This window comes from Amborella trichopoda, chromosome 8 (genome assembly GCF_054954075.1).
Source record: "Amborella trichopoda isolate Santa Cruz 75 chromosome 8, AtrichopodaSantaCruz75HAP2 v2.0, whole genome shotgun sequence".
In the NCBI taxonomy this organism is placed as follows: Eukaryota; Viridiplantae; Streptophyta; class Magnoliopsida; order Amborellales; family Amborellaceae; genus Amborella; species Amborella trichopoda.
In genome coordinates this window covers 44,267,745-44,386,053 of record NC_142343.1, presented here as the reverse complement: position 1 = coordinate 44,386,053, position 118,309 = coordinate 44,267,745, and the positions used below count along the sequence as shown (strand labels likewise).

Below are 118,309 nucleotides of genomic sequence, written 5' to 3'. Positions count from 1 at the left end.
GTTAAAGTTTTTGTTGAAAAAATTGTATGTTGATGGATTATTTATGCAAAAAAATGCATGTTATTATATTTTCAATACAAAACTGTATTTTTTTTATTTGTTGTTCATGGATTTTTAAGTTGGAATGACTGATGTTAGCCGGCTCTTTGAAGAATTGTTTTTATTATTAATTTTTTAATGCAAAAAATGTATGTTCTTGATAATTGAGTTGTAGCCATGTTTGGAGCTTGCATTTTGTATTATTCTAAATGTTTGTAATTGATATGTACGAAATATTATTGTCAAAAAAGGTATTTTGCAATAACAAATAACAACGAATATGACTACATGAACTACCGCAACATATTATCACTACATATTGTGATTATTTTTCTTTTTGAACTGTCAGGTTAATTTAAACTTTTTACATCTTAAAACAGTTGAATCATGTCAAGATCTATAGAAGACCCTGCATGGCAACATGGGGTCAGACTTGATCTCAACAAGAAAGACAAAATTATTTGTAATTACTGTCAAAGAGTGATAAGTAGTGGGGTACATAGGTTCAAGCAACACTTGGCAGGGGTTAAGGGAGAAGTTTCTGCATGCACTAGTGTCCCTAGTAATGTAAAAAAACAGATGGTGGCAATTCTTAATGCTAGCAAAGGTAAAAAAATTGCCAAACATAGGACATATCAATATTCGCATATTCATCCAAAAACATGAAAATTCTTAATGGAGTACCCTCATTTTTTATTGAATTCCTAAAAAACAATATTTATAATGAATTTTAATAATTTTTTCGGATTTTTTTGAAGCTTTATTCTGACCGATTCACCCGATTCCGATCCGGACCGCCGATTCGCCGATCCGGATCGCCGATTCGCCGATCCGGATCGGTTTTTGAAAAGCCCGATCCGGGTCACCGATCCGGTTTTTAAACCATTGGCCTGAAGAGTTAAGATTTAAATATTAAAAATAATAATAATATATATATATATATATATGGAATTTCTATAAAGTTTATTTCCTATGAAGAAAAAACTAAAGTCTTAAATCAAAAGTCTAAACCTCATTCAAAAAACGCCTTGGGCATAAGAAATTCAGAAATACGTGGTGGTTCTAAAATTAATTTCAAAATACCTTCCGCATCATAAATACCTGATGGCTCTAAAATTAATTTCTTCGGCCAATTATAAAATTTGTTGTTAAAAAAATAGTACACATTTTGTGGAAGCAGGAACACATGAAAATGGACCGTCTAGATAATATGTCATCAGATAAATACTATTTTGAAAGCTTGAAATCTTAATATTTTTTAAGACTATAATGATCCAGGTTGAGAGGATCGATTTGAAAGATTTTCACTGCTATAATTGCAATTTTTCATGAGTTATTGGAGGTGAGGCTTACCTATTGGTTGTAATTTGCATAAGGTTGCAACCCTAAACCATCAATATAAGGCACACCTCTGAACTCCATCGTGTGGCAATGGATCTGCACTAGAATGGCAGGTTTTGATCAGGTCTATCTAGCTCACATGCCCAACAGTTGTTGGCCTTGACTCATTGAATCACTGCGGATTTGATTTTGGCCTCTAACGATATGTACCAAAACGAGGCACCAGCTACCCTTGAATTACTTGGGGGTATAATAGCCTGGCCTGGCCCTGACCCGGTACCAACAACTAAACTTGACCTAGGTTTAGGTGTGGGTTTAAAATTTGGACTGGGGTCCAAAACTTATACCTGAATACTATTCAGGTATGAGTCCATATAGACCCAACATGAATACTATTATTATTTAAATAATACTGAATATATAATATTTTAATTAATATAACTCTATTTTTTAGTTATAATATTAAAATTTATAAATTTTGTTATTTTTGAGTTAGGTCTAGGTCCAGGTCCAAGTCCTAGTCTGGGTCTGGGTCCGGGTCCGAATCTCATTAGTTTTTTTCCCTGGTTTGGGTTGGGATGGGCCCGACTCGTACCCGATGCGACTCTTAGCCACCCATGGCCGGAGGCACGAAAAAGCGCAGCACAGGCAAAATGTTTTTTCTTGGGTGAGAAACGGCAAAATGTTGTCCCAGCCTTGTGTGTTTTTTCTTGGTCAAATTTCAATCATCATTATTCTATTAAAATATTAAAAGGACAATATTTATTTGGTCAAATTTCAATCATCATTATTCTATTAAAATATTCAAAGGACCCCACCTCAAGTTCTCGGTCAGATTGAAACTTTGAATCCAAACATGGAACCCAAGAAAATGCTATCAATAAATATTATTTTTGCCAAATATTTTAAGGAATATTCACAAATTTCAATAGTAAATATACCTTGAATCATGATAAATGCTTAATAAATGCCTGCTGTTACTACTGTTAACCAGATGTCCTTTTTGCAATAATTAGCAAAATGGTTTTGTTAGGCTACAATACCTTTAAAAGCCCTCAACATTTTCTCACATTCACAACTGTAGTAATTTTTTTCAGAAAAATTGATAAAATTTTAAAAAATAAACTCTTTAATCAATTTACCGCTAATCTAACTTTTTCTAGCAACTTCTCCCAAATATAATGTTTCCTAATAAATACGCTCAAAATAGCCCAGTTCGATTTGGGAATTGGTCACCCCCTTTCGATTTTATATATGTATAAAAAAACGATTGAGTCTAAAAGGGAATTGTTGGTTTTGCACAATAAAATGGCGATTCGGGCTGTTGATTCACATATCCGTACCGGTTTTTTATCGATTCATTGTTTTTTCACGTCTTTTTTTGCTAATTCATTTTTTTTCACATAGTAAAACGGCGATCCCAACTGCCAATTCACTGATGCGGACTGATTTTTGGGTGCCTAATCCGGATCACCAATACTTTTTTTAAAATAAAATTGTTTCGTGTTGGCTGGACCGTCTTTCTACATGTGCGATCCACAAAACTGCAAAGCATTCATATTAAAGATAGATGAAACAATGGAAACTACCGGTTCAAACGTTTTTTTTACAAATAATAAATTTTTATTTATTTATTCATATTAATGTTCTCCATGTTAGACATTACACATCTTTAAAACTTAAGTCTTAAAACTCCATCTCAAAAATATATTTGTTAAAAGGCTCGCATTTATAATCTCCGGTTCTAAATAATTTTTATTACCAAAACTTGTCACCCTACTAATTTGGCCAGATATATGAGTTATTTCATCTATGGTTTATTATTATATTTAGTGAAATTTATCAAAATACATCCAACTCATCGACTATTAAATCTTTTACTCGTTTCAACTATTTTGACACTCGATCATGTGTATTTTGAATGGAATTTTTAAACTAAATAAAATAAATAAATAAAACATTATAATTCACCTCGAAGATGCATTTTGATAATTTTTTTACTAGTAATGACTTGTTAAATGTAGTTGTAATATTGAAATAAAAAAGCACAAAGCAATCGTGTGGTACACGGAGACGATGCTTTTGCATTTGTTCTGATAGGCAAACACCTAGCTGGAGGATTTTCTTTTTATTTTTTATGAATTTTAAAAACTTATAAAGCATCATTGAAATAAAAAATTATATTTAAATAAATTTTTTATTTTTTATGAATTTTAAAAACTTATAAAGCATAATTGAAATAAAAAATTATATTTAAATAAATATTTGAATAAAGCAGAATGACAGATCGATATTCGTGTAACCAACGTCAATCAATTAAAAAACAACTATGATGATGACAATGACAATGACATTTCCTCAAAACAATATTCTTAACCTCAACAATCGTAGATCTGAAAATATGGATTATCAGTCAAATCTTGTAACACATTTTTTGCATTGTCCATTCTCCAATCTTCACAAATTTGTAAGATTTATATTATTTTTGGAACTTTAGACTTCATTATTAACATACAAAATAAGTTTTCGGGCATCACCAAGGTTCCTGGCTCCCATACTCATTTTTGGGAGGAGTTTCGAAATGTGACTTAACTTTTGTAATTTTATATTTATATGTGGTTTATATAAGCACCAATCCTAGAGAATTAAAGTAAGGCTTGACTCGAAATCATGCCTAAATGCTAAAAACAATAAAACAAGTGCATTTTAAAAAGGGAAAAGTTTATATAAGGTTGCAACTTTAAAGTGTAGAAGTACAAATGCACTTAAAAAATCGATCGGAAAAGGTTGTTTTAATGTTGAAAGACCCTCTAATTGATCATCTCGACATTGATATGCATGAATGTGTAAAAAAAAAGATTTTGGGTAGCAAAAATAGTACATCTTACAACACATTATCTAGACCATCCATTTTCAAGATTTTCACATGTGTATAGATCTACATGATTTTAACCATTTATGGAGTTTAAAATTTTATAATTATATATGAAAATATAATTTTAGATAATACTAAGAATATTTTACTCAAAATTACATGTTATAGTAAAATTTGGAGGTGCGCCTTAATTGGATTGTTTAAGGTTGCAACCTTATTGAAAATATGCCATTTCTATAAGCTTGAAAACGAAGTAAAGCCTCACTTTGAATCCTCGTCCAGAAAGTACCTTAGGCATCAGCAAATTCCAGGACGATTCTAAAATCTACTTCCAATACAAAATATCAAATTTGAAGCTAAAAAAATAGTACAATACTCATTTTTATGTAAAAAGGATGTATACTTACCAAAAAAAAAAGAAAAAAAAGATAATATGTTATAACATACACTTTTTTTAAGTATTGAAATCCTTTTTTTTTAAAAAAAATCGACTCTTGAAATCCTTTATTTTTTTAAAATTGTAATGGTCTAAGACTGGAAGATCGATTTGAATTTTTTTTGATGGCAGAGCTGTAATTTTAAATGAATTTTGAGGGGAGACTTTATTTATTTTAATACGGCTGCAATCCTATTTGAGCATTTTCCTCTTGGAAAAAACAATTCACCCTTAATATGCGTATATGTGCTTTTTCACTTAACCCATAATTGGACAGGGAAAAGAAAACAGTACATATTTTTATGATAAGATTTGCTCCAAAGATTGACCCCCTCTCCTCATTTATTCTCATTTTCAACGCACAAGAAACTGGTGTTCCCCTCCCCTCGCTTCAAAACCCGTTGCAAAACCGTTTTATTGTTAAAAGCGGTTTTCGCAAACCGCTAGAGCCGCTGGTTTTCAAAACCAGGTGAGTAGTTTTATTCTTTGCTATGATTTATATGGATTCTTGTTTCGATATATTTTTGTTCTTCAAGAATTAGGGTTTGAGTTAAAATGTTTTGAGAGCAGGTTCCTGGTCTTGCCATTTTGTTAGGCCCCTTTTTTCCAGGGTTTCCGGATAAATGGGGATTTTATCCATTTGAATTATCCTGGAAAAGTTGGTTTTTGGGTTAATTTTGGTGGATTTCCAGAGTTGGAGGGCATCTATTTGAGGTTTTTGATGATAATTGTTTTCTCTGCAGTCTGTTAAGGTGATTAGTTTATGGAAAATCTGGACTCTTTTGATTAGTTTCTGAAACATCTGGACTCTTTATTGGTCGTTTTGAGTTTTTGCTTTAATCTCTCTCTCTCTCTCTCTCTCTCTCTCTCTCGCTTGCAGAAGCTGGATGTTCAGATGAACCCTAATGAGTTATTATTTCTTTTGATGGATATGGTGTTTGTTTTGGCAGCATGAATTTTGGGTAGCTCTTCAATTGGATTAATTTGGAATTTTGGGGCACTAGTTGGAAACCACAAAAGGATTTGGTTAAATTTTTTTTGGTGGTGTCTGAATTATTGCTCAAATCTCAGAAATTACTGGAATTTCTTTCAGGCTCCTGAAATCTATGTCAGATGACCCTTTCTGGTAATTCGACACTGAATTATTCGTTCATTTAGATGGGCGTGAAAAGGTTTGCCATCACCAATGAACATTGATTGAAGAGAGGAGAAGTTTGCTTGCCCACGAGTCATATGCGAATGTGAAATCAATTGTGATTTGGGCTTTGGGTTTTTGCGACACAAGATACAATTTTGACTTACGAGTTTCGAGGATTTATCCAAGGTGCAGTTGTGGCTGTATGTTATGATCACTCGACAATTGGGCATTTTTCTGAGCTGAGTTATGAGCTTGAATATGAACGAGTGAGAGTCTTTCTTATACATTAATTTCTTTGGGCATTCAAAAAGTTTGAGAAGAAGGTTTCACCTCTACACGGTGTGATAGAGGTACAACTGCACATATTTTCCTTCTCAAATGCAAGAAATTGAGTTACTTGAACAGTTATCACAGAGATAATTCTTTGGATTTTGGTTGGCCTTCAGTAAAAAAACTATGGGTTGGCAGCTCAAACCAGTGGCTTTGCTTTGGGTAGTTCTAATAGTTCCATGGGGTTCAACCATGGCCAATCCTGATTTTGAAAAATTCAGTGGGAGAAGTTTATTGGAAGCTAATTCTCGGAAGAGAATTGGGACTGCACCTTCTAGGAACTTAGAGAGCCTTGTCATCGATGGGTCTGGTAGAGAGGCTGCATTTATTGAGTCAAAAGATGATAACCATATTTTTGAAGAAGGTAAAGCTCGAAATAGCAGAGTTTCAGTGTCAACGGTTGCATGGTTTACATTGGCAATGGCAGCTGCAACGGGATTAGGGGCAGTGCCATTCTTTTTTGTGGAGTTGGAACCTCAATGGGCAGGTGTTTGCAATGGGTTAGCAGCAGGGGTTATGTTGGCTGCTAGTTTTGACCTTGTGCAGGAAGGACAGGTGTATGGTGGTGGCAATTGGGTTGTGTTTGGGATCTTGAGTGGTGGAGTTTTCATATGGGTTTGCAAGAAGGTGAGGCCCCAATTGCATTTTTTATGTTTCCTCTTTTATTTTTTATTTATGAACCTGAATCTTGTTTTTTTTATTTCTCCTAAGAGATGCAACTTTTTGTAAAGTTAGCTGCTTGTTTTTTAATTTTTTAATTAAATTAGATATCAAGCCTGAATTGTTTGGAAGGAAAATAGACAGTGAGCTGTTCTGATGCCACATTATCTGATGTTTAAGATAGAAGCGCGTACTCTGTTTTATTGCATGTTCTGATTTTGGATATTCCCATAAATTTAAAGGTGTTATTTTGTGCATGGATGTCTAAAATTCCTGTCTACCTCATTCAAGTACACTTTTGTATGTCCAGAGTGTATTTTACTATGTCCAGAATGTATTTTACTTGTTTCTCAAGTTCAACAAGTGATCATCCTTTATCCAGACCCTGAATGATATAGCCATCATTATTTTGAATTCAATGTGTGTATTTGTTAACTTAGTTGATTAATTGATGGAACTATGAAAGTTCTTTGTGGATGAGAAATACAAGTTGGAGGTTTTGTTATTGCTCTTGCAGTGGGAACTTCTTGGAGTTCCTTATAGAGGGAGCTTTGATGGGTGAACAAATATTAGGTTCAAGGTGGAATTGGGGCATAAGCAACTGTATTGTGTAATTATTTATTTATTTATTTATTCAATTTACCTTTGAAGTATGAAGCTAGACCTATTCATCAATCAATGTTTTATGGATCTTGAGTATTGACTGTTGAGACGATGTACAAGGGTTTGCCATTGAATCATGATTTCAAGGATGAGATCAGTAGTGGAATTTGCAGGTTTTAGTACACATTCATTGAAAATTTATCGTTTCTTTTATGTGCAGTTCCTTGAAGAATATGGGGAAGTAAGCATGTTGGACATAAAAGGCGCAGATGCCAGAAAGGTTGTTCTTGTTATCGGAATAATGACTCTTCATTCTTTTGGCGAGGGCTCTGGTGTTGGGGTTTCCTTTGCTGGCTCCAAAGGGCTCTCTCAAGGTGTTCTTGTCACGTTGGCTATTGCTGTTCACAACATTCCTGAAGGATTAGCTGTGAGTATGGTTCTTGCATCAAGAGGGGTTTCTCCACAGAATGCGATGTTGTGGAGTGTTATTACTTCTTTACCTCAGGTAATTGCTTGCTTATGTTACCTGTATATGCAATGTGTATCACTTTGTGTGGTTCTTTTGTTTTTATGGGAGGGTATGGCTTGATGGTTGTGCACTTTGGAACATATGAATATTCTTTCTTTCCTGATGATGGGCTGTGATTGTTTTGTCTATAAAAGGAAAGCAAATGATAATCTAATGGAATGTCTTACTGGTGCTTTCTTTGGTGTTTGATTTGTACTATTGAATTACATTGGTTGGCATCCTCATTTAGTTTCAGAAAATCAGATCTCAATAGATTACTTGATTTTATTCGGTCAAAAATCTTAATATGTGCAATGAAAATGTCGATGAAGTTATCTGTGAGCATGAATTTCTGGGTCAGAAAAACCATTTCTGGACTTTATCTAATGAGGAAGTGTGAACATCTTTTTTATGCGAGGACGTTCTCTGTGGTGTTTAGTTAGTTTCCACACTTTCTGTTGCACTAAAGAATTTCTTTATACTACATTATTTTTAGCTGATTTTTCTCCTAAACTCCATGGATATTTACTATTTTCTACAATGATTTGATTATGATGGTTACGCTGATTATCGGTGAAATTCACCGCCCTTTAGGTCTTCTTTTTAATCCTGTGGAACTGTATCACTTTTGCTCGACTTTGCAATAAAATGATACATAAGACATGGACTATCTATGGGACACATTCTTGTTCTGTGGTGCATGGTTCTGCTTGGTTGGGTGTTTCTACGCCCCTGTTTCTTTATCTTTGAAATAAATTATGGTCAATAACATATTTGTACCTTCCCTTTTTCGATACACTTTCCATGAAAAGTTAAATTTAAATAAGTATTGAATTATGTCTTCACTGGATTGACTATGATGTTGCCTATTGGTGTGTGCATGTGAGAGAGATTTTCATATTTGTATCACTTTCTGTTCCTTACCATACCTTCTGTGGTTGTGTTTTAGCCTTTGGTAGCTGTGCCCTCCTTCATCTGTGCTGATGCATTTCACAAATTCCTGCCTTTCTGCACTGGCTTTGCTGCTGGATGTATGATATGGATGGTAATAGCAGAGGTCCTCCCTGATGCTTTCAAGGTAATTTTCTTATTTCATGGAAAGGGGAATTATGAAATTGTCAGTGGTTTGCACTCTTTTGGGGTGGAAGAGAGGGTGGAACAGTTTGGTATTTTTACGTACCTTGTTGCACAAGAGTTGTGAAGTATAATTCATCTGATGAGATTTATGATTGATGGTCTCTTTCTTGATTGCAGGAAGCTTCACCTTCCCAAGTTGCGTCAGCTGCTACACTGGCCGTGGCATTCATGGAAACACTCAGCACAGTTCTGCAATCATTTGGCCATGGTTACAGGCATGTCTTCTAATCTATACCAAGAAAAGTTGTCTTCTCATCATAGAATCTTAGATACTCAGTAGCAGCTAGTAGACATAAAGACAGATACAATATATATATATATATATATATATATATATGCACAACCATTCATGAGTCTTGTATAAATGGGTGGCCTTGATCTTTTATGTGGATGACTTGTAGTTCATTTGCATTCTAGCAATGTGAATTATTCAGTTAAAGGTCAATTCTGCTACTTACCTTGACCGTTAGTCATAAGGCTGGCAACAGCGCGGGCCCAGGCGGGGCATGGTCTTGGTCCCTAAGGCCTGGCCCAGGCCAGGCATAATGAAAATTTTAAAAAGATAAGGGAGAAAAACCGTTCTGGACCTGACTGTACCTGCCATGATCCCTTTCCCAGGCCCAGCACTTCCTGGCCCAGCCCTCAGGCTAAATTTTGTGGTCCAGGACCGGGCTTTTCCTGGCTGAGTGTTGCTGTTTCGCCAAATACCAACTGTACATTTTAGGCCCTCTTTTTTACATGAAAGAGTATTAAGTCTCTTTGGAATCCAGACTGTTATGTTCTCTTTCTTTGGGTGGGCACAACATTATTTGAAAGCCCATTCTATCGAATATACTGGCTTAAGGACCAACTTTATTGCCAATTTCTCCCTTAGTGTTGGGGAATTGGAGAGGTTATTGTAGCATATTATTTAAAATGAAGGAGAGAGATCTCATTATCATCCTGTCCATTGAGAGGAGGTTTGTAAATTGAAGGCAGATTAGGATTGAATTAGGGATCAGGAGGATGATGTTAACACACCAAATGTGTAGCAATCTTTGAACCTTTTATTTAAAAAAAAGGAATGAATCCTTATCAAAGAAATGGAACTTTTGAATCCTTAACCACTCCAACAAGTCAGGAGTCATGCTTGAGGACCAAAATTTGCCTCAATTAGGATAAGGCAGTTTAAAATTCAACACAACTGAAATTCACCCTCTCGAACTGATCCAAGCATACCAGATTATGGTTGTAAAGCACAATGAATTCAATTTTTTCAAAGAAAAATTCAACATAACTGGGATGCATATATTTTTTACCTGAACAAGCCGTGTGTGTGCGTACTGCTAGCTGAGTATCTGAACTCTCGCGATAGGTGGTGGATTTCAACTGAATCTCTCTCTCTCTCTCTCTCTCTCTCTCTCTCTGTGGCGAACTAAATTTCTGAACTCTCTCTCTGTGCTTCTAGCTGAATTGATGAACTCTCTCACCCTCTACTGCTAGCTGAATTACTGAACTCTACTGCTAGGTGGTAGATTTCAACTGAATACTCTTGAGTTTGTGTGGTCTGATGTAACTTGATGTTATCTATTTTTTTTCTTTTTTCTCGTGAATGCAATATGCATTCTCTCTCTCTCTCGCTCTCTCTCTTCCCCCCCCCCCCCCCTCTCTCATCCTGTGTTTCTGATTAGGTGCAAGTAAAACTAATCAATCTGTTTTCTTTTGAATGCAGCTCAGAGCATGCCTCAGGATTTCTCGTCTCCCTGCTCTTTGGCCTCGGCCCCTTCCTTGGGGGGGCCACCCTCGTCGCCCTTGCCACTGCCCTTCGTCTCCAACACTCCCTCCTCTCCGCCTTCTCCTCGGGCATCGCCTTCATCCTCGCCTCATGGCGCCCCCTCCAACTCCTCTTCTCCTCCAAGCTCTCTCTCCTCCCTACTCTATCTCTCCTTGCCCTAGGCTCTACTCTCTCTCACACGTCAACCACCTCTCTCCGATTAGTTCAACGCAAAGCCTCTCTAAATGCACTAAACGCCCCTACCCTCTCTCTACCCTTAAGTGCCCCTACATTACAAGCTTTTTTGGCTTCCTGCACTATAGCCCTTCATGCTCTAGCTGAAGGCTTAGCTTTGGGGGTCGCTGCCCCTAAAGCCTATGGTTTAGGGCGCCATATGCTATTGCCTGCATCTCTTCATGGATTACCGAGAGGAATGGCGGTCGCGAGCTGCGTGTTTGGGGCCACTGATGGGTGGAGAATTGCGCTTTTAGCTTCAGCTTTGGCTGGTTTGGCTGGACCTATATCGGCTATTGGGGCCATTGTGTCAGGGATCGGGTATGAGGGGTTGGACTTGTTTATGGTATTTGCATGTGGATGGTTGGTTCCAAGTTTTTGGGGAGTTCTCAGTCGTGCATGGAGGGTGGATAGTAGGAGGACAGTGTTTGGTTTGGGGTTGGGGGCTGTGTTTGCGATTTTGTGTCTTGCAAGCACAAGGCTTGTTTGCTTACACACGCCGTACTGTGACTCGGCGCCGGAGGCTGTGACATAGATAGAGAATGCTCATGTGTGCAGACGGGGCTTTGCGTGTCTATAATAAGTGTGGACTGTGGGGGCGATGATAGGCTTTTAGTTCACTGTAATGGTTACAGTATGAATCATGATAACATGGTCCCTTAGGAAGAGAAATTTTCAATTTTTTCATAATTTCCAGGTGAGAATTTTACTTGAGATGAGTATACAATAAGACCGTTCACCTTTGGGGCAAAAAGTTTGCAATCACCTTTGATCATCAGATGTGAAAATGGGTGGATGGGGGTGTCTTATTGATGGTGCTCGAAGATAGCGAACTTTTCCACCGAACCTTTTGTGGAGGAATGGCACATAAGCTGTTTGATTTTACATCTGATGGTTAAGGGTTTATGTGACTTATCAAAGGGGATGTTTTTACTGTGTCCATTACCTTCTCTATTTGGCTTATGAAAGGGTAATGGTCGCACACTATCTACATTTCCTTTGTTTATACACTACTATGAATAGTGATAACACTGTGCCTATGGAATTTGTAAATTTATGGGGAGAAATACAAAAACATGGAGCAAGAAGGGCAGTCTCTGATTTTCTCTCTCGCAGTCTTCATTACTGGTCTGTTCGATCTAGGAATCGACTGCGTTGGATTGGGGCAATGGCAATCCCAGGCTAAATAAATCTGGAATCACTCACTCTGGTTCATAGCTTTTTTCTTTTTTATTAAATACATCCTGGGCTGATTTGGAAATTATCCAAGTCAAACAAGGCAAATTGAGGGGGAGTGAGAAACTGATTCGCATTTTTGAATCACTGGTTTTCCACACCACAGTTACCAGAGTTAAGCTTGTGTCATGCCTTCGGAATTCAGTTTCTTGCTCCTTTGAACCTTTTCAAGTTCACCATTTTGAAATTGAAATCTAATTCTATGCTCAACAGGAGGATTTCTTACAGCCCTGCTCAAATATTTTGCCTAGGCCCAGGCACAACCCTAATCCAAACTCTCATATTCGGGCTAGACCCTGACCCAGCTCAACAATACCATTAAGGCCGGTGCCAAAGCCAACTTGGTCCTAAAATGAATCGGGCTGGGTTCAGGCCTGGCCTAGCCAAATGAATTTTTATAAGCACAATGTTTCTCAATTATACGACTTTGAAATAACTCCTAATTTTCATAGGACATTATAAAACGTTCAAGGGGTCGTCACTTGGTGTTGCGGTAAAAGGCTCAGTAAGCGCAAGAGCGTGGATCTAAGTCCTGAGAGCGGCTATGTTGTGCATAAAAAGTCAAAGGTTAAAACTGTTTTCAGCTCACCTCCCTTGGAACCTTGTGTAGGCACGACCAGCACCGGGTCATGACCCTTTAGTGTAAAACGACCTTAATGCTTCTTCAAAATAGATACATTTTGTGTCTTTGTCCCCAACAACACCATAACATTCCATGTAATAGCATGGGTTATATTGAATTGGTTCACTCATCAATTTTGGGAACATAACAGAAAGCAAAAGGCTTCTACCTTTTGGTGGGGACTTAGAGCTAGAGAGGGGGAGGCAGGAGGTAGGGTAGAGAGAGAGGGCTGGAGGAGGCTTTTCAATGGGGAGAGAGAGAATGAGCAGAAAGTTTCATATTCGAGAGAGGAGGATTTCAGTGTATTCCATATTAATCTATGGTATATAGATTGGGATGTAGTTTCTGAGGCCTCGGTCCTATGAAAAAAAAGAGAGCTTCACCTTGAAACCTTATCAATAAAATACCTTGGACATGGAAAATCGCTACGATAGCTCTAAAATCTATTTCCACCATTGGTTATAAACTTTGTAGCTCAAACAATAATACAGATCTTGCAGATATAGGAACACTTGAAATTAGACAATTTGAATGATGTATAACAATATGCAGTATTTTTAAGGTTTGAAATTCTACTTTTTTTTCACAACCATAGTTGTTGAAGTCAACTTTATCGATATGAAAGCTTTCTTGCACTGAAACTATATTTTTGGTGGGTTTTGAGGTGAGATTTTGTTTTTTTTCATAAAGACTACGCGTTATTTTAACATTTTCCTTGTAGATTGTAACCTTGGTATCATGCGTCATAGACCATAATACCTAGTGCAATCTTGCCCTTCACCTAAAACCTCAATGGAAATTGCAATTTTGGATTAAAAGCTTTTATAGTGACTTAAAAATTTATTTCCTGTAGTTTTAAGGGGGTGAACTTCCAAAAATGACACATATATGATATGCATGGGCAGTCCAAATAATACATTACAAATTTTTTTTTTTTTTTTTAAAGTATCTAAGAGAATAACCTATCATTTATAAAAATGCGCTCAAGGTTAAGTGATCAAGGTAGCAACCATAATGAATTCCATTCATCCCACGAGTAAGGGATCATTTTCCCTACTATTGTTAGGGCTCCAAGTTCATTATTTCATAACCATGCTTCTGACGAAGCTTAGGTCTTATATAAACCTTTTCCTACGCTGAATTTGTGAATCATTTTATATCAATAATATGAGAAATGATCTTATAGGACCCTCCTCCACTCATGTGGGTAGAATTCAAATGATCTCATTAAAGTTGGCACGGATCTTTAAAAAAATCAAGTTCATACCCATGTAATAATTTTTTTAGAGATCCGTGCTAACTTTAAAAGTGATATTTTGAGATCCTACACATATGGATGGGGAGGGTCCTGTACTGTAGGATCATTACTCAAATAATATATGCTATTTTGGGCCATTACGAATTGACCAAGGTTGGCCCGGAATTAATACTTGAGCCCACTTTGAATTGGACTAGGGCTGGCCCTGACCTCGACCTTCTCAAATGGAATTCAGTCCTAGTCTCATCCACGGGCCTTGGAGTGTGGCCTGAGTTCACACAACTTGCCATTTTGTAGTATCACTAAATATAAAATAGGATTGTCTACAAAGGGATTATTTATCTTTTATATATATGGAGTTCACAAAGATGGCTTGGAGTAAGTTTTGAACTCAACAAATATTTTTGTTGGAACTTTGTGTTTTATTCAATGACACTTTTACAACTATCTATTTTGAAATTTAAGGGACAATAATAAATGTGACCTTCATATATAAAAGATAAAATGCGATTTGTATAAAGCCGAAGCTTTAAACAATCAAAGTAGAGCACACCTTCAAATAGTGTTGAGAAATATGGTTTCAATACTAAAAATCTTTTTGATAGCATTAAAATATTTTTTTATCTTTAACTATAAAACTTAAAGTTACAAAAAATAGTGTAGATTGAGCAGAATCTATCAAAACTTGAAAATTTTGAAAATTGATGGTTAAAAAAAACGTTTCAAGATGGATTATTTTCCAAACTTAAAATTTATTTGTAAAGTGGTCTTAATTAATCTTGACGGGATGTGAAATTAAGTGGCTGTACTTATTTCATTGATCAATTTTAAAGATTAAAAAAAATATTTCGACCTTTATGACACATCTAAGCTATTCACATCGGACGGTTGTAACTGTGACCTCCAGTTTCAAAGGGCAGAGGTTTTTGTAACTGTGACCTCCAGTTTCAAAGGTAAGAGGTTTCATTGCCTTGTAAAAGGGTAAAATAGTAATTATTGTGTCGTTTCTCTAATCAGAAGCCTCTACATTTCTGTTCCACTATAAACAGAGGAAGCCATGGCCGAGAAGCTCCGAGCCTCGCACTTCTTAGTCTCTTTATTGATAGGTTTTTAGGGTTTTCATCGATTTTTAGGGCTTTCAGAGAATGAAGATTCTTCACATTCCTTGCTTGGAAGACAACTACGCATATCTGTAATTACAATTCAAATCCCCCTTATTTATTTATTTGGAGAATAAGGTTTCTGGATTGATATATGATCTTCTTTGGCTTTAGGGAATGAGTTCTGAATTCTAATTAGGGCATTGGGTTGCTTTTTTAGCCTGGTTAGGGTTATTGCTTCCTTTGATGGCTCTGTTTCCTTTTTTTGACTTTCGTTTTTCGGATGATTGATAGATTTAAGGAGAAGAGATATATTTTTCTATGTGGGTTCGTTTGTTTTCAGTTATTTGATTGTGTTTTACTAGGATTTTGGATGAGAAAACCAGAGAAGCTGCGGTTGTTGATCCAGTTGAGCCTGAGAAGGTCTTGAAAGTTGCAGAAGCTGTTCATGCAGACATAAAGCTTGTTCTCACTACTCATCATCACTGGTATGAAAGAGTTTCCTGTGGAGAATTATCATGAATTTAGTGTTAATTGTTTTTACAGTTAATGGATATGATACTTTATTGTGATCGATTCATTTTAGTGAAAGATTCTATTTTTTTTATATATATTTTATATCACCTTATAGGCATAAATTGAGAAATTGATCGATTTTAATTAGAATAAATTGATAAATTTGATGATGGTTTTTGCTAAGGCCTATTACATAGTTAGTTTTATTGGGAATTTTTCATACTTGTGCAAATGTTGGCGTTAGTGTTAATTTTTTTTTTTTCAAAATTGTCATTGATAGGATAAATGCTCTCAAATTGTTGTTGTGATTGTTCTGATAACAATATTCCATGCCAATTGCTTGAATTCTTTCTTTTATCACTAATACAAATTTTTTTTTATTAATATCTTTGTTATCTCTCTCTCTCTCTCTCTCTCTCTCTCTCTTATTAGATACCATACCTGACACAATTTTTATGTTTTTTCCCTAACCCAAATTCTTAGGGATCATGCTGGAGGAAATGACAAAATAAAGGAATTGGTACCTGGAATAAAAGTTTATGGGGGAGCATTGGACAATGTGAGGGGTTTTACTAATAAATTGGAAAGTGGTGATAAGCTCTCTTTTGGAAGTGATGTCAATGTCTTGGCTCTTCACACTCCATGGTATGTTTCGTGAATTTGGTCTTAACTGTATCAGTGTTTTAAAGCAAGGACTCAGGCCGGGACTCCCTAGGATCCCAAGCCCGAGTCTGGCAACTCAACTTTGCAGAGTCTGGCAGAGACTCATTGGGTCCTAAAAAAAAAAATTAACAATAAAGTACTGGGAAATGGTGGGATTCAATCAGTTCCCATGGTTTGGGATACATACTCGGTAGCTTGTAGTGTCCGTGTAGCTTGGCTGAGTCCAAGTCGGACATGCTTAGTTTTTGAACTCTGGCCTGTATCAATGGTATGTTCGGTTTTCTTGTTTCTTTTTGTCTAGAATTCTTACCAATTCTCAATTTTCTCAATCATTCTTTAAGAAAAAAAGAATAAAAAGAAACTGTTCAAAGTACTTAGTAGTATGACTTCACATAGAGGATCTTTAGTTACCACCAGCTTGTTTTACTCAAGATAAACAGGTAAGATTTGAGTTTAACAAACAACCCAGGAAGATAAAGGCTAACTGTTTTACATGTGATGCTGATACTTGTATACTGATTTTGTACTTAATGAAATGATGTTGTCAATGAAGAATGCAAGTTGATGTTAACGAATTTAAGTTGCTTTTTTTTCAAATCTGTTCAAGCTTATGTGGTGTTCTGAATCCTTTTCAAAATTCTCTTCACAAAGGTCATTGTTGTAGCTCTGAAGTTTTGATCCAGGACATGAAGCTTTCACTATTTGTTTGACAGTTTGACTGATCTGCCCTAATATTTATCGCATGTTTCTTCAGTGCCACAGTGATTTTTATTAGATATCATTATTCATTGACTCTTATTTTGTAGTATTATATGTATAGTCGGTTGCAGCTTTGGGTTCTTTTTTTTTTTTTCCCTGGTCATGATAATTCATTGAAGAGAGAATTTTTTTCCTAACAAAAAACCAACACACTTTTTTGTTTTGCTTTGCTGATGTGTTTCTTCCCTATCTGTATTATACTAAATGACGACAAAGTATAATAAACACAACTAATTACAACATTATACGAAGGGTGCAGTTTATATAAGGTGCCAACTTTAAACAATCAAAGCAAGTAGCACCTCCTAACCTTGCTGGAAGATGCAAATCTAGTGTTGAAAACTCTTATATTGACTTGAAAATATGTTTCTACCCATAATTATGAAATTTAAAGCTCTAAAAATGGTAGTGTTCAAGCAGATCTATAAATACTAGAAAATCTTGAAAATGGACAATCCAGATAATGTGTTACAACATGCACTATTTTTAATATCTGAATCCTTTTTTTTATATCCAAACATCTTGAGGCCGAGATGATCAACTATGGGGTTTCCAGCATTCGGACAACCTTTTACAAATGGTTTTTTAGGTGTACTTCACTTCTATAGTATGAGGACGCCTTGTATATACTTTTCCTTTTATGCTAGACTTTGAAATTTGGTTCTATAGTATAAGGTTTGCACATCATGTAACAACTTTTGCCTTATACGATTGACTTTCCTATGAATTTGGTGTTACTAGCCACACCAAAGGCCATATAAGTTATTTTGTAACAAGCAAAGAGGATGATGATCAAGCTGTTTTCACTGGGGATACATTGGTAAGTTATGAAGATGGATTCATGATACACTTTGCATTTTTAAGGTCTAAGCAGTTTCTTAAAAGTTCAGGAAAAAAGGGAAGCCATTAATGTGTCTCTACACGTATAGTTTATATGTGTCTTGAGACAAACCACCGCCTGATCTTGATTGGACTATTGAGAATGAGCTGACGTGTCACAAATTAGCTCGAGCTGTTCATGTAAAGCCATGAGTAATGTGTGGCATTATTATCGGGTTACTCCCAGCAATCCTATCAAGATCGAATAGATATCGTTCTCGTAACATATATAAGTTATATGTGCATAGTGACAGATAGAAAGCTTGCCAAAAAAACAAAAAAAAACAAGAGGTCAAGTAATTTGTTTTCATGTGAGATAGGGCTTTTCCATCTTGTTTTCCTATTTTAATTGTTCATTGAGGACTATGGTAATGCTGTTCTTGCTACTTGATTTCATTATTTGCAGTTTGTAGCTGGTTGTGGAAAGTTTTTTGAAGGCACTGCAGACCAGATGTATAAGTCATTGTGTGTGACATTGGGTTCTTTGCCAAAACCTACTCGAGTTTACTGTGGCCATGAGGTAAGATTTTCATTCTTTTCCTGTTATTATATGGCATCCTTTTATTATCCATTGTTAGTTTGTCCGCAGCATACTCTTTCTTGATGTTTGTTCAGAGAGAGAGAGGCATAGAGAGAGACAGTCTTTTACAAAATTCAAATGTCAATTCAAATTGATTTACATGCGAAGCTTGTGCACGAGAATCCTGCTCATTTATTTTATGAAGCTTGATGGTCAAGACTTTTGCCCATCCATAGCTAATTACCTGTGTTTTATCAGTATACAGTAAAGAACCTGCAATTTGCGAAAACTGTCGAGCCAGAGAATGAGAGGATAGAAAAGAAGCTTGCATGGGCCATGGAGCAACGCAAGGCCAACGAGCCAACCATCCCTTCGACAATTGAGGACGAGCTCGAGACCAACCCATTTATGCGTGTTGATCTTCCTCAACTCCAGGTAAATCTGACGACATCAATATGGGAGTACAAAAAATTTCGCATGGTTTCCATGATTTAATTGGAAGTGATCCAGGTTCAGTTTTTCTTGGTTTATGGGGTGCCTCTAGTTTTATGCGACAAGTTATGTGTCTTTTGGTTGTTTATTTCGTACTTGGTTGGATGTTTGATCTCTTTGCTTTACAATGGTTTGGGATTTTTTTTCAATGCTAAGTGGTTTCTATGTAGGCGCATCTGGGTTATAGCTCACCAGTTGAAGCTCTAACGGAGTTGAGGCAGAAGAAAGATAACTGGAGAGGCTAGGGCAGGTACTTGGAGAGAGAGAGAGACCCATGTGAATTTATGATTTCATGTGACTGGTATGAATAGGGAAGTCAATGCTCGAGTGCTGTTGTATATGAAAATCTCTGATGTGTTTCTGAGAGAGAGTGAGAGAGAGATGTATTTGAACATCTCTGATGTGTTTCTGAGAGAGAGAGATGTATATGAAAATCTCTGATGTGTTACTGTGAGAGAGAGAGAGAGATGTATATGAAAATCTCTGATGTGTTTCTGTGTGTTTTGTGTGCCTGCACACGCACGCATGTGAGAGAGAGAAAGAAAGAGGCATATGAAAATCTCTGATGTGTTTCTGGTGAGAGAGAGAGATGCATATGAAAATCTCTGATGTGGTTGAGAGAGAGAGAGGAAATTTGTAAATGTGTGAGAGAGGTGTATGAAAATCTTCGACGTGCTTCTGAGAGCAAGACAGAGAGGTAGACGAAAATCTTTGATGTGTTGAGAGAGTATTTTCATTCTGATGCGTTTCAGACAAACGCATATAAATGGAATGGAGTATGCACTCCATTAAAAAATATTTAAATCATATCTATTTAAAATTTATGTTATACATGAATTTTTATATTTTGAATTAAATAAAAATAAAAAAAAATACTTTGAACAAAAGTTGGCCAAATATCCTTAAATTATTTTAGAAGTATTTTGGTTGACCTTTTTTTATTAAATTTCTTTTTATTTTTATTTTTATTTATGTGCCAAATAAAAATACATCAATGCCCCAAATTATAGAAATATTGTTTTTAAATAAGGGTTTAAGTTTTAATAAGGTTGCAACTTTAAAATGTAGAATCACATATGCACCTCAAAAATCTATTGAAAATATTGTTTTAATGTTGAAAACACCCTCTAATCGATCATCTCAACATCGAGATGTATGAATATGATATAAAAACTTTTGAGAGTCTTGAAAATAGTGCATCTTGCAACATATTATTTAGACCGTCTATTTTCAATAGTTTCATATATTTTACAAGAAAATTATATGTTATGATAAAATTTTAAGGTGTGTTGGTTGCAATCTTACAGAAACCGCACCTTTTAAATAAAGGTTAAAATAAAATATGAAATTCTTTTTGGACTATTGGATGATACTGGGTTCAATCAATGATCCACATTATAGGGACCATATGTACCATTTCTTTGTCCATAGCCCCAAAAATCACAAAACATACGAATGGTGGGTGGAGTTTGTTCTTGAAAAGGCACATGTTATTAGCACCTCTAGCATGCCACCTACTCTAGAACAGCTTTAGGGAGTTTCACACAATTCGAACAGCTTTAGGGATTTTTTTGTAATCCATGATCGAATTGTTTTTGTTTTTTTGTAATCCATGATCGAATTTTTTGGTTTTGTGTAACCCATAATAGAATTTTTTGTAATCCATGATCGAAATGTTTGTTTTCTTTTCTTGTAATCCATGATCGATTTTTTTGTTTTTTTTGTTTTTTTTTGTAACCCATGATAGAATTTTTTGTAATCCATGATCGAATGTTTTGTAATACATGATCGAAATGTTTTTTTTTTTTTTGTAATCCATGATCGAAATGTTTGTTTTTTTTTTTGTAATCCATGATTGAATTTTTTGTTTTTTGCTTTTTTTGTAACCCATGATAGAGTTTTTTGTAATCCATGATTGAATTTTTTGTAATCCATGATCGAACTGTTTTTTTCTTTTTTGTAATCCACGATTGAATTTTTTGTTTTTTTTTGTTTGTTTTTTTTTGTAATCCATGATCGAATTTTATGTGATCCATGATCGAATTTTATGTAATCCATGATTGAATTTTATGTAATCCATGATTGAATTTTTTGAAAATTTGTGATTTTTTTTTTTCATCCATGATCGAATTTTTTTTTGTAATCCATGATAGAATTTTTTGAAAATTTGTGATTTTTTTTTTAATCCATGATCGATTTTTTTGAAAATTTGTTTTTTTTTTTTTAATCCATATTATTCAAAGAGAAAATGAGAGAGATGATGATTCTGAGGCCACCTTATCCCAACCATATTATTCACATATCGAGTCCCAACAGCAACAGTGTAGGGATGAGCACGAAATACTGTAAATTAAATGCTGAATGGCGGTTCATGCAGGGAAAGAACATATCAATATTCGCATATTCATTCAAAAACATGAAAATTCTTAATGGAGTACCCTCATTTTTTATTGAATTCCTAAAAAACAATATTTATAATGAATTTTAATAATTTTTTCAAATTTTTTTTAAGCTTTATTCTGACCGATTCACCCGATTCCCGATCCAGATCGCCGATTCACCGATCCGAATCGATTTTTTAGAAACCCGATCCGAATCACCGATCTATTTTTTAAACCATTGGTGTGGGGTGCTACCGCCACGATTTCAGCCTCTCCCTACAAATGGAGGGTTATATGTGTAACATCTGCATGCAAGCGCACATAAGTACATACATTTTGACAGAGAATCTATATCTTCATGTTGTAGTACTAAGATGGGTGGCTTTATGGAAAGTCTTTATGTCGCATCCCTTTTAGAAGACCTTCAAAAGATTCTAAATTTGTGTGCATAAAACCATAGCATTCAACATAGAAATGCACATTAATACACCCACATTGTTTACTTAGATTAAGATGTTTATATATTTGCGTCAGGCATATACTATGCCGAGTATGCTCCAATAAAAGCATGGTATACGTTTACTCCCTCGATTAAAAGACCTTTCAATTTTCAATCTGTTTTAGAAACCACCTATGAATCACTAATTATTTTTAAAAAAATAGAATTTGAATTTTGAGTTTTTTAATATTTAAATCTCACCCTTCATAAATTGGAGGTCTCTATTCAGTCTCAAGATATTATTTTAAGTGTCTAGAAGGTGCAGTCAAGATTTTTTTTTTTTGGAAAAAAAAAGAAGTGATTGTATGTCTTGACATATATGCATGCATTGTGGACTTGTGCATGTTTGTGTACAAATAAGTTTTGATTTATTGTTTTAAGGTTGACGCCTTATATGAATCACACCGTATAAAGTTAAGGGAAAATATCTTTTTATTCTTCATTTTTAACTTCCATATAACATGAGACTCAAGAATTGAAAATATTACCTATAAGCAATAAGTTTCAATTTTTTCTATCTTACAACCCTCTGGAACCTGTTGACTATAAATTTTTGACCCAAACAAATACTAAAATACCCTATTCAATCTCCATCTCTCTCCCTCTAAATTTCCATCTCTCTTTTTATTTCTCGGTGAGTTTACCAACTAAAAGGTCTAGCTTGAGCTCGAGCACAAGCACACTTTATATGTGAGAGAGAGATGGAGTTTTAAAAAGAGAGATGGAGTTTTAGATAGAGAAAAAAATGTAGTTTGAGTTTTAGAGAGAGAGAGAGATGGCGTTTGGGTTTTAGAGAGAGATAGAGTTTTGAAAGAGAGAGACGATGATCTGAGAGAGATGGAGTTTTAGAGAGAGAGATAAGGGGTTAGAAGATAAAAAGGATGTTAGAAGTTGTTGAGATCAATAATACATAGTCAAAAAGGTTTAAGGGGTTGGAAGATAGAAAAGAAGGATTCATTTTGCTTACAAGTAATATTTCAATTCTTGGGTCTAATGAGATATAGAAGTTAAAAATAGAGAATAATAAGGATATTTTCCCTAAAGTTAATACAAGCACCCTATTGAGAAATAACCTGAATCATAAATTCATAATTCCTAAAGTTCGGATTGGAGATTTCTCCATGATGAGCCTAGATTCTACCTCTACAAACCTCGCAAATATCTAAATTTTAATACATGAATATATTATTTAGTGATGTTCTACAAAAAGACCATTTATCTTTTGTACATGAAAAATATAATTATTTCCACTTAGGGTGTCACAAAGTCCGAGAATTTTTATTTTTTTTTGGCACTTTGCATCTATTCAAGAATACCCATTTTGAAATTTAAAAGAATTGAAACCTCCATGTACAAAAGATAAATGAACTCCGTGGACAATCCCTATTATTTATAAGTACATGTCTTGTTGTATTGGATATTTAAGATAAACAACTAGACACACATTGGACGCCAACACTCAAGATGTTATTCATACAACATACAGGCATATAAACAAAAAACATAAACATTTTTCTTTTTTTGGGTAATAGATTAAGGAGTTACATTTTGAAAGTGTTAATTGAAAACATCAACGGTAAGAATAGATACCACGATGTAGTAACTAAGTGTGGAGATGCTACCACCATGATCCAGCCCCTTTCCTAACATAAACATGATGATATACAAATTATACACACCCACATGTAAGTGTAATCATCATAAAATTCACAAACAAATGCAAGCACTTAAACTACCAAAGGCATTCGGTGGACAGCAGGTTATTCATTAGGAACAGCCAGCCCTGATTAGTAACTTGTTCAGTCAGTGGCGAACAGCTGCCTTATTTAACCCGAACTCATGAACAACAGTTCGTACACGTCTAGGCTCGATGAAAACAAAAACAAAGTAAAGCATCACCTCAAATCCTCATATGGAAATTCTCACTTCATCACCTCAAATCGCATCTGGAAAGCATTTGAGAATTAGAAATCTTTATGATAGCTCTAAAATCAATTTTCAACATCGATTATGAAATTTAAAGCTCAAAAAATATACAGATTTTGTAGATCTATGAGGATTTATTTCTTGGGTGAAATGGATGGTCTAGATTATGTGTTACAACAATATACACTATTTTTAAGACTTGAAATCATCTTTTTTTTTTTTTTTTTTCCCACAACAACAATGATCAAAGCCGAGATAATTGATTCAAAGCCTTTCCGAGGCAAGAACTGCAATTTTCGGTGACTTTTGAGGTGAGGCTTTACTAAACCACCTATACCTGCATATAAATGTATTTATGTGCACATTCATATGAATAAACACACATGCAGACTCATCAAAAGAAATTTACATCCACAACCACCTATACCTGCATATAAATGTATTTATGTGCACATTCATATGAATAAACACACATGCAGACTCATCAAAAGCAAACATGCATATACATGCCCGTGAATAAACACGTCCATATATATACACAAATGCTTTCATATTGAATATTTACATGCACACATAAAAGGACATCCAAAAAGCACAATAAATTACACACATCCAAAAAGCACCATAAATTACACACGTGTATATATATATATATATATATATATATATAGGAAACAATTAACCAGGCAGCTACAATAAATAGTAATATAAGTGAAATCTCTACCATCAGATCTTCATCATGTGGTTCAAAATACATAACACTATACGAATTTTAATATATATTTTTTTAAATTGGATCATAATGAAATATTAGATGTGTACTAAAAATAAAACACACAATTAAAAAAATATATAAAAAATATTTCTCAAAATATAAAATAATCAAAATACCCCTGAAATTTACAAGGGTAATTTGATCATTTTAAATTCTTGAAAATAATTTTTTTTTATATTTTTACATGGTGTGCAATAATGTTAGGTATATACATCTAAAATTTCATCTTAATCAGATTTATAAAAAAAATTTAAAATTAAAATAGTAATATGTATTTTGAACCACTTGATGAAGATCTGACAATTGAAATTCCACCTATATTATTATTTATTATAGCTGCCCACCTATTGTAAAATTTACTCATAGAAAAACACTAAGCAACGTCAATAGACAAAAATGAACTGTGATTTCGTCTACCCCCATCACCGTCCAAAGTTCATTGTGCGGTCACGATTGTTCGGTAGTATTTCATTTTTTTTATAAATCGCAATGACCTGAAATTTAGAATGTGTATTCATCAAAAAATAAAAAAATTTTCGAAAATTATAAAAAAAATATTTTACATAAATTTTTTTTACCAAAATACCCTAAAAAAATTTCAAAAGTATTTTGATCAATTTATTTTTTACGGATAATTTTTTTATATATTTTTATTAGATACACCTCAATAAGATGTACATACCGTCTTAATTTCAAGTCATTCCGATTTGTAGAAAAAAAAATGAAAAATAAAACACTACCAGATAATCGTAACCGCACGATAAAATTTAAACGGTAATGAGGGTAAACGAAATCACTATTTATTTTCGTCTATAGGCATTGGAAAGACTTTTCCTTACTCTCATATATATATATATATATATATATATATATATATATATATATATATATATATATATAATATAAACATGTATTCATACACAAAGATAAACAAGCATTGTCAATATACTTATAAGGGTAAGGTTTTTTTGTACTATTTTTGAGGCTGTCCACCTTAAATTTCAATGATCATAAGATCTGCACCATTTTTCGAGCACCAAACACTATGGGTCTGATGTGAGCACCAAACACTATGGGTCTGATGCGGAAATGGATTTATAGTGATTTGGGATGAGCTTTGGGTCCTACATCTTTCGAAAATCAAGGTGTGTCAACCAACTCATCAAATACTTTTCTGATAAGCATTCACTTGTCCATATAACTACACACACACAAACAACACATGCATATCTCTGTGCCTCACGACAGTCCTGTGGAAGTCATTTAGTTTTGAGATAAACTCTCAAAAAATTTCTTAAAACCAATGGCTCTCTGGCACCCCGTGCAGACCGGGGAACCCTTAAAAAGTTCCATGTACAAAAGAAACAGAGTCTCTACAAAACAAATAATACAATCAAACAATATTTTAAGACTATGAAACAATAACTCACACAAAAGCTCAAATTCACTATCTAAGATGCTATATATCGATCTCTATTCCTCGCATCGTTCTTCTTACAGTTTGCTCATTTCCTTTTCCTAACAAAAACCAACATTTTTAGTAGAAGATGAAAAACGTCACCAGCCAAAAAGAAATTTCCATCTCATTCGAAATTCTACTTTCCATTTTGACCAGCTTGACAAGACCTCTAGCCATGGTTGGATCCAGTACAAAGGGTGAGACTTACTCGCAGTGAGATTTCAGCTGTTGAGAAAAGCTAAGGGCGTAGCCATTGTGGAGTTGCATTCACCAAAAAGGAAATGAGGATGTTTACCGACCCGTCTTTGCTCGTTTCATACCACTGTTATTGAAGGGAGATAAGCTGCCGCTTGGGCAGGGGCTATCTTCTCTGAATGTTGAGTTCAAGAATGCCAACTCACGCAGTTGCTGCCTCTTGTAATGGTCCTGAGACTCATCCTTCAAAAACACCAAGAACAGGGTTTGAGAGAGAGAAAGATGGGGAAGAGTTCATAGGTCGTTCATTTGATAAAGTAGTCACAATGAGATCAATATAGTAAAGAATAGAAAGTAAAATGCCGATTAATAATCAGGAGACTAATTGAGTAAGCATAAACTTTTTCCAGATGAATAGAATTCGATGGATATTCATGTGTTATTGCTAAATGACATGACAACAAAGACTATGAATGAAAATTTTGATTATAAATTTCATACCACAGGTTTCAGCAATTCTTCTATGATCTCACGAGCCTGTCTCAGCCTTGAATCAATAATATCAACAGGTAACTCAGCCTCGATTAATATGTGCAGTGGCTCATTAAGATGCTCATACCCTGGTCTTCCTTTCAATTTTTCTTCCTTGAAGAGAAATGTAGCAAGAAAGCCATATGAATAAGTCTTTCAGAAAAGAGAGAGCATCGGTAATAATCGCATTGTATTAAGTATTCTATGTATGCACACATGCATAAGCAATTTAATCAAGACAAGAAGTTGATTCAACTAAAATTCCAACTGAAATGCCTTGACCAAGTACAAAACAAAAACTAACACCAAACCGACATCAATTGTGGCATGCATCTGATGTTCCACTAAGTTTGAATCCATTTGAGGGAAGTCGTCTTTCTTAGTCCAATAGATTTTGTATAAAATAGTATAGGTACTTAGAAAATGGGCTTGAGCTTGATTTGTTAGTTATTGACAACTGCAACACTATATCCTAAGTTTAATTCCTACCACTCATCATCATCATGATCATCGGAGCCTTGTCCGAACTACTTGGGATCAGCTACACGAATCATGTTCCACTATCGTACTCTATCAAGAGCCATACCATCAATCAGACCATAAGTCAATCAAAGTTCCAAAAACCACCGGGCCGCCACCTAGAATTTGGGCAGCCTAGGTTCAAAAGGGAACAAATGGTGTCCAGTAGCCCTGTTTTATGTACATATTTTGTACAAAATATGCATATTCATGCATTTTTTATAAGGAAAAAGTTTATATAAGGATGCTACCTTATAATGTAGAACTATAGATGCCCCTCAAAAATCCATTGGAAAAGGTAGTTTTAATGTTGAAAAACCTTTCGATTGATCATCTCGACATCGAGATGTATGACGATGAAAAATAAAAAGATTTTTAAGTCTCAGAAAGTGTATTTTACAACATATTATCTACACCGTCCATTTTCCAGATTTTCATATGTTTATAGATCTACTTGATTTTAACCATTTTTGAAATTTAAAATTTTATAATTAGATATAAAAATACATTTTGATATAATCCTAAGAACATTTTACATCAAAATTATATACCATGATAAGATTTGAAGGTGCATCTTACCTCTACACCTACGGATGCATCCGTATGCAAACTACACCTTTTTTATAATCCGAACAAAAAAAACTCCAAAGATACCGATGGGTATTTTTTCACCTAATCGGGCGCAGTCCTTTGGGTGCCTGCCCAAGTACCCTAGGCGCCCACCTAGTTGACCTGCCCAGGCCCCCCATCACGCCTAGGCGGCTGCCTAGGCACTGGGTGGACCACTTCTTGAATCAATGAAGTCAATCATATATTTTCTCACTTTACCAGTCAGCCACCCAAAAAAGGAAACATCTACCAACTTGTGAACACACACACAGGTTGAATACCTATTGTGTATAGTTGCACAGAGTCATGTATTTCTATGTTGTGTACATCATCCAACCTGGCAAATATTTGAAAATTTTATAAGAAAGGTTTGAAAATATTGAACACCAGATTGAACATAGTTCTTGCCAATTGTCATGTGATGCCATGACTGAGTTATGTATATCAACGAGCACAGAACACCATTAACATTATACACCGATCAACACTTGCTTTGATGCTAGAATTGACCCATTCACCGAGGATAAGTTACTCAAATTGGCCTTCTTTTCAAAGTTCCCCTTCTCCAAAGTACCATTCAGGCCTTCACTTATCAAGACATCTATTGACTTTGTTATGTAGACTAACCATTTTCAGAGTATGAATTCAATCCATCACCACATAGATATGTATGAGATAGATATATAGAGAGAGATTTATCATCCCAGTATCTGGAGAATAAATCTTATTATGTGAAAATAATCACATTTGTTGAGAAGTAATCACACAATTGTGTGTGCAAAGTCAAAGCATGCTTAGAACTGGCATTGACAACAGTATAATTCAGAAGACCAATCGATTATAAGTATTGCAATATAACCGGTTAACCATGATTCAGAGATGCTACGTCTCTGCAACCATTCCAAACATTCTTCACATAAAACTGGATAAAGTTTGTTACTTGTGAATTTTTTGTGAAGCAACCAACACATAAAATACAAGGTACGATGCATGATTATTTATATCCATACATGATAGACACTAGACAGCGTGATTACACCCGAAAGCGTGATAAACTTTAGAGCCATTATCTTCATCTGTTTGCACTGTGTGATGGCAAGGGAAGGTCTCAACCTATGCATGATATCTTACTAAATTTCCTATGAGGTTCATGTACAAAGAAATCACAGACGAATTATCGAGAGAATGACACTTTCCACATGAAACTCAATCCACTACGAAAATGAGGACAAGAAAAAAAATATAAAAAAATAAATACAGTGGACAAAGCACCTTCCAGTATTTGTAAATAAGGCCTATATCTAGAAAGACTATCTTAGCCGTTTTACAATCTCAAAAAAAAAAAAACAAAACTATCTTAGCTGCAAATGCATCCAGAACCCTGCCTAAAAGAGGATGAGATCTACCAGAACAATCCCAACCTTTCCAAGGGGGACGTATAGGGGTAAGTATGCTATAGTCAAGTGGACTATGAAAAAGGTGCGGTTTGTATAGAGCCTAGGCTCTAAACAATCCAATTAGAGCCTACCTTCAAATAGTGTCGAGAAATGTGGTTTCAATACTGAAAATCTTTTTGATAGCCTTAAAATATATTTTCATATTTATTTATAAAGTTTAAAGCTTCAAAAATAGTGTAGATCGAGAGATCTATGAAAACTTGAAAATCTTTAAAATTGACGTTCCAAAAATGAGGTACAAAATATACTATTTCCAAAACTTGAAATCCATTTTTTTCTCATGTCCATTCTTCTTGATGTCGAGATGATCAATTTGAGAATATTTGGGCATCAAAACAACCTCTTCTAGTGAAAGTTTTGAGGTAGGCTCGAATTTGATTGTTTAGAGCCTCGGCTCTATATAAACTTTTCCCCTATGAAAATAACAGTCTATCAGGATGATCCTTGTCCAATTAATTGGTTGAAGGTGATGCAGAGTGGGACACACCATTGGGGTCATGTCCTGTTCTTACATGTCCCACTCTCTCTCCATCATTGCCCATTTCAATGGGATGGAGATGCCCTCAATGTATTTGTTTTTTAATACAACAAAATTTTAATTTACCCTTTCCAAGTTACATAAACGGCACTTGTTTTCGAAAATATGAGATAACTACCCACACATAGAGCTCTTTTTATAGAAGTTCCAATATTAAGTTTATGCTCTTTTATTCAGAAAAATGCCCGTTTTTTCTATGAATGCAAGTAATGACTCCTCATCCCTACTGAAAAAAATACTTGATTTTTTCATGCCATGAACAATTTCCATTGCCAAGCCATACATTGAAACTAGGATATTTCAACACTAGAAGAGAACCAGCAATCAGTATAGATATGCAGCAAATTTTGCCTTACCTTTTCGGAATCCTTTATTGATCCTTTGCCTCTGATGTAAACTCGACACCCTGTTGATGCTTCAACCCTTTTAAGTGAATTGCCCCTGGGCCCTAACAGACGACCAACAAAATTGAACTGGAACAACCAGAAGTAGTTTGTCAGTTCCAAATGAACAGGCATTAAGTAAATTAAGGTAAAAGCACACTACAACCAAGTGGACTATTAAAAAACCATTGAAAATTTAGCCATCACTGTCCATTGAAATGATTGATAGCAATAGAGAGAAAATGGATCCACTAGGAATGATCCCTAAGGCGGGCTCCAGTCCCTCTTCCATCAGCAGCTATCATTTCAATGGACAGTGATGACCCAATTATACATTGGCTAAAGTATAATTTCCCTAAACAAAGCTTTTTCTTTCTATTTAGAAAGCCTAGTGTGATAAAAACACAAAATGGAAAGGCAAAATCATACATTAGGGTAGTTGTCAAGTGGAAGTTCAAGGCGTAGAATCTTCTTTATACTATAAGAGCTTGGGCTTGCAGGAGCACCTTGCCAATCCATTGTCATAGTTTGCGGCAATCCCAATCGCTTTAAGAAAGGAGGCAGAAAGGAGTTCAGATCATGACATTAAAGGATCACGAAAGTTACCACAAGAAATATAAAACTTCAAGTAGTTTATAGGACATAAAGCATGAGTTTTCTTTTCTGGTAGGCAGAAACATCCTGTTTTTTCTTATCTAAATATCACACAGTATAACACCAGACAATGGGTGAAGTAGATAGACACCTGTGTAAGTGCGTGTGCAGTGATTTGAAGATCTCACAAGGTTTTCATTTTGCAGTCTTTTTGGTTTGTCTTTTTGATATGAAGTCACCAAAATAATGATTTGTATCCTAGTGTGTGCACTCAGAACATTTGTTGAATACCATTCTTTAATTACCTTGACTTCATGGACTTCATTATTTGCACCAAAAATGGGGGATAGCTGATTAGAACAACTCATTGTTTGCCAAATCTTCTCATTTGTCTAAATAAATGGTTTCTGATAACTAATAGCTTGGGTTCATGAAGTTCAAAAATGGGAAAAAATGTAAAAAAAATATCAGTAAAGTAATGTATGAAAGTGCTAACAAAACCCTAATAAAGGAAATATAAATCCACTCAAGAACTGAGTCAAAATAAAATGCTATCCAATGAGACAATAATCTATGAAATCCAATCACTTCCAACAGTACATCCCAAGTTTGAATCCACCCCTGAACAACTCAAAAAGATATAAAAATTATTGCCAAGACAAGAACAACTTTAAACATGATATGGGGAACTGCATCAGATTGCTTTGATTGTGCATCAATCAAGTGCAGCGGTTCATTGGTTGCTATATTTTCAGATCAAACCAGGAAGAGAACTTGCCAAAAGGATGGAATTGAGGGCCAATGGTTCAACATGACCATTTAGAAAAATAAGAGAAAGTTGAACCACCCAATAGATTTGGCCGAAAATAATCAAATCAACAGTCAAGAACTCATTTTGTTCCCACTGAAACATTAATAAAGGAAGTACGAGCTCTTTATTACAAATAAAAAAAGCAATTACAATATTCTGATAAAAGCAACATGACAATGATACACCATTGCTATCGCCAGACCAAATGTCTGCCTTGGACTCCAAAAAACTGAACCATCTTTGATGTTGGATGCCCAATATGTTGATGCCAAATAGAACTGGAAGTAAACCAAAAGCCAGAGGGCCATGAGTACTACCCTTACAACGCAATATAAAAAGATCCGCTTTTTGAAATTTATCCTGGTCCTGATCCTTCATAACAAACTCTCGTAGGGTCAACTCAAAAAAACAGTATAAGTCACGGATAGCTCTAAAAGAAATCTAGAGCACTAAAGAAAATTCGATCCTTCATAATTAACTGAAATGGATGAATTTTTTTTAATCAGAGCACCAAAAGAAAATTGTTCAGGGATAGCTCCCTCATAAAATGACGAATAGGAGCATCCCCAATAGAAGAGAAAACATAACCATAACAGAAACCAATGTGGCACACCCAACATGAGGAACTCATTCATAAAATATACGGAATTACCTATCATGCAGTCCATGATACCCATCTGACGGTTGGAGTCAAGTAAAGAGAAGTAGGAGAGCTGGCCAGAATTTAATGTGACATAAGCTGAGTCGCTGCAAATTTGACATCCGTAGGAGAGAAGCTTAAAACATCAGCATATACGGAGGTAGCATCCACATCCACCATTATGAACTAAAAAGACCATCACAACCACAATATCTGCTTCCACTAAAACTGCGACAGACCTAGATGCATGTATTCTATGCAGTATTCCAACTGACCTAATACAAATTTCTAGAAGTAATGCCGAAAGTGCATATCTATGGCCCAACTTAAGTCGAAACTTTCAACCATTAAAATAAAAAAATAAAAACTTGAGTTAGAACTTCCTCAATTTCTTCAATACTGACTTGAGATTTAATACATGTCCACATCAAGCCTTGGAGTTGATCAATACACCATACGCATAAACTCCATGATCTTATGCTCTAAAAGTAGTCCATTTGTAAAAATTAAAAATAATCAATTTCCATTTAACCAATGGTTGCTTTAATAGTGGTACTGGCACCAATATTATGACTTAACTAACTCCACCTCCCTTACCATAATTTTGAGCTCTCCTCAAATAGGTCGAACAAATGCCCTCTACAAACTGGAAGACCTCCTACCAGCCACTTCATTTAGCCTAAAGTCCTCAACTCTTAGGTGGATCTTCGAGGCTGACAACCTTCACATCGACTCCCTGAACACGGAAACTAATTCTTGAACCCTCTTCCAACAACAATGAAATCAATCTCTCTCAGCTGCAGAGTGAGAATATTCCAAGAGACATTAAGTAAACAAAATTGTTTGCTAAACCGACCTTTATTCTAGTTTTCCTCACTCTAAACGTTAATATTCCCCTTCCACGAAGTTACCATAGAATCCGCCAACACTACTCGTGGACCCCACTCCAATTTGCAAAGGGCTCCATTGGGAAGGAGATCCAGCATAAAAATCAAGAAGGGAGGCTATCATGCCCCAAGACTTTTAACAGTTCTTTGAGCCACATCAATAAAACATACTTTTTCAAATTTGTTAAAAAAAAAAAGAATCTTTCAAGGAAATTTTTGCCAGATTGAGACGTTTAGAGTATCATGGAGAAAACAAGTAAATGATCCTTTTCATAGTACTAGATTCTGTGTATGGAATACAAATCCCCAATCCACCCACTAAAAGTTAAGAGAACAGAGACTCCCAATTCATAATGGGTTCACAGAGTTCAAAGTTCAAACTTATAATTCTAAGGATGATAGCTTCAGAATTGCAGAACTGATATGCATCCCATTCTCAAACTTTGCCAAACACTTGTGTAGATGGTTGCAAGGTTTGGCTCAAATACATGTACAGATAGAGAAGCATTTATAAAAATGCCCCTATATCACTCGCCCAAAAAAAAAAAATTCTCCTAAATCATTTTAATTCAGTGGTTTTACCTACTTGAATACATGGCATATTTCTCCATGGAAGAATAAATAAGTTTTCATTGAAAACCAATAACTCATGGAAGAAGTAATGACCTTCAATCATACTCACTGAACGAGAAGCAAATCACTTGGCAAAAACAGAGGCTACTAACAACAAGTTTCCTCCGTCCCACTGGAAATAACCCAATTAAATTTTGGGTAACATATAACCAAACATAACTCCAGCCACAAAATAAATATTTAACCAATCACATGCAAATACAAACACCAAGGCATCAACGAACAAATACAACAACACTACAAAACTTATATTGGTGATGAAGATCATATAAAAAACATATACAAAAGAAAGGAGAAACTTTTACCTCTTGTTGAAGACCATTCCAAGCACCAAAGCCTGTTCCTCCAAGACCTAAATTAAGATTGGGAAATGGCACTGGACTCGCAAGGTGAAGCCTTTCATGGTCCCCAAAACCTTTGTTGGGCATCCTACCAGAGACTCGCAAAATCTCTGTACACCAAAGAAGTTGTTTTATCAAATGATTTAAAACTCAACAAGTCCGACTCAAACACAAACCAGTAAGTCAGACTTGGTAGCCTGCGAAGCCTAGAAGGAAAACTTTGGGAACTGATAGAGTCTTGATGATCCTAAGGTTACTAATTAATTTTTCCAAGATTTAGTGGAGTCTCACTAGGACTTGGCAGAGTCAAGTTGTCCGACTCACGCTCGGGACCCCAAGACTCCCGACGCAAAGCCATGCTTTAAAACAATCGTTTCATATCAACAAAGCACCCATTCCTCCAAATATTGATTGAAAACAAATGTACTTGGACTTCACCCATCGAACAGAATTGGACCAGCTAATGAGCCAGTTAGGGGTCTAGTCTAGTCATTCAAAACTGGTTCGACCACCGGTTGAATCGATTGGACAAGATATTTAGAAAATAAAAAGAACATGGGAATAATATCTTAAAAATATGAAATATATTAAAAAGATACTGCAAAATTTTGTTTAGCCGGTTCAACCAATAAAAAATGGTTGGTCAACCTAAACCAATCAAGCATGGGCTTTTACCAATTTTCAACCAAATCCGGCTATAACTCTAGACCAAAATACCCAAGGCACATGATCATTGGTATCACCAATTAGCCCAGCCAGTAGGGTACAATCCGGTCTTGAAAGCACTAACTTCACCATCCTTGAACAAGAAGCAAATAGAAGTTCATATTTGGTGAAAGAAAGACTAAAAGAGTAAAATATAAGCAACAAAATCATGAAATAATCACAAGACTCAAAGAAGATATACATAAAACACACATGGGAAAATATTATACATAGAAACCTGAAATTCCAAAAGAGTGAATAGAGAAGCTCATCTATGAATCATTCAAGCGTGCAAACTGAAAAGCACTGAGCCTGGTTAAGACTCATTTTGCCAGATATATTTGTATTATCATTCAGTATTTATATCATAAGGCTAACATTTCTCAGTAAAGACAGTAAGAGAATACATGAAATTTTTATAATGTAATTTCCGGAGAGAAGAAATTCTGAACCCATAACCATTTCCCTGCTGTGTTTGGCATGGATATGAAACAGTCAAGGTATAAATCATAAACCCAAAACTGAAAAACTGAATTTCCAAAGAAATAGCAAAAACCCACATATGAAAATATAACAGAATTGCTCACAATGATATCATATGTACATTAAGAGAGAGAAGGGGGCAGGAGGGAGAGAGAATACGGACCCTGGTTCAGTAAACGGCTACAGATAGGGAGGACTTCCGTGAAGGGGGCTAACTTTTGATGTTCAGCCAAAAGCTCAGACAAATACTGGCTGATAAAACACATTAGAAATGCAAAAATATTACATAAGCAAGAAAGTGTTCTGCAAGTTAAATAAAGGAAAACCAGATGAAGAATTATCAAAAGAAATCCATAAAGAAGAGAGAGATGAAAATATTGACCGACACCCACATAAGAAAAATGCAAAAGGAAGTGCACAAACGTAAACACACAGATTTTACAAAAAGGAAACCCAGTTGAAGAATAAGCAAAATAAAGCCATGAGAGAGAGAGAGAGAGATGAGCACAAAAGAGTTTTACAAAATGCTGAAACCCAGACGAAGAATAAGCAAAATAAAGCCATAAGAGAAAGAGAGAGACCTGTCATGGTCTGGGGTGCTTCTTATTTGAGGAGAGACGGCTTTGGAAGGAGAGAAGTTGTGGGTGTAGAGCCCTGACATTGTCGATGGCAAAGAAAAATACAGAAAAAAAAAGAAGAAAAAGTTGAGGAGCTTTTTCGAAGTACTCTCTCTCTACCTCTGGTTCAAAAGAAAATAAAAGAAAACCACAAAAGAAAAGAAAAGGGAATCCCCTGGTTCAATAGAAAAGAAAAGAAAACCAGAAAAGAAAAGAAAAGGGAATCCCTCTTCGAGGTGCCAGTGTATTTGAGGTTATCAATGAGGAGTGTGGGTTTTGGGGGGTTTAAATGGGATAGTAAGAAAGGAAGGGGTTTATTTGACTGTGCGACTGACAGTAGTGGGTGCGTAGCAGCGTGCATGTAGAGAGAGAAAACTTTAGAAATCAGGACCTGAGAGAGAGAGAGACAGAGAGTATGAGAGAGAGAGAATATTGATTTAGAAGCTAATTAAAAAGAGTAATGATCCCCGTATTTATGTGGATAAGACTTCGTATCATGACCATTAAATATTATTGAATTAAATTTGATACAGATTTTTTTAAAATTTATTAAATATTATTGAATTAAATTTTCAAAAATTCTATTTTAAATTTAATTGTGATATTTAGAGATCCTACATATATAAAATGTGATGGGTATGGGAAGTTCTTTATCATTACTCAAAAACAAAATATATATAATAAAATTATTTAGCTTTAGTACAAGACGGTTACAATTAATCTTAACTATTGAATATGAAATTGAGTAGCTACATTTATATATTAAGACCAAACTTTATTGACCACCATAAATATTTTTAATATTAACGAAGGGAAGAGAGAGAGTGAATATGAAAGAGAGAAATGAAAGAGAGCCCAACCAAAGGAAAAAAAAGAGAAGGACAGCACAAAAAGAGAGAATGTGTGAGCGTAATCAAACAAGTCCAAGTAAAAAAGTGTTGAAACTAATAAATAAATAAAAAAAAAACTTTATAAAATATATAAATTATATTTAAAAAACGATTAAACAAATTACATCCAAACAAAATTGAAAATTAATGAAGAAATAGATTTTAAGTAATGGATTTTTGCCTAAGTGTATTTTTAAATTTTTTCAACAGAGATGGAAAAGTAAAAGTAAGTTTTAATAATCAAAGCAATTTTTAATCTTTGCTATAATAATAATAAAAACATTAAATTTGTACTACAAATCTATTTCCGTATTTTTAGGATTTTATATAAACTTTTTATTTATTTTTTACACATTCGGCAGGTTGTCATCTAACCAGCCGGTTACAGGTTAGAACGACAAACTCTTTTAAGACTGATGTAAACCCTAAAGTGGGGGGTCTCTCTTGTTTGAAGAAATATCTGAGAGAGAGAGAGAGAGAGAGAGAGAGAGAGAGAGACCAATATAATACCCAAAAAAAAACGAGAGAGGTCCTCGATTGTTTCAAAAACCATATGTAACGCATGCAGTGAAATATTGAAATGTACGGTCCTTTAAGGCTTCTTTACTGATTGTAAAAACAAAAAAGCAAACTTCAGTTAATTGTAAATGAATGGCCACCTAACCTTTATGGATGGTCCTTGAGATTCACGTGTTGCCTTATAAAATAAGGGAAAAGTTTATATCGAGCCGAGCCTCTAAACAACTTTACAAATTTTATTAGAATATATTATTTTGATGCTCAAGTATTTTCAAATTGATCATCTCGATATCAAGATGCATGGACATGCGAAAAAAATCGATTTCGAGTTTTGAAAATAATGTATTTTGTAATGTATTTTTTTACCATCAATTTTCAAGATTTCAAGTTTTCAAATATCTTTCGATTTACAGTATTTTTTAAGCTTTAAACCTTATAAATAAAGATAAATATATATTTTAAAGCTATCACAAATATTTTTAGTGTTGAAACCTCATTTCTCGATACTTTTTGAAGATATGTTCTAATTTGATTGGTTAGAGCTTAGGTTCTATACAAATTGTACCCATTAAATAAAAGAAAAAGTTTATATAAGGTTGCAACCTTTAAACGTATAATTAACTACGCATCTCAAAAATCCATCGAGAAGGTTGTTTTAATGTTAAAAACCCTCTAATTAATCATCTTGACGCCCATATATAATAATATATTTATATATTGAGTCCTATAAATAGTGCATCATGCAAGTAGACCGTCTATTTTCAAGTTTTTCATATATTTATAGATCTACATTATTGTAATTATTTTTTAAGTTTAAAATTTTATAATTAGATATGAAAATATATTTTGAGATAATCTTAAGATTTTTTATACCAAAATTATATGTTACCATAAAATTTGGAGGTGCATCTTAAAATGGATCGTCTAAAGTTACAACCTTATAGAAACCGCACCCTAAAATAAAATAGGCAAGAGCTCAATGCAAGTGACACTTTCATTGACCTCTCTCTCTCTCTAACTTGATTGTAGTGTGCGATATTTTTTTGGGGTAAATTGTCTCGTTGTATATTTTTATTTTTGTCAACCAGATTGATTCATTACTTTTCGTGTAAGCATACTGTCCATATGCTCACTCGGGTAAAACTAATATAGGGGTACTTTTAACACTTTGAATTTTGGTGATGTATCATCCTCAACCCTAACACAAACTTAAAAAAAAACTAAAAATAGCATGCACTCTTTGTGAGCATGAAAAAACTATTGTTCTTGTTTGGATGCACAAGGTCTAATATGTAGACATTTAAAGAACTCAAAATCTAATTTCATTTTTTTAAAAAAGTAATTGTCTAATGATTTTTATTGGATCCTAGAATTTTAAATCTAAAAAAGCTTATTATGTGTTTTTTCTCGAGAAAAAATTAGATATATACTCTCATAGCGATATAGTATATGTGTTAGTTTGTTAATTTTAAATTGGGAAAAGATCATGTCAGCCTATTAACTGTTGAAATAGTGTAAGCCTAATGCTCCATATTGCATAAGAGCCGATCTGATAGTCATGATTATATTTGTATTTGAATTTTATTTTTTTTTAAAAACTTTAAATCACTTAAAATTTAGAATGTACACTATTTTCATCAATGCGTATCTAATAAAAATATTAAAAAACCCATTCACAATAAATAAATTGACCGAAACACTTCTATAACTTTTAGGGATATTTTTATCAACTTAGTTTTTATAAATTATTTTTTTAATAATTTTTTTATGTTTGCCTAGTTTTCAAGAGTAGATTCTCAAAATTTAAAATGAATTGTATTTATAAAATAAAATTCAATTCGAAGTACAATCATGACCATTGGATTAATTTGAACAATTGGGTATTTAATGCGGTTGTCAGCTAGCGATGCTGACTTCTTGCCGTCACTTTTAAATTTGTCTATTCATCCGTTAGTTGTTATTGAAACTGATTTTTCATTCTCTGTCTCTTGTGGTAGCTCTTAGTTGCCTTCTTCGTTCATCTATTGTTTATATTTCTAATTTTGAGAAAAATCATGTATGCCAACAGGCTTATCATCTTCATGAGAACCTCGTTCAAACTATTTTTTGTCAGCTGGATTTATCATCTTCATGAGATCCTCGTTCAAACTATTTTGGTCAGCTAGATAAATTCTAGTCCATCATTGTGCGTTACGGTAGCCGCTCACTCAATAAAATCATAAGTCGTCATATATTTTCTCAATACTTCCAATTATGTTATTTTAGATTTACCCTTTCCCATAGGCTTATAATATATTGAAACCACCACCTTGAGAAATATAGGTCAATTGGACCCTAATTTTTTAACCATGTAGATCCGTAAATATTTGAAGACCATAAAAGTAAATTATTCAAATAATTAGATGCACTAAATATAGAACTTGACTATTTTTTATATTAAATTGAAAGTTTTCCACTGTGGAAATACTCATGTAATATGAGGTCGACACCGGTCACAAACTTTTCCCTTTTCAAAATGAGCATATATACCATGCTCCCCCCATTAGAACACCTAAAGATTTTTTTAATTTTAAATTTTAAAAATCACTAAAGAGTTACTAAAATTATAATTCTTAAAGGAAAAAAATTTGAGTTTTGAGTTTTCTAGCACTTAGATGAGGCCATCGAAAAATTGAATAGTCTCTGTAATTATTTTTTTATTTTTCAAAGCGCACAGAGGGTACCATCAGGAATTCTTTGCGAGATTAAGTTGAATAATAGGGTACATCCCTATCACTTGGAGTCCTAAATAGAGAAAAGCCAAACGATATTATGCTTTCCTGGGAGTATATTGTTCATTTAGTCGTCCATGTAGAACCTAATGTACGACAACAAAACAATAAAATAACATATCGAGATTGATCAGACAGAGATTGTCAAATTTTTTGACAGTGAGATCTGAATCTTAGAAAACTTGAAATTCATTTTTTTTTTATTTTTATAATCATCATCTAACTGGTTCCCAATATTTAAATCTTTTTTTTTTTACCAAGCAGGTCTTCTAAGAGTAGGTACACAGTATACGCCCCGCGGAAGCACAATATGAGCGCTAGGAAGAAAAACGCAGCATATGCATCGCAACGAACGCATGGGGAACTCAGTAGCCATCGGCGTCTCTTGTAGAGGGAGAGAGAGAGAGAGAGTTTTAGAGAGAGAAAATGATTTGGCTGGAAGCTCTTCTCCCCTTGGGGATCATTGCTGGTATGTTGTGTGTAATGGGCAATGCCCAATACTACATCCACAAAGCAGCTCATGGAAGGGTAAACAAGCTCCTCTTTTCTCGCTCTCTCTCTCTTTTTTGAACATATATATCTATCTCTCTCTAAAACTTTGGTTTTTCTTTCAGCCAAAGCACATTGGAAATGACGTGTGGGACGTTGCTATGGAAAGGAGGGATAAAAAGATCATGGAGATGCTTTCCTCAACCCAAAAACAGGTATTTTTGCAGGTTTATTTTTATTAATGATGGGGAAAATTCTCAATTTATTGTTCCTAATTTGGTTATTGGCATTTTTCTTGCCATTGATATCGAGATTCTGCACCTTGGGTTGTAGTTGTAGTGGGTTTTTTTACTCAGCAATGGAAAAACTACAGCTTTCATTTATCTGACAAGAAAGTGGAATTGAGAATGATTGGGGTTTTTCTTTGGAGTACACAGATTCAGGGTTATACCTGGTTTTTTAAATTACTTGAGATATTGGGCACTTCTGTTAAGGGTTCAGCTCCTGATTACATATATTAGGGTTTGTGTCTTGAATTGGCAAGCTTAACTTAGGGTTTTCCAAATTGAACGTGCTAAATTCAATCAGGGTTTCCAAATTTAAAACTTATTCATGGACTTCTACGGAATACGGTACGATGGGTTTTAATTAGGGTTTTCACCAAGGTTTTTGGACCCAGTTGGTAGTTAATGCATGAGGTATAACTCGAGTATAGATTTCTAATTTTTCATTTGAAAAAAACAATGAATAGGTTTGGAAACCTTAACAAGGAATTCTGCTAACTTTTATACTCCACCACCTTCCGCCCCCTCCCCCCCCCCACCCCCCCCCCCCCCCCCCCCCAAAAAAAAAAAAGACCAAAAAGAAAAAAGAAAAAACAACCCTACCTCCTTCTCTTATTGGCCATTATTGCCTATATTCCTCATTGTGCTAAAGTAGTTGATAGGTGGCCATAACTCTATGCTTTGGGTTAGTACATGGATACTCTTTGGAGTTTATAGTAGCTTAGTGAAGAGTGCACAGTAGTAAGATTCTTTCAAGCTGTAGATAAATCTCAAGTACCTCCTCAAATGGCATCACACCTGATTGCTCTCTTGTAAGGTCTTGCTTTCACACCTATATTTTTGACTGATGGCCTCCAATTTGCCACTTTTTCTTCTTTACCGTTATCAAATATTCCATTCTACATTGGCTAATAAGTAATGCATTTATATAAAAGTATTCAAATCAGGAAGATTTGATATGCACCCTTGTTGTGATGTCTTTCCTTTAAAAAAGCTCTACATTTAGGAAAAGCACCCAGGCCTCTGCAAGCTTTGGAGTTTAGACATAAATGTCTGCACTTGATGCCAATCAATACCTTATTCAAAGGGGCTAACTTGCAGAAAGTATAATCTTCCTCTACAATGAACATTTTTTCCCTCGTTGTTTAAAAAAAGCGGCCCGCCTAGTGCCTATGCAGCCGTACTGCCCTTCCTAGGGCGCTAGAGCTCCCCACTGGGCCTCATTGGGGACCATGTCCCCAGGCGGGTGTCCAAGCAGCCCAAGAGGAACCTTAGGCTGGCACATGGAGCCTAATGCTACATGCTGTCCTAGGCTACCCACCCTTATCTCAAGGTGGAAATTGCCCTTGAACAAGGGGAATTTTGGTAAATTTGTTCCTCTTTTAATGGGGAAGGAGGATTTGGAAAAAAGGATTTTGGGGTTAGTTTTTTGGTTTTTGTTGGGGGGGAGGGGGTGATTCCTATACCATCCCCCCCCCCCAACCACAAAAAGAACAAACCAAAAAAAAAGGTTGATTTTAGGGTTTCTATAGTAAACAAAGTATAAATTAATACTCTGTGAATTGTCAAATTTTCTTAGATTGAAAATTTCGAGAAGCTTGAGAAATTATCTCAAATCTTACGTTTCTTTTTTATTGGATTCATCGTGAACTACATGTATATGCATATACATAAATAGCTATCGCACGCTTTCAAAGCACACCGTTGTAGGATGAGATTTAGAAAGGTACGAGTTCGAATGAGTGTGGGAATGAATCACGCACACTCCAATCTTTAGTCCCTCTATGCCGTCATCTAACTTATGTTCTTCATGTAGCACCACCCTATACAAGGCTTAGCTACCCATGTATCATGTTTACATATTGCTTATAAAGCTCTCTAGTCTTGGAGCTATCTCTTCTTGTTACTCTTCTTCTTGTAGCTACTGAGATGCACTACTCTTGATTTGGGTTAGCTATTTGTTGCTTTGCATTGAGTTGGCTCTGAAGTTCTATATTGCTTTAATTACCTACCCCATCTATGCCTATGCAACAGAAGAGAGCAACATCTACTGTGTTGTGCCATACTTGAGAGACAACTGCTACGCCCACACTGCTACTGAATTACATCTACTACAGCTAGGAAAGTTAAATAGGAAAGTAAGAACAGAAACTGGTGCTTCTACCTACTGCTAAGGACTATACTTCCCTCCCTTTCTGCCAGAATGGGCATTTATCATTCCTTGATTTAATGCCATTCTTGACTTTATGGCTTGACTGATTGTTTAAAAGGGCTTTTGGTTCCTAAACTTGGCAAGGGAAGAATTGGCCTAGGAAAAATGGGGAAATAGGTGTGAAAAGAGAGGGAGGGTAGTGCCCAACAGTTGAAAATTCCAGTCTGAAATCATTGCCAGTTCCATGTGCATTGAAGCCCTTTTTCAAATATAGCTTTTTAGGGAAGGTGGGCCAGTCAACAGTCTGGGTATCCTATTTTCTGCCTGGTTAAATAGACATTTTGTTTGGTAAATAATAATAGGTTTGAGACCTTGCCTATAGGTTTTGTGGGCACATCATCGGCTCAGGAAGAGTCAAGACCTCAGAAGATGTAAATCTGTCTGGGAATGGCCAACCCCCAAGTAGCTGATGGTGGTAAGGAGTTTATACACGTGTCTGTTTGTGTGCACACACACACACATGTACATATGCACATGCAAAAATTATAAATTTATATGTATATATGTGCATCTGGAGTGCATATATATGCATATGAGTGTACTGGGAGCCTTGAAATCAAGGCGCCCGCCAAACGTCTAGGCGATCAGAACCCTCTTTACCGACTACATTCCACTTAACATTCTTTTCAACCTTCTTTTCCCTCTTCAAATGTAGAAGTACCAATTATTCAGTATTCTTATTGAACTTGCTCTGAGAATGTAAGTTTCCTGAAACTAAGGATTCAGATTCCAGTTGAAAACCTCTTGCTGAAGCTGCTCCTATTTCTTTGTTCTTTTACCAAAATCCGAATATTATGAGCTCTTCCCATTCTGGCTCTAGTGCGTCAATGCTTTATTTGCAGTTCCAATGGTCGACTTCTATTCAGTTCTCTTTATTGTTATACGAGTGTTCTATATTAATGAAAAATGCGGCAAAGTTACCTTTGTTGGTCCAAGGAATCATCCCGAGGGCCCGTTGTGTCTTATGTTTAATGCTAAGTTACAAGAAGTTATTGTTTCTTGAGCTTATGCATGTCATTCAAGCTTCCTTGTCATGATAACTGTATCTGTGGTAAATCGGTAATCATTGTGAGTCTCCCTGATGTTATTCCTTATGTAGGAATGGTTATTGATTTTCATATTTTTTCAAAATTTGGAATTTAATGTGATGATGGACACTCCATATAAGAATAGTTGGGGAGGCTGTGTGGTTTTCAAGAAAAATCATTGATCACTGTTGGAAAAAGTGAGTGGATTTTGTGGCATGTCAATCTATATCAGCTTCTTGTCCTCATTCAGTGTGTTTGAGAAGTGCTCAAACTTCGAATTCTGGAAATGAAAATAGTTGCAGGTATTGGGCTTGGGCTTGATTGGTTGAGGTGTTGACAATCACGGCACTTCTTCCTAAGTTAAAGTCTTACTACCGTACTAAAGAGGAAATGAGTAATAGTTGTTACTTATCCAGAAATGAGTCTGAAAGTAACAAGAGAAATGAGTCTGAAAGTAATTCTAGAGGTGGGTGAGGAAGACTCAGAAAATATCAAGAAAAATACCAGAAGTGTATAATCACCAAGTATAAAGTAGAGAGCTCGAAATAAAAGTAGAGAATCATATCCAATAAGTGAATGAAAGAAAGAAAAGGAACCCATTAGAACTGTGCTGCGTGTGAAGTTCTTGTGAGACCTAAATGACTCGACTTTGATGCTAAATTGGGAAAGCATGCAGGAAATGTGGACTTATGTGGAGAATGCAGAGCTTTGATGTGATGCATGTGAAGTTCTTGTGAGATCCAAAAGACTTTAGGAAGTTGTGATGCCTAAATTGGGAAAGCATGCAGGAAATGTGAATATATGTGGAGAGAGAGAGAGAGAGAGAGAGAGAGTTGGATGAAAAACATCGGGAACCTGGGCCTTTACCAGGATGCCTATTATAGAGATATTTTGATCAAAGCCTTTATGTTTTAGGGGGTATTTTTATTCAATTTTGAATGTAGCGATATTTTTTTTTGACTTTCACTTAAATATTCAATTTAGTGGGGGAGTGATTTACTTTTCTTCGGTTAAGGCATGGAGCCAATGACTTTAGCCAAACCAAAGAGTTTCCAAAAAGATTGATTTAGACACCAGCCCGCTTGGAGGTTTGTGCTTGTTTAATGGATAAACAAGAACTAAAAAGTTGTGGGAAAATTATAAATAGAAAATTCCTAGTTCCAGCTATGATTTAGCTATCGATAGTTAGCTTCCAATTTTTCATTACATAGATCTGCTCTCAATTTGTATATAGCCTTCTATACTTTTGCAACTGCTACTAATATATATTTGAGCAGTTGTGTTATTTCATTTCCTTTATGAAGGATTTCCTAGTCTCTTTCCCCATGATTATTGAGTATGATTTTTACTCTCTCATGGTGATCGAGAATGGTTTGGTTTTTTAGTCTCTCTGTCCGTCCCTGATGACTGAGAAATGAGATCATTTTATTTTCAGTATGGAAATCATTTACAGGCTCATGTTGCTTTATGATGATGATGGCTACGGTGCAGGAATAGCTGGGCAATGGGTGGATGAGAGATTGAATAAGATTGGCTGCCTCGATCCGGTAGTCATTCACTTTGTTCTGATAAAGGGACTTTTTTACTTTTTTTTTCTTTTGGGAGACTTGGAGCCTCAAGACGGTATTTCGTTGTTGCTGTATATTTGTTGTTTGTTTCAGAGTTTTTGCATCTGTAAATTTATTTGCCCAATTGGGTTTCTCAGTGCACTCAAATATAATGAGATTTGCCCAATTGTGTTTCTCAGTACACTCAAATATAACGAGAGTGAGAGAGAGTGTGTGTGGATGATGCTAGCTTGGTCGAAGAGTGATGTGCTTCATTGGCAATGGACCCGACCAGACCCGGGACCTGACCTCGGGTCCGGGTATGGTTCCAAATTTTGGACCCGAAAGGTCGTGTCTAGGTCCAAAAGACCAGCCGGACCCAACCCGAATAATATAGGAAGGTATTAATGAATGTTGCCAATATGTTTGTTTCTTAGGAATTTGTACTCATAAATGTTGTCAGCAATATTGTAAATGTTGCCAATACTATCGGTGTATAATGGTAAAAAAGGAAGAAGAAGCTCTTAATCATAGTGTGGCATTGGGCCTGACCAGACCCGACGGGTAGATCTGACCTCTGGTCCTGGTATGGATCCAAATTTTAGACTCGAAAGGTTGGGTCTGGGTTCAAAACATGGACCCGAATACTAGTTGAGTCTGAGGTCCAGTCAGACCCGACCTGTTGCCACCCTTCATGTATGTGAGAGGGAGAGAGAGAGGATGACAAGAGTGGTTGCTTCATGGTCAGAGAGGATGATGCTAGCTTGGTCCAAAGTGGTTGGTTCATGGAGAGAGAGAGAGAGAGAGAGAGAGAGAGAGAGATTGGGGTGGGTGATGGTGAATGAGACAGAAGGATGCATGAGTTAGTTGAGTTGTAATATTTGTTTAGTTGGGTGAGAATCCTAATAAGCTCTGCTATAGGCCCAAGAGATCGTTTAAAAAATTGCCATGAGTTATGTGCCCTCCTTTCTCACTGCATATCTCTGATGTGATGGGTGTTTGGGTGGATGTTCCATTTATATTTGCTTTTTCTCCTTCCCACACCTCTCTCTAAGCAACATCTTTGACTTCTTGCATTCAGAGTTGCAGGCCCTTTATTTCTTGAGAGAGGGGGAGGGGGAGGGAGAGAGGGGGAGGGGGAGGGGGAGAGGGAGAGAATTGTTAGCCCCTTTTTTCTTCCTCTAGAGAGAGAGCGGGAGAGAATTTTTAGCCCCTTATTTCTTCCTTTAGAGAGAGAGTATGTTTTAGCCGAAGGGTGATTTGGCAAAACAGGATGCTTGGAGGGATTCAATTTCTACTCTCTGCTTTTGATTTCGAGTTGCTTTGCATTAGTTTGTCATTCATAAAATCATGTAATTTTCTTCAAAAGAAAACAGAGAGAGAGAGAGCTTTTAGCCAAAGGTTTCTTATTTATGTATTTGGAAAGTAAAATCAACAAAACATCCAATAATGCCCTTCCCTTGTTTTGTGTTTGTTTCCCCACTCTCTATCCAAGCCCTTTTTCCACATCTTCTTAATTAACACAAATACTTGCTCTCTTCCTCCCCAAATTTATCTCTCTAACTTGCTAACAAAAAAATGATTCTCACACTAACTAACTTGCTTACCCTTTCTCTTTCAATTAAACCTCCTACAATTAGTTCTAACCTCCCCTTGGGTCCCTGTTAGGACTCCCAAGTTGCCCATCTTCATCATTGCATTGGCAAAATCTTGAAAGAAGGTGTTAGCGTTGTTGCTATAAGTGGTCACTATAGAATCCACAGAGCCACCATTAAAGAGCACCTGATCAGAGTGAAGAAGCCCTCTCCTATTCAATAAGGCTTGAAAATAGTTGTTTCCGAAACGGTTTGGACTTTGTGGATCCAATGGTGCTAAGTTGTCGTCGCCTCCGGTTCTAGGGCAATTTGCTTGCCTGCTCGATGCGAAGGCAGGATCGATGTTGGTGTCGTTGTATATGCGATCGCGAAAAGCTGTGCACCGGGATTGGCCTACAGTGTGAGCACCGGATAGGGCCACCATCTCTCTCGGGGTGAATCCTTTTCGGTTAAATTTTGCGATGATGGGGTCGAGGTCCTCGAAAGGGGCGGGGAGGTCGCTGTTAGCTGCACTCTTGCTTGCAGTCCTTGCATCTCTTCTCCCAACTGGTACAGAGTAGGAGGGGCCTCCTAACTGCCATGAGAGAGAGAGAGAGAGAGAGAGGAAGATTATTATTGCATTGAAGTTTTATACTGTAAATTCTCCCTCTACTGTAAACGAGTATAGTCTCTTTCTCTCTCTAATGTTAACTACAACAACGTCTCTCTCTCAAAAATTTGAAGTAAGAAAGGTTATTATAGTAATACTCACTTGGACCACAGAGTCACGTGTGGCAATGGCTAAGATGTCAGCACATGAAACAACGCTTCTTCCACATGCTCTATCCACTTGGGCCTTTAAATTATCGATCACTTCGAACCCTCTCACTGAGTTGTTGTTCCCAAATGCTGTCTTCTCTCCTTCGAATGAGCTTGTGTCGTCCAATAGGATCCCACCATCACAACCCTGTCAACCAGAAAAAAAAAACACCATAAGATATATGTCTCTCTCAAAATAAAAAATAAAGAATTCAAATACTTTTATATAGATATTTCTTTGATTAGGCTGAAGCAAAAGCCATGTCGGTCCGAAGCAGACCCAAACCAATCGAAGCAGCCTGAATCTAACCAAAGCTGAAGCACTAAGCTTTACTTCGCTTTGGTCTAGGCATAAAATCCAAAGGCTGGGGTCACAACGTAGCGAATTTGACAACACTCCTCAAAACCCCGGCATTAGTCTCTCTCCTTGTCTTTTTTTTTTTTTCTAAAATATTAACATGGGGCCTAGTAAGAATGAAACTCTGGACGTCACCCACCACCCTACCACCTGCTTTGGGCTTATTCTCGAAAAACTCATCATGTGTGTGAATTCAAAGCCTCTCTTAGTACTCTCTCTCTCTCCTTGAAGATCCACTCTTAGTACTCTCTCTCTCTCTCATGATGCACAATTTGAATTCCATTAGAATCTAATGAACTTGTGCTTCTTCAACCTCACTCATAACATCTTCTTAAAATGAAACACTTCAAGAAGAGAAAAGAAAAAAAAGAAAGAGAAAAAAAAAATGAGACATTATGTTCGGCTCACGTTAACGAAGCAATCATGAAAGAAGAGGCGAATGATCGATGCACCCATGCGGGGCTCTCTATTCACAGCGGATTGCACGCCTGAGCGGACTGTGTCAAACACAGAGGGGCAAGTGTTGGCATAGAAGGACACCGAGAGCTGGGCATAGCCCAAGCCAGCCATTAGAGCAAACATGAGAAAACTTAGAGAAATATTCGGTGGACAATGCACACCCATTGTGACTTGAATTCTTAGAGAGAGGGGAGAGAGAGATCTTTCTTTCTTAGAGATTGGAAAAAAAAAGACAATGAAAATAATAAGAGCTGAGATGGTACTTATAGCAAGGAGTATGTAGTGAAAGTAGGGCGTAGAGGAGAATTGGATTAGAGAGAGAAACAAGTGGACATGCAAGTCGGTGTATGCCAACTAATGAGTCAAAAGAGAGTGCAAGTAGCATGAAAGATTACTTTTTGACTTTAACTCAGAAGAGTCCTCCTCATTTAGTGGTACAGAGAGAGAGATCATTTTTTAGAGAGATCATTTTTGAGAGAGAGACCGTTTTTTAGAGAGAGATTATATATCATACTGTAGAGAGATCATTTTTTAGAGAGAGAGAGAGAAGTTATTTTAGAGAGAGATCATTTTTTACTTGATCCTGTCGTTTTAGAGAGAGAGGTCTTTTTTGACTTGATCGTTTTAGAGAGAGAGGTCTTTTTTGACTTGATCTAAGACGTCATCACATATTTATTAGTGGCTTGTAGCTTGAATATTTCAAGGGGCTTTTTTGTCTTGATTGCTAAAACAATGGGTCCCATTAAACTTAAGTAGACAAATAAGAGAGTGACGACACACAAGTCTCCACTGTGTGGAGCCCAGCCTTCTTGACTCCAACGAAAAGAGACGACACGTGTAGGACAGGAGTGTCCGCCTTCTTTGAATGGTTCTCCTCCTGACCTTTTTTTAATCTCTTTGGATATCGGTCTCTCTTTGTTATTAAGTCATGATAAAATTTATTTTGCTTAATTTTATTTAGGCAATCTAACCGATCGGTTGAAATCGGTTGGTCTAACTTGTCAAAATTAGATAGCAACTAGTTTTGATCAATTTTCACCTAGACATGATTTTTGGTTCAGACAAGATTGGCCAAGGAATCATGAACCGATCAGCAGTCCAACCTGTAGATTCAGTTGGTTTGGTCAAGTCTTGATAATTTCATTTTTTGGCTCATGAAAAATAGCTTAAAAGAACTATACACCATGAAATACAATTAATCACATCCATACATGTGTCTAGGGTAATTAGTACAGCCAACAATAATATCACATACTAGTGCTAGTTGTTCATAGAGGGCTATAATTTACTTGTGACATTATTCTCAATTTGCTACCAGTCATCCAACACATATTAGTCATCCAACAATGAACTGCTAGGTCTACAGTCAGAAGGATCCATGTACTGCAAAGAGCTTAGCATGCGATTCTTGCTTAAATCATATGAACCCTAAATCAAAGTGTGGAAATTCAGAAAGATCTTTGTACTCCTATAATATTATCTTGAGAGTGCAACTGAGATAATACTCAAGGGAGTACAGCGCTTGACTTAGTTATTTTATGGGGCTATACTCATTGAGATTCATTTTCATCTCGCGGTGAAACACGACGAGGGTGTCTGATACCTTGAAATTGGTTCAGAATTCCACCACGATAAGAGTATCTAATACCTCGAAGATGGCGCGGACTTCTGTGTGTCTGAATCACTATGGTGCACATACAAATTAGTCTTTGAAATGTCTTGAAACCAGTTCTTGTAGTTGTTGTGCATGCAGGTTGTTCAAACGCTAGATGATTGTGTGTGAGATTGAGAACTGAAAATAAAAAACCTTTTCTCAATGTCCTACAAAGTTGAAGTACGATAACATAGAGATTTTTCTGAGTGGTTAAGACTTGATTCAACTTCCCATTACTTCAGACTCTTAACGACTTTTGCTACAACAGTGAATTATCACGCTTTGGGAGCCTTGACCCCGGTTGATAGGGTTGAGAATTTACCCAGTTTGGATTTGAAACTTGAATTTCGGATCCTATTTCGATCCCAAAATGGATTCAAGATTTGGATTCGACGGGTCAAGATCCAAAATTTAGATTTTAATAGTAATTCGCATAGGATCCGGGCAAATGTGGATCCAATCCGGATCCGACTCAATTAGTAATATATTATATATTATTATATTTATACACATATGTTATATAGTATTTTTGTTATATATTAACTTATATTATTTTATAAATATAATATAATATTTAAAATAAGTTTTGGGATCCGATCGGGTCTGGATCCAGATACAGATCTTATGTATACTTTCAAATTCAAATCCGGATTTGAATTTTCTGGATCCAATCGGATCCAAATACAAATCCCATGAATCCCTTTCGGATATAAATCCGGATCTTGTGGATCCAAAATCCATCCGACCCATTCTTAGCCCTCCCAATTGAGATTTGAGAAAGAGTACAAAGGAGATTCTATTCATCATCATCATCATTTGAGCTTTATTCTAACTGTTTGGGGTCTGACCCTTATTTAGAAAAAAAGCTCTGTATATATCGACATAGTACCATTGCCATTAGAAACCAAGTTGGCCATAAAAAACTCAGCTTCGACCTCAGAAGATCCCAAACTTGCACACTTAGCCTTAATCAAGCTACTAACTGAGGACCAGCGACTCTGTAACCTTATTCAAGGCTGGCTTTGTTCAGCAATTATAGACCAGAACTTTGTTTTTCATTATCCCCTCTGAAATAACGACAACTCTGCATTTTCTACATCAATACCCTCCCATTAATGAGAAATTATTTTATAATCAAATGGACTTTGAAGAGTTTCATGTAATGATAAATTTTTGTGCAGCTATGCCTTTATAGGTAACATAATTTATATCATATGTCAACCAAGGTTCCCCTTGTTCCTAGCCCTAATAGAGGTGTTTTGGGCATATGGTGGTTAAGTTAGGGTTTAAGATAGTGTATTCATATAACTTTTTTATATGTTTTTGATTCAGTCAGAGATTTTCCTAAGAGATCTAATTTATACACTTTAGATTCTATTGTAATACTATTGATCGTCATTGCTCGTAGACGTAGTTATGTATACTTTTCATCGCTATCTATTTTGATATGTGATTGATTGTTTGTGCTTGTTTTTGCTCTTGGCGTTTACATTGTCACCTGCCTGTCCAGTAAAGTTTTTGTGGTCCATAAGCTTATATGGATTAAAGCAGTGTTTTAAAACCCAAAATGGTCATACGAATCGATTATATAGGAAACCGATATGTATTCGTAATTTGCCAATCCAGATCACCGATCCAACCGATTCTTTAGTATGAGAAAAAATCCATAAAAAAAGTAAAAAATAAGATAAAAAGAAATAGTGAAAAAAATGATTATGTGGGAACCAAGTGATCTAGAGTGTCCTGATCGCCCGATTCTCAGACATGATAACTTGATTCACAATGGGAACCTGCGATACACCTGCAAGTCGGACCGGTTCTTAATACTTAAGAAGAAATGGTCCATCTCAAATCGATTCCCAATCAAGATCAGTAATTCTTGTTTTGGATCGGTGGGCTTTGAATAATTAGATCAGAGAATTGCATTCCTTTGTACCACATTTCATTAGTCAAGTGGATGATTTATCCCATATATGTGTTAGGTTAAAACTCCGAAGTGAATTTTGGTTAGGACTAGATGGTCAACTTTTATGTTGAGAGGGCAGGCATGCCAATCTTTTGAAAAGAACTTTACTAGCTTCTAGGGAGGAACCTCGGGTGCACTTTACTTCTTTATTATTATTATTTTTGAAAAAGTAGTTATAACCGTTGAAAAAGTTCACGCCAATCACTGTTTCGGCTACTTTCATCTCATCCAAGGAAAAGCATTTCGTGAGGCCGCGTGTGTAATTTTCATACTATCCAAAAGACAAAGTATTTGGCAATGCCGCATGTGCATGCAGCCATGGACCAAATCCCACATAAGAAACCTATCCCGGATCTAGAAGAAAATATGCGAATTAGTTTTTGGACACCCCATCCCCGGTCGAGGGAATTCCAGGAAATTGAAGACCCGAAACCATAAAGACCTAAAGCCATCTCTGAACAGTAGGCTTTAGGATCACCAGATACTTCAGAAATCAACCCATACACAATTCCAATACCTAGAAACATAGGAAGCGGCACCTGAAGATTCATGCCCCTCAAGCTGATTTTACCGGTAATCCATACTAAAGCGGTCTGATGACCGTTCCCTCACCTGGGTTATAATTCGACAGAACCTTTATCGTCTACATATTCATCAACGAATATGCATGTGAAAACAAGGCGGAGGTTGTATTTCCTCTACTGAAATTTTCACTTATAAAGACAATCGCCTCTACCACAATAGGCATGGATTGAAAGAAAAAGAAGAAAAAATCAATTTCCCTAAAAATAGTTTATTTGCTCTAATTTTTCTAGACTCATTTCAAGTTCTCATAGATCAATAGATCCAAAACAAATTTGAAGCTCCAAATTCTACAATAATGGGCAAAAATGAAATTTTAGGGTTGATGAGCTATTATATAATTCTAAATTTGAGTTTTTCGTCAGGGTTTTGAAGTGCGGTTGTATAAAGCCGCAGCCTTACAGAAAACTCATCCATTATGGAGACTCATCACATGTAAACTTTAAAGGAAAAAGTTTATATAAGGGTGAGGCCCTAAACAATCAAATTAAGGTGCACATCAAAATTTCATTAAAAGAAGTTATTTCGATGTCCTAAAATTCTCAAATAGATCATCTTTACTATTTTCAAAAATATTTATAGAATATTTTACTTGAAATTTGGGGTATTTTATAAATACACCAAAAAAATTTACAAATTTATTTATAGAATAAAAATGGATTTCAAGTATTCTATAAATACTCCAAATGTGGCCTCAAATTTATTTATAGAATAAAAGTTAAAAATAAAAAACTTTGAGCCATCGGATCTAGATTTGACGATTAAAAGCCAACTTGTGACATTATGGCTCAAACCATCTCGACCATCTAATAAAATCTGACAACTGAGATCAAGAGCACATCCTACATATATGGGTGGGGTAACATAGAAAGCTTTCCCTATTATAATAAGGCCCATTACTTAGCGTTTAGCCTATGTATAACTGAGATCCCAATTACATGTATGATAATAAAAAATTAAATGTGTTTTACTTTGAAAAAGGCAGACCTTTGAGAACTGCACCCCATATTTTTTATTCCCTTAATTTGGGGTGATATGAAATTCAATGTGTGGTTTAAACACGTCGAAATTCATCATGGCTTGAATTACTTGCTTCTATACTCATAAAAAATCATCAATTTTGTGTCTTGAATTACTTCCAAAGCAGAATTTTCCCCCTGGCAAAAGGTGATAGAAGGTGTCAAATTTATAATTTATATTGTAAAAGTAAGACGCACTTCAAAATCTAAAGGTTGTTCTGAAGTTGGAAACCCTCAAATTAATCATATATATATATATGTGTGTGTGAGTGAGAGAGATTTACTTCAAGTTTTAAAACAAAGCATCTTATAACACTTTATTTGGACCGTGCATTTTCAATGTTTCAAGTGTTCATAAATATGCTCGTTGTGCGCTATATTGCTTTTGGAAAATTAACATTGAAGGAGGCTCTACTCATGGTAGGAATGAAATTCAAGATATTACGTTGTGGTGCCTCGCCACCTTGATCACCTAGCTTTGAACCCACTCCTAATGCTAAGCTTATTCTTATGTGCACCATTTTGGGAGCTTTAAATTTCATAATTAATGATAGAAATAGATTTTCAAGCCATCATAGAGCTTTCCGGTGTTGGTGCATCTTTCGAGGGTTTGTGACATTGGAGCTGCATCGTTTGACGGGGTTTGGAGGTGCCCATTATGTTTTTAGATTGACGCCCTAGATAAATCATGCCCATAAATAATTATTCCCAAAATTATCTTATTTTGGAGCAGTAATTTAAGGAGTGAAGTGATGTCCAGTAATGCCTGAGATCATGAACAAATCTGCAACATCCATGATTGATCTTCACCAGCCACCATGGGGAACTGAAAACAGATTTTAATCAGGTGTATGTGATATTCTTTCCCTTATTATTTCTAAATTTACTTATTTTATTCTATTTTATTTTAATTTTTTTGACAAGGTTGCGTAGGAATGGAACTTGAGATGGTAGTGCTATAAAAACCCAGCTGCTACCGCCTTGACCGAAGCGATTCCTTATTATTCCTAAATTTATTGCTGAATCTTTTTATGTTTCAATCATTTCCAAAACTATAAAATTTATCTTCCATTTTTTTTTTTTTAATACAGTCCAATACAGCAATACCCAATTTGCATTCACTTAATAAATACAACATAGAAAGGGTAGGAACACCATGAAGTCATAAAAGGACAAACATTTCAATACAAGGTAAGTACAGTTCTCAAACATAGAAGATATGTAACGGTCAATTACAATTTTTGAAACCAACAAAATAACATAAAAAAATGTATTATACAGGAATTCCATTAGTTCTTATATTACAGAAAGGGAGAATTCACAACATTAACCAGTTCAGATCTACAATAAAACCCAGCTAAAATCTCTCAAAAAGAATAAATCAACAAATATCCACAAAAACTTATAAACAAGGGCCATCAAACAATTCAACAAATGAAATACATAAAGAACCTCAAGAAAATGCATCAACAATTCCACAGAAAATGCTCATTTTCCAAAGCCGGCCGTGTTCGGGTCTCAGCAGCCACCGGCGCTTTTGTACTCCCCATCACCTTGATGCGCAAATTCTCGCCTTCATCGGCCTGCTTTTCCATAGCAACCACATTCAATTTCTTTCTATTTTGCAACCACCCATATGCCATTAGACCCAACAAACCCAATACACCCACCCCTGCAACCACTGAACCAAGTACAATTTGCCACACTCTTGAATTATCTTTATTAGGACTTGGTTCAGGACATGGACATGGAGATGGAGATGGAGATGGAGATGGAGCTTTCGATTCATAAATCACAGCGAAGTGGCCTAGAGTTGAAGTATAGCAAACATTAGGCGCAATCAAATCATTAAGCGTAATTGTCCCGTTCAATTGGAATTGGGCACACTTGGGCTTGGCTCCCTCAGGCACTCTCACCATGCTGAACTCGATCGAAATGGGTTTGATGCTCGCTCGTAAATCAAGCTCCGGTAGATTAGTCGCCAAGAGATCGGAAGCATTGTAAGCAAGAAGACCCAGAACAGGGGTGACAAAAGAATAGCCCACCACATCATAGTAAGATGAAGACCAATGGCCAAGATTTTGAAAAACCAGTGCTATCCTCTTCACATACGGCTTCTCGACAACTCCTGGAGGGATAGAAAAATCTCTATATTTGTAGCCTCTCCTCCTTAGGCTCCCACTCCTGAGCCTCACAACTCCAAGTGCTATGCCAGTCATATTTGAGGGAACTGGTGCTTCATAAACAACACCAGTAAGTGGTGGGTTTAAGGCTTTATAGGCATTATCCTGAAGAAGGGAGTCTAAATGTCTTGAGCTCATAACTGATTGTTGACCTTCATAAACATAGTTACGTGCTTGAACTTCAGAACTAATTGATAGAGCGAGAATTAAAAAGCTTAGGGCCGTAAGCTTGGATAAGCCCCAAACAGACTTCATTCGAGCTAATCAGCTGCAGCATTCAATCAATGCTTCAGCTTCCTCAAACTCTAGCTCTATCAATAAGAAGATGTCCCTGTAAAAGAGAAATCCAGTAATACCTGTGAGTTTGATACTGATATGATATCTTCCCGAGAAATTTGATAGCGATATATATTGCGAAATCCCTTTTCCTTATTTTTCAGAGGATATTTCAACAATTTATCAAATGAAACTGTGGCTCTTGAAGCCACAGAATCGATTAGAACAGGGAAATTCAGAACATAAAGCCTGAAAGGAAACAAATTTCCTATGTCTACAGTTTGTTCTTGACTCCTATTTTTCTCACAAGAAAAAGATTTCAATATATTAGCAAAACAGCTAGAAACCGCAAAACCCCTGACCTCTTATTCAACATTACTCATTATGCAAGTCTCCCCATTCTCGATTTGGTAATAGTTATTTGCATTTTTCATAACATCTAAATATTATCACAAGAACTCTTGAAACATAAAAGAACCTAGTAAAAGTACTGGAACCAACAAAACCCATAAAAAATTAAACAATTTTTGTCCTTAAGCATAGCGTTCTAGCAAAACCGAAAAAAAGAAAACTAATATTTAATGCCTGATAAAAGAAATCAAATAATTCCCACATGAATGGCATGTGATTTTGAGTTTTTGGGGAAGAAAAGCTCAAGAGAACAATCCATATTATCAAAGACCAAAAAACCATAGAATCTTAATAATAGAAATTTCCTCATAATAAACAATTAGTACAAGAAAATACCCTACAAGATCAAAGGTCAAACACTTGTTTTTAATAGTATTAAGTATTAACTCGGAATTTTGGCAGTTTTTTTGTTTGTAGAAACTAAGCAAGAAGATGAGAAATTTTTTTTGCAGTAAGGCAGAATATAAAGAGCAAAACCAAGGAAAAATACCCCATAAGTTGCAGGAAAATGAAGAAGAAAAAAGACTATAATTCAACACATCCCACTTTCATGGAGAAAACCAAGCATTTTCATCAATATTTTTTTCAAATAGTTAATTATTAAGGAGACTAGCAATGCTATTAAAAAAACATTGTAATGATTCCTTGAACATGAACCTGGTTTAAACTTCAACTTATTTGCAAACAAATAAAACAAAGCAAAAGAAGCAAAAAAAAATGAATTTTTTAGACAATCAGTCATAACTAATCTTAATGTCTTGTTTTCTAACATTCTTTCAAGAAAATATCAGTAAAATTCAGAACCAACAATTCCATAAGAATTTAAGCTCAAAATAAACTGTTTTTTTCAGCATTTTTTAAGTGAAAATGAAGAAGCAAAGAATAAAGATGAGTTTCCATTATTTTTATCAGTCAATATCAGAAGTCAAAACCTCAAAAAAAGAAAGAAAACATACACTCAGAATCAGAAACCACAGAACTTGAACATACCACTCGTCCTTGAGCTGGTGATCAGCTTCAATTTCGTGTTTTGTATCCTCTTTCAAGAAAAGGAAATCTCAAGAATTCATATTCCCAGAACCTGCAAATTTATCAGAAAAGTTCAGCACAAACTGTTTTCTGCCATCTTTCAGTAACAATGAAGCCATAAATAACAAAAGAATAACTTTCAGCACTCATCAGCCTATAAGAAGACCAAAAAGAAAGAAAGCAAATAGAATATAAACAGCAAATAGAATATAAACAAAAAAAAGCAATTAGAATATAAACCAAAAAACCCAATAAACATAAAGAAAAAGGCAAAAAAAATGAAGAGCCAAAAAGCCGAGAGCTTTATTCTACCTGTTTTCCCAGGGCTCAATTCAACAAGTGAAATTAGTTCTACTAATGAATAACTCTGGATAATGGTTCTCTGAGTCTTTTGAAAAGCCAAGAAACAGCTTGTTGAATAATGGTATTTACAGTTTTTGAGTAAGATTAATTAATATCCTCAAAGTTTTTTTTAAAAATAAAAATAAAAAATAATAATAATTAATATCCTTTCTGAAACAAATCCTAGAAAAACTAAAATACTTAGACTTATCCCTCTTCTTGCAAGACAGATGAAAGGAAACAATATATATTTTCCTTTACAATGGCATTACGAAGACTCACTCTATCAGTTGCTATGGACCAAAATACCCTTAATAAATTCCAATACTGGTCACTTCACAAGGTAGAAAGTTTGTTTTTTTTTTTTGAAAAGTTTATATAAAGATGCAACCTTATAATGGAGAACTACGAATGCACCTTAAAAATCTATTGGAAAAGGTAGTTTTAATGTTGAAAAACCCTTTGATTGATCATCTCGACATCGAGATGTATGACCATGAAAAATAAAAAGATTTTCAGTCTAAAAAATAGTGCATTTCACAATATGTATCTACACCGTCCATTTTTAAGATTTTCATATGTTTATAGATCTACTTGATTTTAACTATTTTTAAAATTTTAAATTTTATAATTGGATATAAAAATAGATTTTGAGATAATCCTAAGAACATTTTACATCAAAATTATATTCCATGATAAAATTTGAAGGTGCAAATTACCTCTACAGCTACGATGCATCCGTATGCCAACTGCATCCTTGTTTAAACATAAGGAAAAAATATATATAAGGATGAGGTCTTAAAGAATCCAATGAAGACGTACCTCAAATATTTCCAAGAATCCTCAAGATCTATGGAAATAAGAAAATAGAGATTTCAAGTTTTGAAAATAGTGCATCTTGTTATGCATTTTTTAGGTTGTCAATTTTAAAAGTTTTCAATGTTATCTGCTTAACATGAAAATAAATTTTAAAGCCATTTCAAACATTTTCAGTATTGAAACATCTTTTAACACTATCTGAAGGTGTGCCTCACTTTGATTGTTTAGGGCTTCAACCTTATACAAAACACACCCTTGGGGGTAAATTTGGGTATTTTTGAAAGGTAGTATAGTCATTGCTTAAATATATGAGGGCCAAAATGGGTAGAACTCAAAAGAGCATGAGAGTTTGAGGAAGCCCGGAGGGGGCCAAAAGAATTAAGTGCATAATTGAATACACTATTAATTAACTTTTCACCCACAGTAATATTAATAAATATGAAATTTTACCTAATACCACAATAATAAATTATTAAATTAGTAAATTAGCAAAATTTTTTTTACTATAAAACAATATGAATTTCGATTATGGGTGTCTGAGCTAGGGTCAAAGCATAAGATTCATTTGATATCTTTCTAAAAACTTTTGTTAATATTTTCTCACAAATTTTCCATTATTAATTATTCTATAGGGTCTTGGACGGAAATTACAATTTTGCCCCACATAAAATGAGTTGTGATCTCATCATAACAAGAGAAATGATCCTATTAGGACATTATTTCACCCATGTGTATAGGACTTCAAATTATATTCATTAAATTTGACACGAATATCTAAAAAAATCAAATCCTATACCCATGTAATAACTTTTCTAGAGATTTATATCAAATTTAATGGCGATCCTTTGAGGTCATACATACATAGGTGTAGGAAGGTTTCATAGGATCCTTACTCTTATAACAAACCTGATTTTATTAACTAATACAACATTATCTAATTTAATTTATGATTCTATTAACTAATACAACTTTATCTAATTTAATTCAAATGTGTGTATCTGAGTGAGAGAGAGAGAGATTTTATTCAATTCATATTACATGAGGGGGATGTACTATTATTTACAATGAACAAATAGTGATTTTTAGTAATTGATGGAAATTAAAAGGCAATTAAAACTCTGAACCCATCCATTCTTGAATATATGACACTATTTTAAATTCAATAAAAACTAATAATTTTTAGAACTAAGAATTCAAAATTCAAACACATGAATTAAAGAATCTAAAAACTTCTAGAAAGATAAATAAAAGCCATCAACGTATTAAGCAAATTTATCATAAGAAGAACTACAAAAAATTTAATTTTTTTTCTAAAGGAGTACTCTAATTCGTGTATATGATAAATAGTGTTGGAGTCTAATCGCCCACTCTCTCTCTCTAAAATCTAATCATCCCACCCTCTCTCTCTAGAATTCTATTTTCTAATGGAATGCGTGCAAAATTGATCACGGGTGCACAGGTTTTTAACGTTCATTTCACAAGTTACTAAATTGCCATGTTTTCCGTTATTAAAACGTTCCCGCGAAATTTTAAAATTTACATTCATACAAACATTTTCTTTTTTTTTTTTACTTTCTAAAATTACCCAATTTTAAGCATCCCCAAAAGAGAATCCGAAAAATTTTAGGCATTCCCAAAAGAAAATCCGAAAATATTTTGGGGCATCCCCAATAAATGTTTTTGAAATTCCCAAAAAAAAAATTAAATTTAAAATATTGAAAATCCGAAAATATTTTGAGCTCAACATTTGATATGGGATCGAGGATTTTAGAATAATTTTTGGATTTTCAATATTTAAAATTTTTAAAAACAATTATATAATAATACAATTGTCAAATTTTGAATCTTAAATACCTGAAATATGGGCATAATAACTATTTAAAAAAATGAAATAAAGGGTATAAATGTAATATGAGAAAAAGTTTAGTTAAATTTAGAATAACATAAAAGAAAAGTATACAATGAGACTATGCACGCTTGGTATAAGATGATCACAATTAATCTTGACCATAGGATGTGAAATTAGATGGTTGCATTTATTCCATGACCAAGCTTCAATTTCAAAATAAATTTTATTGAACTTTGTGACACATCCAAGCTATCAAATTTTACACCCGATGGTTGTTAGTAATTACGACTTTCTTATATTAAAGATAAATGGTATCATTGTATATAATCCCAAACGTAATACATTATGAGGATGATATACATGTAATTTTCTCTTTACCAAAATGAGTCAGCATCCCAACGTAAATCTTTGATAAGAAAGGGGTTGGGTCCCCCTCCCCCACCACACAACACACATTATACTACATTGTGGTTTTCATTCTTACTGACACCGCATCACTAACATCTTTAATAAACTAGCTCCTAATTATTTGAAAAAAACTAACTAAATTAAGCGCCCCCACCCCCCGCCCCTGCCCCAGCCCTAGCCCTTGCCCCCCAAAAAAAAGAGGCTAATATCTTTCTCTAAACATGTGATTCCCTTGTTGAATTACCCAAAAAAAAAAAAAAAAACTAACCTCTCTCTAATATTACTCTACGCTATTTGGACATTTATGAAAACTAGAACCTTGCAAACCAACCATATATGTGAAAAATAATCTACCAAAGCAGCTTCAAATGTCAAAATAATAGGCCAAGTTGTGCTAAAATATTATTCTCTCATTATAAAGGGCAAGAGAGATTAAATGTCAACTAATGATTTAAGCAAGTGGGTTCCCTACCAACAATGAATCTAGACCATCTATTTAGTAAATTTCAAGATTTAGGCCTTTACGAACTCAAAATCACTTATTTTAAAATGTCGTGTGATTTCACCGGTGTGATTTTATTAGTGTATACAACACAACAATTTGGATGGACCACCATTTCAAAATTTTCCATTTTCATGTTTTCATTAATTATAATCCTATTCTGAGAGTATTTTTTTAACCATAATTATTTTGAAGCCCTTGATATTTGTCAATATAATTCAGATTAGTTTTATTGTTATTGTTTCATTTTATTCCCTCTCAATCAATCTAATGTATAATTTGTTTATCAACAACGGAGCAAACATTGTTATTGGATTTGATGGAAAATTTGGCAAAAACTTATTAAATATGGAAAAAGTTTATATAAGTAAGAGGGCCTAAACAATCAAATTAAAGCACACTAAAAATTTCACTAAAAAAAGTTGTTTCGATGCTTAAAAATACTGAAATAGATCATATCAGCCTCAAGATGTATGGACATGAAAAAGTATGGATTTTCAAGTCTTTGAAATAGTGCATCTTGTAATACATTTTTTGGACCGTCAATTTTTTAGATTTTTAAGCATTCATAGATATGCTTGATCTACATTATTTTTGAAACTCTAAATTTTATAACCAAAGATGAAAACAACTTTTTAAGGCATCACAAAGATTTCCATTAATGAAACAACACCTTGTGATACTATTTGGAAGTTTGCCTTACTTTGTTTGTTTAGGACCTCGGCGGTGCGGTTTAGGTTGAACCTTAAACCATCCAATAAGAACCTCCACAGTTTATCGTAACATATAATATTCGTGTAAAATTTATTAAGATTATTTAAAAATCTATTTTTATATTTAATTATAAAATTTTAAACTTTAAAAATAGTTAAAATTTAAGTAAATCTATACACAAATGAAAATATTAAAAATATAGAGATATTGAAAACGTAGAGATGCACTAGCAAAATCTTTTTTTTTTTTTTTTCGTGTATATTTATACATGTCGATGTCGAGATGTTTCTCGTTTTTTAAAACAATTTCCTCACTTATTTGAGAGAATTATTATTGAATAACCTCCATTTATTTATCAAGAACAACTTCCCCATTCAAAAAGAAACCAGCCATTTTCTCGTACTACTGTGTTTTCAGTTTTCACCAATGGCGGGCTCAAAACCCTAGACTCCGGCCCTCCTCTCATCTTCCCCGCTAATTCCCAACCCTCTGATTCAGAGGAATACGATCTCTACTCTCGCCTCAAATCTCTGCAACGCCAGCTTGAATTCATCGACATTCAAGAGGAGTGCGTGAAAGATGAGCAGAAGAACCTCAAAAGGTAGCTCCTGAGGGCTCAGGAAGAGGTCAAGAGGATACAGTCTGTGCCCTTGGTTATAGGCCAGTTCATGGAGATGGTGGACCAGAAAAATTGGATCGTCGGATCGACTACAGGTTCGAGTTTACCATGTGAGGATATTGAGCACTATTAATCGTGAGCTTTTGAAGCCTTCGGCCTCCGTGGCTTTGCATCGGCACTCGAATGCGCTCGTTGACGTTCTTCCTCCGGAGGCCGTTTCTAGTATCTCTCATCTAGGGCAGTCTGAGAAGCCGGATGTCACGTATAATGTGAGTGTTTTGTCTTTAATTTTTTAATTATTGTGCGTATTTGAGCCCTAGCATTTGGATATTTACTTGTGAGGAATAGATTGGTTGTTTATTATCGATGCGATGAATTCCATGGCCTGTATTTGCTTTTCTTGTTGGGAAATAGTTATTGTTACTTATGTTTATGTGTTGAATTGCAAGGTTTGTATTGTTTAGGATTAATGTTCCTTTGTTATTTGTGTATTCTGAATTCTAGGGCTGCATTGTATTAATTTGTTAGTTTAGATCATGTTTATTATGTATATTGACTTCAAGAGTTTTCAGTTCTTTCTAAGATAAGAAATAATTTTACTCAATTAAAAGCACATCATGAGCATATTGTGTAAATTTGGTAAGGAACACGGTTTGTAGCGCTAATGGTTTTTATTTTTTATTTCTTTTCATTTTTGTTTTTTGTTGGTTTTTAGATTTTCACTTTAATGCTCAAATCAAGCTCGTAGTGATGATGGCCAATGTCTTAGCATTAGAATGTAATTGTGATTCAGGTTCCTGCCGGAAACCTTTAGGATGGCTTGGGAATCAATTTCTGCCCTTAATTATGAAATTTGTAGCTCCATGGATGGTGCAGATTTGGCAATTCTACCTTAAAAATGGACAAGCTAGATAATGTGTTACAAGAATGGTATTTTTAGGGATTGAAATCCATTTTTTATACATGAATGTGAAGTCGAAGTGATAGGTTTGATGCTTTTTGGGTGCCAGAACTGCGATTCTTGCTGGATTTTAGCCACAGCCTTAGGCTAACCTTTCTCTTTAATTTATGGTTTTGTGTATGTGTGGATGATACTTGATCATTGAGATTTCCCCTTTTGCTTCACTAATTGCCTTTTTCTTTTCACTTGCTTTTGTGTACCTTTAAACAGAGTAAATGTAACTCTTATTCAATTAAAAAGCGGTATAAATACAAGGGTATGAGTACGGTTCATGCACTATGATATTTAGGGAAGAGTAAATGTTTGCAATATTTAGATCCTAGTTTAAGTTCCCCTCTAGCCAGGGATAGAGATGCGATTGACATCTCTTGGGCTATGATGGAGTTGTTGGATGGATTACTAATATCATAAATCTCCAAAAATCCTTCATGTTGCTTCTCTCTCCTGCATTTTCCATTTATTAGCATTCATTTACCTCCCTCCACTGATAGAGGTTTAGACTAATGCTCAAAAAAGAATTACATTGCAATCAAGATATCTTTTACTTTTTATGCTGGTGGAGTTAGAAATCCTCGAGGTCTAAGGCTGGCCTACAAAAACTAGTCCCCCCCTCATTATGACTTTATAAGGTAGTTCCATCGAAGTTAAGCTTAACTTTATAGGTTTTATAAATTCATTTGGTGCCATCTTCCTCCTTTGAAATAGTAGATGTCAAACATTTTACATAGTGCCATCTTCCTCCTCCTTTGAAATTGTAATAGTCAAATGTAGTCCACGTTTTGGTGGGGGTACCTGGGTGCAGCCTGGAGATCACGTTGCTGGAAGGCACCTCACCTAGACTGCCCCGTGAAAATTCCTAACAACACGTGCATGTGTGGTACATCGTTTCACATCTTGTTGTGTTTTTTCTTTCCCTGTAAATTGTTAACTCCGCAACTTGAACAAGTTTTCATGAGACGGTGGATACTTAGTCTTGATTAAGCACTGTGTTACCTCACTTCTATGATGATTTTGGTTCTCTTCTGCCATGATACATGTCAAAAGAATGCTAAAGGGAAAAACCTCTAAATTACACTGGTCTTATGAGAAGGGCCAGGGAACCATCCATAAGATAAGTCTAGGAAGGAAGAAATATTAGATCTCCTTGCATAAGCAATGTTATAAGTTGAGTCACAGCTTCTTTTGTCAATTAGATGTTATCTTTGTGATTGTTTGTTAGATGTTAGTCTTTGTGCTGTATCTAAGGGTTGGTGATTCTGACATATGTAGTCTTGCAGCTCTTGCTTAGATGTTGGGTGTAGGGATGTGATTGGGACACAATTAGAAATATGTGTGATGACAATGTATCCACAGCAAGGACAACTGTATTAACTCTGTTAAAAAAAGGCAGGGTCAAAAGAATGAGTCAATAAAAGGCTAATGTCATAAAATTGTCTAGGAAAAGAATATGATTAATTTGGAGTTGGCTAGAAGAACGGAGTTGAGAAAAGGGTATATATGTGTGTATTTAGTTTATGCATGTCGGGGAATGAGTGGTAAACACATTGACCTTCATGCAACTATGTTGGTGCTCAAAGGATGTTATATCCAGTTAGACATTACAAAGGGATAAAACAATGAGCAAGGGAAATTTAAGGCATTTTGGAAGACATGCATTATAAAATGTTTATTAAAAAATTGGAGTACCCTTAAAAAATGCGTTTTAATGGAGTTTGCTCAGAGTTCATTGGTACATATATGGTCTAAATTTGAATCAATCATGTCATAATTAAGTAAGAAACACATGGAGATTACTTGGAAATTTTTAAAGTTACAAGAAAATTTGGGAACAAGGAATTCTGGAAGAATTTCTGAAATGGATAATTTAGAAACTTAGGGATTGGGAACATGTTTCTTAAATTGGATATACAGGGGATAAGAAACTTTTGTACGAGCTTGGGTATTTTGGAAAACCCAAAAGTTCATTTTATGCCATCAATAAAAAGGTTTTGTTTATGCATAAACTTCTAAACAGTTCCAGAATATTATAGAAAATATAGAGTAGAAAATCTTGAAGTTTTTTGAATGGAATTTCTAAGCCAAGTATTTTTTTCTGATTCCTAACCAAAGCGTGTATTTAAAGAACTCACTATAGACTGTTTTGGGCTTCTGAAGAATTTTAAAGGTGACTATATTCTGGATAAAAAGTTCATGGGAGAGTAACTTGGAAGTTGGCGATAGATCAGGTATCCGTTATGAAACTTAACAAGAAACCTTGTTCTAGGTTTTCCTCTAGAGATTTCAAAAAACAGAAGTCTCTCTCCAATGGAGAAAAACCTAGGGTTTGGAGAGAAGGTACTTGCTAGATTTTCTAGGGTCACAGGCTCAAAGGTTTGGGTTGAATAAGATGAAATCCAAGAGGGCTGCAAATGCTTGCTGTACTTAACTAAATGTTGAGATGCAAATGAGTTGTGGCAGGAAATCATTGGATATAAGTCTTCCTTGGAGCTTCTATAGGATTTTCATGGGTGAGTTTTGATTGGAGCCTTTTTTTGCAACTATCTGGTATCTGTATCAATATTGTATTTTGTCATCACTGGTATTCTAAGCTTGTGCAATTATCTGCATATGTTAGCCTACAAAATCATCGAGACCTTTGTTCATCCTTGTATCATAAGCAATAGGCATAGGCTTTCATGAATATCATGTTGCTATCACCTCTATATGAACCAAATGGCATCAAATTTGAAACAACCCCCCCCCCCCCCCCCTTCCCCTCCTTTTCTCCAGAAGGTAATATCTGGCCAATGTTTTGCAAGGACCTGTTATTTTGGCATATATTCGATTTTACTCCATCCTGTCATTGACATGGTACCGCTCCAATCCTATTTATGTTGGGTGCTTCAATATTCCGTGCCGAGCTTTTCTGGTAATATGCTTTGTTTATTTTTCTTTTATTTTATTTTTAGATTTTTTAAATGCTTGTACTATGACTGATATTTAACATTTTTGATGGGAACATGATATTTCTTTGAAGTTTGCAACTTATTTCTGCTATATAATGACCAGGTTTTTGGGGTACTTGCTTGTATTTATGTATGTATTTTTTGGGCGTATGAATGCAGTTAGGGCTTTGGGTGATCGTGTTTAATATTATGAGGGTCTATTTATTTTAAAAGTTTGGAATTTGGAGTCTGCACCAGGACAGAATTTAATACTCTTGCCTGTTCAAAATCTTACAGTTTTACAAACTTTCATGGATATCTCATTTTTTCTGGTGCCAAATATTTTTGACCCTTTTTCAAAATCTATAGCTATTAGGGAATGATAAAAACATGTCAAGAGGATTTTCTGTAAATGCTATTGCTAGCTTTTAAATGCAGAACTCAACTATGATATGCTATGCTTCCTTTTAAAACTTTTCAAAGTCAACAAAAGTGTGCTCAAAACGTAGAGGACTCTTTCCCGACAAAAATATGCTTGAGCATTGCACTTCATTTAGTACAATGAAGAGCAATTGTATGAAATGCACCAGGAATCCTTTTGAACTATTATTAAAAAAAGGAAGAAGCTATTTTGTCAAATTTCAAAGTTACAAGGTTCCGTACCACCTAGGCGGCCACCCAAGGACTACCGCCTAGGCTTGGGCGATGGGCCCAGGCCTTTTGGACCGCCTAGGCGTTGGGCGGTCCGCATTTTTTAACACTGAGAGGGTGGAGAGTGGAGAGATTGTTATTCTTAACCAAAGAAGTAGAGAGTGATAAAATGATGGTATTTAGTGATAGAATATCTGAACTTCAGGCTATGTCCACGGGAGAAAGAAATGAATCTATTATTAACTCGACGGTTACAATAGCCTTTCAAAAACGAACTTTTTAGGGATCACTGATCTCTAAAAAAGAGATTTTCTTTCTCTAAGGTTCTTCTCTCTCTCAGAGACTTCTTTTCTATTTAGAGGCTTTCTCTCTCTAAAAGAAAATGTTTTCTCTTTTTTCTCTCAACAAAGAAAAGGATTAGGAAGATGATCACTAACTCTCTTTCATCTTCTTCTTTTCTTAAAGAAGAAGGATAGTTTTTTATCCTCTTCTTTTCTATCAGAGAAGGATAACTCTCTCTCTTCTTCTTTCTAAGAGAATGATAACTTTATCTTTTTTCTTATTTTTCTCTTCAAATGAAGGCTTCTTGTATTTTTCAATGCACTAAAAAGAAACATCCGCCCAAAGAAATGACCCAAGAGAGATGCATACCTAAAAATGGCCCAAGAGAGGTGGTTGTGGTTAAAGCCCCAAGAGGAAAATACAATCCACCCACATGAGGGCCTTTTATGATGTGTTTTATCTCTCTAGAATAGATAGATTGGAATATTTAACCACCATATATATCCTTATCTCATATCATGTGGGGGCCATATGAGGATATCACTTTAGAGAAGTCAACAACCTCCTACGTTTTTACGTTTGTATTGGTCAATGAGATAATGACAATTTTATAATGAATATCCCATAACCTCCTAAAGGTGGCTCATCTCTATCTCTTTTCAACTAAGAGATAAGAGGATATCTCTACCCATATCAATTACGTGAGATTTTCCATTTTCGTGGGATAATTACTTGGTCAATAAATTTTTTTTTTTTTTTTCCAAACTTGCCATTTTCTACTTACGCAATTTTTATTAGTGTCCCTCCCTCATGGGATGGGACACCCAACAATGGTGAAGGGTGCATTAGTATTACGTCTTGTGTACTGGAGCATCGTTTCATGTTACTCCATAGAGATGCTATTTTGCTTCTTACAGAGCGTTAGATTTTGGCTCTGTGAAGATGGGGAACAGCGGTTCCTCAAAGACTGTGGGTAAGAGAGATGTATGTATCTTTAACCCCATGTTACCACTATTTTCTAGGCAAACAACATTGAATCTCTTTCTCCAGTAAGGACTTTAAGGAAATCTCGGATCTGGTGGATTCAGATGTGTGTGGTCCCATGGATGTCAAGTCGTTCTGTGGCGCATCATACCTCGTCACCTTCATTGATGATGCTTCATGAAAGGTATGGGTGAAATCAAAAGATCAGGTGTTTGAGGTCTTTCAAGATTTCCACGCTAAGGTAGAAAGGGAGATACACAAGCTGCTAAAGTATCTCAGAGTTAGGAGCATGTTATCCACCGTCAAGCCGTATTGGGGAGAAACAGTCCTCACAACATGCTACCTAATATCGTTCTCTGTTGTTTCCTCTAGATGGTTAGATCCCAGATTGAGTTTGGACCATAAAGGACATCTCTTATTCACACTTGATGGTGTTTGAGGCATTGGTACACATGCCCAAAGAACAAAGATCAAAGTTAAATGAGAAAGCACTCCTATACATCTTCTTAGGGTACTCAGATGAAGAGTTCTGCTATAGGCTATGCGATCCTGAGAACAGGAAGGTGATCGGGGTATGGATATGGTCTTTCAGGAAGACCTTACTATTGAAAACGTGAAGAAGGCGTAACGCCACGAATCTTTAATGGTTTAGAACTGGTCATAGTTCCTCCCACCGCAGTAAATGAAGACAGGGGAGAAGTGAAACAAGAGGATGGGTCAAAAGAGTTGATATACCAGTTTCGGGGAACATGGGGAGTAGCATATTCAATAAGTGTCTCCTCTTAAAGTTGAACTGAGAAGGTCCTCTAGGGGACATAAACCCTCTACCACCTACCCCGCATTAGAGTATGTCCTATACACTGAAAGGGGTGGAACAAAAATCTACCAGGAAGTTAGGTTGACAAACACAAAGGGATGTGGCTTAAAGCTATGCAAGATGAGATATACCCTTGCATAAGAATCACACCTATGACTTGGTAAAGTTGCCGAAAGGCAAGTCAGAAGATCCCTTCAACCAAGAGGAAGAAGGAAGATAGATAAGAAGATCCTTATGGGTCAGCCGTAGGAAACACATGCAGCGGAAGCGTGGTGAGCAGACTCATTGCTAATCTTGACAAGGAACACTGAGCAATAATAAATTGGATATTTAGATATCTTGGAGGAATATCCAAAGTGTGTTTATACTTTGGGGGAGGTAAACCTGTGTTACAATGGTACACAGATGAAGACATGGTTGGAGAATTGGACTCCAAGAAATCAATATCGAGATAATTGATTACTTTTGTAGGGGAGTTGTTGTATGACGTTCTAAGCTGCAGAAGAGTGAAAAACTGTTGCAACTAGGGAAAATCCTTACCAACAGGAGTTTGTAGAATATAATGTCACCTTGGCCAAAGACAACAAGAGTGATGAAGAAGCATGGCTGACATGGGTGGCATTTGAGCACCTGCAAAGGGAAACCTCCCTCCTAAGATTAGAGGGGGAAATTGTTTGGCCTTCATCTTATGAGGAAGGGCCACCAATAAAAATTGCCTAACTAGAAAAAGACAATTTTAGAAAGTAAAAAAATGATGACTTATTAACCAAGTGATTATCCCATGAAAATGAGAAGTCTCACGTGATTGATAGATATAGGTAGAGAAATCATCTTATCTCTTAGCTGAAAAGAGATAGAGATGAACTACCTTTTAGGAACTTATAAGATATTCTTTCCATAATTGTCATTATCCCATTGACTCATACAAAGGCAAAAACGTAGGAGGTTGTTGATTTCTCTAAAGTGATCTCTTCATATGGTTATCACATGAGATGAAATACGGATAAATATGGTGTTTAAAGATTTCACCATATCTATTCTAGAGAGAGAATACATCATAAAAGGCCCTCAGGGTGGGTTGTGTTTTACTTTTGGGGTTTTACCTAAAGTCACATCTCTTTGGCCATTTTTTGACGTGCATCTCTCTTGGGCCATTTCTTTGTGTGGGCTCTTCTTGGTATATTGAAAAATACATTAATCCTTCTTTTGCAGAGAAGAATAAGAAAAAGAAGAGAAAGAAAGTTATCATTCTCTGAGAGAGAAGAGAGAGAAAGTTATCATTCTTTGAGAGAGAAGAGAGAGAAAGTTATCATTTTCTGAGAGAGAAGAAGAACAGAGAAAAAATTATCATTCTTTTTAGAGATAAGAAAAATGTAAAAGAGAGCCAGTGATTTTCTTTTTAAGCCTTTTTTTGTTGAGAAGAGAAGAAAAAAGAGCGAAAGGAAATATTTTCTTTTGAAGAGAGAAAGCCTCTATAAAAAAAAAAAGTCTTTGAGAGAGGGAAAAACTAGAGAGAGAAAGTCTCTAGAAGAAATAAATGATCACAAGAAAATTTGTTTCTTAGAAGACTATTGTAATCGTTGAGTTAATAGTGGATTCGTCTCTTTCTCCCGTGGACGTAGTCTGAAAAGATAAACCACATAAAATCTCGGTGTCAGTAAGTTATTATTTTTTGCATGTTTTTCCCACTCATACACACATTGACTTTGGTATATTTTTGTGTCCCACATATCCACGTTCCCCTGTGTGCATCGTGTGAGAAGGCTCTAATTGGGTGAGCCCAACACGATGCACCTCAAAATCTAGTAAAAAAGAGTGCTTCGAAGTAGGAAAACTTTTCAATTGATCATCTCAAAGAGGTATGGATATTAAGAAAAAATAGAATTTCAAGTCCTAAAAATAGTGCATCTTGTAACAAATTAGTTGGACCATATATTTCAAGATTTTAAGTTTTTATAGATCTGCTTGATCTGTAATGTTTTTGGATTTTTAAATTTAATAATTAAGGTTGAAAATGGATTTCAAGCCATTGTAAGGTTTCTGATGCCGGAACTACATGTTTGAGCAAATCGTAGAGGTGCGTCTTTCTTGTATAAGGTGGGCAACTTATACAAACCTCTCCATAAAATAAATAAATGTTGTAGTGATTACTCTCATAATAATCTATTCTATCAATCATGATTCAATTTAATCCAATTTATAATACAGGATTAACTAAAACATTTAGATCGGAATTGCGATTGAGGGACTACAGTGTATAGTATATGACATTCTAATAAGAAAGAAAGGGGAAAGAACTTGAGAAAAATTTGAAACGGATGAATCATGAGTGGATTTCCTGATGAATTTGAGTCGCTGGAACATTTTGTGATAGACTAATAGTATACGATGCTTAATCATGGAAAAGGCGACAATTCGTATTTAAAATTCTAAATTTATGATAGGATTCATTGTTTCTCTTAGGACTACTTCGTATCAATTGAATCCATCAAGGAAAAAAGCAGATGGAATTTGTTTTTGAAAAGGAAAGTTATACAACGAGACTATTAACCTTTGGTACCGGGTGGTCACAACTAATTTTTATCATTGGATGTAAATTTACGAGGCTACATCTATTCCATTGACTAAGCTCAAACTTTCAAAAAAATTTTCTCGAACTTTGTGACACACCCAAGCTATTAGATTCTACATCAGATGGTTATAAGTAATTGTGACCATTTTATATCAAAAGTAAATGGTCTCATTGTGTACAATCACTTTTGAAAATCCATGCTTTATTGACAGTGTGCAGATAGCTGTGATTTGTCAAGAAGCTCGGATGCATGCAGTTCGCAAGAACCGGTATGTCATGTTACCGAAGGATACACAATGTCAAGAAACCCGATACAGATTTTGACTTTTACAATTAAACCTTACGGCAATCTCTCTCTTTGCCAATGTCAAGAAACCTGATACAGATTTCAATTTTTAAAAGTATCAATCTCTCTCTTTGCCAATGTCAAGAAACCTGATACAGATTTCAATTTTTAAAAGTATCAATCTCTCTCTTTGCCAATGTCAAGAAACCTGATACAGATTTCAATTTTTAAAAGTATCAATCTCTCTCTTTGCCAATGTCAAGAAACCTGATACAGATTTCAATTTTTAAAAGTAGGCCTTATGAAAATCTATCTCTCAGCCAATGTCGGAATATCTTTCTGTGCTGTTAAATTATTTTCTGTAGAATAATATGTTTATGTGCAGGCGTCTTTCTCTAAGCTATGAGGTTCCTAATGGGAATGAGCCATTTCAATCTGCAGTTAACCTCTCACTCTGATCAAAGAGGTTGCTTATGGGAATGAGCCACTTACATGTGCAGTTACTCTCTCTCTCTGAGCAAAGAGGTTCCTTATGGGAATGAGCCATTTACATGTGCAGTTAATCTCTCTCTCAGCCATCTAAATGTGCAGTTAATCTCTCTTTCTATCAGCCATCTAAATGTGCAGTCTTTCTCTCTCTCAGCCATCTAAATGTGTAGTTTCTCTCTCTCTTTCAGCATCTGAATGTGCAGTCTCTCTCTCACTCACAGACGAGTTTCATAATGGAATGGGCAATTTAAATGAGCACTTAAGTATGTTACCCCCTCTTGGTTGGACATGAATTAAATTTTCATTCGTAAGTTTTCTTTTGGAAAAACATACATAAATTTGACAAACTTGGTTGATTTTCTCTCGGTTGCTTTGAGTGAGTGGACTTTGTTTTTGTTAGGGTTTAAAAAATTGGTGATTTAGATCGAGAATTGGCCGGTTCTTTCACAAACCGGCCAATTCCGGTCGGCTAGTTCTGTTAGAGCAGTGTTTCAAAATCCAAAACGGTGGGACAAATTCTTCATCAGTCATAAATCTGTGTCGGATTGCTAGATTGGCAACTCGGACCGTGTTTGAGTAAGTGATTGAGAAAATATTAATAAATAAATAAATAAATAAAATAAAAATTAGATAAGGGGTTTAAAAGTAGGGATATAGAGGGGTTTAAAAATCAGATCGGAAATCGATGGGTTTAAAAGTAGTGTTAGAGAATCGATATGAAGTGGCTCTACTTTTTCTTTTTTAATCGAACCAACTGGGTTCGGTCTGGATCCATGGCCAGAGCTGGCCCCCTTAATTTTTTTAATTTCTAGTTTGGCAGAATTGCCGATCAGCCAAACTGGATAGAAATCCATGTGGGCGATCTGATCACCTATCCATTTTTTTAAACCTTGATAGTGAACAAGTCGGCCACATGCTTTAATTCTTGGAACTTTGATTGGACCCAAGCCTCTAGTCTAACTTCGTATTTTGTTTTAAATTACAGTTTGCCTACCAAAAACATTTCATGCTCTCTCGCATTGAACATCGGCTCATGTTAGAAAAAGAGCTGTCTGCGGCTTAATTGGATAGTGCTTGATGATTTGCAACACTACGTATTAATTTTTACCGAGGGTAGGGGCCCTTTCACTCACCCAAAAAAACTCTCTAGCCTTTAATGCTGTAATTTATTCTCGCTTGAAGTTTGCCTACCCAAAATTTGGGTCTCAAACAAAGAGAAAACGGAAAAAAAGAAAAAAAGAAAAAAAAAGATGAGGCAACATTCAAAAAAAAAAAGAAAAAAAAAAGGTAAGGTGTATCTCCAAATTTTGTTAGAAGTAGCTGTGATGTCATAAACTTGATGATGGCTTGATAACCCTTTTTTTATATCTAATTATGAAATTGTTAATTTTAAAAATAGTTTAGATCTAGTAGATCTATAAATATTTGAATTGTTTTTAAAATAAATAGTTTAGATAACTCATTATAAGATACACTATTTTTGAGATTTAAAATTCTTCTTTTTATTGTATATATCTCGAAGTCAAGATGATCAATTGGAGAATTTTTCAACTATAGAACACTCTTTTTTAATAGATTCTTTTTACAATATAAGGTTGATATCTTATATAAATTTTTGCCTCCCTCCATAATAGAAGAGAAACTCTCTCTCTCATGCGGCTATAACCTTAAATTTATAGAATATATGCTGTAGACAAGGGCAACTTTTAGATTTCAGTTCCAATAAAAATATAAATTTACTATAAAAGTAATGACCCCATAAAGCTTGTCTAATGGTTGTGAAAAATATATATTTTATTTTCAATAAAAATAAATACCTATTACCAGAAATAACGACCCAAAGAAGCTTTTCTCATGGTTATTATAAAATAGATTTTATTTCTAACTAAAATATATATATGAAAATAGAGTTAGCCAGGCTGCTTACATAACAATATTAGCCAACAACCTAGATTGAATCTGGACGATCTGATGGTCACGATCTCATTGTGTATTTTTATTTTCATTTTTTTTTTCTCAAATTTAAATCACTTTAAATTTTAAGCGTTCATTATTCTCATCAAGGTGCACTTAATAAAAATATTAAAAAAATAATTCGTAAAATATGAATTGACCAAAATATCCTTAAAATGCTTTTAGGGTATTTTGATTGATTTATTTTTTTGCATATATATATATATATATATATATATATATATATATATATTATCTACTACAACACTAACGACCAATGAATAGAAGCTTTTTTCCATTATAAATTAGTGTTGAATTATAGGTTTTCATTTCCCACAAAAATGCAAAAAAATATATTACAAGAAAATAATGACCCGTATAGATTTCATCGGAAATAAAAAAAATATCATTTATACAACACTAACGACTCAATAAATCATCTTTTACAGATATTAAAACATGGATTTTGTTGCTTAGAAAATGTTATCCGTTTATTTATTTATTTTCAGTTTTTGTTGTTTAGAAAATGTTATTCATTTATTTATCATTTCCGGTTTTTGTTGATGTTATTCGTTTTATATTGCTTGTAAAATATTTTATAAAACATGGATTTTGTTGCTTAGAAAATTTATTTGTTTATTTATTTATTTTCAGTTTTTGTTGCTTAGAAAATGTTATTCATTTATTTTTGTTGATGTTATTTGTTTTATATTGCTTATAAAATATTTTACTTAGAAAATGTTATTCATTTATTTTTGTTGATGTTATTTGTTTTATATTGCTTATAAAATATTTTACAAAAAAAAATATATAATTTATCAGAGCCAAGTTTCGATCTTGGGACCTGTGGGTTATGGGCCCACCACGCTTCCGTTGCGCCACTCTGATTGAATGTTTATATAAGCAATTCAATTTATTACTAAGCTATTCTATGCATCAATCACGCCCGATTTGCTTAACATATTATCCTTCACTCCATCCAATAATTTGAGCCGACCGTCCAATTATTTGAGCCGTCCAATATGGATTTATTATTACTTTATATATACTTTTTAGGGAAAAGCTTTCGTACCCATAGGGGAGTATATTGTGGATTTACTCCTTCAGGTAAAACGCAATCTAGGAGGTTCCACAAATTTTAGGGATATGCCTCTTCAAAGAATCAAACCATAGACTAACCTCAATACCTCAACAAAAAAGGATGAAGTTTTTATAAGGCTTAAGGCTTAGGCCTTATGAAAACAAAATAAAGCTTCACCTTAAATCCTTATTTAGAAAGCACTTTCGGCAACCGAAATCTCCATAATGGCTCTAAAATCAATTTTTAATACCAATAATAAAATTTGAAACTAAAAAAATGTTACAAATCTTGCGGATTGATAAACACTTATTTTTAAGGTGAAATGGACGGCCTAGATAATTTGTTGCAATATATACTATTTTTAGAGCTTTAAAGCCTAAGTTTTTTTTATAAACATAATGTTCAATCCGAGATAATCGATGTAAAGGTTGCTTGAATAAAAAATTTCAATGAGTTATGAGGTGAGGCTTTACTTAATTTAATAGGGGTGCAACCCTATCAAACCATTTTCCTTAAAACAATTCCAAACCACACTCTATGTGTTTGGAAAAAATGGAGAGTATATGATAAAACTGGTTATGTTTCGACATAAGGAGGATAGAACAAGGGCATCGATGTATAATTGAATGGCTAAGGATGTGTCATTGACTAAACTCAAAGCTGAAAGAAAAATTTCTCGAGTTGTTTTATGCATCCCAAGCCATCGGATTCCGCATCTGATGGTGAGGAGTAAGTATGACCTTTTTGTATCATAAGTAGATACTTGTACACTATACCATTCCCTAAAAAAAATAATACATCGATTGAATGGAGACCCTCTAATTCTTAGAGGGCGAGATCTAATTGTTCAAGAACTCAAAATTCAAATTATTTTTTGAGGATAATTATTTATTAATTATTAGGTGGTTCCTAAAATTTGAGATCCCCAAAGTAAGTTTTTTTGCCCAAGGGAGTAAACATACAGTGTGCTCCCCCTAAGATCATAGTGTGTACTCTTTATTATCTATCGGACTATCACTCCATCCAAGAATTGGAGCGGTCCAATTTTTACTTAAGGGTGGTTTCTATAAGGTTGCAACCTTAAACAAGCGCACCTCTAAATATTATAGTATGTAATTTTGGTATAAAAAATTCTTAAAATTATCTTCAAACCTATTTTCATAATTAATTATAAAATGTTAAACTCAAAATATAGTTAAAATCCAGTAGATCTATAAACATGTGGAAATCTTAAAAATTGACAAGATGCACTATTTCTTGCAATCAATATCTTATTTTTTTTATTCTTATATCTCAATATCGAGATGATCAATTAAAAGGCTTTTCATTATTAAAATAATATTTTTTGGTGGATTTTTGAGGTGCATCTGTAATTCTACATGTTGCAACATAATATAAACTTTTTCCATTACTTAATGGGGAAAATTTATATAGAGCCAAGGCTCTAAACAATCAAATTTGAGCCTACATCAAAAATTTCACTAGAAGAGGTTGTTTTGATGCCCAAATATTTTCAAATTGATCATCTAGACATCAAGATGCATGGACATGAGAAAAAAATTGATTTCAAGTTTTGGAAATAGTGTATTTTGTAACACATTTTTAGACCGTCAGTTTTCAAAATTTTCAAGTTTTAATAGATTTGTCGATCTACACTATTTTTGAAGCTTTAAACTTTATTCATAAATATGAAAATATATTATAAGGCTATCACAAAGATTTTCAATAGTGAAACCAAATTTCTGAACACTATTTGAAGGTAGGCTCTAATTTGATTGTTTATGGCCTAGGCCCTATACAAACCGCACTCTGACTTAATGTATCTCTTCATTGTATCCACCACTTCCGTACAAGAATATGAGGCTTCCAAAATTTTCCTTAATTAGTATCTGTCTAATCTGAGCCGTCCAAATTTTATTTAATATTTTTATTTATTGTCCTTCAGTCCGACAAATAATCTCAGCCGTCCAAATTTTACTTGATATATCTCTTTTATCGCCCTTCACCCCGGCCAAGGAATCTGAGCCATCCAAAATTTCGTCTGGAATTTCAATTGATGGTAACTTCGAGAGTAAAGAATTAAGGTGCACCCAAAAAATCAATTATAAAAAAGCTATTTTCGAAGTTCAATAACTCTCCAATTAATCATCTCGACATCTAGATATAGGAATATGAAAAAAAAAAAGATTTCAAGTCTAAAAAATAATGCATCTTGCAACACATTGTCTTGACCATCTATTTTCAAGATTTTCATAAGTTTACAGATTTATTTGATTTGAACCAGTTTTTTAGTCTAAAATTTTATAATTACATATTCTTAACCGTTCGAATAATTTTTGACACAACTTACATCTTATTATAAAATTGGGTGGTGCATCTTACTTTGATTGCTTAAGCTTGCAACCTTATACAAACCACATCCTCCAAAATCTAAATCTAGCTCTATTTTGTATTATTACATTTGTATCCTTTTATGTGAGTTGTTAAATTATCGAGTTACGCATATTTTGGATTTTTGACATACAAAATAGGCATGTTCAAAATTTATTTTTTAAAATTTTTAGATTTTTAAAATCCGAAAATATGAATTTGAAGTTACCTTTACTTTTGGATTTTCAAAATCTAAAGAACACATTAAATGCATTATTGGATTTTCAAAATCCAAAAGCGACATAGAACTAATTTTTGGATTCTAGACATCCAAAATATACAAGCAAATTTTTTATTCTGAAAATCCGAAAATTGTTTAGCCCAATAAATTTTATGTTAAGATTTGGACTTTCAAAAGCCGAATTGTTATATGAGAAATATAAAATACCCCACGAGTCCAACAAGAGAGAGAGAGGAAATGCGTTTATTGTAAAAAAAAGATATCAGAATCGAATGACCTAACCTGTGGGGACCACCCAATTTTGTCAAGGAACGAGTGGGTTTCATAGGAACTAGACCGATTCCCGGTTCTTATTAAGAACCGGTTTGTGTACCTCCAATACCAATCTAAATCAAGTGATTTCAATTCGAAACACGGGTTTTTCGAACACTGCTTTTTATGATAAGAAAATGTATACAAGGCTATTTACTTTTGATATAAAGAGATCACAATCATTAACCATTAGATACAGTGGTTTAAAAAATAGATCGGTGACTTGGATTGGACATCCTAAAAAAAAATCCGGATCGGCAAATCGGTGATTCGGATCGGAAATCAGGCCGAATCGTTCGGATTAAGCCTTAAAAAAATTCAAAAAAATTATTAAAATTCATTATAAATGTTGTTTTTTAGGAATCCAATAAGAAATGGGGGTATTACATTACCAACTTTCATTGTTTCCATCAATTTATGAATATTGATATGTTCTTTCGCTGTATGAACTTATGTTGACCATTAAATTTACATCACACAAAAGAAATTATAGAATTATCATCGATTAAGTATATAATCATATATAGACTACAATAAAGAGTTGACTAAATCGATGAAAAATTGGCCACTAAAGTCTCGAATTGGCTGAAAACCCTAATCAACTAAAAAAACTCAAATTACTACAACCTAACTAACTATAATATTATATACCAACAATATTTTATAATTATTTTATTATATAAATAATAACAAATCCAAAATATTTTATAATATCATCTAATTTAAAATGTATTATTGACAACTGTAATAAAAATAATACACTACATGATTTATAATACAAAAATTAATAAATAAAATAAAAGATTTGGTTATCAGTGTAAAAATTATTAGAATGCATACCAATTTTTTTTAATTTTTTAGGTTTCTATAATAAATTAGTGGAGGACATTGTTAGTACTACTTAGTAGAAAGAGAGATTTTAAATGGCCTCATTGTATGAATCCTATCTTTAAATTAATATTTGTAAATTTATGTTAAAGACCATCATGTTATAAAAATAAAAAATATAATCAGACCATTTATTCCTAGGTCTTAAGAAATATATTTTATTTTTTTGACAATAAATACTTATCGTGTTATCTTTTTTTTTTTTTTACAAAAAAAATATTATACTTGTTGATTATCTTCTTTTTTTTTTGACAAAAGAAGAAGATGTTGTACTACATTTTTTTTGCTTGTTGTATTACTTTTTATTTTTATTTTACAATAAAAATAAAAAAATGATGTCGCCAAGGTACATTTTATTTTTTTATGCTTTTTTTTTTTATTTTTTTGCAAGAAATACTTGTTATATTACTTTGTATTTTTTTTATAAAAAAAATAAAAAAATGTTGTACTTTTTATTTGTATTACTTTTTATTTTATTTTTACAAGAAAAATAAAAAAATGACGCTGCCAAGGTACATTTTATTTTTTTATGCTTTTTGTTTTATTTTTTTGCAAGAAATACTTGTTATATTACTTTGTATTTTTTTTACAAGAAAAATAAAAAAATGTTGTACGTTTTATTTTTTCTATTTTTTTACAACTGTATATTCTGCCTTTGTTTATTTTTTGACAACAAAAATATAAACGAGGATGCGCGCTAAGGGGTTCGAACTCTAGACCTCCCCCTAAAAATCGAAAATGTCAAACAACACCACCACATCACCTAATGTAAGTATATTCGCTTCTATAATAATATATATTAAATCGTCTTGCTTTAATGATTTTTTGTGGGAATTATCCCACATCGAAGGATAAACGTTGCTTTGTTCTTTATATATTTCATATGTAATAGATATTGCATTACGTGTGTAGAAAAGTGATGGAGCCGACATTTGAGGTGAGTTAGCACGTGTAGAGATTTTTTAGATAGGTGCCACGTATTGCTCCCGTGAGGCAGCCACATGTAAGACTCGCGAGGCGGCCACGTGTAAGACTCGCGATTCACTATCGGGAATCACCCGGTTTTCTCTAGACACGGGCGATTCTCGGTTTTTTCGTGCAAGCTCGGTTGCAAACAATTCCCGAGTCGAACCGAGCGAGTCCGGCTCAACTCGACGAGTTTCAAACCCTGATTAGATGTCCGGTGGTTGGACTATGTTATTGACTACTTATACATATAGTCCAAAATAAAATTTTTTGAATGTTCTGATACATTTCAAACTATTGAAATTTCACTTCCCATATCTCAAAATAATGATCTGCTTGTACCAAAAGTGAATAGTCTTATAGTATACAATCCCTTATCACAATGCTTCGACCTTAATACTAAAGAAATTGTTTATATAAGTGCGAGGCTCTTAACAATCAAATTAAGGCGCACATCAAAAATTTCACTAGAAGATGTTATTTTGATACCCAAAAATCCTCAAATTGATCATCTCGACCTCAAGATGCATGGACACGAGAAAAAAATGGATTTCAAGTTTTGAAAATATCCATATTGTAATACATTTTTGAACCGTCTATTTTAAGATTTTTAAGTTTACATAGATATGCTCGATCTACACTATTTTTAAAGCTTTAAATTTTATAATTAGAGATAAATATAAACTTTAAATCTATCACAAATATTTCCAGTATTGAAACCTCATTTATCGGCACTATTTAAAGGTACACTTTACTTTCATTGTTTAGAGCCTTTGCCTCATACAAAGCACACCCAAATACTAATGGGAAAGGTTTCTATACTTCTACAACATAGAAGATCTATACTTCTCCTACCATCCAGCCATTTAATTTTGATCAAGAGAGTCACTCACCGTTTGATCTTAGATTCAACTTCTCAAAGTATTTTATTTTTAGTTTTTATTTATACAAATTGTATGAATATGAAATTTGGTATGTGCTATTTTCTCATTGGGGCACACTTACAAAAAATATTAAAAATAAATTATCAATAAAATATAATGACCAAAATATCCCTTGAAACTTTCAAAGATATTTTGGTCATTTTGTTTGTTTGAGAATATTTTTTTTTATATTTTTTGCTAGTGCGAGTTTAATAGAAGATTGGATGTCTATAATTTAGTGATAAAAGAGTTTATAGAAAAAAATTGAAAAAATAATAATAGAGAGACATGACATGTTAATTGAGGCAATCTTAACCTTCCATTCAATATAGAGGGTTGGATAAAAAAAAATATATAAGTTTTATGATGTAGAGAAAGCATAGAAAGCTTCCTCAATACTATAATTTTGAAAGAAATTGAAAATGCACCAACTGCTATCTAGGACACGTTGAAACTTGAAAGAGAGAGAAGAAGAGGTACAAATGTTGAGCTATCGCAACTGATGAGAGAGAGAGAGGATGTACACTGTTGAGCTATCACAACTGATGAGAGAGAGAGTATGTACTGTTGAGCTATCACAACTGATGAGAGAAAAAGAGGATGTAAACTGTGGAGCCATCACAAATGATCTGACTTGTCTACAATGGCGTATTTGAACGCGGGGAGAGAGAGATACATGTTAAAAAACAAGAGACATGTACAACATTTGTCAAAAATGTAGAGATCTACAGCATTGAGCTGTCACAAATTCACAATTGATCTGACTTGTCTATAATGTAGTTGAGAAATTTATCAAAAAAGAAAATTGTTTCATGGGGTTTGAACTGCCTTTCCATTTAAAAAGCATCAAGCATCCATATTAAAGATGGATGTAAGTAGATGTTCTGTCTAAAAACAATAGAAACTTACGGACCAAATATTTTCTTACTGTAAAAGAAAATTATATATTGTATATTTGGTTAATACGGAATGTGTATATTGTAATTTTTGTATTTGGAAAAGTATATATTATAATTTTTATATTTATATATATACTTTTCAAATATACATGATTACAATATATAGATTTCATATTAACCGGATATATATTATATACTTTCTCTTCACACTTATTAAAATTATTATTTTTAGTTTTAAAATTATTTTTTTATATTTATGATCCCTATGTTCGATATTGCATGTCCTTAACAATTAAGTCTTAAAATCCATCTAAAAAATAGATTTATTAAGAGGCCCGTGAAAAAAAAAGTGTGGGCGTTTTCATTATTTCTTGATGAAAAAAATAGATAGAGAGAGCGAGTTATAAGATTGAACAAAACCCTATTAGATTTTAACTATATTTTCTTCAATAAGTAAGGGGCAACACACATTTTACCTATATTGTCTTCATTAAGTAAGGTAAAAGAAACGTGTTGTAATTTAAGTGGGCAACAAGAAAAGGTTAGGCCGCTTGGTTATACGTTTCAACCAAGGAAGAAGTTTTTATAAGGCAACAATTGACACACCTCAAAAACTTATTAGAAAAAGCTTGTTGTGATGCCAAAAAAAACCCTCCTATTTATAAGGTAATAATTTTATACCATGACACACCTCAAAAACTCAATAGAAAAGGCTGTTGTGATGCTAATAAACCCTCCTATTGATCATCTCAATTTTGAGATATATAAATGTGAAATAATAATAGTAATTAAGTTTTAGATATCAACACAACTTATGATGTATTATCTGATCTATTTATTTTCAAGATATTCACGTGTTCATAGATATACTCCAACTGTATTTTTTTTAAGCTTTAAATTTCATAATTAGATATCAACGTAAATTTTAAAACGATCGAAGGAATTTTAGCACTGAAACAACATATTTCAGTTGGAGGTGGGCCTTACTTTGATTGTCTAAAGTAAAGGAAACCTACTCTTTGCAGGGTATAACCCTATTTAGGGGCTTTGCACTCCAAGTTAAGAAAAGAAAAATGTTCTAGGTGACCATTCCTTTTGTAGTCTTCAACAAAAGATAAAGATGGAGAATTAGAAACTTAGATTCCATGAGGGGGGGGTCTAATGATCCTATTCAAGCCAAGTGTCCTTAATGGATGGTCCAGATGAATCTAACTGGCATGTGTGATTGTGGGCTTTGTATAATTGTATTAATCTAACTGGCATGTGTGATTGTGGGCTTTGTATAATTGTATTGACTCTTTTTTTTGAGAAAAAGTTTAAAGATATTATTAATCTAGAACAAGATTACAGAATCCAAAATAACGGCTTCAGAGAGGGTAGAACCTCATTTGACCAGGGAATCAGCAAGCACATTAGCCCCCTTATACACATGAACCAAAAAACAGAAAAAGAGGAGGCGAGATCCAAAATCTGAAATAACAAAAATTTCAACTCCAAAATCCATAATTGTATTGGCTCTCTTGAAGAGATAGGGGCCACCCAATTTAAAAGATAGGTCACTTTCAAGGGATAGAATGGCACATAAGATTGGGAGCATGTGTCATGAAACCCATGCCTTAGGCCCCAAGCTAATCTGCCTCTTGTTCCAAGCATTACGGCTGGAAAATGCCTATCTTTCTCCAAGCATCTTTGGCCATTGTTGTGTCCCCATCTCAAGCTTGAGAACAAGCATGTGACAGGATAGGTACTGATGAAAGCTATGGCAGGGATGGCATTGAAGGGTAAAAAACATATTTGAAAAAGATGAATTGGTCCCAACCCGGTTATTCGTTGATCCGACTTGGGTCGCTAATTCTAGGCAAGTTGCACGAAATGGCAAAAACGATCAATAAAGTAATAAAAAACAAAAAATCAGTATGTCTTTGGGAATCACCCGAGTCCTTACAGTGAACCCCCTTGTGGACAATGGGGGTGGTTCTCACCCTCTGTTAAGTGAACCGCCTCGTGGACAGTGGGGGTGGTTCTCCAACTTGGGACCCTCTGATAATCAGGGTCCCTCAGCTCCAAGCCGACTTGGATGATTCCAAATCGGTTAATTTTTCAATCCCTTGGTAAAAGAATAAAATGTTATATATGGGCTTCGCAATAGGGCGGCTAAGGGTATGCCTTTGACCGAGCTCAAATATTTTTTAAAGTTACAATAATCCAAACTATTACAATTATTTTTTTGCTAAGATATTCTTGCAATCTTCACATACAAATAAAAGTTTATATAAGGGCGAGGCCTTAAACAATCAAATTAAAGCGCATCAGAGGTTGTTTCGACGTTAAAAAATCCTCAATGACCTCAAGATACATGGAAAAGAGAAAAATAGATTTTAAGTCAATGCATTATTGGATCGTCAATTTTCAAGATTTTCAAGTGTTCATAGATTTGTTCAACCTACATTATTTTTTAAGTTTTAAATTTTATAATTAAAAATGAAAATAATTTTTCAGGCCGTCACAAATATTTCTAGTATTGAAACAACAACTTCCAACACTCTTTGAATGTACACCTTACTTTGATTGTTTAGGACCTCAACCTTATACAAACCATACCCTAAAAATAAACACAACCATACCCCAAAATAAAACCCTTTATCTCAAAAGTTTGTGTGCACAAGCAACGTTAATGGCATCCAAACAAAAATATCTTAATGGTTGATTCATACACATTATCTTGAGTCTTGGTCAAAGATCTCAAAGAGATATTGGAGAGAATTTGTCAATGGACTAACATGAGCTTGTCGGACACTTGGGACTTGCTAAAAGGAAAGAAAAACAAGGACATATTTGAGAGATAAATGATAGCCTACTTTGATCGATGTAGTGCACAAGAACATGAATTATTTTAAGGGGCTCCCACATATGGGCCTACATATTTTGGTAATTAATGCATGCTTTTTCTATCTTCTTGCTTGTATATTTCAAAATTCATTGAAAGTAAAATAAAGTGTTGGGAATTATGATTAGGATGGTGAGACTACCGTAGATATTAGTAGCCAAATCGATAATTTACTAATGAAATTTTTTTTGTTTTTGGTATTTCGGTGGGGAAAGACAAGTAGAGAAAGACAGACTCGTACTCGATTTTTCAAATAGTTTAGGAGTTTGCTTTTTTAAGGTGTTAATGAGGGTGAAAGAATCAATGAGAATGAAAACCACAACATGGTGACTAGGGTGTGGGTGTACTACCACAATGACCCTAGCACCTTTCTTAATTTATTTGTTACTTCAAAAAGTTCATTTCACTCGAGTACCTTCTCAACTTGTTTCCTTGTGAATTTTTAAGATATCGGTTTGTAATATTGAACAATCAAGGGCATTTTGATAATTTGAATTATAATATAAGTGAAAAAATTATAAAAATGACACGAAAACGATTGTGGCTGGCTTCTCTATTGTCTAGGGCCATCTAAGTCAATACTACTTGTTCTAGAAAGAAGCAAGGGTAGTTAGAATAGGATGTGGTTTGTATAAGGTGTCAACCTTAAACAATCAAAATAAGGCGCATTTGTAAATTTTACTAAAAAATGCATCTTTGGTACTGAATAAACCTTATGATGACCTAAAAATATATTCTTAGTCCTAATTATAAACTTTAAGGATCGAAAAATAGTTTAGATCATTCATATATATAAATACTTAGAAATTTTGAAAATGGAAGATCTAGATAAAGTGTCACAATATATCCTATTTTTAGAATATGAAACCATGTTTTTTACATCCATACATAATGAGGTCGAGATAATAAAATGTAGGGCTTTTCAACATCCAAACAACCTTTTCGAGTAAATTCTTGAGGTATACCTTACTCCTCCAGTGTAAGGTTGGTACCTTATATAAGTTTCTCCTTTACATTATAAAAGGGTAAATTTATCAAATTACGTTTCATTTTCAAGATTCTCAGTCCAAAGTAAAGACACCTGAATTATTTGTAACAGTACTGCTGATCACTCTCTCTCTCTCTCTCTCTCTCATGACTTGTTGATTTCACCACCTCGGTAATTGTTTGAGCCTTTGAGGTGACTATGATGATATTTCCCCCTGAAAACTTTGCCCTAATTATTTGAAGAGTCTCACAATGATGCAACTACATAGACTCTCTCCCTCTTTCTCATTATGGGGAACTCAAAAATACTTGTGCATATCATTGGGGAATGGGATCCAAAGTGCTGTGCATTTTGCTTTCTCTAGCAAAAACATTGCTATTCTACCTTAAAGAATTGACACAACCTATAAAGTAGGTTTTTGGTGCACTAAGGAAATCATCAATTGAAAGGAGACCAGCCTTCTAAATTATCATCTAAATTAAGGGTGGCAACGGGTCGGGTCCGGGTGGACCTTGACCAGCACCCGAATAGCATTCGGGTCCAGGTTTTGAACCTGGACCGTCCAAAATTTGGACCCCATACCTGGAATCGAGGTCAAGTCTACCTGTCAGGTCCCAGGTTTGGTCAAGTTTATTTACACCCTTCTGTTTATGTGACACACATGGGCTATGACTATGAGCTTCTTCTTCTTTTGTTTCTATTTTTTTACCATCATATACCTATATTATTGATAACATTTAATGTATTTCACAATATTTATGAATACCCACATTCCTTACTATTTTTAGTAAGGGTGTAGTTGGTATACGGATGCATCCATAGGTGTAGAGGTAAGGTGCACCTTCAAATTTTATCTTGGTATATAATTTTGATGTAAAATGTTCTTAGGATTATCTCAAAATCTGTTTTTATATCTAATTATAAATTTTAAATTTAAAAAATGGTTAAAATCAAGTAGATCTATAAACATATGAAAATCTTGGAAATGAACGGTGTGGATAATATGTTGTAAAATGCACTATTTCTGAAACTTAAAATCTTTTTATTTTTCATAGTCATATATCTTGATGTCGAGATGATCAATCAAAGGGTTTTTCAACATGAAAACTACTTTTTTCAATGGATTTTGGAGAGGCATCTGTAGTTCTACATTTTAAGGTAGCATCCTTATATAAACTTTTTCCTTTGATGTAATAACTGAAAATTCCTAATAAATAAACGTATTGGCAACATTTATGAATACCCACATATACCCATATTATTCGGATTGCACTTTAACTGCCACCGATTTGTTGAGGGGTGTGGTCCGGTACAAATGCGGTTCAATCGCTAGTCAAATTGGTTATTTTAGATTTTTAAAATATAAAGAAAATATGAGTAATATTTTAAAATAACAAATAGATTAATAATAAATTTGTCCAACTTTGTTTGGCTGGTCTAACTGGTTAAACCCAATCAGCTGGACCGGCCAAAACTGGTCAAGCGTTGATCTTAACTGAATTTTTATTAGACATAGTTTTTACTTTAGACTAAACCGAGAAAATACTTCCATACCATATGATTAGAAATAATAATAAAACTCCTTATAAATTTCACAGCTATGATATTAAAAAAAAAATCAAAAAAATATTTTTCCCCTAAAAATTTAGAAAATAAGGATACCAGAATTCAAAAAATTTAAAAAATGACAAAATGTTGAATCACATCATATAGTTTATTTTGCAAAGCATATATACTTTCATCCTAGTATTTTCACCCTTCACCCCAATGAGATGTTTGATACAAAGGGCCAAAGCAAATAGTCCCACATCTTTCGTTTTTAGAAGCAAACATGGGTATAAAAGAGGGGTGCAGTTGGCATATGAATGTATATGTAGTTGTAGCTGTAAGGTGCATTTTTTAATTTTTTCATGATAGATAATTTTGATGTATATGGCCAATGGAAGTTAAATCTAATAGATAAAAGTATATCACGACATTCGATAAATTTTATTTTCGATATTGTGTTAAACACAATTACGAAATTTCAACCATCAGATTTGAAATCTAATGCTCAATAATGATTGTGACCTCCTTGTCTGCAAAATAAAGGGCCTCATTTTATATATTTTCTTTACAAAATTGATACCTTTGCATCTAAGCAACTTACTTATCTCTATAAAACAGGTGGTTGTACAAGGTGTCAACTTTACCGATCAAAGTAAGGCATGCATTTAAATATGGTTAAAAGCTGCATATCTAGTTCTAAAAACCCTTATGATATCTTTAAAAATCTATTTTCATCCTCAATATGAAATTTGGAGCTAAAAAAAGAGTGTGGATCCAGCAGATCTATTAGCACTTATAATTTTGAAAAATAGATGGTTTAGAATATGTTACAAGATGTACTATTTAACCCTTAAAATCTTTTATTTATATCCATACATCTCGAGGTCTAGATGATCAATTACGAGGTTTTGGATGTCGGAACATTCAGCGACACTCTAAACTCATTTTCTAAAGCTCCTTCCAATGAGGGCAGTGAAGTTTCTAGCACATTACTCAAAGTTGTTGGATGTCAGTTAGGGATGGATGGGTGTATTAAAATTTGATTATGTTTAGTGTTTCACGGAATTTTGTGTGATTGCGAATGGATTTATGACACTCCCCAGGCGTCTGATGTTGATATCCAATGGTTGGGGTGATGAGATGTTTCATGTATATTTCATTGTGCTCATGGTACACAACTTTGAATATGTTTTTGGGATTATATATTGGGAGAGTACAAAGAGGGCACAATTATTTCTAGCAATTAGATATCAAATTGGATGGTTTGGGTTGTGCCATAAAATTTGAATTTTTTTTAAGAACTTTTAGTCCAGTCAATGACATTCTTGCAACCACCCAATTTGAAATCTAACGAGTAAGAGTGTTTGTGACCTCCTTATATCAACAATAAATTATCTCTCAGTGTATTTTTCATCTTTAGTGGCAAAGGAAAACACATGTACCTTTTATTAAATTCTTTGCGGATCATCACATGCTCCATTTTTTGAGCTGTCGCTATAGTGACTTAGAATATGTTTAAGTCCTAAATTAGTCTCTACTCTCTAAAAATGTTTTAAACCTATTAATCTGGATTGGAACTGATCGATTCATATCAGTAATTCGTGGCACCGGCCAATATTTAGTCAGAAAAGGGAATTGAGCTGGTTCAAGGAAGTAGCACAAGTTGTCAGGGGACCGGGTGAACTAGATCGCCGTGTTTCCATGATTTATATATTTTATTATTTTTTTTGTTTTTATTGCTTTTTAAAAAAATTTATTGACTGATTCTCAACCAAGAGAATCAATTACACCTCAGATTCGATATCAGTGATTTACTAAACCAATTTCCCATATGGCCGGCTCACCCAACTGATCCGGCTTTGATATGGTGGTCTCTAGAATAGACTTTTGGAAGTTGGCCACATTGGAGTACAACCTCATTTAAACTTTTCCTTTCAAGAGTTTAATGGAAGTATTCTTTTTGGGTGTAGTTTCTATAAAATTGCAACCTTAAACAATCCAATTAAGACGCACCTTCAAATTTTATCATAACATGTAATTTTGGTGTAAATATTTTTAGGATTATCTCAAAATATATATTAATATCTAATTATAAAATTTTACGCTAAAAAAATAGTTAAAATCAAGTACAATAGTTAAAATATTGAAAATTGACGGTCTAGATAATGTGTTGCAAGATGCACAATTTTTTATACTCAAAATCATTTTTTTCTTCATATTCATATATCTTGATATTGAGATGATCAATTAGAGGGTTTTTTTAACATTATAATAACCTTTTCCCATGGATTTTTGAGGTGCATCTTTAATTCTACATTTTAAAGTTGCAACCATGTATAAACTTCCTCCTCCTTTTTTTCCCAGTTATTTATAAATTATTTAAGTGTGATATTTGGATAAAGCTTGTAAATTATTTAAGTGTGAGATTTGGATAAAGTTCTATTTATACTAGAGAAGGAAGGCGCACTTTTAAAATTTGCTTAGAGATGTCGTTCCAGTGTTGGAAGCTTTACGATGGCTTGAAAATCTATTTTCATCCCTGGTTATAAAATTTGGAATCTCAAAAATGGTATGGATTGAGTAGATCAATAAATTATTGAAAATCTTGAAAATAGACTGTCCATATAACTTATTACATGATGTAGTATTTTGTGGATTTGAAATTCTCTTTTTTCTTTCAGGTCTGTACATATCAAGGTCAAGATGATAAAGTGGAAGGTTCTTCAATGCCAAACAGTGTTCGCAAAATCAAACCAAAACGGTTAACTGGACATGGAGCCGGAAGCGGTTTAACCAGCCTAACCGATAAACCGACTGATTCTACCATTCTAACCGGGCAAATCCTGGGTAGCCCAAAATTTGTGAAAAAAATAAAAAAGATGCAAAGAAAATCTACTAAAATATGAAATGCATATAAATAATGATTAAAATGAAACACATTCAAATGACGATGAAAATTAATGAAAAAAATGGATTTTAAAAGTGAGTATTAATGACCAAATGATTTTTATTATTTACCATAATGTAAAAAAATTAAAAATTTATTACAAATCAAATTCTTTATTTTTAGGAATTTATATATATTTTTTTGAATTTTTATTTTTAAAATACTGACCGATCACCAAAACCGCCTGAAACCAGAATCGGCAAGGGGCTGGTTCTGATCTAATCGGGCGATTACCGGTTTCTAACAATGATGGCAAAACACTCTCTTTCATAGATTTTTTAGGTGCACATTACTTCGACATAATAAGGTTGCAACCATATATAAATCTTTTTTTTTTATAAATGAGAAAATAATTCTACAATGGACCACTCATAGTTGTCCTTGTTGGAAAGGAATGATGAAATTCGTCCATCAATACAAGACAAGGGTATTTTCGTCCTTTTCCTTTAAACAAACATGAAAAGTAGTGGTGGAGAACCAGGAAGCAGTTGATAAAGATGTCATGGAACCAATAGATACTTAGGACTAGGAGCATGTTGGTTGTGGCATCATAAATGGATAAGGAAAATGACCCAAATGCCTAATCATTTACTTCAAATAACCAAGAAGCCACTAAGTTTGGCGAATGCCGAGTTAAACTCTTTCTTGGAAATAACCATTGAATAACTAACTTGTGCTTGTAGTACGCTCTAACAGGAGCATATTGTACACCAACTCCCTCGTCCAAATGAGGAGGAATTTTTATCTTGTATCTAAAGTGTATTAGCTTACAAATAACAAAAAAAAAAAAAGGAAAGAAAAGAAGGAAGGATTTCGAGTTTTTCACCATTTAGATCTTGCCATCAAAAAATTAGAAGGTCCTTATTAAATATTGAGATGTGAGTTTCTCATGCACATAGAGTATGCGTTTGAATTTCCTTTTTTTTTTTTTTTTTTGAGGTTGGTTGCAAGGTTCTAAAAGTTATATATCTAAAATCCAAATCCTGAAAAATAGTTTCAACATTGTTTTTTGCTTGAGAGAGCAACTTGACAATATACTCCTGTGGGAGCAAGAAATCATTTTAAATAAGTACAAGGTTGGAAATCTTTATGAGAAGGAAAAATTTTATATAAGGACGAGCCTCTCTAAACAATCAAAAGCGCACATAAAAATTTATTAGAAGAGATTGTTTCGATGCTCAAAAATCCCCAAATCGATCATTTAGACCTCAAGTATATGGACATGAGAAAAAATTGGTTTCAAATCTTGAAAATAGTGCATCTTATAATGTATTTTTTAGACCATTAATTTTTACTGTGTTCATAAATGTGTTTAATCTACACTATTTTTTGAGCTTTAAATTTTATAACTAGAGATGAAAATAAATTTTCAAGCCATCACAAAGATTTTTAGTACTCCAATAACATCTTTCGACAGTATATGAAGGTACGCCTTACTTTGATTGTTTAAAGCCTCAACCTTATGCAAACCACACCCTTATCCGAATTGTATCCACTTTATTAAATACACAAACTACGCTTTTTAGTTTTGTAATGGAACTTTTGGCGCCTCGTTGTGAAATAAAATGAGTCATTTGTTTTTTTATTTCTAATAAGGAATTTGGAGTTTGGAGTCACTTGGCTTGGCAGTTGCAAGGTTCGAATCCTAGTTGACCTAACCAAAAAATTAGTATTTTAATAAAGGGTACGGTTTGTATAGACCAAGGTTCAAAACAATCAAATTAGACCTTACCTTCAATTAGTGTCGAGAAATATGGTTTTAATGTTGGAAAGTTTTGTGATAGCCTTAAATTATATTTTTATTTTTAGTTATAAAATTTAAAACTTAAAAAATGGTGCAAATTGAGCAGATCTACGAAAACTTGAATATCTTGTAAATTGACGGTCTAAAAATACATTATAAGATGCAATATTTCCAAAACTTGAAATTCATTTTTTTTCTTATGTCCATACATCTTGATGTCAAGATGATCAATTTGATGATATTTTGGCATGAAAACGACCTCTTCTAATGAAAGTTTTGAGGTAGGCTCTAATTTGATTGTTTAGAGCCTAGGCTCTATATAAACTTTTCCCTTTGATAAAAGTTTTGCTAATATATTAGCAGGCGTAGCATTTGCCTTTTGATAAAGTCACATGCACTCGCGGGACAAAATCTAGACTTTTCTAATCAAAATTTTGGCCCCCTTATTTTTTTTCGCTGGTTCGGCCCCTTAGTGGGGGCTTCGCGGGAGCATCATGCTCAGAGGATTTGGGCATCAATTGGGGTATTTTGGGTATATATTTATTTAGGGTGATATCCTTATTATGAATTTCAACTCGAACGGATGGAATATGATTCATGTAGTTCATCCAAATAGTTGGGATAAAGCTACGATGATCATGATAGATGAAGTCATAATTTTAAGGATTATATATTGTGGGGCCATTTTTTAATTTTAGGGATTCCATATTGTGGGGCCATTTTTTTATTTTATAAGGAGATCACAATTACTCTTACCTGTCGGATGTCGAATTTGATGGCATGAGTTGTGTCTCTATGTTCAAGAAATATACTTTGTTGAATTTCGAGCCATATCCATAACACACTCACAACCACCTAATTTAAAATAGGTTAGAAAGGAGTGATTGTGATATTTATTTGTGTACTTTTCCATATTTGTATACAAAATGTAGGGGTCTTTATACATTTTTATCTTTTGAGACAGAAATTTCTCACGAGGGTTATTTATTTCATATGGCTACTATTGCGAAACCATTGATCATATTTGCCCATAGACCTACATCGGTGAAAACCACATAAATTTGTGTGTTTTTTCTATTTCTTATTTTTTAAGTCAATTTTACTTTGTTTGTCATTTTGTTAGATTTTTAGGTTTTTATCGGCCAGTCTTGTCAGCTTCAAGTGAAATGCTCTTAAAGGGCAACATGAAGGCACAAAATGATATACGGATGGAAGTAGTGAGCAAAGATATGGTGATGGTATAGTCTAACTAAAGATATAGCCCTTGTTAGTGCGGAATGACGGAACATGATTTATGTAACCAGCCCTAAATAGTTAGAATAAGGTGTGGATGATGATAATGACGATTGACCAGCCTAGTTAGCATTTTTTTTATAAGGAGATGCTACGATATGTTACATGCCCGATGACGAAAAAATAATAAAGGGTATGTGGTTGCGACTAGAAAACAGTATGTTCTGTTGTTGGGCGACCCGCCTAGCAGAGCTTGTAGTAGCCAAGTCTTATCAAAGCCCTCGTTGAAGAGTTTGTTGTTGCTAAGCAAAAGCTAGGAGGGCAAGCCAATTTCTTTTGGAAAAAGTTTATATAAAAGCGAGGATCTAAACAATCAAATTAAGGCATAACTCAAAAAAGTTTAGAAAATGTTGTTTCGATACTAAAAAATCCTAAAATTCGATCATTTTACCTCAAGATGTATATATACGAGAAAAAATAAATTTCAAGTCTTGCATCCTGTAATATATATCTAGACCATTAATTTTCAAGATTTTCATAAATCTACTCGATCTACACTATTTTTTAACTTTAATTTTATAATTAGCGATGAAAATAATTTTTCACACCATCATAAAGCTGTTTTATAATGGAATAACATATTTTGGCAATATTTGAAGGTGTTCCCTACTTTGATTGATTAGAGCCTCGACTTTATACAAACGACACCCATTTTTTTTTACCATATGACATCCGCACTTGTAGATACTTCCGCAGGAGCATAGTCTATATTTTGTGGTGATTTTTGTAGTGGGACTGTTGCAATTTGTTTGGTTATGGTTACTTATCGTGGACATCATAGTGATTGTTGACAAATGACTGTTACTACCCAACCCAAAAATGTTATAATAAGCATTGCATTTTAGTTCATTTTTTATGGTACGAATTGGTTGGGAAAGCTTGGACTTGAAGTGAATAATAAAAAGATAGGCTGAAAGGTTACATACCCTCCTCATGCAAGAGTATTCCTAAGATCCCCAAATTTCATGAATATAATCTCAGTGATTTTTTTTTTTTTTTTTTAAATATACATTCTATGTGTGCCTAACATAAAATCGTTTTCTAGATTATATAGAGACTTGGAAGGTAAAAAATTTGAGTCTTCAAAAACTGAAAAACCCATATTTTTATTTTTATATAAAATTTTTAGATCAATAAAATACTTGTAGATAGGTATTTAACATGAGGGAACAAGTGTAAAGTGTGATCTCGGGGCAGCACGGTCTACATGTTGGAAAAGAACCATTTTCATCAATCCTCTTATTTGTTTGTTTATTTATTAGTTTGAGCCTAGGCAATGGCACACAACTATTCAATATCATATCTAATGGCTAGAAGTAATGAGACCTCCTCCTATAAAACAATAAATGTATACTTTCAAACTATTTTATGCCATATTCTAAGTACAATGCATTTTGACTCGCTTATCATGTTAATATAAAAGTTCTCCAACCAGCTAAATATAAAAAATGATGGGAATCTAGATAATGTGTCACTATTAGATTTAAGACTAATATTCATGATGATATAAATTTAATAACTTTTCAAAAATATATGGAATTCCCTTGTGTAAAACCCTTCTCAAATCCAACATTACACAACACAAATCCAGGTTGTGATTGTGACCTACAAAATTATCTGATTTTGCTGCAAAAGTATTATTCCAAAACAATTTGTTTTTCAAGCAAAATTAATGCTATGAGGGGAAGAGTGGGTCGGCCCGGTCCCCGCATTAGTATTGATATAAAGGATTTGGTACAAGCGAGCGATGAAGCGAGATTAAATCCTTATCTCGAAGAAAGCCAGTGGCATCCTTTAGGTGCCTTGATGGCTATTGTTACAAACTTAGGTTTCATTGGGAGGCAACAATTGGTCATTCTAATTCATAATTATCACTATACTGACCGGGCGTATTACGGTTTTTGGCTGAGGGGGTGGATCAAAGCGATTGCATACTGATATCTAAAAATTGAGGCCATAAGAGTGTATACTATGCTCCCAAGGGAGCATACTATACACTTGCTCCATCGAACCTTTGTTGTTTAATCACATGACATTTGTTATTAAAGGACCTTCCTGGAGCACCAAAAACGTGGGGATATAATAGTCTTTTAGCAAAAATTAGAAACATGATCCCCACACGGTGGTTGTAAGGAAAGGCAACAAGCATCTCATGCCTTTTGCCCATAGTTTTCATGGAAAGACAAAAATCACAATCAAACTTAAAAAGGACAGATATATCTAGAAGTTTACTCTTTTTAATAAGGACCCGCTTTGTATGCGGCCAAGCTCGCATGTGTAGAAATCCAGGCCTCTTAATAAATCTACTTTTTAGATGGATTTTAAAACAATTTTTTAGGACATGTAATCTTTAGTCTCTTAATAAATCTACTTTTTAGATGGATTTTAAGACAATTTTTAAGAACATGTAATCTTTAACATGGAGATCATGGATATGAAAATATAAATAAAATTTTAAAATTATAAATGATAATTCTAATAAGAAAACATTTGGACCATTAGTTTCCATTGTTTTTAGATGGAATACCTACTTGCCTCCATACACTTTCTATACCGTATATGTAGAAATGCGGTCCAGCACCGCATGAAATAATTTTCTTTTTAAAATTTTGGCTGTGAAATTTATCAAATTATGCTCAATAAATCACAACTTAATATTTGAGTGATTCCTTTTGCCCTACTTTTGAAAATGCAATCAACATAATATCGGCTAAAAATATGAAAAAGATATGATTCCTATAGTATTTTCCATAAAAAAAAATAGAGAAATTTATCAAATACCCATTTGAGGTACTTAACATTTTCCTTATCGAAACTATTCAAAGACCATGTATTTTTTTTACGAGTATATTGAAATTAAATCAAAAGACATATGGGTAAAGTTAAATTGTTTTTCCCTAATAGATTTTTTGATTAATTTCCCAAAAAACAAGTGATATTTCGAAAAATTATCTAGCTAAGATGTTGTTATTTTCTACGACAATGTCCTGCCCTAAATTACGTTCTCATGGAATCAAAACACGCAATAGAACCGTCTAGCAAATGCCTTAATAATAATATTTTTATGAGAATCTCGGATCCACTTTAAAATCATCATATGAGTATATTAAACAAATAAAAGTTTTTGATACCTAGATACTTTGAGGGTGTGGTTTGTATAAAGTTGATGCCCTAAATAATCAAATTAAAACGTGCCTTAAAATAGTATCGAAAACTATCGTTTTAGTATAAAAAATCTTTATGATGGATTGAAAATTTATTTTAGTCTCCAATTATGAAATTTTTAGCTTAAAAAATAGTATATATCATGCAGATCTATAAACACTTAAAAATCTTGAGAATTATACTATATTCAAATTTGAAGTCTTTTTTTTTTTTTTTATATGTCCATATATCTTAAGGTCAAGATGATCAGATTTGAGGGTTTTTCAACATCAAAACAACTTATTTTACTGATTTTTTTAGGGGCGCCTTAATTTGATTGTCTAAAGCCTCAACCTTATAGAAACTTTTTTCATACTTAAAATGCCATCAAAATATTGAGTAACATATATGTTGTCGTTGGGGGTGATATTTTCATGTAGCCAAGGGGCATTCTTAAAGCTATCTTCTAATTTTTAGTTGATCTCTAGGTTGAATAGGTCACCTTCACAAATCTTTCCAATACAATTGTAAAATTAAACTTTGTCAAGAGACGTAATGTTCACGCAGGAATATAGTGTATATTTACAGGAATATAGTGTCCATTTACTCCCTTGTGTAAAACCCAATCTAGGATCTCGAATTTTGGGGATGGAAGTATGCAACTTATTCAACCCAAAAACTAATTTGAATAGAAATTTTTTTGGAGTTGCACTCTCTATGGGTTAAAAAAAAGAAAGAAAGAAGAATGAATTTTCTCAAGATTGAACAAAGGCCATCCAATTTTTAGAGGGCATTCACCAAAAAATATAAAAATAAAAATTGGAGGTTGAGATCTGAGTGTTGAAATATTCAAAATTCCAATATTTTTTTTTTTTGAAAGTAATCGACTAGTTATTCTTAAGCTATCCACAAAGTTCCAAACTAAAAAAATTATCCTAAGTCGGTTTTCTCACTCAGGCAGGAGCATAGTGTAGATATGGAATCCTGAAAATTTCCCCTCTCAACAATTTATAGTGAAAATTTTCCCTTCCAATAATTTCTAGTCTACCTATCTGCAAGGTTTTTATAAGGTTGCAATATAGAAATAATGTTGCAATACTCTATACCATCTATTTTATTTAGATCGTACAAATGAGACACATCTTTTAAGATAATATCAATACATAACATTTTTTTTAAGATAATGTTCAATCTACATCATCCAAATAAAATAGAAACGGTAGATTACTGCAGTTTTATTTCTACAAACAAGGATGTAGAAATCCTTGTATGGCACCGGAGACTTTAACATCATCCAAACCGTTGGATCTTCATTAGCGAGGGCCGGCGTGTGTGGATTGTGTAAAGTTCACCGAGCGCAGACTAACCCTTGGAAAACAAATGAAAAGAGTTAGCTGATCACGAGCAATGTGCATGGTGTTTTACTGGCGCCGATCGTATATTTATACGGTCCCTAGCTGTATAAATGCCACTGTAGTTTGTGCTCCTGCAGGACTATTTTGGTATTCCCTGTATACACTTTTTATAAGTTCAGTTAATTTCTAGCTTTACAGTACAACTCCTGTGAATTTTTTAAGCCTTATGCCCTTTTCTCCATTTTTCTTCGCTTTATTTAGCCGAAGCTTTTTTTAAATGGCGGATGAGGAGACTGATATAAGGTTGCCTGCGCTTTCTACGGCCATGGCATTTTTCTTGTATCACTGGTTATTGCAAAGAACTAAGCCTTTTTTATGTGAATTTGATCTATGTGAGGTTTCTTTCTTTGTTTTTCCTTTGAATTTTCTTTTATTTAATTGCTGTAGTTGAAGCCTTTTAATGGAGGATTTGGGCTGTGAAAGTAGTGTTTTCGTCTTTCTAATGCGGGGATCTCATTTATTTGCTTCAACTTTCATTTTTGCTAGAGGAAATTTTATGGAGGCTTGAAAATGCAGTTCCTATGAAAGCTTCTGGCTCGGACTTGCTTAATGTGATAGATACAATGACATTGCAACTGATTTTGAAGGTTTTATTTCTGTAATAGATTAGAGTTTTTATGTCCAGGGTTTGTTCTTGCTTTAGATCGTCAATTAGAGATCCGTGATCTTACTATTTCTGGCCTTATTTTTTGAATTTTTGGAGAAAATTCAAGTATGCTAGTGTCATTTTGAAGTTATGTAATGGATTTGTGTTATGAAAATCTCTGGTTTCTTCCTGTTTTTGCTTGTTAACTCGGAGATCTCTCTTATTTTTTTAATCTTATATCCATTTTTGTACTTTTTAAGCAAGCGCATAATTCATATTATTCATTTGAAGCTCTCTATTCGGTGAATTTTTGTTACAAAAATTTCATTTGTACGTTCTCATTTTTCACTTTTGACTGCAGAGATCTCTAATTGCTCCTTAGCAATTATGTTTTCTGAAATTTAAATAATTGCTGGTATTGGAGTTGGAAAGTCTTCTCGTTGGTTGGGAATCCTCCCCCCTCCCCCGGCTTTTCTTTTCCGATTTTTCATTCTTTGAAGTAGTTTTTTCTCCATTTTTTTTACACTTTTTGAGCATTTTTCACTTTTTCAGTAGTTATTAAATTTGTTTGGAAGTTTATTCAGCGGCGTTTGTGTCATAGTAAACGAGGGAACCTCTGATCCTTTCCACTTTCATTTATTTTTAATTTTTTCGAGTAAATACAAAGGAGGATATATGAGAATTTTTTTTTTTCTCTCTCCAACTCTAATCTAAACATTGATTAAGTTTGTTTCATATTGTTCTTATTGATTTATAATATTGAGACAATCAGGGGGGTCGTATTGAAGACATGAGATCTGTAATTCTTTTCGTTCTTTGGACTTTTTTTTTTGTTGGGGGTAATTAAAACTTGGTTTTTGATCTTTAAGCATATAACCTGCAAAATCGTTGTAGATATCTGCATTTTATTATCATGATCGTGATCTAGTTTTCAAATATTTCCCTGATCTATGAAGAGATTCAGATTTTATATGAACATAAAACTTATCTCTTTTCCTTTTTAGATATTGTTTTTGAAACTGTTTTCTTTTCAAATATATTGGGAAAACTTTCTTTTTGGTCTTTTAATAAATTTCTTTTTGTTATGAAAAAAGTATGTTGGTGTCTGGGAGATTTTTTTTTAATGTATTTTTTCTGTTTTTTTTTATGATTAATTGACTTTGCTTTAGTGGAGATAATTGTTGTTAGCTTTGTTGATGCAAACTCTTTGGTTTCTTTTTTTTTTTTTTTTTGGGGAGAAAGTTTGTTAATATGTTATTTTTAAGGTAAAGTCTAACTGGAAAGAAGATTGCCTCTCTCTTTCTTAGATACTTTTTACCTTTTCAATGCTTTCTATCTAAACTTTTAAATTATTCTAAATAAAGTTATTCTTAAAGACTCGTTGCCACCTGCAATATATTTTCATTCTGCAGTTCATGTTCATTGATGCTGTGTATATTCATTACTTCAATCTGTCTTCATCAATGCAACTGATTTTGTTCCTTTTAAATCTTAATTTTTCATGTTCTTTTTATAGATAACCTTTTAAAGCCCGCCGATTCCAGAAATCTCTATTTGTAATTCTTCTCTTTTCTTCCTTTCTTTCTTTGTTTAATGTTAAATTTGTGCTGTTGTATATTGACACAGAGATACTGAAAAAGAAGAAAGAGCTTCATGTGGCAGAGATGAATCATCACAGGAGAGGCCATAGCCTTACTGGGATATCTGGGATCCCAAAAGAGAAAGATGAAAACCTCCAATTGTTCCATTCAAATCACAGGAGCATGTTCATACCTTCTTCTGATGAGTCTGAGTCTCCAATCAGTACTTATCTGATCTCCAGCCTTTTGTATTTTTTAAATATGTCATTGTTATTGTTTTGGTTGTTGTTATTGTTCTTGTTACTGGCTGTGGACTTCCTTTCTTCTGAAACCTTGGTTTTTTATTTCTTTTGGTGCAGATTCCGCAAGATTGGGGAGAATTGCTGTTGCTTCAGCAAAGCCAAGAACTGGCATGGATGACTTGTTGAATACTGAATATGGCAAGCATGACTATGATTGGTATTTCTGTTTCACTATTATTTACACCTATTTTATTGTTGAACCTGCAGCTGTGCCTACATTCCTTTTTCTGTTTTTTATTTATTTCTCCAATCTATTTGTATGATTTATAAGTTTTATAATATACATGATTTCACGATGTTCACCATCTGTTGAATCTTCTTAGTTATATTTAAATTAGTATAGCCAACGTTTGAATTAAATTTCTTAGTAAAGTTTTAGTTATATTTAAATTAGTATAGCCAATGTTTGAATTAAATTTTGTTTCTTAGTAAAGTTCTGGTTAATTTTGTCAGTTTAGTTATACTTTCTGGGTCAATTACTGGTTCAGTTATTAAAAAAATGGTGGGGCTGTGCTAAAGTAACTTTCCTTCTTCTAGATGACTCTTGAAGTTCTTTATCTAGTTTTCATATTGTATTTAATTGCTTCATTCTGTTGAATGATACCTTCATAGTTGATTTAAAACTAGTTCTGTTCTATGGTATAGGTATTTCGTTACATGGTTGTAAATTTGTAATTGAACTGGGAACTCTTTTCATAATGTCATTGATTTTGTAATATGTGAACTCATTCCTTCTGGTTTTTTGGTGATTGAGTGTTTTAGTACTTGCACCAGTAAAAAATTCTTTTACTTTTTTCTTGTAAGATTTGTACCTGATATATTTCTTTGCCACTAAGTTACTCCACATTGTGCTCATTTCCATCTATATACTTAAGACATTCTTTTCTACTAAGGCATCATGCTGTTATCTTACTTCCTTTTCTCATAGAATTGTAGACCTCCTCCCACTTAACTGCATGCTAATTTCTCCAGCCTTCCCTTCTTACCCACTTCATAGAAGATATCTTCGTAGTCTCTGCCTCTAGTACAAGAAAATTTATACCTTCCTCATTGCTTTCATTATCCTCTGCCACTGGCTCTCATAAAGGTTTATCTGGCTTATCAAAAACTAATGTCACACATAGATAGTAATAAGGGATGAGGGAATTTAGCTTATAACTGATAAGTGCAGCATATTTAGTATAACTGCTGCCTCCAAGTTCAACCTGGACATCTTGGAAGTTCTTTAGTTTACCCACTTTAGAGACTACGATATTAATACAAGAAATTCTTTGGTGATTTGCTTTTTGGGGATCCCTCCAGTCAAAAGCAAGGAATCGTTAGGGGTGGCAACGGGTCGGTTTGGGTCCAAGCTGGACCCGGACCCGGATCCAACCCCACCCGATTGGACCCGACCCAAAAATAAATAAATAAAAATAAATAAATAAATAAATAAATATATATATATATATATATATATATATATATATAAATATTATGTTATATTTATACATGTACTATTTAAATTTTATAACTAAAAATATATAGTTATATTTATTTAAATGTTTTAAATATATTATATATTAACTATTATTTAAATATTAACACTATTCGGGTTGGGTCTACATGGACCCAGACCCGAATAGTGTTAGGGTTAGGGTCCAAGATTTGGACCCGGACCCAAAACGATCTTGGACCGGGACCTGACCTGCCGGGTCCAATTTTTGGACCCATACCCGGACCGGGTCGAGTCTATATCCATTGCCACCCCTATGAATTGTATATGTACTACAAATTTGTTTTCCTCCCTTTCTACTTCAAAGCCTCTTTTTTAAATAAATAAATAAATTAACTGTTGTATTGAGTAAAAAAGTATATAAAAAATCGGCCACCCACAAGTTAGGTGCTCGATGCCAAAAGCCCTTGCGGGTACAAAAAATCTATACAATCGTTATGCACAGAGCAAAAGGCCTTACATGATTACTATCTGGAAGTCTCTTACATTTCAGCTGGTTTGGTGAATAACCTTCTACTGAGTTCATGAAGGCTAAGAGCTATGGGAAAGAGAATGCCCTTGTTGTGATCTACTCAAGCTTCTAAACTACCCCTTGTCATTCTATTGTTGTTGAACGTATTCCAAAATCCAGGATCTTAGCTAAAACCCTGTCAATGTGCGGAAGGACGCACTCAGCTTAGTCATAAGTTTTGTCCCTATCAAATGCAAACGATCATCCCTACTTGCTACTGATAGATGGATCCAGGGCTTTGAAGCCAATCCTAACTGCATTAGTAAATGTCTTTTTCTAAATGAGAGCACCTTGGATCCAAGATACCAAATTCAGGGCACTATCTTCAATCATGTTATTGAGCATTGCTTTCTACATGCATCCTATCAGACCTTAGTTCTGAAATTGTAGCATCAGTAACTTCATCCACTAAATAAACTGGACTAAAATAGGTCACGTCAACGTGTTGTTTGAGATAATTTCAAAAACTGATGATTTTTGTCACTCATAGTTTCTAATATGGTTGGTCAAAAGAGCACCAATAACAAATGACACAAATCACTAGATCATTTGAACCACCACTTGACCATGAGAATTATATTGCTTGAAGGGTATTTATCAAATAAACAAATAAATAAGTAAATTGATCACTTGAACTGCCACTTGACCATCCTTGTGTGCTGTACAAGGGTCATTTGCATTCCAAAAGAAACTGCTGCACTGAAAAGTCAGTCCATAAGGGGCAATCCTCAAGGTTAACTCTCGAATAAGCCTTAAAAGCTTCTTGTTCCTCAATCAAACAGTAATCTCTATATGGTATAATCATACCAAAAGAAGTGTATCCGCTCTTGTGAGGACTTCTTGTAAGGTCATCCCTATATTATGGTTGTGATGCTTCTCATACTATAAACAAAAATACAGTGAAACTAAAATGTATTACCAATTGAAGGGGAAAAGAAAAATTATACTTCCAAATGCTGTTCTGGCCTTAAATTTTGATTACCTTTTAACAGGCTTCTCACCCCACCGGGAACTCCTCTCTTTTCAACAACGGATTCCTGTGAGTTTCAACGAGTTGCTGTTGCTCCCAAAGGAGTTTCTTCTGTTAGATCAGCCTCTGCTACGAAAGCTTCAAGGGTGACTTTTCTTCTCTATCGTCTATTCTCTCAATAACTTTTGTGAATTATCAATTTGGAACTTGATGTTTATCATTTATACATCTTATTGACTGCAAAAAGGAAAGCTATATGTGAAAATGAACATTTAGAAATGACCACTTGTGTTTATGGCCAAAATTTTCACTCTGAATTAGTTCAGTAGAAATTCTTCTCTTTCAATTGAATGGATGTTGCTTTTTTACAGTAGCATGCTCTTTCTCTTTTCCTTGCTTTTTATTTTCTACAATTTCCCTAAGTCCATTCATTAATATCTACCATTTTTTATTTACCAGCTGTCTGTGACTCAAACTGAGAGCACAAATCCAAGGCGAGCAGTTCGAAGCAGTTCAGTATCCCGCCCTTCTCTCTCCTCCCCAAACCATTCATTCTCAAATTCAAACTCAAAAAACTTCCTCAACACCAGCACCCAATCCATAACCTCTCGTCCATCCACTCCAGTCCCCCGAAACCCCACCCCTTCACGTGCTGCCACCCCAACAAGAACCCGACCCTCACCCACTCCCTCAAAGCCCACAACTCCTCGTCCCTCCACCCCAACTTCACGGGCCACAATTCCAGCCTCAAAATCCTCTTTGCCGGCTACAAAATCTAATTCTCCAGCTGCAAAATCATCTTTTCCGGCAATCAAATCCCATTTTCCAGCTACAACTCCAGCTGCAAAACCCTCTTTTCCTGCAACATCAAGGCCATCTCAACCATCACCTCCAGCTCCTTTACGATCCCGGCCGACCACCCCGACCCGCCGAATTCTGGCCACAGTGACCCCACCTCCAGCAGGACCCCCGCGCGCAGCCTCTGTTGGGCGAACACGGGGTGTCTCCCCACAGCGACATGTGGCGCCAATTGTGCCACCAGATTTCCCCATGGATGCTCCCCCGAACCTGCGGACGACCTTGCCTGAGAGGCCAGCCTCTGCAGGCCGGATGAGACCTGGCGTGGCCCTGACTGCTCGTTTAGGAGGTAATGGCCCTTCTGAAGAAAGGCAACCAAGTCGGGTTCGACCGAGCAGTAATGGCAATGGCAGTGGAAGCGAGGTGGTTGGGATTCAAAAGAGTCAGGGTGGTGTAGCGAGGCCACCAGGTGGTGGTGCTTCACCAGTACGGAGGCCGGTGAAGCCGGCAGGCTCAACGGGGGAGAGCACAGGATTTGGAAGGAACATATCAAAGAAATCGCTCGATATGGCTCTCAGGCATATGGTATGTGTGCTTGTGCTTAGTTGACTGTTACCTGAAAAAGCATGCATGGGATCATGTTAGTTGGATAGTACTACTCTATGCATTCAATGAATGCTTTATTTGAGAAGGGAAAATCGTGGTATGATTCATACGGTCATGGTTACAACATGGACACAATGTGATCACTGTCCCATTGATGGATCAGACGGTGGAGAGAGTGCATCCCACTGAAAAATTGATGTATATCTAACTCTCCCCATCACTGTCCAGCCCATTTATGGGATGGAGATTGCTGCTGTGGTGGTGTTTTACCATTACAGTACAGATGATCCTACACCTGTGACCAAAAATAGGATTTCTAAAGCATATGCTTCTTGTGAATGGTATACCATACAGGCCGGGCATCCACAGTCCTTTCTGAGATGGGCAGTGGAGATGAACTGTGGTTCAGGGTGAATGTACATAACCAAAACTATGTCCACCGTTCGCCTTTGAGAAGTGATGGTTTGGATGTCCTATTTGTGTATGATATGCTGTATCCAAGATTTGTATGGTTGGATAAGATTGGAATCTGCATACATACATACATATCTAGGGATCCCATGCATTGAGTTTTACTTGCTTGTGCATGTATGCACCTCTTACATGTATACATATGCACATATGCATGGAGCTACGCATGTTTGTGCATATACGCATAGACCATTACATACCTGTGCCTTGCATGTGAAATATCTCATCACTATCATCATCATCATGGAGCCTTTTCCCAACTATTTGTATGTGAAACATCTATATGCCGTAAAATACGAAACCATGGGGTTCAATGCACAGACCATCTTTTCATGAGCTTGCACAGTTGATTTGTTCTCGTCATTCTTGGCAGAATATTGTCAAAAACGTTGCAAACATGTTTGCTTGGCCTCAAATTCACATCGTCAGTTATTTGTCCGTAAAATTGCATGGGTGGATTAAGTGCTTCTAATCTAGTCATAGACATTACATGTGCTCTCAATCTGAAGCTTGTTTGTTGGGGAACTTTGGAAGTTTTCACTTGGTGAAGTGTGAGACAAGTGTGCTTGTCAATTAGATTATCGGAAAAAAGATGTGTACTTGTCAAAAGTATCCTAATAGTCTTAAGGGCTGTGGAAGAACATTTGTTCATTACCATCCATTGAACCGATGGAGAGCGCCCAAATTGAACTACAATCGAGGCTAGTGGTGTAGGGGGGTGCAAACGGATCAGCTCCGAATTGGGTCGAAATCCAACCAACTGAAAGTCCAGGGTGGACCTGGACCCAACCCTCCTGACCACTTCCTAGGTCCAGACTCGGACTGGGGTTAGGGGTCACCAGTCCTGATTTGCACCCATATAGGTTTTATATTTTTTATTGCTTATCTGCATTACTTTCCAATATAAAACAAAGCATGGGCACTTGTGTGCTTTTGGAAAAAAGTTGACTGCCCATTTGGCTGATTTCGGCAGTCTGATTGTGTGGTTCCTCTTCGATAGTACTTATGGTTGTGCATTGTATGTTAATTCTCAAATTTTTGCTTTTCTTGTGATATAATAACTCTAACCATGAATTTTTCGGCAACAATATTGTCTAAAATGTTTGGTGAAAGATTCTCTCTCTCTCTCTCTCTCTCACACGCACAAGATGTTCATACATATCTGTTTCGTTAAAATTGAACTAGTTTTTATTTTACTTGGACTATATACAGGACATTAGGCAAGCCACAGGTGGCCTGCGTCCACTCTCTGCCACATCTCTCTTCCCTCAAAGCGTTCGATCTGTGTCATCCAAGGCACGATTGGGTGGATTAGATCCTCGGGCTTCAAAAACCAGCAATGGAACTCTAGGGCATGCTGAAAAATCATCTGAAAGCTCCCCGGAAGCTAAAGCAATGGAAGGTCCAACAATAGATGCTAAACTAAATGGGAGATTAATGGACCCCGATTTCTCCGCTAGCACAAGATATGATGCCATTCTCCTAAAAGAAGATACAAAGAACACAGAGTGGTTGCATAGCCCAAACGGGGATAATGATCCGGGCCTGGTTTTTGATCATCGGTTTGAGCCTCTTCCTGAGCCCTTTGGGTTGCCCTAAATTTGGCCGAGTTCGTAATTTTTTTTTCATTTTTATTGTTTATTATTATTCTTTTCTTTGTAATTTTATCCTTTTGGATTTTTTTTTTTTTAAATTATGGGTAGATTATTGTTTGAAATATATGAGATATATGAGGAAGCCATGGTTTGTTCATCCTGGATGTCAAGAACCTTTCTTTCACATGGCGAATAGCTCTCTCTTCCCCCATTAAATTTTTGTTTGGTTTTGTCTTTTTGTTGGAAGACGAGTTAAATTCGAGTACTTTTACCTTTGTACCTCAGTTTTTAGAACAAATCAAGGATTTGAGCGAATAGAATCAACCCACCATTTGTGTGATCTTGTAACAGTACGGGGATAGTATTATTTGAGATGGTTTTCTTGTGTCTCTGTATGGCTATGTAAAATTTCTGGTTTTTAGTATGTGTCGACATGAAACATAATTGAATCCACCCCCACCAATTGAGATCATGTAGCAATACTGGGACGCTCTTATGAGATGTTTTTCTTGCATTTCTAAATGGCCATACAATATCAACATGGCGTTTATTGATTTTTGCATATGTTGATACGCCAAAGGTACCACACTTGTGTCCATTTTAAAATTTTAGACACTTCTTGATATTTCTTCATGAAATATTACATAAAAATATTCAATTTCATTTAAATTTTTACCTTCTACTTTTATTTAGAGGGATTATACGCTATAATACCGTTTATTTTTTGTACGCGGTAACAATGACTTTTACCTATTGAATGTGGAATTCAATAAATGAAAGTGTATTACAACATTCAAGAATTTTTGTTTTGGATTTTGTGTTCAAAAAATGATACATTTTCAACCACACGATTTCAAATCTAACGATCAATGATGATTGTGACTTTCTTGTATCAAAAGTAATAAAAAATAAATGGTATCATTGTATACATTTTCTTATTTAAATAGTGCACGGATTTAGTGCATCCGAAACGCAAATTTTGTAATTGACGTTGACACTAACATAAGCATCCACGTGTATGTAAAATCCTCAAGAAAACATTGTGATTTTAGAAAGTGCTACCGGGTCCATTATGAGGGAGTGCTATCGGGTCCATTAAGAGGGAGTAGAAGTAAACCATGCTCCCAACGGAGCATAGTATATGTGGTCAAACGTTATATAAGGTTGCGAACTTGTACTATACAAGATGCACCTAAAAATTCAGTGGAAAAGAGTATTCCGAAGTTCAAAGGGAAAAGTTTATATAGGGTTGCAACCTTAAACTATACTATCAATGATGCACTTCGAAAATCTATCAAAAATATTGTTTTAATGTTGAAAAAATACTATAATCGATCATTTCGACATCGAGATGTATGAATATGAAAAAAAGAGTTTTTGAGTCCCATAAATATGCGTCTTGCAACACATTATCTAGGCCATTAATTTTCAAGATTTTCATATATTTATAGATCTAACTAATTTTAATTATTTTTGAAATTTAAAATTTTCTAATTAGATATAAAAATATATTTTAAGATAATACTAAAATTTTTTTACAACAAAATTACTTGTTATGATAAAATTTTAAGGTGCACCTTAATTGGATTGTTTAAGGTTGCAACCTTATAGAAACAGCACCCAAGTTCAAAAGCCTACTGATTAATCATCTCAACCTCCAGATCTACTAAATATCTCCATATATATATATATATATATATATATATATATATATATATATATATGTGGTTTGTATAGAGCCTAGGCTCTAAACAATCAAATTAGTGCCTACCTTCAAATAGTGTCGAGCAATGTGGTTTCAATATTAGAAATTTTGTGATAGCCTTAAAATATATTTTTATAGTTGTTTATAAAGTTTAAAGCTTCAAAAATAATGTAGATTGACATATCTATGAACTTGAAAATATTGAAAATTGACGGTGTAAAAATGCATTACAAAGTATATTATTCCCAAAACTTGAAATCCATTTTTTTCTCATATCCATGCATCTTGATGTCGAGATGATCAATTTGAAGATATTTGGGCATCAAAACAACCTCTTCTAGTGAGATTTTTTTAAGTAGGCTCAATGTGGTAAACTTTTCTCATATATATATATATATATATATCCTAAAAATAGAATATCTCAAAATAATTTATCTGGATGATCTATTTCAAATATTTTCAACTCTTTATAAATCTCTTGATTTGCATTAGTTTTTGAATTTTAAAATTAAAACACTACTTAAAGCTTTAAGTACCCGTGGATTGGGTTGTACACGAGGGACTTAATGGATGATATGCTACCGCGGGAGCATAATATCTTTTGGCTAAACTCGAAAAATGCCATTATTATACAATCCCTAAAAATAAAATCTGTCGTCTCTTCTAAAATCTGAGTCACTGTTTATTGCAATGGCTCTCAATGTTCAAATTTACCCTCCAATTTCCTCTCATACTAAGACTTACCCCAATTTCACTGTAAAATCTTCGAATTTCTGTCATTTTCCAATATTTTCAGGCCTTTTTTCCAGGAATTCCCTAAATTTCACGAGAAATGCCTCTGATTTATTCCCTTTTCCAAGATCTTCAAGCCCAAACCAGCAAAAATTATCGATATGTAGTGGAGTTTCTGCTGAATTTTCGTCGACTTTGGTCCCGGAAAGTGGCCATGATTCTTCGGAGTTTGGCAATAAAAAAGAAAGTGATTCCTCAGCGGTTCTTTTGGAAGTGAAGGATTTGACTGCTGTTGTTGCAGAGTCAGGGCAGAAGATATTAAATGGTGTTAACCTTACCATTAGAGAAGGAGAGGTATTCATGTTTAAATAAAATGATTCAGCTTTTTTTTCCCTTTTTTTTTTTTTTTGAGGTAATTCTTTTTAAGAATTTGTTTAGCATAATTTGCTTAAATTTTTGAATGATGGTTTGTTTTATCATTTATTTGCCATTTTTTATCTGGTTTATCTTAATTGTCTTTATTTTATGTTTCTTTTGGCATTTTAATTTGTATATAGAGTTGATCATTATTTAAATGCTTGCTAATATTTCAGCAATATGGGTAATGAAATGCAAATTTCTTAGGTCATTTGGAGTTATTGATGATAATAAATTTTTTATACTTAAAATTTTCCAATTAATGGTATATCTATAGCTTCAACTTTTTTTTTTTTTTTTTTTTTTGAGGTAAGCTTCAACTCTTTTGATTACGCTGGTGTAAGATAACAATACTACAAAACTTCTGAATCATCGTCCTTTAGTACTTGTAGAATAACTCAAATATGGAATTCGTGCTTGGGCTTGATTGCTTATGGAGTTAGCAATTGCAGCACTACATCCGAAATTCGAATCCTACGACTGAAATACATATCAAATAATAAAAAACTGAAAGTTTGAATCCTAATACTGAAATACATGCCAAATAATAAAAACCATAAATGTTTAAGCAAAACTCAGATTATGAATGTGAATTCATGCAACATCAAGAAAAACCTTAACCTGAAAGAAACAAGTACGGGGAGACTCTGATTTGGAAATCCTGAATTAACAAACTATCCAAAATGTTGAACCGTCTTCTTGTTTTGGTAGAAGCAATAATATCAAGAGAGCCTTAACATGTAAGAAACAAGTATCAGAAGAATCTGAACTGGAAATCCTAAGCTAACAAACAACCCGAAATGTTGAACTATGTTATGTTTTGGTTGAATCGATAAAATCTTTCTTATAGTTTAACAAACCAATATGCTGTTTGGCTAGTCATTAACCTTTTCTCAAAAAAAAAAAAAGGAAACAAAAGAGCTGTTTGGCTAGTATAGATTGGTATATCTACTCTTGTACTCATGTACTTGCGTATGTAGTTTGATTTGGTTGATAAGGTAGTACGACTTCCATTTTGATTAATTTTCTTGTTACATTCATCGTCTTCCAATTGTAGATAATGCTTACTGTTATTTTTGCTTCTTTTGTAGATACATGCTATCATGGGCAAAAATGGTTCTGGGAAGAGCACTTTTTCCAAGGCAAGTCCTATCCTTGCACGAAAATCTGGTTTCTGAATTTTCATTCTTAGTTAGTTAATATTAAAGTAGAGAAATTTTGATATGGGATGGGTTTTTTGTTAATGATGTGGAAATTACATGATACATGAAAAAGCACCCATAATTCTTTAAGATGAGGAAAAAAATTTGAACAATCTCTTAACTGTTAGATAACACTTAGGATTCATTTTAGTTGCGCCCTGCATCATTTGTCCTGCTTATGAAATTTGACATGAATTGAATGTTATATGATAAAGGCATAAAGCCCTGAAGATTGAGCTAGCGTTTTTTTTTTAATTAAGATAAAGTAACGATGAACACTTTTATTAAGAAAGGGGTAAACTACAAGTCTTGGATGGCAAGGGAGGTCTATCTGTAAACTTGTGCCCTAAACTAAGAGGGAGTAAACTGACTTTTTGATGATTCTTCATTTTCTTTTCTTATGAAATTGAGCTAGCTTTTTTTTTAATTAAGATAAAGTAACGACCGACACTTCTATTAAGAAAGGGGTAAACTACAAGTCTTGGATTTCAAGGGAGATCTATATATAAACTTGTGCCCTAAACTAAGAGTGAGTAAACTGTCTTTTTGATGATTCTTCATTTTCTTTTCTTATGAAATTGCTACAACACTGCTGCTTAGATCTGATAGGCTGATTTATAACGCAAGTTTAGACCTGGTAGGATAATTTATAACGCATGTCTAAGCCTGGTGAGATGATTTATAAGGCGTGTTTTGCTTTATAAAAATTCAATGAAAGAGTTGTCTAACTTCAGGTAAGGGGCTGGATGCATTGTTTATTTCTTTTACGTGTTCTCTAGAACTTTCGAAATTTTTGGCTTGCAAAGGTTTTTTGGGCATTTCAGTGTTCTGACTAAATTATTTATGGAGCTATAGCTCAATTTGGGCAGGTATTTTTGCAAAATTATGTACCAAAGCTTTTCATATTGCTTCCTTATTAATGTTGACTATGTTTTTGCACTGCTACGTAGTGAAGTACGTGAGCATACAGTTTATGTTTGATGTAGGTGTTTTGGCAACTAGATTTGCTTGAACACTATTGACTATTGAGTATTAGGGATTCATCATATTGTCATTTGGTTGTGTATTCTTAGTATATTTATTATTATCTAATGTTCAATTTGTGTTTGGAATTACTATGTCATCCTTATGTTCATACTATTGGGTTGTTTAATTTCTTTTAAGGCAGGTTCTTGTTGGCCATCCAGATTATGAGGTTACAGGGGGCAGTGTTGTTTTTAAAGGCAAAAACTTGCTAGACATGGAGCCAGAGGAAAGGTCTCATGCGGGACTTTTCATGAGCTTTCAGTCTCCAGTTGAGATTCCAGGTGTAAGCAACATGGATTTCTTGCGTATGGCTTCTAATGCTCAAAGAGAAAAACTTGGTCTTAAGGATCGTGGTCCTCTTGAGGTGTTTAATTGTTTCACGCCTCTCCATTGTTCTTTATGTTCCTTCTTCTTTCTACTTTGTAGTGGCATATATGGTGTTTTGTTTGTTCATTGCACACGGTGTTAATGTAACTGTGCCTTATTCAAAGTTTATATAGTAAATTATTGTTATTAGTTGAATGCACATGTATTAAATGCATTAAGCATCAAAAGAAAGATTAAAATAAATTTAAATTAAAAATGTAAAAAAAAGCAAATTATAGATAGAGAATGATAATGAATAAAATTTATAAGATGCCAAGTTAATTCTTAAAAAAAAAAGTCTACTCCTGGAAATCTAGCTATCATTAGACAGTGCAGCTCAATATCTATGACAATATAATTGTTGGTTTCTGCCATGAACCCTTGGTAGCTGTCTACATTTCTCTTAGACAATAGGCAGAGTGATGTAAATCGAGGGCAAGAGCAATGCAAGACTAGTAACTCCTCAAAACAAAAGGATCCTTCTTTTTCTTTTCTTTTTTTTGTTTGATAAAGTTAACATTGTGATAAAGGTAGAATGTACAAGAACAAAAAGTAGCATGATTTGTTTGTTCCTGAACTTTCTATAACTTGCAAGAGGCAACACCTGCAAGTATTATCTTTGATTTAACTCTTTCCTTTCTATGACTACAGTTTTATGGTTTCCTTTCTCCGAAGCTGTCTGCCTTGAATATGGATCCAAAGTTTTTGGACCGAAATGTGAATGAAGGGTTTAGTGGTGGTGAAAAGAAGCGGAACGAAATTCTGCAACTTGCGGTATGGATTCAGGACTTTATGAAAAAATTCACGTGTGCTTCAATTTGTGCTTTTCTATGTACTACCTGTTTCGATCGAATGTCATGTGTTTTAGTTACGACTTACGACATGGACAGTACTAAACCAAAGAGTAATTTATATGTATGAGTCATGATCTTCTATTTTTGAGGTTTATGCATATTTCGATGTGTGGGTCCTTATGCTAATTCGGCTGACTAAAGACTCCTGAAATGCATGTCTTGCCTGCTTCATTTCCCTGTCAAAACATATCTGCTTGAAGTGTGAATGGTTAACTTTTCTCCACCTTTGCTATTACCTTCTCTATGGCTAGAAAAAGGATGTGACTATGACAACCGGTTTAGATCAAAAGCTGATTAGTACACCTAGTTTAGCACCATTATATACATTTGAAGCAGTTTTGTCCTCTTTTGTTAGTTTATAGCCGGAACTCTATGAAGAGACTTGTGTAGATTTCAAGACTTCATAACCTTGCACTTATGTTGGAATAAAGAAGCATGCCATTACTAATATGTTTTTTCCATTCTATGCAGGTTCTTGAGGCGGATTTGGCCATCTTAGATGAAATAGATTCTGGATTAGATGTAGATGCTTTACAAGATGTAGCAAAAGCTGTCAATGGGCTTTTAACCTCGAAAAATTCAGTTCTGATGATCACTCATTATCAACGGCTTCTGGATTATATAAGGCCTGGGTTTGTTCATATAATGGTAAGGAACTTTATTTGTTTGACATGGTTCAAGCTAGTGTAATGAGATCAAAACTGAACTGCCTGGTCTTGTGTTGTCCCATTTTAACGAGATACTAAATACAACCCAGAGCTCAGCCCAAACCATCAGTTCGGAGTTTTGTTTTTTTGCCTGCCTTGACCACTTCATGGTATGGATCTCCATAATTTTTAACCAAAATCCCTTTTTTTTTATGAACAAAATCTATTTTTTTATGACCAAAATCTATTTTTTTTAACCAAATATATGGCCAAAGGTACGGCATTCTTTGAATTCTTCAAGGTTTGGGTTGAAGTAGGTCTAGCTTCGTCAGACAGCTAGTGCAGTCAGTTCAATGATCTTTTTTCCTTTACAAATTGTTCTTTGTACATTCAAGATTCACTATCATACAGGGGTTTATTATAGTTGCAGATGTAGAAAAATGAACCGCTATCCGATGTGTTCTAACTTTTACTTAAAATTGTTTAAGCAAATAACTTAAATTTAAAAAGTTAAGGGCCCAACCATATTAAGGATCATTGGTTTGTAGTTTTGGGCCAAAGTTCATCACATAAGAGACTTTAGAGCTGTACATACTTTTACCTTAATCTTTGTTTTCATCATCTAGTAACAAGGATAATTATGATAATGAACTTTCATAAGGTTGCCAAGGACTTATTGTATTGCTATTATTTTTACTGTTATTATTATTATTGTTGTTATTGTTATTGTTATTGTTATTGTTATTGTTATTGTTATTGTTATTGTTATTGTTATGATTGTTATGATTGTTATGATTATTATTATTATTATTATTATTATTATTATTATTATTATTATTATTATTATTATTATTATTATTATTATTATCAGTATTATTGTTATTATTGGATATAGAATTGTGGATATTACATGATACACTAGACATCAATTATTGTTTTGTTTTACCTGGCTGAGGGTTAGAATTTTTTATTTGGGCTGAGTTAACTGATGAGCTATTAAGTACTTAACCACTCTGTGGCCTTAGTTCTAAAACCTTGGTTTCCATTGTTGTAAGCAACATTTTGGATGTTCGTTTGAAATCTGTGTGGTTGGAGGGCCAATGGCTATGCTGATTTGGATTTTGATTTGGTTTTAATAAGATGAACTGATGTTATTTGTTTTAAATCTAGAGTTTTGGCTCGTGTGCAGGAGGATGGAAATGTTGTTAAGACTGGTGATGTCTCTCTCGCTAAGCAACTTGAAAAGGAGGGTTACAAAGCCATCACTTCTGCATAAAAATCAGTATATGTGCTTACTTTAGTAATTTTCTGTTTCTCCTGCTTGTTGTATTATAAGTTTTTGTTGAATTTCACATTCTTACTACAAGTTAGGGGTTAACCCATTAAAATTTAGATATACAAGCTAGGAAAATAAGTTCAAAACAAAAACACCTCATGGACCCTAACAAAGGGAAGTGGGGCCTTGACTTCTGAAATTGTTGCATTTCTAGGCTGTGTCCAAAGTTTCAAACTTCTCAAACTATTAAGTCCAATCTGTAGCCATTGCATTTATGCTTAATAGAGAACATCTAAGGCAGCATTTGACGTCCTGGTGGCCATATCCAAGCTTTATATTTAGTCGCCTTTATAGGCAATCGTAAAAATAGGCACTCTTCAATGGTCATAGTCAATTCAAATTTATGGCTGGATTCTTGAACTATATTTCTTCCCCAACATCAAGAAAAGCCACATATAATCTCTCTCTATGTCCTAATAGTTTTCAATAAAGTCGAGATTACTTTAAAAAAGATAGTTTGACATTAATTTTTCTCTCTTTTTGTTTTGGTTTTTTTTTGGGGGTAATTCAGCAGCGATGGGGATTGAGGCCCCTACCTTTTAGTGAGAATGGAGTTCGAGGTTTAATTTTATCTCTTTAGCAAGGATGAATCAATTTACTTTTTTTTTTTTTTTTTTATGTTTTCTTAATTCTCACTGTTGTCTGTACGCATTCACAATTCATGTACACTTTTCCAATCAGGTGTGACATTCGTGTTTCATGCGATCAGAATCTCTGCAAGAGAACCCACTTTTATGTTTGCCATGATTTGGAGAGGCCCCTTGCACTCTATCTGTGTAAAAGAGGGATCAAATCTCAGAATTTTGATTCTATTGGTATCTATCTGATTATCGAGAATGGGTATGGAATTAGGTCAATTATTTCATCATTGGAATTGCGTATATGAAAGCTGTCGGATTCTATTTCACATGCACAACACAAAATAGCTTCAATGAACAAAATGTTGTGTGTAAGTAAACTATTTACATTTTACCTATTTCAACTATTCCAACGTTTTTGATGAGTTTTTTGAAATTAAATAAAAAATCAAAAAAAATATTTGTAAAATGTTAAATAGTTTATCTTTTGGTTTCATTTTGATAAATTTTTGCACCAAGACACGCACACACTTTATATGAGGCATCAACCTTACACTCCAAAAGTAAGTTGTACTATAAAAATACCGCAGTAAATGTTGTTCGGAGGCTGGAAAACCCTAGATATGATTTTGGGAAAAGGGTTTGGAGTTCTAGTGGTGTATTTTGTAAAGCATTATCCAGACTACCCGTTTTTTAAGATTTTGGAGTATTTATAGATTTTTAAGATTTTGGAGTATTTATAGATCTGTTTGATGCAATGGTTTAAAAAACGGATCGGTGACTTGGATCGGGCTTTTAAAAAATCGATTCGGATCGGCGATCGGGATCGAGAATCGGGTGAATCGGTCAGAATAAAGCTTAAATAAAATCCGAAAAAATTATTAAAATTCATTATAAATCTTGTTTTTTAAGAATTCAATAAGAAATGAAGGTACTCCATTAAGAATTTTCATGTTTTTGAATGAATATGCGAATATTGATATGTTCTTTCCCTGCATGAACCGCCATTCAGCATTTAATTTACATCACACAAAAGGATAAGCATATAATTATCATGGAATAAGTATATCAATATACATGGACTACAATAAAGCATAAAATTAATAACATATGATCTAAAAATAAAATGGTAGACGACGTTATTGTTCTTCTTGATCACGTTGATACCATTGATTGAATTCGTTTAACAATTCATTGATTCGATCTAAAAACGAATCATCGATATTAGCAGGCGTCTGACTATTTCCAAATACTTGAGTGTTAGTGTTTTGTTATGTTCTCAATCTAAAATCCTCGAAGATTGTCCATTTTTCATGCTCACCTGCACTGTCGTGCTCATTCCTACACTGTTGCTATTGGGACTCGATATGTGAATAATATGGTTGGGATAGGGTGGCCTCAGAATCATCATCTCTCTCATTTTCTCCTTGAATAATATGGATTAAAAAAAAAATAACAAATTTTCAAAAAATTCGATCATGGATTAAAAAAAAAAAAATCACAAATTTTCAAAAAATTCTATCATGAATTGCAAAAAAAAATTCGATTATGGATTAAAAAAA

At 34.3% G+C, this 118,309-nt stretch overlaps 8 protein-coding genes and 1 long non-coding RNA gene across 27 annotated transcripts; 6 read left to right on the top strand and 3 right to left on the bottom strand.

Annotated features, from left to right (window-relative positions):
• Positions 1–5,217: 5,217 nt before the first annotated feature.
• LOC18432401 (ZIP metal ion transporter family) lies at positions 5,218–11,808 on the top strand. 3 transcript variants are annotated; one of them, XM_088874016.1, is made up of 6 exons: positions 5,218–5,443; positions 5,785–6,786; positions 7,643–7,927; positions 8,880–9,008; positions 9,185–9,282; positions 10,779–11,808. In XM_088874016.1, the coding sequence occupies exons 2-6, from the start codon at positions 6,286–6,288 to the stop codon at positions 11,587–11,589; spliced, it is 1,824 nt and encodes a 607-aa protein (XP_088730142.1). In that variant the 5' UTR covers positions 5,218–5,443; positions 5,785–6,285; the 3' UTR covers positions 11,590–11,808. The 3 variants fall into 3 exon arrangements, with proteins under 3 accessions (XP_088730142.1, XP_020521806.1, XP_088730141.1); XM_020666147.2 differs by having other exon boundaries at positions 5,642–6,786; XM_088874015.1 differs by having other exon boundaries at positions 5,572–6,786.
• Positions 11,809–15,243: 3,435 nt separating this feature from the next.
• Positions 15,244–19,658, top strand: GLY2 (Metallo-hydrolase/oxidoreductase superfamily protein). The gene is made up of 7 exons (XM_006842507.4): positions 15,244–15,362; positions 15,636–15,758; positions 16,270–16,431; positions 17,950–18,028; positions 18,494–18,607; positions 18,866–19,042; positions 19,270–19,658. Exons 1-7 carry the CDS (start codon positions 15,316–15,318, stop codon positions 19,342–19,344), a joined length of 777 nt encoding a protein of 258 aa, XP_006842570.1. The 5' UTR covers positions 15,244–15,315; the 3' UTR covers positions 19,345–19,658.
• Positions 19,659–23,332: 3,674 nt separating this feature from the next.
• Positions 23,333–36,970, bottom strand: LOC18432399 (RNA-binding KH domain-containing protein). Of its 8 annotated transcripts, none has more exons than XR_966607.3 (8): positions 36,047–36,970; positions 35,629–35,717; positions 34,242–34,387; positions 30,801–30,917; positions 30,345–30,461; positions 26,836–26,979; positions 26,348–26,577; positions 23,333–23,925 (listed from the first exon to the last, which is right to left on the bottom strand). XR_966607.3 is itself a non-coding variant. In XM_006842506.4 (7 exons), exons 1-7 carry the CDS (start codon positions 36,124–36,126, stop codon positions 26,431–26,433), a joined length of 840 nt encoding a protein of 279 aa, XP_006842569.1. In that variant the 5' UTR covers positions 36,127–36,970; the 3' UTR covers positions 25,943–26,430. The 8 variants fall into 8 exon arrangements, 4 of the variants coding, with proteins under 4 accessions (XP_006842569.1, XP_088730144.1, XP_020521701.1 ...); XR_016060871.1 differs by having other exon boundaries at positions 23,333–23,622; XR_016060872.1 differs by lacking the exon at positions 35,629–35,717 and having other exon boundaries at positions 36,047–36,528.
• Positions 36,971–40,631: 3,661 nt separating this feature from the next.
• Positions 40,632–46,018, top strand: LOC105420507 (NADH dehydrogenase ubiquinone 1 alpha subcomplex subunit). Of its 3 annotated transcripts, none has more exons than XM_011624391.3 (3): positions 40,632–40,790; positions 40,877–40,966; positions 45,767–46,018. In XM_011624391.3, exons 1-3 carry the CDS (start codon positions 40,689–40,691, stop codon positions 45,770–45,772), a joined length of 198 nt encoding a protein of 65 aa, XP_011622693.1. In that variant the 5' UTR covers positions 40,632–40,688; the 3' UTR covers positions 45,773–46,018. The 3 variants fall into 3 exon arrangements, with proteins under 3 accessions (XP_011622693.1, XP_020521667.1, XP_020521666.1); XM_020666008.2 differs by having other exon boundaries at positions 45,729–46,018; XM_020666007.2 differs by having other exon boundaries at positions 45,711–46,018.
• Positions 46,019–47,211: 1,193 nt separating this feature from the next.
• On the bottom strand, positions 47,212–49,280 carry LOC18432398 (cationic peroxidase 1). The gene is made up of 3 exons (XM_006842505.4): positions 48,982–49,280; positions 48,169–48,363; positions 47,212–47,991 (listed from the first exon to the last, which is right to left on the bottom strand). Exons 1-3 carry the CDS (start codon positions 49,195–49,197, stop codon positions 47,440–47,442), a joined length of 963 nt encoding a protein of 320 aa, XP_006842568.2. The 5' UTR covers positions 49,198–49,280; the 3' UTR covers positions 47,212–47,439.
• Positions 49,281–55,491: 6,211 nt separating this feature from the next.
• Positions 55,492–58,739, bottom strand: LOC18432397 (transmembrane protein, putative (DUF1191)). Of its 2 annotated transcripts, none has more exons than XM_088874014.1 (3): positions 58,465–58,739; positions 58,080–58,204; positions 55,492–56,767 (listed from the first exon to the last, which is right to left on the bottom strand). In XM_088874014.1, exon 3 carries the CDS (start codon positions 56,689–56,691, stop codon positions 55,720–55,722), a length of 972 nt encoding a protein of 323 aa, XP_088730140.1. In that variant the 5' UTR covers positions 56,692–56,767; positions 58,080–58,204; positions 58,465–58,739; the 3' UTR covers positions 55,492–55,719. The 2 variants fall into 2 exon arrangements, with proteins under 2 accessions (XP_088730140.1, XP_020521844.1); XM_020666185.2 differs by having other exon boundaries at positions 58,114–58,204.
• Positions 58,740–62,972: 4,233 nt separating this feature from the next.
• Positions 62,973–73,699, top strand: LOC110007088 (uncharacterized). 4 transcript variants are annotated; one of them, XR_016060866.1, is made up of 3 exons: positions 63,159–63,674; positions 72,809–72,865; positions 73,268–73,699. It is a non-coding gene; the product is annotated as an uncharacterized LOC110007088 (long non-coding RNA). The 4 variants fall into 4 exon arrangements; XR_016060869.1 differs by lacking the exon at positions 72,809–72,865 and adding an exon at positions 67,136–67,274 and having other exon boundaries at positions 63,191–63,674; XR_016060868.1 differs by lacking the exon at positions 72,809–72,865 and having other exon boundaries at positions 62,973–63,674; positions 73,324–73,699.
• Positions 73,700–99,045: 25,346 nt separating this feature from the next.
• On the top strand, positions 99,046–108,041 carry LOC18432394 (serine/arginine repetitive matrix-like protein). 3 transcript variants are annotated; one of them, XM_011624389.3, is made up of 7 exons: positions 99,046–99,302; positions 99,457–99,557; positions 101,183–101,359; positions 101,496–101,595; positions 104,437–104,560; positions 104,874–105,797; positions 107,502–108,041. In XM_011624389.3, exons 3-7 carry the CDS (start codon positions 101,221–101,223, stop codon positions 107,886–107,888), a joined length of 1,674 nt encoding a protein of 557 aa, XP_011622691.1. In that variant the 5' UTR covers positions 99,046–99,302; positions 99,457–99,557; positions 101,183–101,220; the 3' UTR covers positions 107,889–108,041. The 3 variants fall into 3 exon arrangements, with proteins under 3 accessions (XP_011622691.1, XP_011622692.1, XP_006842565.1); XM_011624390.3 differs by lacking the exon at positions 99,457–99,557 and having other exon boundaries at positions 99,063–99,213; XM_006842502.4 differs by lacking the exon at positions 99,457–99,557 and having other exon boundaries at positions 99,082–99,302.
• A 2,169-nt stretch (positions 108,042–110,210) lies between these two features.
• Positions 110,211–117,037, top strand: NAP7 (non-intrinsic ABC protein 7). Of its 2 annotated transcripts, none has more exons than XM_020666047.2 (7): positions 110,211–110,675; positions 111,830–111,880; positions 113,109–113,330; positions 113,984–114,106; positions 114,658–114,834; positions 116,023–116,115; positions 116,851–117,037. In XM_020666047.2, exons 1-6 carry the CDS (start codon positions 110,280–110,282, stop codon positions 116,107–116,109), a joined length of 1,056 nt encoding a protein of 351 aa, XP_020521706.1. In that variant the 5' UTR covers positions 110,211–110,279; the 3' UTR covers positions 116,110–116,115; positions 116,851–117,037. The 2 variants fall into 2 exon arrangements, with proteins under 2 accessions (XP_020521706.1, XP_006842564.1); XM_006842501.4 differs by having other exon boundaries at positions 116,023–116,133.
• Positions 117,038–118,309: the final 1,272 nt, after the last annotated feature.

What these genes read in the sequence shown, in the direction of transcription:
- LOC18432398 (XM_006842505.4), bottom strand. Translation starts at nt 49,197, where the DNA reads ATGGGTGTGCATTGTCCACCGAATATTTCTCTAAGTTTTCTCATGTTT. An exon ending in TTCATGATTGCTTCGTTAAC is followed by an intron (nt 48,364 to 48,981) that starts GTGAGCCGAACA and finishes TCTGGTTGACAG; the next exon opens with GGTTGTGATGGTGGGATCCT. An exon ending in CACGTGACTCTGTGGTCCAA is followed by an intron (nt 47,992 to 48,168) that starts GTGAGTATTACT and finishes CTCTCATGGCAG; the next exon opens with TTAGGAGGCCCCTCCTACTC.
- LOC18432397 (XM_088874014.1), bottom strand. Translation starts at nt 56,691, where the DNA reads ATGAAGTCTGTTTGGGGCTTATCCAAGCTTACGGCCCTAAGCTTTTTA.
- GLY2 (XM_006842507.4), top strand. Translation starts at nt 15,316, where the DNA reads ATGAAGATTCTTCACATTCCTTGCTTGGAAGACAACTACGCATATCT. An exon ending in GAAGACAACTACGCATATCT is followed by an intron (nt 15,363 to 15,635) that starts GTAATTACAATT and finishes GTGTTTTACTAG; the next exon opens with GATTTTGGATGAGAAAACCA. An exon ending in CTCACTACTCATCATCACTG is followed by an intron (nt 15,759 to 16,269) that starts GTATGAAAGAGT and finishes CCAAATTCTTAG; the next exon opens with GGATCATGCTGGAGGAAATG.
- NAP7 (XM_020666047.2), top strand. Translation starts at nt 110,280, where the DNA reads ATGGCTCTCAATGTTCAAATTTACCCTCCAATTTCCTCTCATACTAAG. An exon ending in GGAAGAGCACTTTTTCCAAG is followed by an intron (nt 111,881 to 113,108) that starts GCAAGTCCTATC and finishes CTTTTAAGGCAG; the next exon opens with GTTCTTGTTGGCCATCCAGA. An exon ending in CTGGGTTTGTTCATATAATG is followed by an intron (nt 114,835 to 116,022) that starts GTAAGGAACTTT and finishes GCTCGTGTGCAG; the next exon opens with GAGGATGGAAATGTTGTTAA.
- LOC105420507 (XM_020666007.2), top strand. Translation starts at nt 40,689, where the DNA reads ATGATTTGGCTGGAAGCTCTTCTCCCCTTGGGGATCATTGCTGGTATG. An exon ending in ACAAAGCAGCTCATGGAAGG is followed by an intron (nt 40,791 to 40,876) that starts GTAAACAAGCTC and finishes TTTTTCTTTCAG; the next exon opens with CCAAAGCACATTGGAAATGA. An exon ending in TTTCCTCAACCCAAAAACAG is followed by an intron (nt 40,967 to 45,710) that starts GTATTTTTGCAG and finishes TTTTATTTTCAG; the next exon opens with TATGGAAATCATTTACAGGC.
- LOC18432399 (XM_088874018.1), bottom strand. Translation starts at nt 36,126, where the DNA reads ATGTCAGGGCTCTACACCCACAACTTCTCTCCTTCCAAAGCCGTCTCT. An exon ending in CGTCTGGGTTTCAGCATTTT is followed by an intron (nt 35,718 to 35,986) that starts GTAAAACTCTTT and finishes GTGTTTTATCAG; the next exon opens with CCAGTATTTGTCTGAGCTTT. An exon ending in CACTTGACAACTACCCTAAT is followed by an intron (nt 30,462 to 30,800) that starts GTATGATTTTGC and finishes TGGTTGTTCCAG; the next exon opens with TTCAATTTTGTTGGTCGTCT.
- LOC18432401 (XM_088874016.1), top strand. Translation starts at nt 6,286, where the DNA reads ATGGGTTGGCAGCTCAAACCAGTGGCTTTGCTTTGGGTAGTTCTAATA. An exon ending in TCATATGGGTTTGCAAGAAG is followed by an intron (nt 6,787 to 7,642) that starts GTGAGGCCCCAA and finishes TTTTATGTGCAG; the next exon opens with TTCCTTGAAGAATATGGGGA. An exon ending in TCCTCCCTGATGCTTTCAAG is followed by an intron (nt 9,009 to 9,184) that starts GTAATTTTCTTA and finishes TCTTGATTGCAG; the next exon opens with GAAGCTTCACCTTCCCAAGT.
- LOC18432394 (XM_011624389.3), top strand. Translation starts at nt 101,221, where the DNA reads ATGAATCATCACAGGAGAGGCCATAGCCTTACTGGGATATCTGGGATC. An exon ending in TGAGTCTGAGTCTCCAATCA is followed by an intron (nt 101,360 to 101,495) that starts GTACTTATCTGA and finishes CTTTTGGTGCAG; the next exon opens with ATTCCGCAAGATTGGGGAGA. An exon ending in ATATGGCTCTCAGGCATATG is followed by an intron (nt 105,798 to 107,501) that starts GTATGTGTGCTT and finishes GACTATATACAG; the next exon opens with GACATTAGGCAAGCCACAGG.